The sequence below is a fragment of the Calypte anna genome, chromosome 4A (genome assembly GCF_003957555.1).
Source record: "Calypte anna isolate BGI_N300 chromosome 4A, bCalAnn1_v1.p, whole genome shotgun sequence".
NCBI classification, from domain to species: Eukaryota; Metazoa; Chordata; class Aves; order Apodiformes; family Trochilidae; genus Calypte; species Calypte anna.
Window position 1 is genome coordinate 41905965 of NC_044248.1, and position 144179 is coordinate 42050143.

General features: G+C 40.0%; 1 protein-coding gene across 1 annotated transcript; it reads left to right on the forward strand.

Moving 5' to 3' along the window:
- Positions 1-56832: 56832 nt before the first annotated feature.
- On the forward strand, positions 56833-94493 carry DKK2 (dickkopf WNT signaling pathway inhibitor 2). The gene is made up of 4 exons (XM_008505047.2): positions 56833-57090; positions 92927-93077; positions 93609-93758; positions 94243-94493. The coding sequence occupies exons 1-4, from the start codon at positions 56833-56835 to the stop codon at positions 94491-94493; spliced, it is 810 nt and encodes a 269-aa protein (XP_008503269.2).
- Positions 94494-144179: the final 49686 nt, after the last annotated feature.

Below are 144179 nucleotides of genomic sequence, written 5' to 3' on the forward strand. Positions count from 1 at the left end.
AACCAAGAGGCTGAAAATAAAGCCAGTGACTTGTGGATGGGGTGTTAGCATAAAATGTAGCTAGACTGCTGGTCCTCTGTCTGAAGAAACATGGTTTTAAGAGGAAAATCCCATACTTGTTATTAGAAGTAAGAGGCTCAGCATGCCCACTGGGGTTACAGCAGACAAGTTTAGCAGCTGATATGCTTAATTTGAGTTCATCATCATCCTTACTCCTGGTGGGACTCTAAGAATGAAATATACACTTTTAAATTTATTAATAATTTCTTTTTTTCTCTCTGCTTTTAAGGAAAAATGATGTGACAGGCAGATTATTCTTTCATTATGTAGCATGGTGTTTCTGGAGAATAAGGAAATTCTAGACATTCTCAAAATTAAGGTTAGTCAGTGACTCCCCATAATTTCAAGTTGGCTCCAGTGCTTGCTGAAACCAAAGAAAGAACTGCAAATAGGGGGAGATGGCAGTTATAGTGTCTGGAATATTTATTTTATGTTTTTGTATTATCACATGTGAAGATGAAAGCTGTTTATATTCAAAATCAGCTGAGAAGCAATGCTGTCAATCTGTTGTTAGACCAGCAAGCTCCTTGCCTAAGACCTGATGCAAAACGAGGCACACTTGAAATGTACCTGAAGATGTTGCTGTAAAGTATTCATTCTGCTGATAAACACTGATTCTACAAGTTATGCTTCCTTTCATAATTTCATATTTTTCTGAATGCCATCTTGTCTTCTAATCTATACTGGATGAAAGGAACTTGGCATTTCACTACCTCATGTAGAAATGCAACAACTTTGGTGCTTATTTCTCACAGTAAAACTTAAATATCTTTGCTTTATGTAGCAGACAGTATTTTCAGTGACAGGTCTTACGTCCAGGAGGTTTGACTTCCTTCCTGCTTGCCAGGGATGACATTTGTGGACATCAGCACTCTGCAGACACTGCACTCTTTCATCTTTCTATGAAATCCTAGGATGAAGAGTTGTGCTGCATTCTGCAGGAGTGCTGGTTTGGGATAAACCTCTGCAATGCACGGAACCTCCTTTTATGTTTTCTTGGTGAACTGTGTAGGTAGCTTTAGATTAGCTCTGTATTAAAAAGTTCCTGCAGTCTTGGAAACTGCAGCGAGGTTTTAAGAGAATGACAAAAGTTGGTATTCTTACTGAATGCCATGTTGGAATTTTCCTAGTAAATTATAAATGTGGTGTTTGTGTGCACTGGAAATGAAACTTAAAATATATGCTAGAAATTTTCAAGCTGAGGAAGTGGGATTTTTGATGTCTGCAAGGTGAACACTGAATAAACCTTGGGAGGGTCCCATCTTTGTCATCGGTCTCTCCAATGTTGAATACTCATCTGTTATCCTAGAGGTAAATACTCTGCAGATCTGAAGAACAGAGCTGAACAAGTCTTAGTGCTTTCCTATCAGACAGTGGGGGAAAAAATGTATGAAAGAGAAAGAAGTTGTGTGAATGTTTGGTGTGAACCATGAGGTGAACCAAAGCATTCCTGTGTATGCATCTAAAATGTCCTTGGTGTTTGGTTAGCTGATGCCCCTGGTGTCCAGATCCAAAGCCAGACTAACCCCTCCAACCCTGCTGCTGCCTTCCATCCTGGGTGTTCCTTTGTAAGTGTGTTTTGGTCAAACCATCTCTTTTGCCAGCAAACCTCTGCCTTTAAAAATACAAAGGACAAACAAGTAAAACTCTCCACCTAAGGGCCATGAGTTTGGTTTATCCAGTCAAAACCCAGATTTGATAGGAAACTGGTATATTCCTGTATTGCCTGGAGCAGTCTTTGGTTGTGTCAGATTCATAAAAAAACAGAATATTTCCAGCCATGGAGTTACCAATCTTTCATTCCTCCTTATTTATGTTTTACAAAGAATTTCATGCTGAAAACTAAGAAATGTCCTTCTTGCATATTAGTTATCCCATCCTGCACAGATCATTGTGACCCCTCTGAAGGAAAAGCTACCTCTGCCTACTCCAAAGCTGACCACCAACCTTTGTATCCCTTTCTTCCCACCCAAAGTTCACACACCCAGGAATGTTTTCTGCAGTCACAATGTGAGTCTGGCAAAAGTTAATGAAGCGTTTAACTTCTTCTGCATCATCATTTCAGCCTTTTTCTGCATAGTAACTGCAGTTTGCTAAAACTAAAGGAGGTTATAGCCCTTGGCAAATATTATCTTCTTCTTTTTCTTTGAAATCTTTGGATTGGTGTAATTTTAATAGGAGTTTTAGAGGGCCTACTCGAAACATGGAGATGCTTTGGAGCAGTTGATCTCTGTATTCCCACTATTGTCTAATGGGGTTGCCTTGAGCTCTGTTACAACAGATCCCACTGGCTCTGTAAAAAAAAAATAAAAAAAAAAATCTTTAAGTCAAATGAAACCATGCCAGCTCTTTACAAGTCTCTCCAGGGTTTTATGGCTTTATGTAGAATGCTTAAATGGTGTCTTTGAGAAGCAGCTGCATTTGCCACACTTAGGAATCATTCCTATAATTTCCCTACTCATGCCAAGCTAAAATAAAACACCTCTAGGTCTCCTTCTGAAACTTTCCACCCAGATAAGGCTAATAGGTATTTTTAGAAATGTTTCTAGAAAGGTTGGTATACTTAGATTTGCTTTCTTCCCCCCCTGTTTATTTGTGTGGCAAAAGATCATTTTTCTACATCGATCTGAAAGGGCAATATTCCATCTGGCCTCAGACTCTGCATTCACCCCTTTCATCAGTCTGGTCTTGAGGAACTGTTTTGTACTGAATGTGAAAAATGAGCCTAATTCCTCTCTCTGCTTATAAATAGCTGCTGTCCAAGTACCAAGTTGCAGTGCATGTATAGCAGGTACTTGCTTGAAAAGCAGATTTATTACCAACCTTTCTTTTGCAACCTCTTGTTGCCATGGTTTGCTGGTTATGCTTGACATTCTTAGGGTAGCTGAGTCTTCCATATAGTGGCTTGAGCACAGGTCTTGATACAAGTTCAGCTGGTGTCAAATGAGAGTCCTTTTCAGCTCTGGCTGAAATGAAAAGAAAGAGTGAGGTCAGGCTCCAGCCAGTAGAAAAGAGCATTTCTTATATCAAGGTTTTTCATGAAGAGGCACTCAGAGCTGAAGTCTTCAGAAATCCTAATTTTGGATAACAGCAATAGGTCCTTGGGTTGCTTGATAGTAGACAGAAAAACAGAGACTTCAAAAGTCAATCTCTGCCTTGTTGACTGCTCTTGCTTTGGGATATGTTGTCCAGAGCTGGTTTCTTTGTGCAAGCCAGGCTATGCCTCACAAGCACTGCTTGTCCTGTATCAGAAGATAGAGGATGTCATGTATCATCCATACAGGATGGCTGGGATTCCCTAAGGTGATGCAGTTCTGTTATCTATTATATCATGGATGATAGCAGATTATTCTTTCACCCAACAATTGAGTGAAAAAACCAGACAAATTGGCAACCAGACTTTGCTTACTTCTGGTGAGTTGGGTGGATCATTGGCCTGAGAGGTTTTTGTTTTCCCCATGTTTTCATTGAGCACTTGTGCTCTGTTGTTTCCTTCTCTGGGCACCACGACCTCACTTCTGAAAAGAAAGGACTAAAAGGTTGGGATAGTGAGGAAAGTAGTGATACAGCAATGTACCTGAAATTGTAGCTTAGTGCCTGATAGGAGAAATCAGTGTATTTCCCCCCTAGCTTTTATTCCTTTACTCCAAGGTTGCTTCTGTTGCCTTTATTTTGGAAATGTGACTGGCTGGCCAATTCTTCCCTCCTTACCTAGACACAGAGATGAAAATAAAGAAAAGAAGCTAGTGAAAAAAGTAGGGGTTGAAGAGTAATATTGTAATAATAAAGGGGTTTGCATCAAACTTGAAAGTTGCCTGAGCTCAAGGTTCCAGGCAAAAGATTTTCCTGAAAAGGCATTTTTGATAACAAGTGAGAATTACTCACCTTATTTCTGTTTTCATGGAAAAACTAATGGAAAGAGAGAGTCATAAGTCATATTTTGGATCCAAGTAACTGATTTTCCATAAACATTTAATTCCAATGTTTTAAACAATTCCACTTAGTAGGACTTGCAAAGGAATAGATGTTTGATTTTATACCATCATGTGGATAGGGATGTCTAAAGGAAGTTGCCCAAGTCTGAATACTTTGGATCGAGGCTCTGACCTATGATGGAATCCTAGGGGCAGACATGAGGAAAATTCTCAAACTTAAAAAACCCCAATGTATTCTACTTGCCCCAAGGAATGCAGAACCTCTAAAGCTACCTCATCATGATTTTTCTGTCCCTCTTTGCAACTTCAAGAACTCCTCTCTGTTGTTTTCACTCCCATGGCATCTGCAGTGTTTCCTCCCCTCCTCCCTTTCCCCAGTTCCTCTTTCCCCCATAGCTCATGCTCACCAGAATGCATCGTGATGTCTGCAGTGAGCAGAAGATGGAGGATTGACCAGGTGTGCAGCAATGAAGAGGGGAAACATCTGGGAAGACCTGAGAGTTGAGTTTGTCTTTGCAGACCCAACTATCAGGAGCATTTGGGCTGCTTTTCTGAAACCCTGCTGCCACAAGTGACCAAGAAGTTCTTACAAAGCTGAATTCCATCTCTAGTTTTCCAGATCTGTCTTTGCTTACACAGGATGGTAACATCCCTACCTGCTTTAGAACTGAGAATTAATAATACCATGTATTACCTGTATTTAAATTTGAAAACACCCAAAAAAACCCAACGAACAAAATCAACCAAACAATGGCTCTGATTTTTGTTAGCATTGAAATGGTTGAAGTCATGCTCAAGATTTGGGAAGTCCTATAAATCTTGCTGAGCTAAGTCTCTTTGACTTATTTACCTTTGTAGTTGTGGCTTTGTTCTTTTCTTTGGTGAGCTATTTTCTACATCATGCACTCCCTAGTCTTGGCACAGGAATTCATTCAAAGAAGATACTTAATATTATGACTACAGCAGCTGCTCTGCAGATACCTATTTGTCCTGGCCAAAGTGAAATCACCAGTTGTGAGTGAGCAGCATCAAGTCTGATTGTTTCATAGACAATACGAAGCTCTTTTATATTTGGTGGTCATACAAATGATTGATAGACCTCATTATTTTTAAAGAACTATTGCATTGTAATGTTTCCAGATGTTCTCCAGTGGAAGCTTGTGTTACTACTGGAGGAAAGTAACAATCAGTAAATAACCCGTGTCGCTTGTTGCCCTTCTATGCAATCACAGTGTTCTGATCTTGTGGTTTGGCTGTATTTACAAAGGACTTGTCAATTTAAATAGATTATCATTCTGTATGTTACAGGGCAGACCAGCAGAGGGACATTTGGAGTGTTTGATAGGATCAGTGTCCTGTGAGCTAAGTGGAGTCAAGTGTGTACAATACTTGGGTGAAAAGTCACCAAAAAAACCCCCTCAGATTCTGCAGGAAAACATTCAGCTTAATTTCAGTTAATTGAAATAACATCAACTAAAACCACAGCTTTGCAGAGTTTTGTTTAAGAGTTTGTAAATAACTGTAACACCAAACCTAAATGACTCTGTCCAAAATAGTTCAAAAGAAGGATTGGTAACCTTTGAAATTTTTGTCCTAAATTGTGTGACATTTTAACCCTTAGCATTAGAGTTCTTTTTTTTTATAAAAAGAAAAACAAAAGCAGTTCAAGATATGTTAGGAAAAATTCAGTCTCTGGCATATATGAAAACCCCTGCATGATTCTTCCAGTTAACTTCAGGTTAAAAACCTAGAAAGAGAAAAATAATTGTATATAAAGAATTGCTATATAAAGGATACCCTTTAGTTCAGAGGGACCTGGCCTATGGATTTTTAAGACTTGCAGAATTTTTCCCACAGAAATCGTGTGCAGGAGAGGGGTCTGTGCAGGCTGACAAAACTTAGTGATGGGACTGCTCTCAGGCTTCACCTGCTCTGATGGTTCAGTGCCTCCTCCAATAGTTCCCATCCCCTCCAAGGCACAATGAGGCAGGAGTAACCATGGCTGGTAATATCTGTATCACCTGTGATGGGATGCTTTGCAGATTTTGTTTACCTTGTGGCTGTGTCTGGGGTTTACTCAGACTCAGTTGCTGTCTCTTAGTAGGAAAAAGGGAAATAAGAATGTCCAGTCAGTACCTCCAAACCTTTAAGACCTGTTGTAAAATGTTTAAGTGTATATATGTTTATGTTACTATTCAGGCTCTCTAACCCAAGGAATCTATAGCTGCAGTTGCTAATCTGGATGCAATTAATGGAAACTTTCATGTGGAACAACAGTGACTTGTTTTTAAACAAGTTTGGGGTTTGTTTTTGTGTGTTTTATTTTTACTTATTTATTTTTAAGAGGGAGACTGTGTCTTTAAGTTGCAAATTTTAATTTGCAGTGTATTTGATTAACAGTGTCTGCTTAGAAACTTGTTTTGCATATTGCTTTTTTTTTTTTTTTTTTTTTTTGGCTATATTTCTTTAACATCACCACCATAACTTTACTTGTTATCACAGCTTCTGACTAGAAACAGCATCTTTGGTAATTTTTTTTTTCTAATGCAGTTTTGTCAGATTTCCAAGTGACTGAAATGAATGCAGTCATTGTTTTTACAAAGGCTTTTGGAAAATCCATTTTCAATATTAATCTGTCTCCCTTTATAACATATCTGTACTTTGGAATATGCTGACAAGCAGAAGAATGACATACTCCATCTAGGATCCAGGTGCAGCAGATATGGATTGCATCCATAATTAATAGATTTGGATGGGTTGGAGTACAAGGAAGGAGCAAAGGCTGTATACCTGTAGTTGGAGGATGACATACCCTAAATCCATTTAAACACTATTTTACTGTGACCATGGGGAAAGTAGAGCATTTGGTCTTCCAGAATTGTAGTCCCTCCCCTATTTCTCCCAAAGCTTCATGTTTTTCTATAGAAACAATGAAATTTACTGTTGACTCCAGACTACTGGTGGTATTAGTTACAGGTTGCTACATTCCTACTCTCCCCTATGTCCCTCATCAATCTTTTGGCATTTGTCACAAGAAGTTGTCACAGGTGTGAGAATTCCAGTGCACATGCTGGGGATGGTGAGTTGATACTTGGGGGTGTTTGGACCGTGTGAAGTATGCATGTGTGAAACCTGGGCTTTTCTTGGGGGCTTTTTACTGTTTGTCTGAAAGGAGCACAACTTCTTGTATGTGTGTAAACAACTGGGAGAAGAACAACTTGCATAACTGAAATGGTTGAGGTGACCTTAGGTACAAGACATCTGTCTGCATCATAAAAACACTACAACATCTGGAGGGCTTGTTTTTTTGGATGTGCCTCACTTGAGGAAAATTGAAAGAAGTTACAATGGTTGAACTCAATAAGAAGAATTTTCATTAACAATAATCCTTGAACAAATATTTGTATATGGGCACAAGCTACTTGAAGCTCCATATAAATGTTCCTTTTCATTAGACCTTTTCCTTTTCATATTTGCTTTGAAGTTTCTTAATAAGTTCAGAACTTTGTTCCCTCGGAGCCAACTTGGGGCAAATACTGATTTCATTTACACTGATTACTAATACTACTTTGAACAAAACTGATACATTATGTTGCTTTTGCAAGAAGCATTTTCCTATGATACTTCACCACTTCCAGCCTGGCTGAAAGCCAGAAGTTAAAGATGTGTGTGTGAATGCACACACACAAACAGCCCAATCAACCATTCAAATATACCAGAACCTCCCAATGCTTCAGCTTTGACTAAACCAGCGTTGGCTGTTTCTCAGAAATATTGATTTACTAAGTGCTTTTGTTATACCTAAGTTGATTCATGTTTCTGTAAGGAATCTCTTTGTTGTTGCCCTGTGTTATCAGGCTTCACTTGCCTCCTGTGAAGCCTTAATCTGGTTGGTGAAGTTGCTCTGTGATTGGTTTGGGGAGAGCAAAGAATTTTGACTTTCCTCTCTGATTCTGGCCCTGGTTTTCTTAACGATCTTTCCTTTTCTGTGCTAACTTCTGTTTTCCCATCTTGTCACGATCTCTTTGGTCCTTGGCAGTGGCAGTATCTTTTCTTCCAGGCATGCTGACCTCTCCCATTGCCTTTGAAGCACTTCTGATCATATCCAAGAGCTGCATTCCAGCTGTGGCGCCTTCTGAGGTACTGAATATATTAAGATAAAAAGAAATAGGCTCAGCTATATTAATAAGAAGCTTAAATGTTTATGCAGGCATAAGCTTTGAGAAATCAGATACCCAAAAGTAAGGCTTTAATAGGAATGATGAAGTAACTAACTGAAAGTCCAAAGAATGATGCTCATTTGCAGTGTGTTCTGGTCCAGTCAGTGGCTGCATAACATTTATGGCTACTGTAACTATTTTGATAGCTAAGCACCGAATGCTTTTCTTAGGGAATTTAACAGCTTTATCTTATTTTTTAACTTGAGTCAAGCAATTCTAACTGACATCTATTCTCACACCTCATTTATCCTGTGCTTCAGTATAAAAACCTATGTGAGGTAGCTTGTTTTGTAATCATAAAACAAAGGCGAGGGGAACTTTTTCAGTTTGAGCATTACAAAGACTGTACTCTGCAAAACTGAGGTGGATAGGAGACCAAGGAGGAGTGATAAGTGGCTAATAAAGATGGCAAATCTGATTTTGGGCTGCACAGGACAGGCTCAAATATGTGATTGGTAGGCACTACAAAGGAGCTGATCCAGAATCATTTTGCTGGTTTAAGTGTTTGCAGAGGGTAAGTTCCCCCTGGTGGGTCTCATTTCCTGGCAGAATAGGTGTTCTCTGTCCTTCAGTAGCTGTGTCAAGGGGGCTCAAATGAGGAGCACTTCTGTGCCATTGCTGACTTCACCTTCTTCAGCTGATTGAGAAAGTGTCATCCTTCAACAGATACTTCCAGTACCTTTAAAACAGAGTTGAAGAAGGTGATTTGTAACTCACAGCAGAGGAAAAGGTATTTATACCTAAAACTCCAGCTTGGGACTAATCTTGTTTGAAGCCAATGCAATCAACTTATATCCTTAAAATTCTGCACTTATTGAAGGGCCTCAGTGAACTGAAAGATATCAGTGTATCTAAAGACATTTAGTTGGAACAGGTTTCAAATTACTGCTGTTCAGTTTCTATACCTAAAATTGAAAGTGCTGTACTTTAATTATGGCAGGAATGAGCAAAAGTTAAATTGAGACTCCTCTGAGAATTATAGAGGTGATATGCAGTGCAATGGGACTTGTTTGAGGGAAGGTGATTTCACTGTTGATACTCATGAAAAGAAAACCATTTGTTTATAGGCAAATAATTAAATTTATTTTTCCCCAAAAAATTATTCTGGGGGGTCAGGAAGTGAGAAGGTTGTTCAGAAGACTTCCGTCCATAGAAGGATCATGAGTACAGAAGCAACAGATGAAATTCATGTTGTGTTTAGGCCAGAATATATTTATGTCATGTTCACTTCAGGTAAACCCTGTTTTGGGGATATGAGCAATGTAAATAGCCTGAACATTTATGTGAATTTTCATATAAATGGAGCCTGAGCAGAGATGAGGGAAGTATGTAGAGAACATTAAATTTAAAGAGAAAAAGGTTTGCATATCACAAAGTAAATTTATATGGCTTTTGTCTAAGGGATGTATAAGTAACTTCTTTTTTATGTTCTCTTTTGACCACAAAGGACATTTTTTTTTTATTGTGCTGTGCAAGGATGAAGACCTTAGACTTCAGATGTTGCCTTCTTTATTTCATTAATGTTAATACAGGAAATCAAAAAAAGATCACAAAAACACTATGTCTCATTATCAGGATGTTTCTTTTGATTCTGAACATGCCAGCAAAGAATGCTTGATCCAGCAACATCAAAAGATGAGGCCATTTGTGCTTAGTTGGGTTGCCTTAGATATTTCTTTTTTCAAGACAGAAGGTTTAGCTTTTTTTCCTATACTCTGAAGCATGAGTCTTCAAGTGCACATCTCTTATTGCCTCTGTATTTTATGGGAATATCTTTCTCAGGCCACAACAGATGGACTCATTTTAGCCAAGACTCAGAAACTTCAAATGTTAGAGTATTAATATATGGATACATAGCCCTATACTTTTATTACTGAGAGGCAGAGACTGTTGATTTTAGTGCTTCTATATTGAAGAAAAATAGCCAACAGCAGAAGGCTTGCAGCATTATTTTTTTTTTTTTTCTTTTTAAGAAACAAAAATGACTACATGAGGAATAGTTGCCAAATCAATTACTGACTATTTCATGTATCTACTGTATTACAGATTTTATCCAACTGACCATACAGGTCACTTAAAATCATTCTGGTGATTGTAGCTGTGCACACATTGTCCAGAATTCCCTTTTGGCTTTCAACCAACACACACTCCACTTCATTACAACAAAGAAGAAAATGTAACTCACACATTATAAATACCAGCACTGCCCATCTCTTACTTCAGACCAGAAGCCAATGGTTGTGTTTTGAATTGTCAGAGAGCAGTCTCACTCTTATTGTTGATTAAATATACTTAATTTTTGCATGGATGGCATAAACACTTGAGTGTCATTGTACAGATTTCACTGATGATTTGCAGTGAATTTGTATCTTAGAAATGAGCAGAACTGTCCATGTGGTATCAAGAATTGCAGTGTGGGCTAAGTATGCAGCATATACACAGGCTGTGAAGCCTTACTGCAAAAATATGTGTTTTATTACACTGTAAAAATATTGAAATGATTGGAAATTTTGTTTGCATGGGTTTGACCCAAGATAAAGCTAAAAACATGTCTGACATGATTACTGTAGCTAACCAAGTCAGTGACAGCTAAATGGCAGAGGGAGACACCTGAGAGCCTGTTAAACATGATGAAGTGTTTTTTTGCTTATTTTGCCAGTTGGGAAGGTATAAGTTTCACCTCTTGAAAGTTTTCCCGTAATATCCCACATTTGATGACAAATCCAAGGTGACAGTTGGAAGGCTCTTTCTATTGTTTCATGCTTCCCAGTATTCTTGGAGTCGATCAAGGTTGTAATGAATTCCAGAAAAATAAGAGAATTTCCATCATGCACAATATCAAAACACGGACCTGTACTCAGCAAGAAATGCAATAATGGAATAGTCTGTGGGGCTGGAGAGCACGGGAGGTTCATAATAGGATGTGGGACCCTCTTATTCACCTTTTAAAATGCAGAGCAGGTGAGCACCAGCTAATAGGTTTTCCCATTAGTCAGCTCCTGGGTGGCCTTTGTGAGAAGAGAGTTGCCCTGAGCAAATACCCATGTGGAGAGGTGGAGGATCCAGCTGATAGCAGACAGGTTTTTATAGGTGGAAGCTGGGGGGTCACAGGCGGTTTTGTAGAAATTGGTACTACTGTACTACAGCCCTCTCAGCAAAGCTGGAGTGCGTGAGGAAACAGCTGACCTCCTTGTCTCAGTCAGCTTCTGGAGGACTGCAGACAAGGCAAGGTGAGAGATCCCTTCCAGCAACTCCAGTGCCTTTTGTGCCTGTGCCATGCCCATGGAAAACCTGAGGGTTATACCAGAACATGCAGGAGGCACCCAGAAACAGGGGTCTGGAGGGATCAGCACTTCTTTAGTGCAGCATTCAGGTACAGTTTCCACCTGGGTGGAAGCAGGACCTGCCCTTTCAGCATTTTATTCCAAATTCCCCATTTTTTTCCACTGCCCGTCCCTTCTTTGCTGTTCTCTGTACTGATAATTTGCTTTACCTCTGAATAAATACCATTTCAAAATGCCTCTTGGGCTCTGACATTATGTTCATCCTGTCTCATGGTTGGTCAAGTTGCCTCCAGAGAAGAGAGCAGGCTGACATTTTACTACAGCAGGACTATTGAGTAAAATTCAAAACACTAATTCACTCTATTAGTTGATAATGTTAAAAATTTGGACCACACACCAGATGTGCATTAATTTTTCTGAATCTTTTGTGAAGTAGCTGAAGATTTGCATCTCAGTACATGTCTAATAACCCTCAGGATGTGCATTTGCAGTCTTTCTGTTCAGGGAGCAGCAAAAGAATGGTTCTCAGGCCTTTTTTTTTTCCTATAATATATATAATAATAAATAATAAAAAAATATTTACAGAAACTATGTGACTTACTCAAAGCAAAGTCTGAAACATGAATGCTACAACATGAAAACTGAGTTTAATTTGTCTGCACTGTGAATTTGAAGCACAGGACTGACTCCAGAGGGACCAATACAGAAAAATGGTATAAACTAAGTATCTTATAGGGACTTAGGCCCTTGAAACAACATAATCTCCTTATATTTTGAGAAAGTTGCTGTCAACCTTTTTTTTTTTTAAGCTCTGATTTAACTTTTCTGAGGTCAGCTCTGTTGGGGGGAGTTTAGGAACCTTTGCACAGTGCTTTCTTAGGGAAACCTTAAGCATACACACCCACTCCCCATATTTTAGTTAATGATTTTTTTGTGTGTTCTTGGATTACTCTGTGATTCTACCTGAAATTATGTCAAGTTCACAGGATGAAGTGGCTTGGACATTCAGCTACAAAAGATCTTCTGCCTTGGTGTTTTGAGTTTATCAGGGTCAAACTAGGAACTGAAACTTTTTGAGGAAGCTGAAGGAAGGTGTGTGTGTTCATGTGTGAAGTAATAAAGTCACTCCTGCAATGAAAGGACTGAAGAAAATGTTTGCCTGAGCCTGTAGGTTATCTTGCACAGTTCTGACTGCTAAAAGTTGAAGAGATCTTACCATGACTTTAAGACACAAATAGTTACCAATTAGATTTTTGTTATATGCTGTACTTTTTCTCATTTTTTTTTTCATCTGAAATGTCTTGATGAGCAATAAATGTAAGTTGGGGTCACAAACTTGTTATACTTTGGCAGTGGATAGCAGTGTGAGAGCAAATTTGAAAGAAAGTGTTAAGCTTTAAAGGTCTGCAGTTTGACAGGCTCTTATCTTTTATCCTTCCAGCACAAATCTTTATGCTGACTTCTCTTGTATCCCCCCATTCCCTAGGGGAACCTCGAGTTCACTCACATGTTGCTGGACAAGAGACAAAGAAGATCTGTTCAACACATGTAGAACAGATGCTCAGGGGAGGAGGGGGAATTTTTCCAGTGCAGTTACTGTAATATCCATTGCTGCTGTCTTGCTCCCTCCTTAAGCACTCCTGGCCTCTGCAGCGCCAGGCTTTGGGATTTTCCCATCTTGGAGACAGCCCACCCAGGGAGCTGCCCCTGCAGACATTTGTGTATCACAAACACTCTCGCAGGGTGTCCCCCTGCTTCCCCACGGAGACCAGTTTTAAGAAAGGTGACTAAAATAGATTGGATTGCTGAATGGCTCACTTCCCAAAGACACCACATGACACCTCTTAGGGCATGCAGGGACTCAGGAGAGAATACTTGCCACTTGTGGTCACTCATGGGAATCATAGAATTATTGTGGTTGGAAAGGACCTCTGAGATCACCAACTCCAACCATACACATATGCAACAAGCAAAAAAAAAAAAAAAAAAAAATAGAAAAAGACCCCTACAATCTCAGCCACTACACCATGCCTTGAAGTGCCACATCTACACTTTTCTTAAATACCTCCAGGGGTTGTGACTGCACCACCTCCCTGGGCAGGCTGTTCCACTCTTTCGATAGAGAAATTCTCCCTAATATCCAGTCGAATCCTCCCCTGCTGCAACTTCAGGCTATTTCCTCTGCTCCAGTTGTTATTCACGTGGGAGAAGAGGCTGACACCCTCTCCCTACAACCTCCTTTCAGGGAGCTGTAGAGGGCAATGAGGTCCTCCCTCAGCCTCATCTTCTCCACACTCAACATGTCCAATTCCCTCAGCCACTCCTTATTGTGACCAAAAAGCAGTACCCAGCTCTTGGCCCTAGTGAACCTCATATATGTGGCCTTGGCCATTGACCCAGCCTGTCCAGGTCCCTCTGTAGAGCCTCCCTACCCTCAAGCAGATCAACACTCCCACCCAATTTAGTGTCATCTGCAAACTAACTGAGGGTGCACTCAATCCCTTCATCCAGATCATTAATAAAAGATATTAAACAGCAGAGACCCCAAAACTGAGCCCTGAGGGACACCACTGGTGCCTGGCCAACAACTAGATTTGACCCCATTGATCACAACTCTCTGGGCATGGCCATGCCTTGTTCCTTCTCTGTGCCTGAGCAAATTTCAGACATTGGAACGGGCTGCCTGGGGAGGTGGTGGACTCTTCGTCCCTGGAGACATTTAAAAAGCGACTCGATATGGCACTCAGTGCCATGGTCTAGTGACTGTGGCGGTAGCTGATCAAGGGTTGGACTCAATGATCTCTGAGGTCCCTTCCAACCCAGCCTATTCTATGATTCTATGATTCTATGAAATTGTGGACAGCAGGAGGTGAAGGTGTATAATGGGTCCTGTACTCATCTGAGGCACCTAAGTACAGAATACAGCAGGTATTAAATTTTTATTCTGTTGTTATTGACAGCACGTGGGAGCACAGCAAAAATGGATGCAGGACAGGTTTTGCCCTTCCTAATCAATCTGTGTAAGGCTAAATTGCTGCCCAACCTAACTAAAATAGCAAATATACATTCTACTCACCAATTCTGCTCACATTCTGCTTCAAAAGTGAAGTTAAAAAAGAAAATAGAGTCTACTGCTGTACATCACTCTTTCCCAGGCTCTGCAATTGCATTTGACCAGCAGACCAAGCAATCACACTTAAAACACCATCTGGATGCTAGGCTGCTGCAGAGTTGGGTGACAACTGAGTGGCTTTATCATAGTGTAATATGGCTAAATTACTGCTTGCAGAAATCAAGATTTGGGACCCCCCCTAATAAGAATGGGGATTTATGGAGTTGCAGAACACTTATTCTGGTAGGACAAATATTTCAAGTGGGAAAATATTTGCAAAGTTCCCAGGACAGAGAGGTGTTTCCCCAAATTTAGAAAAGAAACCAAAATAAATATGTAATAAATGAATAAAACATCTTGCCTTGACAGAAAACAGAAATGTCACTGTGACATGTAGCAACCTGCCAAATCTGGCAAGTGTGAAATCTTACCACCCAGCCTGGGAAACAGTCCAGGCTGCTTCTCATCTCTCTGAGGAAAGATTTGCAGAGCTGTATATTTGTCTGGGTATACAACAGGTTAATGAGTCTATTTTGTTCTCAAGAAATGATGGAATGGTTTGCTCAGTAGTGTGTCTTGGCTCCCCTGCATCATTTGAGTTCATGTATGTCCTGGGGTGGTTGAGAGGGTGCCTTGAGCTTATCAGTTGCAGCATATTATTTTGTTTAGATGCTTAAGACTGGAAAAAAAAAAACATTCAGAGTACATTCCAGGTAGGCAATACCTGGAATTGTGCAGAGTCTCAGCCAGCTTGGAAGAGCTGCTTGTTGTTTCTCCCTTGGTAGCTCTGGCTTTTTACAGTAGTTTACTGTGTTACCCAAGGGCAGTAACTGCCATGTGCCTGGCAGTTGTGTTCTTTTCTCTCTGAGTTATCCCAAAAGACATCATATTGGATACTTTCTTCCCTACCTCTGTCCTTATTTCCTGCCTGGAGTTACCGTGGGATGTGGCAACTTTTGCAAAGTGGGTACAATATGCTCATCTTTTTCCATGAGGCTGGAAGGGAGTATTTGCTGGGATATACTTTGAGATGGAATATCATCCCCTTGTTCTGGATTAATTATTGAAGGTTCTTAACTGAGGAGCACCACAGAGGTCTCAGTTCAAAATGAGAGCTCTGGGGGTTGGATGACAGTGCTGTCAGAACTCAGGTTTGAATTCTAGCCCTGGCATGCACAGGTTTCTACTTTTTGTGGAAATAACCATAACATAACCTGTAACCAGTTGGGCCACAGCCATTTGGTGTCATCAATAACAGTGGAGAGTTTCCAAGAAATAGGATATATTCTGGGTTTTATGTTCAAGTGACTGAGGGCATTAAACACATGATGCTGAATGGAACTTAAAGATATTTACTTAGTTCATATGAAATGTTTTTAAACTGCTAGGCTCAGGACAGCTGAGTTGTAGTTTATTATGACCTCGTTTATTACTCAACCTTCTAGTAGTTAAATAAGGGTTTTTATGACCTTTCCTAAAAAGTATACAAAAATAGGATTGTAACTGGAGCTGGGAAAACCCATCAACCCACACCAGGAAAAAAAAAAAAGCTGTAATGTAACAGACATCTCAAAGTTTAGTAAAATGGAATGGTGGAAAAATTAAGTTTTGTAGAACATAAGCATTTCCAAGCTATAAAGATCCTTTACATGTTGGGGGTTTGCTGGAATATATTTTCATAAAGTCAATAACATGGTCCAGTGCCTTTACCTTTATGGTTTCTTGGGGCTATTGCAATTTTATAGAGATTACTCCCCTGGATCTCCTGAGTTTCCTGTTCTTGTCATTCACACTTTACCCTCTAGTTCAGACTAAACTGTCTCTTGCCAGTTTTAGATGTTCTCTGCCCTGTGTTGCTGCTTCTCTTTGTCACTGCTCTGTTAGATAGCATGGTGAGTTTTGGAATTTTGGAGAACAAACACCTGCAAATACAGGACTTCCTTTTAATTCATCTCCTGTTTAAATGCATCTTCAGTTGCTTCCTTTTTAAACCCAGTAGAATAGCAGTGTCTATTAGCTGTACACTCTGCTTTCACAATAAAAGTTACTTTAGATGCAGAACCTGCTTTTGAACCCCTGAACTGAGAAGTAAAGCACCTGCCCAGTTGAATCTCAATTTCAACTGAATCAGTACTTAAAGTTGCTGTGTTTAAGAATTTCAGTTGTGATCCTGGTATCAACTGAATATATTCCAGAGGGGTCCTGCATGGTGGTACCATCCAGTTGTGGTTAGAAGGGATCATTTGAACCTCCTGTCCCTTCAGCTGCCTTTCTGGGGGTATGATGCTCCTGGTTCATCTGATGAAATGAAAATAGGGAAGTCACACAGCTGTGCCTCACATATGAGAATGCTGCATTGCCAATAGTTTTACAGGATGTTTTTTTAACTTCTTGTTAGCACAAGCCTCTCTCCCTTTCCCTCTGCTTCTGTGGCTGAATATTAACCTATATTAAATTTTAATAATTACTTTAAAACTTATTTTTGAGTGTGATGTGGATGCATATTCCTTAGAGGAGACTTGGTGTTCTCATACTTTGTTATTATTACTTCATCTGTCTTGCCTAGGAAAAAAAAAATAAAAAGAAAGGAGGAGGGGGGAAGGACAAAAGGTTTATCTGACCTTGGAATTCCAGATGCCTGAGATTAAAAGAAAGGGCTGGGCTATCCCATAATCTATACTGGCACTATAGCTGCTAAGTAATTTAATGTGAATGCTGTGGAAATGATGATGTATGTCATCAATTGCTGTGAACACAGCTGTGTTTCATCAATCTCTGCTTCCCATAATGAGACAGAGAACTATCAATGACTTTTACACATTTGATGTCAGCGTTTGGGTAGGTCTGAGGTTTAATTATTTTATGGAGTTTCTTTCAATTGTCTTGGGTCCTCCCGTTTCTTATTGTTTTTATTCAGTAGCACGTGAGGCGTCATTGTTTTAATAGCTAACAAAAGAAAGCTCAAATGAGAAAAATCTGCTTTTTTCATGGGAACTGAGATAGAAAGCAGCAATATCCCACTTTTGGGCTGACTTTGCTGTTCTGTCGTTTATCAGATGACAGTTAAATCAGTTCCCTGCATGGCTGACAACGTATCTCAAGGCTGAGGTGGTCATACATTGCACCCTTTCAGATTAACATTTAAATGCATGGCTGTGGATTACCAATTTTTAAATGTTTTTCCCCTCTCTGCTGTGCTTCTATTATCCTAAGAAATGTTTCTTTATTTCCATCTCTTCTTGTCTTGACACCATATTAAATGAATTTCCAGTAGCAACTTTCTTTTCACCTCTCAAAATTCTCCTAATCCTCACCTCAAGATGTAGGGAGAAGTCCCCTTGAGCTTCAGCTCACTGACAGATAATAGTTCAGTGGAAAGACTCTCATGATACTGCACTGAACTGATAGAAAACCATGAAATTATGTGGTTCTAGGGTCCCTTTATTGTATATTCCAAAGTCACAGAGCCAAAAATGGGCTTTTATTTACTGTTACTTAATTCAGTGTGGGGCAAAAGCCTTGATCCAAGTTGCAAGGCAGTGGGTGCTATACTGTTCCCATGTTCCCATATTCCTGGTGTTAGGAAGGAGCTGCTGCCAGGTTGTAGCCTGTATACAATGTCCTATGGAGTGTTCTAGCAGGGCTCTTGTTATCTAGCTCAGGCAGTGATTTATCTTTGCCAGATGATTTAAAGCATTTTATATACTTGTATATATTGCTTTATTATAGACCAGCTCTGGTTATATTTATCAGCTTCTGGTACAGAAGGAAATAAAACTTCTCATACACTTCTCATAATACCTTTGCAATGAGTATCATGAATATAATGCAATTTCCACTCAAGCCCAGCATGCCCCTTGGTGTTTTATATTCATGTTATGTTCATTTTCACTTCGTCATATTTTGGCTTCATATTAGACTGCAGAAGTGGTGTGGAAACTCCACAGGTAAAAGATGCAAACTGTGGAGATAAATTTGTTCTCAGTTTAATGTCATCGGGGGTTACAGTAAATATAACAAATATAATGTTAACATCTGGAGCTGTTTTTTTCAGGGAAGAAGTTGTAAAACAAGGGCTATGTTTAGACATATTTAACATCAGTTGCAGAGAGAAAAGCTCCAAGATCTGCCAGCTTGGTGACAATTTTTAATACCAATTTTCCTATTTACAGCATAATAACAGCTTTTCTCTCTCTTTTTTTTTTTTTTTTTTTTTTTTTTTTAATCACTTTTACCTTAATCTCTCTCCCTTTTAGTCCAGAAGTACCTAGTTAGGTCTACTATTCAAGAGTGCTTTTTATTTATAAGCATGTTACACTGGCTATAAGGCTGAACAGTTCAGTATGTCCTGGTGCAAACCTAATGTGCATTCCTATAGGATAATACAACGTGTGGCAACATAGTTCAGCTTTGAATCCAGTACTGAATTATCTAAGTAAGCATCACAAGGTGGGTGAATCCTCAAAGCACATCAAATGGGCAGTTGTGATGTTGTAGCACATTAGTGAAAGGTGTGAGATGTGAGGTGGATTTTTGAGCAGTGTCATCACATTTTGTATCACAATGTGAATTATAGACTTGAAAAGAAGGCAAAAAAAAAAAAGAGCAATAAACGTTGCTTGTTCTAGAATATTTTTTGGTTAGTATGTAATTTTATTTTTTACTTTTTTTAAGTGTTGCTGGGCTTCAGTCCAAATACCAGGTATAATTTCACCAAGCTCTTTGTAAATAAGTGCCTCAAAAATAATTGCTCCTGCTTGTCTTTTGCTGGAGCATAGATATGTGTCTCCCCAAGTAAGCCCAGAAAGAGACATAGAAATCTCTATAATATACTAGGATTTGACTTGTAAGGAGAAGTGAGTTATTAAAAGAAATAGAAGAAAAAATGAAAGAAAACCTATGCCTTTAATGAAGAGAATAAAGGAGAAAAGAGAATGTTGATTTAATCTATTGATTTGCTGTGAAGTAAAAGAACAGATGTTTTCTGTTAGGTCCCTGGATAAAATTCAGTAGGCGCCACTAATACTTATGGACTGGTGACTTCTGATAAGGTTGAAAATTGATGTCTGTTCTGTTGTTACCAAATGGTTCTGGCAGGTTACACTGCTGTAGGTGACTCATTTCAGAGTACTTTAATAAAGAAAAAATATCTCATTTTCCTAGGCTGAGACAAAAGCAAGAAATGTTTTTCAAGCAGTTTTCAGCTCCAAAGAGGTGTCAGCCATTAGGATTTCAATGCTTATGGTAGGCAGTGGGACATATGAAGTTCCTTTGTTGTAGGTCTGCATCCCTTTGGATACCTGGAAAAGGACAGATTATCTTTATTTGCCTTATTTCTGTTTGTCAGTCATCTCTTTGAATGTCTCATGCAGTTCTCTGCAGAGGTGCTCAGGGAGATGTGATTACACTGCAGAAGTGTTGGAAGCAAGTCATTTCAACATTGGCCTGGTTTATCTGACAGCCTTTCTTTTGACAGATCCAAACATTAAACAGATCACATTTAATGGAAGTTCAAAGACTTCCCCCCAAAATCCATAAGACTCTGTGATTAGGGAAAAAAAAAATTATATTTTCTTCTTTGCCTTCTTGGAAACCACTCGAAGCAGTTCTGGAATTCAGATTGTCCTCTCGTGCTTCTCGAGGGGCCTGAAAAACGTTTGCTGAGGTCAGGGTAGAGGATCCCAGGTGTCCCTTCAGCTTTCAGGCAAGCAGAGCAGAAAATCCTTGCAGAAAGCCCTCTGAATGCAAACAAAACATACATGTGAGATGTGTATTATACATGCACACACCCACATGCCTGTGTGGATACATGTCTACATATAGATATCTGTGTTTGACGTTAGGGAGAAATTCTTCACTGTGAGGGTGCTGAGCCCCTGGCCCAGGTTTCCCAGGGAAGCTGTGGCTGCCCCATCCCTGGCAGTGTCCAAGGTTGGATGGGGCTTGGAGCAACCTGGGCTGGTGGGAGGTGTCCCTGCCCATGCAGGGGGCTGGGACTGGATGAGCTTTAAGGTCCCTTCCAGCCCAAACCCTTCTGTGATGGTGTAAAGGTGTGGGTTATGCAGTGTGGTACTTGGACTCCAGACTGGGTCAGATTTGTTCCTACTTAGAGGTGAAATTTGTGGAAAATCCAGAAAACATATAAAAAGCTCTAAGGCTCTTAGTGAGAGACTTACATAGCACAAAGTGTCATTTCTTCTAAAGACTTGAAGAAAAGAAGAAAAAATTTGAGAAAGACCATGGCATAGTTTTCATGTGACATCTTAGGTATGAGCTATCCAATAGTGTTTATGAATCTACTTTTTGTGATGCACCAGGTCAAAATTATATTGGCCTCCAGAACATTGCTTACTACTTAAACTAAGTCTTAAATGTAACCCAGCTGATGTGTAGCAGGCATTACAGGCTTGGACTGAAGTCAGATGAATGGAAATATAATTTAACTTTCCAAGCTTCTTTTACTTTCAAAGAATTTTAAATGTCTGATTATAACAGATTCTGTGGAGAGTAGTTGACCTTCAGCTGGTAAGCAGATCTAAATCTCTAAAGAGGTTTTCCTGAAAGGGGGAAAAAAAAGTCACTGAGAACTGGGCAATATTCCTTATTCTTCTTGAGACTGCTACAGGATTTTTAGCTTAATTTTTTTAGATCAGTTTTACTTAGGAACCTGTAACCTCCTACAGATTCTAATCACAGTTTAGTGCCAGTAATCCCATGCTCATATTTAAGCCATTGTGTTGTCCTACTGAAGTCACTGAAATTAGCAAATGGAGAAGGAATAATTCATATGCTCAGTTGGATTCCAAGTACTAGTAAATTTTGAAGGTCAGAAGTTGTTATAATAATTTACTCAGGTTCTTTGCACAATTCAGGCTGTAGATGATTAATCCATGTTTTCTACAGTGCTTTAGGAGCTGCCTGGGACAGAAGATGTATTTTTTAAGCATTTCAAATCTTAAATTAGAGGCTTCAAGTGATGTATAGACCTTGAATCATTCTTCTACTTGTTTTGTTAGCCCCTTCCAGTTTTGTTACGCTTGAAATGTTTACTCACTGTTCTAAACTGGAAGCAATCTGCATTGTCTGGAGAGACAACTTTCTGATGAGCAACGTGTGATGCTCGGAAGCACGAGCAGTTTGGTTCAGATAAGGACATAAAACTCCAGGCTCATAAACAAACCTCATGCCAAACTACTCGGACTATTTCAAATATGCAGTGTCTGTCTAGACGCAGCAGGAGAAAAGCTCCCTGATGTTGCAGCAGAGATGAAAAAGATAGTGAAGTGGGCAACAGAATATAGGAGAATGTAAATAGTTGAACACACAAACCTTTGTGGGGTTTTTTTATTATTATTTATTTAATGGCTCTGTTATTCAAGGTTTAAGTCCTCTTGACTTCTGTGTTCACTAACAACATTTGAGACCACATCATGACATCTTTCTAGGCTTGGCTCTAAACTGGCAGGGGATTGAAATAGAGACAAAGTTTTAAGTGCTAGGTAGGAATTCATCGAAGAGGAAGGCACCAATCTTTGAGAACTTGTTCACAGTCTAAATCTGTGATGACAAAATAGCTTTGTACTGGGGATATGAGGTTGGAACTGGCTTTGGTTGAAGTCTAGGACAAATTGCAACATCATCTAAATTCCAGCATCCAGTTTTCCATGTGCAAAAGCCATGTCCACCTGCACTATTGTTAGATCTTTTCCTCTCTCGGTCAAACATTGGTATCAAATTTTCACTAGAAACTTGCTAACCCCACTCAAGTTCCCCTACTTATAATCCCTAACAGGATTATAAATATGTTATCATGAGGCTGTTGGTAGAAGCTGATGGTCACAAGCAGAGGTTTGGGCATCGTTCCACCGGGTAGCAATCCATGCAGATCCTACTCTAGCAAAAAGAAATTACTCTGTGTTCCTGTGGAGGCTGTGCCTCCAGGAAGGTAGAGCTGTGATTCTCCTGTTTGCCACCAGGTGCCAGTGTTTACTCTACACAAGCACCGGTGCACCCAGGCCAGCAGGACAGCACCCAGACTCCCACAGCACCTTCTTGGTATTGCAGAGCTGGTTCCTCTTGGTTTAGGTGAGGGTTTGGACCTACTGTGGTGATCCAAGCTGAGATCTTCTGATAATACACGGGATGCCAATTGCCTCCTCCTGAAGCGTTAAGGGCTGGTGGCATCCCCTCTGCCCTTCTGCAGAGTGGAAAAATTGGAGCTGTTCCCTGGATCCTGGCTGCTTCCCCACTGCAGGAAAAAGTGTCAGGAGAATCAGAGAAGGTGCTTGACATTCTGATCCCATAGCAGACAGCCCAAAGCAAGGTCCTGCAGACCCAGAAAGAGAGATGTAAGACCTGTAAGAGAGCTTTGCCATCCTGGAAGTGCCAAAATTCAAACAACCCCCCTGGTTTGTATAATGCATCCCTATTGAAAGAACTCAAAAAAACCCCAAAACCAAACACAAAGCCCAAACAAATAAACAAAAAACCCCCCACAAAATTAGAATTCCTGCATGAGGACACTGTTGGTAAAACCAAGGGTAGTTCTCCATAAGCTAGAGGTGTTTGCTTACTTTGAGTGAAGTAAAATTGTTCATTTGGTGTCCAAATAAGTATAATGGGAAAAAAGTTATAAATGTTTTAAATGCTAATTATTTTTAGCCTTCTCAAGTGCACTTGAAAGGTGTTGTGTTTTATCTGTGAGGAGTGTATGTGTCTGGCTTTGCATGGCTCTGCTCTCTCAAGCTCTCTCAATGTACCTCTTTCTCTGGCTTGAGAGGTACATTGAATATCAGTGTATGATGTAGAGCCAGCAAGTGAAGGGTGGACTTTAAATTTCCTTTACTTTATAGCTGAAAAATTATTTACACTGTGCAGAAAGTCAGAGGGCTCTTTCAGCAAAATCCTTGCTCTATGCATCTTTTACTAACAAAATGTAGAGATGAGTTTTACTTCTAATCAACAAAGAATAAGCTCATGGAAATGGTTAATTTAGTAATTGTTTTGTAAAATACCTAAATATCTATTTTTTCTCGTGACTTGCAAAAGTCAATTTCTACTGAAACCACTGATCCATTCTGGGATTTTTTGGTAGGCAAATTCCATTCAAAATTAGACACCGAATTGTTCACATGAGCCAGAGACTTCTTTAAAAAAATAGAAGTGTATATGTATATATATATATATATGACTGGCCTTTTTGGTTAATATTGTTACTGGACGTAATACAGATTTTAAAAATCAGAATATAGTTGCTCCACAAAACAGACAAAAAAGGGGTTTTCTTCTTTATTCTCCCTGAAGGCTAATGACATGAAATGTGTGAAGCCCCAGCTCAGGATAGGTGCTTCTGTAACAAGTTACTCTCATCAGGAGGAAAAAAAAAAAAGACAGCTATGCTTATAAAACATTCATAGAAAGCATGTGGGCTCTGGGTGGAAGAGCCAATTTTATTTGGTTCCTTTCCCATAAGTTATCCAGGGTGGTATAAAATGTTACGTGATATTTCATCTTGTGATGGTTCAAAGCTGTCCATATAGGAATGGTTTAGGATGGAAATCATGGCTTGGAGCAGTAGCTGCAGCTGGGGGAAAGCATTTATAACACAGGGAATGTCCTGACACCTATTACCCTTCAGAAAAAAGATAAAGCCAAGCTATCAAAACCAGTTCAGAATTGTTATTCATGGATTTATAGGTCTGTTTTAAGGACATGCTGAATATTTGTCTTATAGTTGTCTTCTGCAAACAAACCAGGCCTAATTTCAAAACCCAGAGATACTTTCCACATATCATATCAGATCAGTTGTGATTAGCTGTAAAATCTTAGGCAGAGAGCAAGCTTCCTCCTACATGCTTCCAGTTCACTAATGTGAACCAGCACAGTATTTAAGCTGCTTAATCCATTTACTGAAAAGTAATGAGTAAAAGGGAGAGCTGCCTATTCTGATGCATCTCTTGTCATCAATTGTGATGGATGAAAACAGGGAATTCCTGGTTATCCCTGAGTAGCACCCTCTCAGGAGCCATTTGTTTGCCCTAGCCTTGGAGCTTTTAGTAAAAAAGGTGATACATTCCTTTCTAACATGCACTTTGAATTACAGCTCACTCTTGGAAAGGGAATATTTGCAACTGAACTTTTTTGTCTTTTTTGTTTTCTCATTTCTTTTGCTGATTGAAGACTTCCCTTTTTTATTCTTATTTTGCTTTAGCAAAGAAATTAACCTTTTTTATGATTATGATTTGTTTATGATTAATCTTTGTGATTAAAGCGTGGTCATTCCAGAGGTCACTTCAAGAAGGATGTTGAGGTTCTGAAGAGGGTCCAGAGGAGAGCAATGAGGATGTGAAGGAACCAGGGGGAAAGTCTTGTCAGGAGAGGGGCTGGGGGTGTTCAGCCTGGAGAAGAGGAGACTCAGGGGGACCTCACCACTCTCTACAACTCCCTGCAGGGAGGTTGTAGTCAGGGGGTGTTGGGCTCTGCTCCCAGGCAGTGAGTGACAGGAGGAGAGGACATGGCCTGAAGCTGCACCAGGGGAGGTTTAGGTTGGATATCAGGAAGCACTTCCTCATAGAGAGGGTGATCAGGAACTGGGATAGACTGCCCAGGGAAGTGGTGGAGTCACCATCCCTGGAGGTGTTTAAGGAAAGGTTGATGTGGCACTTGGTGCCATGGCCTGGCCCATGAGGTGGGGCTAGGTCACAGGCTGGATTTGAGCATCTCACAGGTCTTTTCCAGCCTCAGTAATGCTGTCATTCTGTTATAGGTTAGATTAATATATTTTTCAAAGACACTACAGGTAATCTGCAAGGAAAAGCACATTAGAACAACAATTAAAACAGTTTCCACCCTGGTGTAGATTTCTACAAGATAGCTTCTGCAGGTTGCCAGGCCCAGGGGAAGGGGCTTTTTTGCAAGGGTAAAGGCAGTTATTAAGGTCAGTCCCTGCTGATGAATATTGCTACCAACCAACCTTGTCATCCTGAGCTGAAGCTGCAGATCCAAGTTATTGTTTTTATGCTCTCCTGTTGCTACTGCACAGGCCTTTGAAGTATCACAACTTGAAATACCTCAAAGCCTTCCTCTGCCAGCCCAGATTACTTATGGGAAAGGGATCAAATAAAAAGAACATAGATACTGCAGTTAACAACACTGACATCATGACTGGTCCCCTTTCAATTCCTCTGTCAGCTTTGATTCTCCTCCTTTGCTTTATTATTTGGAAATGGTATGAAATGCTGATGAGGCAGCATATATTTCAGGTCATCAAAGCCCTGTCAGTCACTCTTAGGCAATCAAACCTTTCTTTGGGGTACCTGATATTAACTGCTCATATGGTGCCTGATCATGGCCTGGAAGCTATTTCAGTGCTGCTGCATTCCTGCTCTGGGAGCTGGGCAAGTTGCAATATCTTTCCTTCCCCTCTCATAACTGGATTGTGAACTGGGTTTTTATAGTTGTGGAACCCTTTGTGTGCCTGAACAGAATCTTCAGAGCAAAATTCCAAATTTAAATGCTGTAGAAGCAGAGGTATAAGAGGTTCATCAATCTGGGTATTCCTCCAGAGTCTCACCTGCAGTTTGCTCTTAATCAAAGTTGCATTTCTTGCGCAGGAAAGTGATGGTTACAGTGAGTTCAGGAAACACATTGTGGAAAGAGACAAATATCCTTGGTGTCACTTTATCCAGGACAAGGATTCAGGTGTCTGTTAGAGCAAATAGTTTGCTAAAATAATTTCCATTCAGGCCAGGTTGCAGTAGGGTTAGTGAGTAGCAACTGTGATAATATTCACTGCAAACCTTTATTATGCTCCCTCTTATAGATGCCTCTGCCTTTCACTTCAAACATACACTGAGGTGGACAAGAATATTTTCTAAGACTCTAAGATGAAAATTGATGAGAATAATAGCATGGAAAAGAGATTCTGTAGCCCTTCTGTAAAATTTGGATCTAACAGCAGATTCCAAGTTAAGAAATTACAGGATTTTAAATGTAATACCATGTCTTTGAATTATTGCTGCCTCATTTTCTGAACCAGTAGCACTATTTCTTCAAAATAAAAAGTAGGAAAGATTTAGTAGATGATCACTAAAGGTCCCTTCCAACTCTGATAATTCTGTGATAAGTCATTATTATGTTTCCTAAATCATACCACACCTGATTTGCTGATCTGTACACAACACTGGAAGAATATAAGAATAAGCAGTGCAGGTACATTCAGGTTGTATCTTCTGTTTAGTTTAAGGCTTCAAGATTTCAAGATTTTCTTTACCTTTTCCCTACTCACCTAGCCTTTTTTTTTTTTTTTCTTTGTGGAGCACATTCTTCTTATGTCTATAAAACTGGTTTTGATTGGCAATATCTTTAGTGTCTTTTACACTACTTCCTCTGCCAGTCTAAGCCAGAAGACCCCAACAAATCTGTTATATCCACCCCTGTATTAGGAAATAAAACACTTTTCTTTAGAAATAGATGTCCCAGGGGATATTTCTATCAACATAACAAAAAGCACAAAGGAAAATTGATCTTGGGAACTAAGGGCAGGTTTTGTCTGCAACTAGTTTTGAATACTTTGGGAATGCATTGCCTCAGAAATCACCTCATTCTGAGAGTGGGGTGACCGTGTTTGCTGTGGATGTTTGAGAGGACCAAAAGCTGTTTTAAATGTGGAGCCCAGGAGTGCAGAGATCATCACACCTGTCAGCACCAGGTTCTTGTTGTTTTATGTTACAGCTATGTAAGACTTAAATAAAAATAAATTAAGTGTTAAGTAGAAAGTCTTTCCTGCCTTAGTGCAAACAGCAACATGGTTCTGGCATGACAATATAGGAGCTGTTTGCTCTGTGCTGGAGATGATCTCATAGTTGATTTAATCAAAAAGGGACAGACTCCGTCAGAGGACCATAGCTATGAAAATGGAATCTTTTTTTGTTTTGCCAAGAAGTTTCTTTGCTGTCCTTTGGGTCACATTGCAAGGCTCGTTCTGTTGGACTGAGGTTTTCTGAGTGCAGAATCACACAAAGTTTTGATTGTGGAGTCTCAGAAGGCTTTGCTCATGCAGGCTGGGATGCATTAAAGAAATGAGGGGACCTATGTCATGTCATACGTGCCTACCTTCTCTATTGGCCATCTGTGCCTTTTTTCCCACTTTCCCCAGTATCTTCTTAACCTTTACACAAACTTCATAAAATGGACCATGCAGCTGTGCTCTTTCAGACAACATACACTTGAGTAGTATCTTTTAGAGTGTGGTTTGACATGGAATATATCTGGAACATGTTTTTCTAGATAAGACAAATCTGTTTATATGTCTTGAATACTGTTAGTTTCCTTTAAAAAGTTAGAGTGCTCAGTACTTTTTTATTATTTTAGTATTGAAAAACTACTAAGGAATCCACAAAGTCAGAAGCTTATTTGTATAGATTTTTAGTTCCTTCACTCCTGTGCTTTTAACTCACAAACAGTGTGTGTTCTTTTAGAAAAACTGCTGTTACTGAGCAGGCTTTTCCTATCAGTCATAAATGGGATGCTGAAACATGAAAGATACACTGTGGTTGGATCAGTTTTATTCATTCCTATAATGTTTTTTATACTATGTTTTTCAAGTAATTTACTGTTTCTGTCTTTTCTAATGAACAGATTACATTCTATTAAGAAAAGGCTTTTACTGCAGTCTATAAGAAAACTCTCCTAAAGTCTATAAAAGAACCTCTCTCTCTCTCTCAGGGAAAGGTGCCTGAAGTGTGGGAATCTCTATCACACTGTGTTATCTAAAAATACAAATAGAAAATGTGATCCAGCAGTTACTACCAAAGAAACTCGAGGCAGGAAAAGAAGAATCCTTCTGACCACTGCCAGATACATTTTTGAAACCTAACATGTATTGCAGGAATTAGTCCAAATCCTATTTGTATTTTGGTTAATAACAAAACTCCAACAGATTTTGAGGGCACAGTATCCAGGTTTTGTTTCATAGCCTGTGGGGATGAATCCTCTTCCTTAAACAAGGTTTTGCAGATTTCTGTGGATGACCTCAAACCTTCCCTACACAACTTTATAGAGCAGCAAAATATGATACTTATTGTGCAAATGGCAGTGTAAGGCAACACACTGTAAAAGTAATCTATATGAAATGTTTTATTTTGCTAGGGCATGCAGTTCTCTTCAGTTTGGTGTTGTAAGAGTCACACAGCAATTCAGCAGATTTATGGCTTCACTGAAAACTGATGACAAACACTGCTCAGCTCTCAGTGCAGCAGCTGGGCCTCTCTCCAATACTTGATAAGCAACCTATCCACAAAGTGATACAAACCCCATTTTGATTTACTGCAAGAAGACATTCTTCTGTCAATTAGTATAAGTTAAAGGTCCATGGGTGCTTGATCCAGCCAGACACTTAAATGTGTTTTTATCTCTGAGTGCAGCCTGGGTGAGCCCCGTACTTGATTGCAGTCCCGTTGACATCCATGGGATTCTGCACTGATGCAGATCTCCAGAGTTTATTGGTGCTTCCAGGAGGTGTAAGTTAAAAACCACTCAAAGAAAACCACTCTCAGTTCCAGTTTCATGAGCCATGGCTTGTCTTCATTCATGTGTTTCTCTGTGTTGCCTGTATCTCCTGATAGCAAAGGACCCTGTGTCACTTTGTGAGAGCTGGGAGTATGGTTACATCTCTTGGGCATGCTTTTTTCTCCTGAATGCCATGCTAGGAATGTATTAATACATCTTTGGTAGGCAGAAGCATGGGGAATGTGCATCCTGACAGGGCAGTCAGTAAGGAGAGGGGCTCTGCTGATGGAAATCCTCCTCCCTGTGGGAGGGGGGAGTGATGGGATTTACTGTGCCACACCTTGATACCAAGTCACTTTCATACCAAGCCTCTTCTCTCTCTTGCTGATGGCATCCCTACACAGTGTTATATCCCCTGTTCCCAACCTTTCTCCACCATCAGTCTCTTTCGTGTGACCTTGGGGCAATCCTGAGTGAAATGTAACTGGAAATGGATGACCTGGTTTAAAAGTTTAAAAACAAGGAGGAAAAAGAGAGAACACAGATATCTGCTCTGTGCCTGTTTTACCTCTCTCATTTTCGGTTTGATTTATGTTTTCATGGGTGTGTTTCTCTCGTTCTGTTTGAAGCCCTATTGGTTGTTATAAGTTCTCACTAACTGAAAATATGACGTATTTTTCTGGCAGTACTTTTTAGGCTCCTTATGTTGTGTAGTCTAGCTGTGGATAGGCTTTATCAGCTCTATTTCCTTTCATGTGCTTTCTATTTCTGCTAAAAAAAAAAAAAGGCACATTAATATGCATTTTGTACTCTTTATTCACAACCCTACATGACTGCTGTTTTTTTTAAGCATGGTTTATTTCCCACTGTTATCAGTATTGTTATGAAAAATAACAATTTCTTTTTTTTTGTTTCTTTTTCACTTAGAGAATTTATTTGATTCCCTGAATAGTGTTATAATACAAAGCATTATTAAAAATAATGGAGTTGCCTGTGGACAGACTCATTGGGAATGTTCATATATATATGCACACATATATTTATATATATATACATGTATTTCCACTTAGCCAGCCATTGCTAAGAACTCCTTCAATACAGTGCTTCATCTAGGCTGTATCTCCCTTGGTGACTTGTGAAAATGTCAAGGCAGACAGTCCTAAGACTTGCTCTGTTTAAACTGTATGACATTTATTGTATCTCTACAATCTAGTAGCGATGGATCCTGTTACAGGAGAGCAGATTGGTTTGATAGAACTTGTACTTCTCTTCTAGTCTAATTTAATTTGTTTCTGTAAAATACTACCTTCTCCAGTTAGGAGCATACACACCTCCTTTCTCCAGTTCATGTGAAGTCTTCTGCTTCAAACTTCCCATCTCTAAGCTTTTGTATTAGCTCTCAGTGCTTGCTTTTCACTCCTGTAAAGCATTTTGGTAATATTCTCCCTATCATTTTTTGTAAGGATTGACTTTGTCTGACATTAGTATATTGAAAGCATTTCTTACTTTCAGAGTTAAACTAGAATATGAATTTTGCCTCTGTGTGAGGGGACCTCAATGACATGTATCTTTGTCTGTGTTCTAGACTATAAGAAAAAGACAAACCTCACAAAACTGCAAGCTAAAAATGTGATATTTGATCTTGCCGAAGCGTATCCCTCTTATTTTTAATGTCTTTATAAGTAATAATCAGTAATAATTCAAAGCCTGAGGTCCTTGCTAACATAGGCAGAATCCCACTGGTGTCCTGGGGAATTTTGCTTTCAGAAATGAAGCAAGTAATGTCAGGATTTCTGTCTTAAGCCAGTAGCTGGATGGCCACTTGGGCAGAGAGCTGGTCAGGTTCTCAGCCCCGAGTCTCTCCCCACCCAGCGAGCCGTCTGCAGTTACTCTTACCTAAAGGAGTTGGCCCACTGTGGGATGCTGAACAATCAAAAATCCCATTAATTTTAGAGAGCATTGTTGCTCTCAGCCTTTTTTCTGGACTAGGCTGTATATGCTTCTAGCTGGATTGCTCCAGAGACCTGGCAAAGAGTCTGGAGGGCATTTTCCTAGGCTGTTACACAACCTTTTGCTCACAAATAGGCAGAATAATCCCAAAGGACTAAATGTTGTTGGTAACATGACACACCCACTCCCAAAGAATAATGTCTATTAAGCCCTTTTTAATTTGTTATGGTATTATAGATCCCAAGCAGTGCATATTCACAAAAACTGTTGTGAGCCACTATCCTATTCCATTTCTCCCTAAGAGGCCTTTGATGCTCTTGGTCCTATTCCGTGGCTCACCAGTGCTATTCAAGTCATTATTTAGGCTTTGCAAAACCTGCCCTCAGGCTCTCAACTTCTTTGAACATGCCTCAGCTTTCCCACTCTCCAAGTCCTTTCTTCATACTCTGTACCATGGAAGACTATTGTGAAACACATTTTCTGCATTCTTGCCCCTTCAAGGGCTTCCATATTGAACTGTTCTCCAAAACCGCTGTATTTGAGTAGAAAGCTCAAAACTTCTGAAAGCTCTGATTTTATAGACTCAAGGGGAAAACCAAGGAGGACCTTAAAGGCGATCATCCTCTCCAGAGTTTTGGGACAGCAAACTTCTTGGATGGTTTAGTGAAAAGAAAGGAGTTTTTTCAGTCAAATGGTTGTTTTAAATGAAATATGTGCCTCCTGTGATAACTGCAATAATTCCCTGAAAAATTGTGTGTTCCTAGTGCCATCTTCTTTTGGGCTTTTAGACAAATATATTGGAGATATTTTTGTGAAAGACTGACATTCTGCTCAGGTTCAATATGAGGGCTCTCTAGGGCTCTCAGCAGTCTTGGCAGGGGTGAGAAAAGGAGAGGGGTATTTTAGAGGGGAAAAAAAAACCTAGGTAGCTGAAACTTTTTCTTAGCAGGGTAGGAAGTGAGGCAATGGGTAGCTAGGAAGAAGAGCTTGCAATTTGACATGTTCCAGCCACAGAAAGCCTGAAATGGGAGGGAGCTGTCTTCAGCTGGAATGCTTGTTGAACAGGCTGGGGCTTAGCTGGGATGGAAGAAAGACTTGAGGACTGCATTAGCTCTAAAGAGGTAAAAATAAAGCACTTAAAAATAAAGATATATTTCTCTTAAGTATTTATTTCCTTCGCTGCATTTCCCTTCCTTCACAAAACTGAACTCAATACAACATTTACTTTTGAAATCTGATTTGGTGGAAGGACCATCTGAGTGAAAACCATTGAGGCTGTTGGTCCCTCTCTCTCTACGTACTGAGCAGCACAGGATGCATGAGCACAAATGCTGGGCAGCTGGGAGCTGTTTGTTTTTGGAGAACTGGAAGCTCTTTGAAAACTGCAGGAGTAGATATGTTTCTGAAGTTTTATTTCATTGTTTAGCTTTCTGTCATCCAGAAGTGCAGTGTTTACTTAAACGTTATACAAGCTCAGTGTTGTAAATTAGCAAGTACTGTTGTAAATTAAGAGTCTTGGCTTTAAACTGTTGGGCTTAATGTTATAATTGAAAACAGCTCTACAAACTCTCAGCTGTTGAGTCCTAACTTTATAGAAATACCTTGGTTTCAGAATGTGATGTTCCCAGGCAGGCCTGAAAGTGTGTTGGGCTATACCTGAGGTACAGAGTTGTGTTTTTGTGATCAAATGAAACCTCCTACATCAATCTGAGAAATCCCTGCAATCTAGGGTTTGATGCTGGCAATGGGTGCCCTCTTCCTGGGGCATAGCTCCTGTGTAGCCCCTATGTAAGGTCTTATTAAATGTTTGCACCGTCACAAGAATTTGATTTCAATCTGAGTGGTATAATTAAGATTAAAGTTTCTTTATCAAAATTTGTCATGCTGACAGTCACATTTCTGGTCATATTTCTCCATTGTGCTGCATGAAAACACAGTCACAATAAGGGATGGAAGTTCAGAGCAAGATACAGGAAAAGGCTGAGGGTAAAAGTGCCCAAAATGAGAGTCAAGTTACCCCAAAGAGACACCTTTGCAGATGAGATATGACAGAGCAGATGGACACTTAACATTGTTTCAGAGAGTTCAGCTGCAGGCAGAATCAAATTGGTAAGAAGAGGTAAAGCAAAGCATAAAACTAAAAATATTCTGGGGAACCTTTAATAGGTAGGAAAGACTTCAGTGTGTATACATTGTACAATGGTTTCTGTTCTCACTTCCCTTTAAAAAAGAATATGATTCTTCTTTAAGTATACATTTTATCCATATCTGATAGAGGTATGTATTAAAGAGCATAGCAGAGCATAAAGAATGGGACTGGAGATGTTTGAGCAGTAACAAACCAGACATTTATCATATAGAGGTCCTTAATGCAGAGCAGGGTAGGTGTTTTCTGTAAAGGAAGAAGATTTTAAGTCAGAGATTCAAGTTAGAGGCTACTTTAAATAATGTTGCCTCAGGGATGGTTTTACATGCTGAACTCATCTTCAAATTAAAAAATGGTCAGTTAGACAAAACCCCTCTGCTAAAGGTCACTGAGGTAGGCAGAAAGTGTTCAGTGATGGGTTCTGCCAGGAAGAGGGAGCTCCAGTAGCCATCAGATTGAGTGATGTCAACAGTTAATAAGATTTTAATTCATCACTTTAGAGTGTGAATTCTCTTATTTCAGGCATTAGACATAAAGCATCACTTCATACCCCAGATATTTCAAAAAGTAAATGTGTTCCTTATTTCTGTCCCCATGGTTCTGAAGTGTTAGATTTTGAGGTTATTTGGTTTGAGAAGGGATGGTAGGAAGGGAACATGCCATATATTGCTTTGCTTGGTTAAAGAAATGGATCTTACATTTTTCCTGCAATTCCTGAAGAGATGAGCTCCAACAAGTTGTGTACATCCTGGGCCTAAGCTCTGGGCAAAATTTCTTGTGTTCCTAGTGTTGCAATTTCCCAGATCATGAGACAAGAATAACTATTTTTTTTTTCTTTTCTGACATTTGAAATTACAGAAGCAGTTGTTGTGCTGTTTTTCTGCTCGTACATTAAAACCTAAGAAGTTTATCTGCATGCATGGTAGAACATGCCATGTGGTATCACTTCTGGTTTTCTTCCTCCCTGTTAGAAAATGTGAAGTTCCCCAGCTGTTTCATGCTTTCTTCTTTGTAAGAATACTCAGCTCCCATCCTCTACCTTGGAGCAGAATGTGGCTGAGGCCAAAACCACCGAGGGTGATTTTGCAGCTTGGAATTTCCCCATGGCTATTGTGTCCATCTCCTAAGTATAGCAGAAGAAAAGTGTTTGTCTCAGCAGTTGCTTTTCTTTAAGGGCTCATTTAAAATGGTGAACACTGCTTCTGTAAACCTCAGCTTCATGACACTGAAATGAATGCACCACAATTTGATTGTTGAGCAACTTCTCACTGTTTTAGCTTTTGCCAAGAGGTTTTTTGTGACATGTACCTTCAGGAGACTGAGACACTCTGTACGAGATGGTTTATACTGTCCTTTAATTTTCCATGGCAAAAAAAGTGCTTGATAATCCAGAAGTGCCTCTGTTAGAATGACATTACATGTGGAGTTCTGAGGCAGTACTTCCGTGACTTCTTCATGTGTGTGAATGTGCTGTTGACTTGATTCCAGTACCAAATAAAGTCCAGACATCTCAACTGTTAGTCTTTGCATAGAAAAAGACTTTTTTACATTAGATTGTGAAGGCTTCCATGTTAAATTCTTTCAAGTAAGAAGGCAGAAGCATTTTGGGGATTAGAAGAAACCTGCACCTTTCTCCCAATCCCTGTTTAGTAAGTTTCTTACTAAGAGAAATTAAGTAATTCTTGGCCTCGTGAGAAGGAAGTCCATTCAATTGATTCTATTTTAGTAGCCAAGGAAAGATAAATTAATTCTGTGTATTTGAATAATGAATTGGATTGATTGCTCCAAAACTGTGTCCTTACTGAGCTGTGCAGCAAGCAGAGCATGTGAGAAGCCCCATGAATAAGGCAGGGAGTAGGGTGAGGGAGGGCTCTGCTCCAGCACACAGGATCCCAGTGCATCCCAGTCAGTTCTCTTTCTTCTGCCTGCTTTGTAATAACCTAATCTGTATTATGCCTGGTGATTTGTTAAATTTGAATTCAAATTTGAATCAAAAGCTGAAACTCTGGCCAGGATAAAGTCACCTGAAGTTTTGCTTTCAACTTCAAAGGGCCACGTTTTTTATCCAGGTCTAAAATTGCATGGGAGATTTCACAGAATCACAGAAAGTCAGGGTTTGGAGTCATTGAGTCCAACCCCCTGCCAGAGCAGGGTCACCTCCAGCAGTCACACAGAACACATCCAGGTGGGACTTGGATGTCTCCAGGGAAGGAGACTCCACAACCTCCCTGGGCAGCCTCTGCTCTTCTCTGTCACCCTCACAGGGAAAAAATTTCTCCTCATGTTTATATGGAACCTCCTATGCTCAAGCTTTTATCCATTGCCTCTTGTCCTGTCACTGGACATCACAGAGAAGAGTCTGGCTCCATGCTCCTGGCTCTCTCTCTTTACATATTTATAAACATTACTGAGGTCACCCCTCATTCTCCTCATGTCCAAGCTGAAGAGCCCCTCAGCTCCCTCAGCCTTTCCTCACCAGGAGATGTTCCACTCCATCATCTTGGTGGTTCTGTGCTGGACTCTTTCAAGCAGTTCCCTTCTGGAACTGAGGATTTGAAGAAGCAGTTTTTCAGCTTCTCTGCATTTGCTGTCCAGCTCTCTGCCATAGCAGCAGAATCTTTTTGCCATGAAAATTCTGTCTTGCCTTCCTCATTCCTTCTTATGAAGTTGTAAGTCTCTGTTTTGGCACCAAAATCCTGGTATTGATTTTAAAGATGCTTCAGGTAAAGAAAAAAAGTCAGTGGAAGGAATAGAATTCCTGTTGTCAGGCATTTTCCTCAAGATATTAAAAAACAGAGAAATCTGGATCCTTTTTCCCTCTGTCATATTTATTTGTTAGAAGAAAAATCATACAAGAAACCTCTCCCATGACCAGAGACACTTGCCATCACTTCTCCATCCTGCAGTCCTTCTAGGAAACATAGGAGAACTGCAGCAAAGGGGAGTGGGAGAGGGATGCAGGATTCCTCTAAGTAGTGGTAAGGTAGATCAATTTTTATGTAAGTTTTTAAAGTCACTTACAGTAACTTTTAAAACAATGTGGTCCCCCTGAAACCTCTGTGTGGCTGAAATACCTAAGTGTGCAAACAGGCAGGATACTTTCCTTTTTTCTTCCTCCGCTCCTCAAATTGTTCTGGAGGCCCTGGCTGTTCTCTTAGTTCAAATAATGTTTGACAGTTCAGTAATAAGACAGAAGACAACCTTCTTTTTTTATCCAGATAATTTAATACAATAAAGAAGCAGAGACATCAAAGCAAAGAAACTATATACATTGTACAAAGCGTTGGGAATCTGTTCTCTTTTCAGAATTTTGACATGTGCTATGTAGTGTGGTTACAGCTATTAAGAAAATACAGACATCTTTCCATGCAGTCCTCTTGCTATTTAAAACAATCATATGAAATCTGTTTTGATGCTGCACAGAGACAACTTTATTGCTTGCTTTCAGTGAAGGTGGGTAGAACATGCTGGCCTTGGACTTCACGAGAGCAAGAGCAGGGAGATTAATCCCGAATGGGAGACAGGGATCAGATTTATGACACACTACAAGCTCTGTGCATGTAGGCTGCTTTCTTGTTCCGTCTTCAGAGCTCTGCTTAAATTCTTTTGAAGAATGTTTGATTCTCATTTATTGCCTGGGAAGGTGTTTTCAGACACTTTCCTGTCCTGCACTGTAAGGCTTAAGTAGGGCTGCTATTGAGGTCCATCACTGAGCTGTATGGGATCTGCCCTTCTGGTCTCTATTATATGGATATCAGTGTGTGAGCCTGTGCTTAATCAGCACAGCAATTCCTGAAAGAGTTGATGGAGGGGACAAATGTTCTGATTTTGCTCTGAATTTTTCAGACAATGTAGCTTTTAAGGTCCAGATCATAATGGCACGTGAGATCCCCAAGCCCCTCTCTACCTTTAAGCTGTTAAAAGACACAGACTTGAGTGCAGTGGGTGATGGAATTCAATTATCTTGGGTGAGGAGGATGTGATGCAAGTTATGTCTTTTACTGGGCCTCCAAGTGTGTAACCTTAGCTCAGGTTTGCTACTATTCTTGCTCTCCTCCAGTGTATTTCTGGGAAGACTTTGAAGGCAGGGGGAGCTGGAGGGACTCAACAGCTCCAAAACCTACAGGCACAATTATTTTAGTTGGGGCTTGGACAGAAACACCACAGTTGTTCAGAGAAAAGTGTCTAGCTTGGGTTTTTTTTTCAAAGTTGAGTCCAAGTTACCACAGTTGTTATCACAAGATGATGAAGCTTCCTGGGCTCAGTATGATGATGCTTACTGGGTTTTACAACAGTAGGAAGATGGCACTAGCAAGTTGTTCAACATGAAATCAATGAGAAAGGCTGGAGTGCAAGGTTTTAGATGTCAGAGTGATGAATGATATTTGCTGTGCTGTTTTATTTAGCAGTTTATAAATGAATTATTTTGCCATTTCATGTTGCCTGATTACAGGTGGAGGTGAGATTATTTTCCTGAGTGCATCCTTATTAGCATGGGAAGAAAGTTTTCATGCAGGGGTTGATAAGGAGCCACTGATAGATTCCAAAGCTCTGCTTCGTGCTCAGCTGGAAAAGAGAGACAGCAAGACTAATTTTAAAAATAAATCCATCTAAATGTGATGCGTGCAGACAGCGGGTCCAGGGTCTCTTGGCAAACTTCCCAAATGCCCTTGAGTTTTCTTAGGATCATGAACTTTCTAGTTTGGTAAGGATACCTGTTATGGAGGGAAATTCAGCTGTCAATACTGAAGAGATGGTCTTCATTACTCCCAAGGATAGGTGTAGTTGTACCTCCCCTGACACTTTCTGATCTCTACTTGTGGGTGAAAGCTTTGGAAATAAACATTGACCCATTATTGACCCATTGTAATGTAAGTAGTAAAACTTTCTGGTGGTTTTGGTTTTTTTTTCCTTTGGTTATGACCCATGGTGGGCTTCACAAAGAAAGGGAACCATATTTGGTAAGAATCAGGCTGTGTTGCTAATAGCTTTCATTCATGTAAATAATGTATTTTACTGCTATAAGCCATTGGCTAAGAAGCCAGGCTAGACATTGGCTAAAGAGATAGGCATTCACCAGGGACAGCACTGTGAGCCAGACCAAAGGAATATAAGCAAAGGAATGGGGTGTTTTTAATCTTGAATCTTTAGATGGATTCTTGAGATTATTTAGTGCTCTTTTAGCCACTGAAGTTCCCACTGGAATCTGATTTGTCTTGATCTGGTCCAGTCCAGGCATGGTTACTTAATCTTTCACATATTCCAAGATGTCACTTGGATTACTAACCAGACTCTGTCATGTTGTCAGCCATAATTTCCCCTGGAATAACTACCTAGCTGCATCCAGATAACCATCTTCATATGAAGATCATTTGTTGTTGCCCAACATGGACAAATTCCAACTGCTATTCCAGTTGAGATGACAAAGTTCACAGACAGCAGTTGTTACTCCTGTGTAAACTCCTACATAGAGGAGAGAGAATTACATTAAAAACATATTTATAAGCTGCAACTATTCCCTACGGAAGGGGAATTTTAGGACTGATGCATATCTTCAGGTAGGTGAGCCCATAAAATCAGGTTAAAAAGCATTTAAGCCATTAGCCAAACACAGTTGAACTGAGTGTAGCTGAAAACAGACTTCATGAGGGACTTCATATGGATCAGGAGTTTTTAGCTGGAAAATGTGCCTGATGATTGGAAAACAAATATGCTGCTTTTTGCTTTTAAAGGTGGTAGTCTAGCATAGTAGTGAGTGACAGTCATTTGTACTGCTTTGTTTGCTTATAACAGTTCCTTACTTGTCACAAAAAATTTCAATTGACTTTTCAAAAAGACATTTTATACTTCTCAGATGAGACTGATGTTCCAAATGTATTATTTAATCTGTGTCAGCAGCTGATTTTCCTGATGTATTATGTAGTTTTCTGAGCATATCTAGAGAAATGGAATTGCTACTGAAGTTCTCTCTATTTTTTGTTGTTGTTGCTTTCAGAGTAATTATAGTGAAATTTTTATTAATTACAGTGAATTATATTTATCATAAAGCAGGAATCACATGTTCTATGCATCAATAACCTGTACAAAATTAATAAGACACTTCATTATTACTACTTGGAATAGCAATTATTATTTTTTTTTAATATGAATGAGCCTTTAGTAGTATCAGGCCCAATACTATGTATTATGACAGAGTAAGTCCCTTGCAGGATGTGGGTAATGATGTATGGGGGGGGTCACAAGTGAGCAAAAAGTTTTGAGTTATCTTGTGTTTGAATCCAGCCCTGTGAGGCTTTGAGCATTGTGTCAAACTTTACTTGTGGGAATGATGAGGCTGCTGACCTGGTTTATCAGGCCAGGATCAGTGTTGCTTTAAAGCAGGAGCACAGAAAGCACGAGTGGCCCAGGAAACAGCTTGCTGGATTTGAGGAGAGCCCACTGGAGAGGAAGGATAAAAATCCTCCAGCCAAGTGCTACAAATGCTGCAAGCACCATTTCTTCAGCACCACCAGGGCTCCATTTCTAAGTGGCTGCTGCCTAAACGTGGACACAGGAGCCAGTCCAAAAGGGAATGGTCCAGAGGGGCCTGGATGCTCAGAGATGGTCCCCAAGCAGCTTCAGATAGGAAGAGTTTATTTCCAAAACACATCCAAGCCATAACAGCACCCTATGTAAATTCTGAATCAATAGCATCATGTGCATTTATTTCTTACTTTTGTTGTTTGCTTGCTTTTTTTCCTCCAAGTGATATGAAAACTTATATGAAAAAAGTTCTTCATACCCTGAGCCTTTGATACACAGCTGGAATGAGACTTGAAACTTTGCTTTCAGTGCTGCTCCCTGGATAAAGGAGGGATAATTTCCTAATTCAGGACATTGCCTTTACTGACCTCAGAACAGGGACTCACGGAGAATTGATTCAGAAGGCTTAAGGTCAAAAAGCATTGAATACCTTTGGGAGAAAAATAGCCCAAAGCTGTGTAAGGATGCAGCTCCTCATGAAATGATAATTTTCCACTTAGTGAGGTGTAGTTCCTGTGTATCCCGCTAGAGGGCAAGTGACCGTGCTGAGGAGGATAGAGAAATTCTGATTTATGAGGGAAAAAAAAAAAAAAAAGGAAAGAAAGGATATAAAGGAAGGGAAGAAAGAAAGGAAAATAAAAAATGAAATATAAAAAAATAAAATAAAGGAAAGGAGTAAAAATTAGATATAGCTGCATTTCAAATAGAAAATGTTAGAGTTGCAACCCACTTCAATTGCTCATTGAAGCATCTTGTTTGGAAACACAGTTTAGCATAGTCTTAGGCTGCATATAATGGCTTTTCTTTACAAGCGATCTGAAGCAAAGGTATGTGCTGCAATTAGCTCTGAATTCATTTTATGCACTTCTTTGTTCTTATAGGTTTTTCTTCATGTTTATCTGAAAAAAAAATGTAGATGCCCTACTGATCCCTTCTAATAAAAGCTGCCAGAATAAGCAGCTCAGATATTCACTATAAATATTTTACAATAAATAGCATTTCTATTTGTAACCACTTAATCTTGGACACATGTTAAAGGAAATCAATTTTTAAAAACAATTATTTTAGGTTTAAGTTTTCTGTAGGCAATAGGACCTAGAGAACATGGTTATTTTTAATACATAAGCTATTCCTCTACCTTGGAGCTTAAAAATATAGAGGCATTCAGGTTTGTTGTTTTCATCTGCTGTATAAACAACCCCTAAATCTCCCGAATTTCCTTAGTATTTCCAGTTGCTTTCAATTTTGGGGTAAAAAAAAGGCCTAATCCAAATAAGTCTAGGAAAACCACTTTCCCCCTCAGTGTCTTTTATTTCCATCGTGTCTTTTATTACACTTGAGTGCAAAGCCATTTATGTCAGGTACAACTGTAGCAACTTTGTTTTTTCTGAAGTAAAGAGGATAGAGGTATGGTGCTTATTGGTGAAGAATAAAGGATGGATGAAATATGCAGAAGACATTGCTCTGGGAATCCTGGGCCCAATTCTGGACTTCTTTCCTTAGCTTTTGTTTTGGTTCAGACTCTTGCTGGTACAGAGAACTCAGTTTAGCAGTAGCCCATGTTTCCCCCAAGCATTGCTCTTCCTCATCTCCTCGCTCCAAGAGCCACATCTAAAAGAAATCAAACAAAAAGCCCAACCCTCCATCCATTCTCTTGGACTTGGCAATGAGGAGCCCTGCAGTCCCACTCTGTAATTTCATTTTTTTTTTCTGAGGTTGTCTCTTGTATTTCCCATCCTGGTCTAAAGATGCAAGAGGTGAAATGTTTATGTGGTCAGTGAGCAGCCACTGAAACCTGCCAGCTCTTCTCTGGAACACATCTGCTAAATTTTCCTCTCTGATGGATATGTCACTGCTTTCTGACTGGGGTCTGGTCAGCATCCAGCCCCACCTGAACTTCCAAAGCTCTCCACTTTGCTTCCCACCCTTTTTTCTCTGTGCTCTCTCCTCTGCTCCACCACCAGGTCTTCACACAGCTCCCATGGCTGTTCATGAAGTATTTCCTTTGTGAACTGATAGCTGTATGCTTTATGGGGGGAAACCCAAAGTGCATCTGCACAGGGAATGTTAAAACAGAGAGGAGATAAAAACTTGCACTTTGGACATTTAGTAGCATCAAATTAGAATAAGTTATCCTCCTTAATTATTCCTCAAGGTTCTCCTTTGGAACAGTGCCTATAGAAAGCCTCTGAAAGATGGTCTGGCTGAGGCACAGAGGAGACTAGGTAACACTACAGCTTTAATTATAGTGCCAAAAGATATAAAACTTAAGTATATAAAAACATAACTTCAATGACTACATCCACCTCTCTTGCCTTTCATGTGTCATTTTAAAGACTCTCCTGTTTAGCTCAGAAGCTCTGGTGGTGCCTGAGCTGCAGCTCTGTCTTTAGAGGTGGCTTTGAAAAAGTGAGTGCCAGGGTCAGTCTGGTGCTGGTAGCCATCCAGGTTTGCCAGGGCAAACCACAAAACCACATGAATAGCAGTGCTGTCCTCCTCAGCCAGCTTGCTGAAAAAAAAAAAGGTCCTGTAGCTTGATAAGACACTGCTGTGTGTTCTCTTGGTCACTATCACCATGCGGAGATGGGATGTGAAGCACAGCAACATGAAATAAAAATCTGTTCTGGCCTCTCAAGAGCCTCTGTGGAGCCTGCCTCTGTGTGACAAAAGTCCTGGGGTACATCCCTTGTCTCATCTGTATTAAGATGGAAAACATCTGGGGTTAAGCTGACTTAGTCCAAGGTTGTATTTTAAGTCAAATAGTTACATTACTGAGGGACTGATACTAACCATCCCCCCAAATTTCCTTATGTTTGGACTCAGCATAACACAACCAACTTAACTCTGTCCAGCCAAAATTAGAAAAAAAAGGGTAACAAAAAAAAAAAAAAAAAAAAAAAAAAAAAGACAAAAAAAGCTGCTGGCTCTTTTAGGCCCTTTACTGAAGAAAACCAAACTTGATGTATCAAACTAACAAGAAACACTTTTTCTCAATATTGTTCCCCCTATTAAAGAAGGAGCCCGTTCTGCATCTGCCATGAAGATTTGGGTGTTGGGTTGAGATCACACTGAAAGTCAGGGTGGCCTACATCAGAAAAGTTGCATTTCACAGAACATTTGCTATTGATATGTTGGGAAAGTGTCAGACTTGTGGGAGGACTGGAGAGTATTTGCATGATACATTAATAAGAAACAGTTTAGTATACTAGATTACTATAGCATGGTTAATTTTGAAGCCAAAGCCCACACATTCTTAACTTTTTTTCCCAGCTGAAGAGCCAATCGACTCATGTTTTGTACAGGAACTGGAGCATTATTCTTTGAAAGCAAACCCAGTGTTAAGAAAACCCAAAACTGAGCTAACAGCACAGCACATAAGCATCAGGGATTGTTATTTTAAGCTGCAATGGAGAAATGTCAGTATAGGTGATATCTTTATTTGCAGCATGTGAAAGCAGGTGACAGACATTCTTGCTTTACAAGACAGAGTTTCATTTGTCTTGGGAAGCTCAGTGTCAGAGGTTTCTGTCAGACTGACCAGAGGTCAGTTCAACCATTCTGAGGGGTTTTAAAAGATGCAGGGGCATCTCCTCTCCTTTTTTTTTTTTTTTTTTTTTTTTTTTTGAGAGGGAGCTGCTTTTTGAGACTGCTCTCCTCATCCCAGGAGTGTTTTAAAAATAACAAGTTAATGTCTCAACTGCAGAGTTTGACTGAGTTGAACTCAGTTGGCTGTACAACATGCCCAGCTACTGTGCTTGTCTTCTGGAAGCATCAATCATCTTCTCCACCTTGAAATGAACAATGAAGCTGAAGGAATGTGTGTCCTCTAGAGCTAATTTGAAACATGGTATTGACAAGGTAATTCTGTTTCCTAAGATCACACAAAGAATTAGAGCTAGAGTAGATGCAGTATATTCTATGATTAGTCAAAGCAATCAAAAAATAATGCAACCTCTGAACTGAAACTGGCCATGGCATCCAAGTTGCTGCAGAATGAAAAAGCTGTCAAATGCTGCTGTAATTGGCTGGTCATCTGTAAATTCAGTTTTTAGGAAGTGAGCAGTAGTTGTTGTAATATTAAAGTCAGAATGAGGGAGTGTTTTGTGTGTGTGTGAGTGAGCTGCTAATTATCTCAGTTGGGTTGTTTTGAGGTGGAATTTTCTCTCACTGATAATGAAAACACAGCCACGTGCAGTGGCTTTCCCTGAAGCAGAAGAGCTCCACTGCCCAACCACTTTGGGTTGGCACTTGCCTTACAGTTCATTTCACCATTTCTCCAGTGAGAAACTCTAAAAGTTGTGGATGGTGCCCTCTGAATATTGCCTTAGATTCTCTCTCTTAGTTGTTTTTTTTTTTTCCTTTCTGAAAAGTACCCAGTTCTGATAGTAACCCTATGGATTGCTGTGGTGGTTTGTGACTGACAACGTGGGTTGTGTATGGTAGCAAATAAAAAGAATAATCTCTTTGCCTTTATTTGAGTCACAAAATAGTCCCATGCAATTTGGGAGGGGGTTATTTCTGCAAAGATACACCCCACTCCTGCCCCAGTGATGCTGAGCTGATGAACATCTCTAAACCAATGTGGGTGGAGATTACAAAAAAGCTGTGTAGGTAGACAATACCCATGTTTAAAAATGTTTTTTGAAATTAATAAAACAGATACTGTAACACTGAGCCCATAGCAATTTCCCTTTGACTATTTACAGAATCCTTCTGAAGAATCTTCTCACTCAGTTTTAGATGAAATATTGTGGTTTTATAGCAGTAGTATGCTTGTGATATGTGGTAATATGGATATAAAAGATTTTTTTGTGGATTTATACAGAATTTAAAATTAATAACAGAATTCATGCTTGGCTATGATAAGCCACGCAAAGAAGTGAGCACTTTATTTTCTTTTCATCTCCATACCCCTCCATTTCAATATTGCAGATTAATTACTGTTATTTTGTGAAAAACTTCTGACCAAGAAAGATTAATATTTTACATGTATCTGTAAAAACTTGCTTTTCTTTGATATGTGAAACTGAGAAGACTGCCTGGCCCAGACATGAAGTGTGAGGCAGAAGTGAGGTATTCCTTGCACATTGGCAATCAGAGCCAAGTGTAGGCAGATACATAGAAGTAAAAAATAGGAGATTTTATAATACAAATGAAATGTCCAAAATAGATCAGACTGACAAATGAAAGGGCCAACATACTAAGTTGCAGGTGGGTAAATTAAGGCAAAACCTAGTTAAAAAATAACTATAACACATTCCTAGGTTATGATGTGATTAACTTCTTCCTGTTCACTCTCTTAGCAATTGTTTCCTTTCCCTATTATATTCTGCTCTCTTCCTAATAATTTGAATTTCACTGTTTTAATAATTTGATCATTTGTTCTCTCTCTACTTGTACTTCATATGATTTTGGGGTGTCTGGTAGCTCCTTTTGTTGCAGGCAAGTTCTTCTCTGGGGATCAAAAGTCTTATTATTGAACCGGGCATTAGGAGTGGTTTCAGTACCTACTATGTCAGGAAACAAGTTAGTATTTTGGACTATGACCTAATGCTCCAAGCCTCTAGGGAAGCCTAAAAGATCTTGCCTGGGCTGAAAGAATCAGAAACATGAAATGACAATCATTCTAAAACCTAACATTTCCATGTTTCCATTCATTCATTATGTTTGCTTTGAAAAAGATGGAAAATCAAATTCAAAGATCAAAGTCCACATAGCTTTCTACACACAAACTAGCATTTCATCTCGATTATACATGTAAATAAAGTTGCAGCTTGCTCCTCAGACATAAAAAGCAAAGGTCAGATGATGGAAATAAAGGGAAAAACATGTAAGTCTGTTTGTTCTGCATTTCTTGGCAGCCAATACATGCAGTATTCTGGTACTTGTTATGCAGAAAAATAGAGCTGCCTATTGTGGATAAGGGCAAAAAAGGCAAAGGACCAGTTCTGTTCCTCTTGAAAGTCCATCAGTGCCACTGGATGTAAACCAGGAATTCATTTGGCAGGGGTCTTTGAGGTTCCAAGTGTGAACTTCCTCGAAGACCCAGAAAAATTATGCTGAGTCAGCCTGGCAAAAAGGTCTGATTAACCCTTTCAGCTGGAAAAATCTGGGACAGAGCAGGTCCTGGAACACAATGCTAGGAAGAGCCAAGCTTTGGGAAGGAAGCTAAGGCTAAAGGTTGTATCTTTATTGTCTGAATTATCCAACGCCTGAGTGGGGCTGAGTTACCAAACACCACAGTGGGAGTAAATTCAAATGCTCCCTGGGGCATTTGTGTTGTGGCCTGTGAAGTGAGAGCTCCCTTCTCTATCACACTGCCTGCATACCACAGGGAAGAGGCTCCCTTCCTTCCCCTTCTCATCATTTCTGTTTTCTTCTGAAGCTGAGAGAAAAATGGCAAAACAGCCAAATGGCAAAGAGAGAAAAATGGCAAAAGAGAGGAAACATGCAAATTGTTGTTCTTACCTCTAACTACTGAGCTTCACACTTGCTCTCCATCACCCATCCAACTAGCCAGGAGTGCAGTTTGCATGGTTCATTAAATGGCTGTCTTAATTTTACCTTCTTACAAGAGTTTAGGAGGGAAAAAAAGTCCCATAATTCCGGATATTGCTGCTATTTTCTTTAGCAGCCATATAGGCTGTTTCTTTTGTAGAGTATAGAGTCAACTTCCTTTTTTCCTGTCCAGTTTCGACAAGAGATGGAGCAGAGACCTGGGATATCTGCAGTGCTAGCTTGAGGTTCTTTTTCTCTGCTGTCCAAGGTTGGGACACTAATTTATTCTTTTCCCACTTTTGTGTAAATTCATATACTGTTATTTTTCTTCTTTTACAAAAACCATTATATTCTCTGCACAACACCTTTGTAGGTGGTCAGAAAACAGTTATTAAGCATCTGTTTTAATAGATAACTGTTTGAGTTGAGACAAATCAGAATCTAAAAAAAAATTCACAAATTATATCCATTTGGAAAACATTTTTTTCCCAGAACTACTTTTTATATAGACATTTACTTTATTTGCATGTTGTCAATTATTAAAAGCATATTGGAATGAAATGACTAAGTTGATAAGGAACAACATTTAAATCATATTTTCATTAAGAGAAGCTGTCCCTTATTTTGAACAATTATTTGTGAAGTCTACGTTTGGTTTTAGAACACAACCCAATTGGAGAGGCAGCTCCTAAGTGATCAATACCAGATTATGAGTTTGTCAGTGGTATTTGGCTGCTAGTAGAGCAGATCTTGACTCTTTAATCAACTCACCATTTAGCATAAATTCTTCTTTTGTGGAGAAGGAATTTTTGCCACGTTGTATAATCTCCTGATTCTACAGAAACGCACTTATGCTAAGTGTGTGGTTTATGTGCTGGAACCCTTGTCTCTGCATCTTTTAGTTCTTTTCCCAAATAAAAACAGGGAATAAAACTGAGCAGTCACCCAGAGAAGTAAGCAGCTTCTCTAACTCCTTTTTTTGGAAAGCTGAAGCTCTATTCTTTCTCTAGGAGTGGGACATTTATTACAGCCTGTACCTACACCATCCTACCTCCAAAACACTTTGTTTAGGGTAGGTTTGCAAACAAAAGCAAATGATGAAAAATATTTTTACATTTGCTGTTTTCTGCGGTCTTCAGATGTGGCTGCATTTATCAGAAAACACAAGATAAATGTAATAAATGGCAATCAGTTTTTTTCCAGGACTTTTTACAGCTAAGGTTGCACAATGGTTTCCATTCTAACTCCCTGTTCAGTCTCATAATTTTCTGCTGCTTTCATTCCTGAGAAGGGAATTTTCCTCACGGTTATTTTTCTTTGGAAAGTTTGAGTAACTTGGCTCCAATATTGCCAAGAATATTGCAAAGAAAATGGGTGTATGTAGACTTTCTAATTATAAGCATTTTCATTGTTTAACAACTTTTCAACATATGCAGCTGAGGGGGAGAGGGAGGCAGGCAGGCAGGCAGGCTGCAATTTCAGCTCCATCCCTATCAGGTCAGCCCTCTTTCTGGGGGGCTGTGTTTTGCTTTGTGCACTGTGATCCTCTGGAACACCACATGCTGTGCATGTGCAGTGGAGTTGAGGGATATCTGGTGGTATTTCATGCTGGGGAGGGCTCCTGGGGGGGCAGCAGCAGCCCCTTGCCTGGACACAGAGGAAGAGGAGGAGGAGAAAACACTTCTTGGCCATCTCTGATCCTCTCACTCTGTATTTGTGGCTCCATCCTGTCAGGGAGGCCACTGGGCTTAAGTTGTGGGCTCCTGAGCATGAGACTCACACCTTTGCTGTGTTTTGCTGAAACTTTTCCTTTTGGAAAGAATTTCTTTCTCTGATTCCTGCTGCGAGATAGAGCGCTTTGGGAGTGTGGTCAGGAGGAGTTCAACTCAGTGATACAGTAAGGATGTTCTGGGGAAAATACTGAAAAGGCTTAAAATAATTTTAATTGACCTGTTGTAGTGTTTTGGCTTGAGAGGAAGCAATTTTTGCTGATAGTTTTAAATTTTGGTGGGCTTGGAATGTTTCCCTTTGCTTTCATCCTCCTTCCAAGAAATTTGGTGATTCTCACTCCAAAGAGTTAATTGTTGTCAGAGGAACTGATTCAAATCCTGAGCTGTGAGCAGTGAAACCAGTCACAGCATACTCTGTCATTAATTACATGTGACACCATCCTGGACTGTTTTAATATCAGGAATAGGAGTTATTTATGAGGAATAACAGTAACATTCAGTACTTGTCTTTTGGAAAAAAAAGGAAAAAAAAATCAGCAGGAGAAAAATCATAACTACAGGCTAGAAAACAATTTTATTGCATTGTTTGCCTTCCTGCTCATGAGGAGGGCATGGCTTTAGGAATTAGACCCAAAAATACAGAAATAAAAGGATGTGATATTTCTTCTCCTGCTTCCGTGACCAGGGCTGCATGCTGTGAGCTGGGCTGTGCTCATGCCTCCTGCTCCTGGTACCACTGGGCCAGGCAACAAGAACCCCGTGGCTGTGCCTGCTGAGAGTTTTGGAGAGAGGGGAAGCTGTAGAGGGAGAGAGGGACCTCTTGATGTGGCTGGGGTGCAATGTCAGCACAGGGATGCTCCACGGCCACCATCAACCACTGCCAGGGCTTGGTGGTGACATCTCTACAGCCTGGCTCCTGAGGAGCAATGCCAAGCAGCTTGCTACAAATACCAGCATCTTGCTACACCATCCCCACACTGTGCTGGCAGCACAGAGCAGTCAGGGATGAAGGCTGAGGAGGAGGAGGAAGAGCTTGAGCCACCTGGCAGCCTGTGCCAGGGACTGCAGGAGGTGATCCCCAGCACTTCTGGGTGATAGGTCTGTGGTTTTCACGTGTTTTCTGTTAAGGATCCTGGAATCCTGTGTTCAGTTCTGGGCTCCTCACTGTGTGAAGGACATGGAGGTGCTGGAGAGTGTGAGAGGAGAGCCAGGCTGGTGAGGGGCCTAGAGAGCAAGTGATACAAGGAGTGGCTGAGGGAACTGGGCATGTTGAGTGTGGAGAAGAGGAGGCTGAGGGGGAACCTCATTGCCCTCTACAGCGCCCTGAAAGGAGGTTGTAGGGAGGGGGTGGTCAGCATCTTCTCCCACTGACAGGACCAGAGGAAATGTCTTGAAGCTGCAGCAGGGGAGGTTTAGATTGGATATTAGGGAGAATTTCTTTACTTAAAGAGTGGTCAGGCACTGGAACAGCTGCCCAGGGAGGTGGTGGAGCCACTGTCCCTGGAGTTATTTAAGAAAAGTGTAGATGTGGCACTTCAAGACACACTCCAGTGGCTGAGGTTGTAGAGGTTTTGGTTTCTTGCTTGATGCCTGTGTTTCTCATTGGACTCAGTGAGCTCGGGGGCCCTTTCCAAACACAACAATTCTGTGATTCTGTGAAAGAAGAGGAAGAGTGGGGCAGCTCTTTGGGCAGTGGTCACACCCATGGGCTTTAAGGCTCCCAGAAACACAGTGTGAGCTCTAATGAGTGGTGGTCCTGATAATAATATAGAGATGTCGCCTGCAGAGAAGAGTCTTGTGGTGGCCACAGACCTGAGTTAGTGTGGATTTCTGAAGCTGACACCTACCTGCCATGCTTTTGAGTATCACGTGCCCCAAACTGTCCCCTGGCTGCTTTGCTGGAGCCACAGTCCATGATGGAAATGCTGGAGTGAGGGGATGCCCTAACATTTTGTCCCCATCCATCCATTCAACCAGTGCCTGTTCTCTCTTAACCTTGTGCTACCATGCAAAGCCTTCTCTATGGGGGTGGGAGAAATTGGATGAGGGGGTTTAGTTGTGAGCTGAATGTAAAAATGGTGAAAGAAAGAAAGAAATGAACACAAAATGCATCCCTGTAAAGAGCTGGAGGTCAGAGGGGAGGAAAGAATCCCTTAAATATACTTTTTTTTAAAAAAAATGTATTGTTGAGCTGCAGCCTTAACAGAACTAGATATTGCTTGATGATCCTGGTTGATTTTTTTGTCAGATATTAAATAAAATGCAGTGTAGGCCCCAGGGGCAGTGCTAAGGGAGGTTTGGCCATATCCAACTCATGAAAGTTTCTGCAAGGGGCAATGGAAATTCAGTGCAGCTGGTGAACTTAAAAAAATAATAACAAACCCCAATACACCTCAGTGTTATAGAATGTCTTTCATACAGCAAGGATCCCAAAATGTTTTATATAGAATTAGGAACAGATTTGATTTGAAGAACAGGTAATTTTGTTTGTTTAAGGGCAAGAAAAACACAGGACATGAGTCTGGACTAAAGGTGGTATAAATCAAAAATGGTTCAACTGAAGTCAAGTGGCTTAAAATATAGATGCTGTAAAATACAGAGGATTATAATCCAGCCCATAATATTTTGCATTTACAGTGTGTAATTTTGGCTCTCTGGAGGAGGTCAGCTATGGAATCTCCCCATTTTCATTTTATTTCCTGTCTTTTCTTAAATTGAATGAATTTTTTGTGTTCTTTTATTTCTTGCTTTTGTCTTGATTTCTGCTAGACTCTGGCTTGTCCATACATTTCCTCTTTTAAAGAAGTTTCAGAGGCAAAAAAGGGAAAAAAGCAAGAGAAAAAAAAAAGTTACTCTTCCATGCCTTTCCTACCCCCATATAATCCCCTCAAGCAAAAAAGACTACAATGAATCTAGTGGAAATGCCTGGCAAAGAATACAAAGGGGGATTTGATTCAGGAAAACGAGATAGTAGAAAAGCAATTAAAATGCTGATTTTTTTTCGATACAAATAGTAACAAATTGGAAATAATTTTTTGCTGTTTTTTATTTTGTCAAGTTGTTAAACTGGACAAAATCTACAAAAACCTTTGTTTGAGGCCACTGATTTTTTTTTTCATTAGATTTATAAGCAAAGGTCATTAAAAGACATGCCAAAGCATTTGTAAAATAGAAACAGGTGTTTGAACATTTAAACCTCCAAAATTCATTCAGTGCCTGATTTAGAAATAAATACTAACTTTGTTGTGTGTCTCCTCTTTACGGGTGCAAATAAGACAAAAGAAAAATCTCCTTTTGTGACACAGAGCATGCTAATTTAGACCTAAAGAGTTGCAAAACTGAATTATTATAGACATTGAAATGTATATAATTTTTAAACATGAAATAACAACCGAACCCTTTGTAGCTCTCGGCTGTAGTTTTGGAGCTCTAAGTGGTGTTTAATGAACATTTGCCCTCTTGACTGTTGGGCTTTGTGTGCTTGGGCTTTAACCAGCACATCCTCTCCTTCTGCGCACTGGAAACCAGTATCTCCAGCTGAGCCTGGGGTCTGCAAACAATCTGCCCCCCAGGTCAGGGTGTGAGTGCTGCCTCTGGAGGACATACCCAGTGGCCAGGAGCAGGTTTGGTCTCTGCAGGGTGGTCCTTGAGAGATTTCTTGGTTTTCCTTGAGAGACTGACCATCCCACGAGTTACAAAGCATTTGTCACTGTGGTTTTCAGTGCAGTGCTTCCTCCATTATTCTGTATGGTTAGCCACAAAACATCTTTTTGGGCAAAAGAATGCATTGCTCTGAAATGTCTGACTAACCACACATGCAAAGTATGTGGGCCTTAGCTTCTCCTGCCTTAGCAGCCAGGCTTCAGTGTAAGCTCTTGTTCTGTCTGATCTTCATCAGTCTGACAGCCTCTGCTCAGTGCACTTCATCCCCTGAACATCCACTGGGTTTGTTGCAGCTGGTTCCTCTGTTAGATCCTCCATGGCACTTAAGTGTTTTAGAAGTTCTTGATGTCTCTAATAGTCTAGGTCGTTGTGGGACAGTCATAAATCTGAAAAACAGAGTTGCTGCTTGGTATTTTTGCTACCATACCGTCTTATTTGAGTAGATACTGTGGAGCAAATCTGTGTCTTTAAAGGACATGAGAGTTGCTGCAGTGAGGAGCACAGGAAAACTGCACCTGGGCTTGGAAATGTGTATTGACCAGTCTGGGGTACACAAAGTGCAGGCTGAATAGTTAAAAGTAGGAAAAAAAGCAAAACAAATACCAAATAGTTTGTTTCTGCAAGAATATCTATATATCATGATTCTCTTAAGAAAGAAAATCTCTTTCTTACCACAGGTTTAGTGTTTTGTCCATCTGCTTCTGATTTCTTTGGTCTTTTGGTCTAGCAGCAGTTGCCCTGCAGTTAAATGGGTTGGTGCTTCCTCTGGAGGGAATCATTTGTCAGGGCTGAAAAGCAAAACCTGTTTCCATTTCTTCCAAGGTGCTGCAAACTCTCTTCCCATCAGAACACTGAGATACAGGTCTTGGGCTGTTGGAAAGGCACCCACTTCCATTCCCACTAAATTTAAACTAATGTCTGGAAACTTAGTTGAATCCAGCTGACTGATGAACTTTATCCTTAGCTGAGTTGGGACTGATTTGAAAAAATTAGTTTCGGCACCTGTTCTTAAATATCTGGAAAGTTTTAAGCATTCCCCCCTGGTTTCCTTCAAATTTCTGAGGTTATGAATATTTGGGGACTTTTTTATTTACATCAAAGGACTTGGAACGTGGCTTGGTTTTTGTATTTATTAATTTAAGTAATAATTTTAAGAATATTTTAATAGATACAGGTTTAATTGATTTAGACAGAATCTAGTCCTTTAGGTGCTGTGGGCCTCTCTTTAATACCACACATGTCCATTTATTTCAAGAAGAGCTGAATGATATTTGCATGAGGTCATCATATTGTGTTTTTTATTGTCATGGATTCTCTTAGCATGTCTCATCAGTTTATTTTGTTCTCTTTGTATTCCTCCCTTATTCAAAGCAACTCTGGTGGAGAATACTGCACCAATGACTTATAAATTTCTGTTCCTTCCTGTGTAAGAGAAACCCAGGTGGATATTTTTTGTGGGTTTTGGGTTTTGTTTTAAAAAAAAAGTATCAGTCACAGCTGAATCCTAGCACAATACACCAGCTTACATGCCTCGGTCAAGCAAAAGGCAAGTGGGTGGAGGTACTTTTTGAGTGCACACAAGAGATAACATCCAAAAAAAGTTATAATTTGAGGGAGGTTGCTATTGCTGTCACCACAGTTAACAAACAAGTCAGATAATAGATTCAGAGGCCACTTAAATATTCCAAGAATTTAGCTGTATGAAGCATTTTAGAGAAGGGGCTGTTTGACGTGTGACTTCATGTGCCTTCCCATAGGTTGTGATGAATAGTTCAGACCTATCTATGATCTTAATCAAATCTCTTAAGGGTGAGAAAATTATATTTTGCTCGTCTAATTTTTGTGTTCATCTTGCAAAACCTCCTGACTTGATATTTTTACAAGTTTGGTACTAACCATGAAGCAGAAGAGGTTGGAGCGAAGGCTCTGGTGGTGGCATTATAAGGAGAACACCAGAAAGAGGGATGGGAATTGTAGCTTAAGTGTTCTCTGGAGTCTATTATTCCCCAGCAAGAAAACAAAATGTGACTGGGGCAGCCCATTGTAATAGGAAGAGGAAATGCAGGGATTGACTTGTTATTAGAAATCAGGGAGCTGTTTCCAGGTTGTGTTCCTCCTACGTGGCTCTGATTTCACCCATTTTGTGTGTGTGTGTGTGGTGCTACCATGGCCCTCTGCCAACTTGCTGTTAAATTCTGTTAAATTATCTGTTAGAGCTTTTCCTGTGGCCCTGACTGCTGATTGCTTTCGGGTTTGGGAGGGCTGAAACACCAGGAGAGATGGATGTCAAATGCAATCAAAAAAGAGTGACTTTCTTCAGTTTCCTGCAAAAGTGCAGATTGCTTTATGATCCTTTAGAACCATTTTCTCAAAAATGTCTTAAGGAATTATGAGGAGGATGATCCTGCTCTGGCAGGGGGGTTGGACTCAATCTTTTGAGGTCCCTTCCAACCCCTAACATTCTGTGATTCTGTGATGAACAATGAAGACAGAAGCATAACTTTTAATTTATGGGAAAAGGAAAGGTGAAGAGAACAAACACTGGTTTGGTTTTGTGTTTTTTTGTTGCTCCTTTTTTTTTTTTTTTTTTTTTTTCCTCTTTCCAAGAACATAATTTTCTGAAATCAAGTGCTAATAAAACTGCTTCCAAATTCAAAACCACTAAACATGAGATCATCTGAAGCCCAAGTCAGAGCAGATGCTGTGCTCTGTAGAACATCTTAAAATCCAGTATCTGTGGAGCTGATTTCATTTCAGTTGTTATTAAAAAAGATCAGTAATATTCCTCTAGTGTAAAATATCATTGGATTAAAAATACTTGGAAAAACATGCGAGAGAGAACTGTGAGATGGGATTAAATCCTCCCAAACAATTCTAAGGTTTGAGGTATGGAAAAGGATGCAAGTTTAATCTACTTTCTACAAGATTCTCTGTTTAATAGATTATAAGCACTGTGTTAAGACACACTGCTATCAGTATCATATTGATAGATAGAGAACATTTTTTCAGAGTTACCCCAGGTGATGTGGAGACCAAATATTCCTGCAGGAGAGCTCCTAAGGTCCCAACAGGGCTTCTGCTCACTGGGAGGGAGCAGGAGTGCTGGGAGCCAAGGGTTGCTCTGCTCCCCCTGGGTATTTCTTGCCCTGGCTTCTGTTAATTTAGAAGAAACAAATTTTTAGATGTACATTTCATCTTCACCCCTTCTGCTATGTAAAGAGGGCAGAGAAACTGGAAGGGACTGAGAGGTTAGAGAAGGGGACAAGGGGGAAAACATGAAAATTCTCTGTGCCATTGCCAGACGAGGCAACAATGTGTGTGCCCACACAGGGCAGGAAGAAGGGGGCTCCTAGGGGGCTCCTTTTGCCGCCTTTTTTTTACTCCATCACACTGCCCTGTGGCCGCGCTTCCATAGCTGCTCGACTGCGCTGCCTCAGGGTCTTCACCAGACCTTTTGCAGGTAACAGGGAAAAATGAAGAGCTGGGGTTAGGCCAGTTTTGTTGGTTTTTGTGCTCTGTGTCCCAATTTACCTTCTTTTTTCTGAAAAAGAGTGCTTTAGTGCTGTTCAGGGAAATGCCTGTGCTTTGGGGCCTGTGGCTGTAGTGAGTATAGAATTGTAATAGGTTGGAAGGGACCTCAGGGGTCCAACCCTTCCAATATTATTGTTTATATGAGATTATTATTAAAACTTTCCAGAGTGGGGGAATCCACCCCTTCCCCTGGGAGACCATTCCCAGTGTCTGACTGTCCTCAGAGTGAAAAATTTTACCTCAGAATCTCCCCTGGAACAACTTGTGCCCATTGCCCCTTTGTTGTCCATGGGACTCCTTGTACAGTGGCACCTGGATGTGTGACAGGAATCAGATGTGTGGTCGTGGCAAGGAAATAGAGAAGACCAATACAAAATCGATATCCTGGTGGCAGTGTGGCACTGAGTAATATCATATTTTGGAGCACCATTAGTGACCAGATAGATGTGCTCCTCACCCGGGCAGGGGACATCACAGGCTCAGGGGTGAGGTAGGGCAGGATTTTCCCGCCCAGCCTCGGGCTTCCACAGCGCCGCGGGACTGAGGTGGAATGTTCACTTCTGAACATTTCGGGGAGCTGGAGCACCTCGACGCGGCTATAAAATGTTAAAAGCGTCTTGGGTCGGGCGGCTGTGAGGGAAACCCAGCGGCAGCCTTCCCGCCCTGTCGGGCAATCCCGGCCTCCAGCAGCAGGGATCGAGAGGGCAGAAGGGAAAGCGGCGGGCGGCGGGCTGAGGGGACGAGGGGGACTGCGGAGCCTCTCCCTCCGCTGGCGGGGGACGGGGGACGGGGACAGGGACACCCGCTGCTGGTGGCTGTCACAGCAAGGAGGACAGAGAGGGGTAGTCGGAGATCCCCGAGTGAGAGGGAACCCGAGGGGAGCTGCCCCTCAGCCCGTGGGACCGCGCTCCCGTCGCGGATGGCGACAGGCCCGGCTCCCCCCTGACCGGTGTCGGTTCTCCCTATTCCGTCCCGGCTCCCCCCTGCCCGCCCCGCCGCCCGATGCCCCGCACAGGTCGGGCTGGAGGAGGAGGAAGAGAAAGAGGAGGATGAGGAGGAGGAGACCGAGCGCTTTCACTCCTGCTGACTGCAGAGGCTGAGGCAAAAGACAAGGAAAAGGAGGAGGGGAATGAAAAGTAAAGAGAGAGGGGGGGAGAGAGAGAGAGTGGAAGAAAACTAAGCCCAGCTTTTGCCGGTGCTGCTTGGATTGGATCTGGTTTGAGTTTCCTCTCTGCTGGCTTGTGCAGCAAGAGAGGAGGAGTGGGGGGAAGTAACTCGCTCACTCCTCACTCCCTCTGCCTCTGAAGCGCAAGCAAACGTGCTGGTGACTGCGCTGGTGGGGAGCTGCCCGGGGTGCAGTTGCCTCATAGCTTATCACTCGCAGTTCCAAAAGAATTGCCTGGACTTGTCGAGGACCTGGAGGAAAAAGCCATCACCTCACAGACCCGATAGTTGCTCAGTGCCTATAGACTTTTTTTTTTTTTTTTTTAAATTATTTTTTCCCGCGTCTCTCAGAACAGCAGTTCCTTGAGCGTGGCATTGAAATCCATGCTTTGTTAACAACTTTGGGAGATATTTTTCTCTCTTTTGTTCTCTTTGCCCTAAAACAAAAAAACAAACAAACAAAAAACAAAAAAAGCAAAAAAAAGCTAATCCTTTTGGGGGGAGGGGAGATGATCGTGCTGATGTGGAATAAGTGCTCCTGCTGTCTCCTCTTACTAGCCGCGGTCCTGATCGTGGAGAGCTCCCAGCTAGACAGCTCCAGCTCCAAGGTGAACTCCATCAAGTCCACCCTGATGGGGGAGGCTCCAACTCAGGCAACCAACAGATCTGCAGGCATCCACCAGGGACTGACGCTTGCTAGCAGTAAGAAGGGCAAAATCCTAGAGCAGATGGGAAAATCTTCCAAGCACTATCACCGGCAAGGAGAGGTAGGAAGTCGCTTCGCGTGTCTGTCTGTCTGTCTGTGTGCTACGTGCAAATAATTGCTTGTCCTCCCTTTAGGTTGTTTGCTAAGCTTTACTGTGTTAAATTAATTAATTTACTTCATCAGGATTGTCCGGGACAGTATAATCTCCTAATTGGTGTTAAGAACGGTGCAGGTGGACAGTTGGAAGATTTTGAACTCTTTGTTTTTCTCTGTGTAATTATAAAGAGTAATATAAAAAAATACCATCTTCAGCATTTCTTTGACTTCTTCAAAGGGCTTCTAGAAGTAAAGGAAGAAATTGCACGTTAACTCTAGGACAACTGAATTTGAACAGGTGAGGAAAATTTAAGCATGAAGTGAAAACCGCGTCTACAGTGCTGAAAAAAACTTGGTTTTAAAAATCACACATAGCAGGTTAATCTCTGATATCTTTTTCCATGGTGAGACTACATAAGCATGATGTCCCAGTGGCATGGTTTAAGGCACATTGATTTGCTTAATATGAAAGAAAATAAATTCTAGGTTTCTTGTCCAGAATATGCTCCAGTGGAAGTTTTGTTTGGTTATGTCCAGTTGAGATAAGCAGGGAGTAACAGCTGTGGATATGAAGTTTGGATATAAGGAAGAAAGAAAAGGTTATAGTAGATTTGTGAAAAACAAGATCCTGACTTTCTTATGCAGTTTTCTTTCCTCTCTACCCTGCTTGGAAACTTGGAAGTCTGATAGAAAATGATCTTCGTTCCCGCGGTCTTTGCGGTAAACTATAAAGCAGCATTTTTAAGCCATCAGTACTCTACTTCCCTGTCAAGTCTCAGGTTGGATGGTGTGAATGTTGCTCACTGTGGTGTTGAAGAAGGTAGACTTCTTCAGAAAATACAGGTTTTATGCTGTTGGATGTTACTAGTATCTGCAAATACAGCTGCTTTTCATAAGCAACAGTGTAGCAGCAACTGAGCTGCCAACTTTCAGCACTAAAATGGCAAAATAATGCCTAAAGGGTTTGTGTCTTGCCTATGTTTTCCTTGGATCAGCAGAGAAGTTGCAAATTCAAGCAACCAACTGAATTTACTAAAGTGTTTCACATCAGCTTACTAATAATTAAGCGTTATCATTTGGTTTTGTGTGCAGGCATCGTACCAGTGGTGGTAGCTTTGGGTTTTGTGTGTGAGAAAATTGTTTTTTAAGCTCCTCCAAGCTTTCTTTCCCTAGCCACTCAATTGTTATATAATTTACCCAGAATTTGGTCGCCTCTCATTACCTCTGAGCAAAGTTTAGTAACAGATGCTGTGCCGAAGTTTCATATTACTAAGTACTGTGCTCCTTCCAAGTGCACATTGTAATAATTACTATCTTAAATCACCTTGAGGAAATACAGGAGCATGATATGTTTTCTTTTATGTTTTCCTTGGTGTATTCACAAGAAGTCAGTATATAGGACTGAGTGTTATCTCAGTCTCGGGAGTTTCAGTGCGGGTGCTTGTGGGGCAGTGCTGCGCAGCCCCAAACATGATATATTAACTTGTCTTCCTACCTTTCCTGATTCCCACTTGGATGTGCATCCACTGCAGTATTAAGAACGATTAATTGTAATTTACCCAGCTCCTGGAAAACAAGTTGCATTGCCCACAGGTTACATGTGCAAGGTTTGCCCCTTGCTTGCCAACCTCGTGTTTTTGCTGGGTACTTCTGGATACCTGCACGAACTCACAAAGTACACATCAAGTCAGAGACAGCTCTCTGAACAGTTTCTGAAACTTGTAGAAGAGGTATCATGAACGTGAAGTTGTCCTGTTTGTAGCACAAGCAAAGATTCCTGGAGAATCAGTGACTTTGGCTCCCAGCAAAGTGTTGATTTTGTCGGTGTTAATTTCGCCCTCTCTCCCTGGGACTCCATCCCCATCTCCTGCCTGATCTCACACAGATGCAGTCCACAAAAATGACCTAGATTTACTACCAATATTTGTAGTTGTTACCTTCAGCCATCTGCCTGAAGCAACACGAAGAATTGGGGTAAAAAGAAGAAGAAAAAAAGGTTACTGTTGTGATAATTCTTTGGCGATACTTCCAGTTGCAGGGCTGGTAAGCCACTGCAGTTTTTAGCAGTGGTGTCACACATCTCAAGCAGTTAAGACATGGCATTTTCATATCTTTTTTTTTTAAAGTACTCTCTTATTAGTCAGTACTTGATTTGTTTAGGTTATGGGACTGTATGCTGAAGTTTTGCGTGCCGTTTGCTAAAAGAACAAGCCTGTGCTTTTCTTTTTAAACCAATCTGTAGCATTAGTGGAATTTATAATGTGTCAGAAGTAGCATTACCTTTTATGTCTTGGCAGCATTAAATGGTGAGTTGAGTGTTTTGTTTACAACAAGGAAATAGTTTTAGTAAGGACCAGTGATACGCAGCTTGAAAGAAAATGAGCAGAATTTTGCTGTTGCAGTTCATGACAGCTTTGAGCTGTGCAGTCAGCTCTTGCGATACACAGTGGAAGTGGGAGAACTCTCCCAAAGCTGATGAAAGGACCAGCAACCAGCAACCTATTTACTACCTTGGTAGATGAATGTCTCTCAGAATATTTCTGTAATATATTAATGTAACATTTTCATTGATATTATTCTAGGGCTAGGAGCAACTTGGGAGTCTTTAATCAGCAATAAATCAACAGATGCAATAGTTCATGCCTTATCTGAAGTGTTGATGTATTTCAGCTGGTAGTAACAGTGCTTCTGCCCAGAGAAAAACATCCAGCACTCCTTTGTCAGGCAAAGTTCCAGGTCAAATTAATGAAATCCTCACAAGAGCAAGCAGCTGATCTCACTTGCTGCAGGGACTGGTGGGGCAAATGTGGATTTTAGGAAGACTTAGATTTTTATGTCTTTCTGAGGAATATTATTTACTTTCTGTTCTTATTCCCTTTACTGCCTTGGATCAGCAGAGAATGAGAGGCACTGATGTGCTAAATCAGGTAGATTTCACTGTCTTCACTCTTCTTCACTCTCACTCCCGTTTTCCCTCTTCTATGAACTGTTAATGCCTTCCCAGCTTCACAGAGAATCGGAAGCAGCATTTGCACAGAGGAAGAATACACTCAGAAATAGGACCCTACAGTCCATCAGACCCTGTTACTTTCCTGGGGGTCAGTTTATATACTGTCTGCCATCCAATTCCTTTCAAAAGTTCATTTAGAGGAACAGCTTGTAGGAACAGCCAGTACCTCAGCACTGCAGCCTTGCTGGGACATTGTTCTGGGTATATCATCTGTCTAAATAAGTTCAGTAGAGCAAATAGAGTCAGAAATGTAAAAAGCTAGATTAGAAACGATGGTGGATTAGTTTTTCTGCATGTTATAGGCAGCTTCCACTGTGTTTGGGCAAGCTCTCTCACTTCAACTCTGGGGATGCAACTTGAAAGAGAAAATCCCATGTATTGTAGTGGTGATTGGAAGGCAGAGCCATTCCATAGATTCCTGGATGTTGACTCCGTAGCCTCTTCAAGTCACTTCACCATCTTTTTGACTTCTTGTCTCCAGGCTATAATCCCTCTCTCCTCTTGAGGACTGTCCCTTCTGTAAGTGCAGGGGTCTGCACTCCTTTGAACTCAACCATCTTTCACACTGCACAGGTTGAGCCCAACCAAACTTTATTTCCAGCTGTTTTCCTTCTTTACAAGGTGCTATTATCTCCTGCTCCTTCCAAGTCCTGGCCAAGGACCATTCTTTTAGATTTTTTTTTTTTTTTTTTTTTAGTGTCTCTCATTCCCTTTGCTTCTTCATAGCTAGTTGGGTTTGTACTTCCCACTGGGGCTATCTCTCCCACTTTACCCCCCTGCACTAGGGGAGCAGCAGCAAGGAAGGAAAGAACTGGGATGGGCACAACTGTGGGGCTAAAGAGGGGGTGATGGGGTCTTGAAAAGGGAGAGAGGTCTGTATGAAAAGCTGGAACAAATTTTAATACTTAAGAAGCATGAAGGACCAGTATCAGCTAAGCCTTGGTACTCCAGATGTACTTGGTTTAATTTAAAAAAAATTTTTTTTTTTTTAACTCTATCACAGCTTGAGCTAAGAGACTTGAAACCACAGAAGCCAAACCAAAAAGGCATTAATTCAAATGGTTAAGTTGACACTGATCTCATACCTATCAGCACGAGGACATACGTGTGTTTCTTGAACAGTTACCCACAAGGACTTGCTAGAAAATACTTGGATGTTGCTTTGCAGCAAGTAAAACAGCATGAGATGTAGTAATTGAGTGCAGTGCCCAAAGAATGTTACAATAAAATGTACTAAAGACACCAAAAATTTAACCACAATATCTTGAATAGCTATAAACCAAGACAGTATAAATTGTTTCTTCATGGGATTAAAAATTAATTACAATACCTACAAATTACATCCAGCAATAGCTTGTTTGTTTGTTTGCTTTTTAATAAAAGGACAAATACAGAATTGCTAAATCTGCAGAGGTCACTAGAGAATGTATTCTTTGCTTTTGCTTTTTGCTGTTAGGAATCTGGGAAACATACTGGCTTACTGGCAGCAGTCTTGCTAAATAGCCAAGTGGCTTGTCTCTCGATTGCATTTAAATGGGATGCAGAGTATCCTCTCCTTCCTGGGCCATGCTTGTTGTCCTCTCAAATTTGTTATTATTCGACTTCTTAATATAGAGCAAAAGGTTTTATAAAGTGGCTTTACTACAACTATTTCCTCTTAAAGCTGCAACAATGCCTAGAAAGCATCCAGGACTCTGATGTGCTATCGGGTGTGTGAATACTTCAGAAGAGTTACTTACTGTCTGGAAAGTCTGTCAGGAGTCTAAGGACAGCACATAAGATAAAGCATGATTACATTTTGCCCTCTGAAGGACAGCAATAAGATAAAGCATGATTACATTTTGCCCTCTGAAAAATGAGTCTGATTAACTCATTATGTTTGATTAACTGATGCTTTGCAGATGCAAATATAGCACAAGCTTAATTGTGATTTTAATTATCTCAACACCGGATGTATCTTGCAAGCACATAATATCTCATGGTTTGTCAGTTGAACCTTTGGTTCTTTTATAGTTGTACTTACAAATGCCTCACCCTAGAAATGTTGTTTGGGAGGAATTTAACTCTGTGAAGGAGGAGTCCCATGAAGCTCCTGCTTCTGTTTGTTTTTCAAGCACTGCTCTGCTCTTCAGAACTTTTTCAGATATCTCAGATTTAAGTTTGTCCAAACAAGTTTTATATATATTTAAAAATATTAATTTGGAGAGCACCTTCAAAGCAGAGCCCTTCCCTTCCTGCTTGGGCTTGCAGAAGTCCCTGCCAAGCTCATACACATTTGCTGGTTGTGGCTGGCAAGAGTCAGGGTGGCTGCCACTTGCCCCATCCATGGGACACAGCTTTTCACCATGTCCCACCTGGGGAGCTTTGTGCTGGTGTCAGCACTGCAGTCATTAGACATTTGTGATAGATTTGAGGAGCTGAGGCTTGTATGACAATACAGAGATGGGGAAGAACACCAGAAGCTGCCTCTCTGCATTTCCTGTATTGATAAAACTCTTAAGTGTATTTAGATTTATTTTTTTTTTAAGAGAACTGAGTATAATTCTTTTGGGATCCTTGTCTTTCAGTGCTATGATCTAGGCTGTGTTGCTGGCACCTTTAGGTTGAAAACAGATTCTGTGAGCTTCATATCCATGGATGTAAAATGCCCATACAAAAGAAAATAAATTCAGAAGGTTTGTTTTGTTACTTTATAAAATTAATTTTGCCTGCAATAGTCTTTGTTTTCATTAGAGAGCATGAACATTCATCTTTTTTAATCAAGCATAGGATGTGCAATGACCATATGTGTCCCCAAACCATCACTTTTCTTAGGTACATTTTTCCCCTTTTTTGTTGAAGAGCAGATTTATTTTAATAGAAAATTCCATGGACACAAAGCTGGTTTCAAACCACAATGAAGTGTGAAAATAAGTGAATCTGTGATACTTCCAAGCTCACTGCAGAATCCTTTGCTGTTGAATGAGCTACAGAAAGTCGTGTTAAAGAGAGAGACATGATGTAAAAGGATACATATGGTCATTCTAAATGATCAAAGCACAGCAGTTTTCAAATAAAATAATGTTTTGTTCATCCTAGTTCAGTTTTCTTGGGATCAGCCCTAAATCCAGCTAAGATTTATACATTTGTGTTCACACAAGCAGAACTTGTTACAAAAATGAATGCCTATAAACTCACAGTGGGACTGCAGAGTTCACTCATTTAGTAGCTATTTTATTCTTACTGGGGCAATACTACGAAAATAAAAAGGAAGTTTCAGAATTGTTGGAGTTTTTTCCCCCCCTCAAAGCACATAAGCATACGGTTCAGCCCCTTGGGACTTTCTTAAGGCTAAGCTTTGATATGATTGAATTTTCATATGCAGAGTAATGAATCTTGGAGACATGCATGTTGCACATATGTAATGCAAATGGCACCAGTTGAGCATTTTAAGCAGCAAGGGAAGGTGGACTGCTCTGCACATGCTCGGGAATGAGGTGTTGCTTCACTCTACAAGCCCTCTGCCTCATTCTCTGTGCATCATGTAAGTGTGAACCAGGCTGTGCATGCTTTTAAGAGCATATTCATTGGTCTGGTGAATGAGAGGACAGGGTTCAGTTCCATGACTTTTGGCAGGCTGTGTTGAGGGGAGCAGTGAGTTGCTGTCAGCATGATCTCTTCCCTGCGAGTCTGAAATGCCTAAAGCAGGGAGCTCTTAAAAGAGGTTGCAAACAGAATATGCTGATGTTGCAGCAGGAAACTTTTCTTCTTGGGATCTCATTCTTAACTCGAATGGCATCAGGGAAAGCAATGGATCTGAAAGGAAAAGCTCCTTTAGTTTTTCCTTTTCACAGAGCAGGGGAATTTCCAGAATTGCTTCTTTTGCTATGTGTTCCTACAAAAGGCGGGCATCTCTGCTTTGGCAACTTGCAAAGATCCTACAGCTGAATATTCTGCTGTAAAACAAAGTCTGTGCAAGTAGGGGAGAGAACTGTATGCAAACTCAGTAAGAGAAATACAAAAAGTAAGCCTGAATAATCTAGTTGGGGTTAACTTAGTTCAATTCATTTTCAGAAGTATCAGAAAGATTTAGCTGTGTCAAAGAAAAAAAAAAAGAAAAAAGTTAAAGATGTGCTACCATCTTGTATTTAACAGTTTTGCTTTCATGTTACTTTCTCCCCTCCTTTTTTAGTATTGGTGTTTTACAGGAACACTGTAGTATTTCACGGAATGGAGCCACCATACTGGATGGCTGGTGTCAAGTATTCATGTCAACTCAGAAGAAAGGATAGAAATCCAAGTCCTGTGCTTAACTGGGGCTTGAGTCCTATCTCAGACAGCTTAGGTTGTTTCCTGAAGTCAGTACTGAAAGTGGATTTTGGGCTTCCCAAGAGCTCTGGAGGACTCAATCTGCCACTCTAGATTTCAGCTAAATGTACTGGTGTACCTGAGTGCTGGCCCTGATTTTCTTACCATGGGTGCCATCATATGGAACAGAGGTGCTTTGGCTTCTATGGCCTTTGTTCAAGATGATATTTCATAGACATTAGGTTTAAAAGGAGAAAAACCTCTGTCCGATATGACATAAAACTGCAAGCAAGTGATGGTGTTAGGGACCTTGGGGCTTGGCAGGTAATTTCTCTCTGCAGTGTGTCTTCAGTAGCATCTGTAAAACAGCCAAATGACACTTCTGTTGGTCTGACCTGGCTGCAAAACTTGCCATATTTGTGTTTTTAATCTTTTTGGTCTGAGAATGAGAGGTCAGAGCCTGCCTCCCATCCAGATCACTTTACATTTCCTTAGGAGTAGCAGAATCCTGTTTCATATCTTTAAAAAGAAAAGTTAGAGTGCCTCTCTCTACTGAGGGACATTAGGATGTCCAGGACACAGAGACTGATGAGCTGTGAGTCTTGTGCTCCCAAGAAAGCTATATTTGCAGTTTATATATTATTGTTGTTATAATTATTGACAAGGAAGTAATATAAATTAATCATAAGCAACTCCTGTGGTGAGGAGAGAGGGTGGGTGTGGATCAGAACTGAAGAATCAAAATCCTGGGAAATGTGGAAGGACCTTGACACCAGGATGTTGCCATCCTCTCTCCATACCTTCTCCAGTGTCCATGCTGCCTCATCTTAGGGGTGATGAGGAAAACTGCCCATCAAAAGTTATACTTGGAAACTGACTTTGTATTTTGGTGGAGGGGCTAAGCTGCTTAGCTTCATCAAACGTTTTTGTAATTGTTTGAATAAGTACAGGGCTTTTAAAATGTTCTTCAGGAATGCTTGTAAACTTCTGTGCTTGGTTTTGTCCCCACTGCTATCTTCCAGGCATCCCACTCCTTGCCAAGGAAATGGTTTTTTTAACAAGAAGAATCCTCTGGAAATTACTTTCTGAGGGGGTCCTTGCCACAGCAGCTGCAACGAATTGCAACTGCACTTCAGTCCCAATTGTTTTTTATTGCTAAAGGGAGAAGTGACCCAGAGAATCCTTGTATTGTAGCTTCGTGACAATTTATTAAGTATTATATTGGACTGTGTGGTGGTGTCTAACCAGAAGATTAAGGTTTTCTCTCAGACTTTGTATCAGTGCTTCAGCTGCAGGAGGCAGGCAAAGTCTTGCTGATCCCCAACTCTCCTGTGCTTCAGCTGACTTGGGGCTTTCCTTCCACTGAGGCTTTGGCTCTGGGGCTGTGGCCAGTGGAGTCAGCTTGAGCAGAGTACAACCAGCACCAGGCAGCTGAGAAGTCAGGGCAGGGCAGGCTGGTGCGTGCTGCTCTGCTCCCCACCATGTAAACAAATCTCCAAGGGGGGGCATTTTCTGAGCAAGTTGTTTTTGTGTCCCAGCATAGCTTTGGCATAGCTCAGATTGTGCTAATTGGGAGGCATTCTTGGAGTGATTTTCCAAACAAGCAACACGGAATGCAGGGAGGGCAAGGAAGGGTGGAGCAAAACCTTGAAGATGGTTCAGGCTGCTTCCTTGTGTCTTTGGGCAGGGTTTGCCAGCTGGAAAGGAGCTGCAGGTCTGCTTGCCTTCACTTCAGCCTCTCTGCTCTGGCTTGGAGGCCAGCAGGGGAGGGTGAGACTCTGCCCCTTCATTTCTCTAGGGAAGTGATTCCAATGGGAAAGGAGATGCACCTTTTGTTACATGGGGAAAAGGAGGTTCTGTGACACAAATATACAAAATGTGCTAGAGAGTGCAAAGTTTTCTAAGGATTTCAGAGGTAGGAGCTCAGGCTTTCTTAGCCTATATGATTGTATGCATATAAAAATCTTATTTTAAGTATTATCTAAACAATAGTGGTAGAAAGAGATAAATAATAAATGAGAATTAAATATTACTGGCATTGCTATTATTGAAAGAGTTTTGTTACCTTTGGATTTCACTGGAAGTGCAGAAGAAACAGCTGGCTGGAGCACCGAATGTTGGACGTTTGTTGGGTGGTTGAAAGAATGAGCTTGAAAGTCAAAATTTCATGTTTAGCTTTTCCCCACTTGCTTTCCTGATTTGCCAAACTGAAAAGCACATTTTTTCTTGGCCTTGTGCTCAACTGAGATTTTGGATGACTTTATTAAAAAACATTTGTAAAACATTTAAAGACCTTCATGCATGGAGATGCCTGATAGGCAGAAGATGTTAATTTGAAATGCAGTGTCTGTTATTGGTGCACTTCAATGAACTCTGCTTATGGAGGGTTTAAATGCTGGACAGCAAAACTGGGGACCCTCCCTAGTCCCTAGGAAAGCAGATTTCTAATGAGCTTAGTGGGTCAGGCTCCATCCTTCTTGAGGCATGCTGGCCTTGCTTTTCACTGCTGTAGGTTTGGGATTTGGTTTTGGTTTTGTTCATTGCAGCCTCAAGGATGGTGCCTTTTCTTAAACACTATCCTCTTATCAGTGGAGGGTAGATAAGAGTCTTCATTACAGGCACACATGTGCTCTGCAGGTGTGAAGGGAACTCTGAAACTGTTTATGAGTGCACAAAGCCCCATGAACAAAGAGGGCAGAAAAGAATGTTGTCATTTTAAGGAAAAATATGTTTTAAGGCCCTGTTAAGAATAAAGCCAAAAAGGGATAGCAAATGGACTGCAGATTGTGACAGGGATTAGTGCTGGGAAAATCTTTCATTTTTCTGAACAGGCATGTGCCACAGAGGGGCCTGGCTGGCCAAGAGGCCATTTGGCACTGAAGGGGTATCCATTTTCAGGCTCTTGTCTCAGTGAGTTATGCTCAAAATCCCCCTCCAACAGGAACACACAGATGAAGGGTAGGGGATAGCACTGTCTTAACTCAGTTTTAAAGCTTTAAGATGGACAGAAGTGGATATGTTGCAAGAACAGGTATGACAGCAGTGTCTGAGTTCCAGGTCTGGGGTGCAGTTGCCACTCCTGAGTTTGCCACTGTGGTGGCTGGAAATCTGTTTCACAGCTAAAAGGTCAGAACAGAAGGGAAGAATGAGACAAATCCTGTCATCTTTTACAGCAGATTCTTCACTTGTTCAGGAACAGCTCTCAGGTACACCAAAGGGAACATCCTCTATGGCAGTGACAATTCAGTCCCCAAAGAAGTGGTGTAACTCCACTGTTTCCCAGCATATTCACTCCCCCCCCAAAAAAAATATATGGCCACAGATGCAAGTTCATGCTGCCTGGAAATGCCACACTGGCTCCTTACTCATGCACAGAAAGCCATCTCAAAGGTGAGGCCCCTTATAGATAGGATGGATCTGAGGGGTCTGCATGTACCCCACACCCTGAATGTTTCCAGTGGGAATTAGGTTCTGCGTAGCTTTAGGGAGTGGGATTATGGACTTTTCCACACAGCAAAGAAAGTCAGCCCAGAGGAATTGTCTAGCTGAGACTCCCCCACTGCAAAGTGGGCTCAGGAGAAAGCAGCTCTCTTATCTTTCAGATCTCCTGAGTAAAATACTCTGAATTTTTTATAAGAAATAAGAAAAATTGTTTTTGATTAATTGTTACAGAATAGTTAAATCAAAATAACTGGATGGCTGTTCAATGTTGAAATAATGAACATGAAATCAGTCACAGTATCTAATGTCCAAAACACAGCACCTCAAGTCCTTCTGTAGAGTTCAAATATCTGTCCAGAAGTAACCTTTTCCTTAAAGCACTACACGTTTTTTTTTCCTTCGATGTATAATGTACAAGGATGCAGCGAGTTTGCAAGCAGAGCTGTAGCCTTTTCTTCTTTAATGAGCCTCTCCTGACCGCCTATGTAAAAGCATTGACACATATGTGTTGTGCAGCTGGGACAGCTACCCTGGCACATGAATGTATTGACTTTGGCCTTTGGAACACTGGACCCATGCTGTTCTCCAGGGATGTGTCTAAGTTGTTTCCCAGATACCATGATGTAGCTGTGGCAGCACCAAAACTGAAGTGGAATTCAGTAATTCAGGTTTAGAGCTGATTTTGTGAAAACAGATTGCACAATGGAGACTGACACTCAGTTTCTGGGTTTGATTATTCTCTTTTCCCTGGTTAGACTCCCAGTGGTTCTTCCGGCTGTCTGGTCAGTATTTGGGTCTTAAGCTGCAGTTAATATATGTATATTGATGGGTTTTTTTTGTTGGTGCTTTTGAGGGCTTGCTGGGTTGGGGTTTTTTATTTATTTTTTAAAATAATATACTTTTTTTTTTTTTTAATGCAAGATTTTCAAGATTGCAGCATTTAAATTTGGGTTTTATCCTTTGACTAAAGGGCAGTCCAGTTTCTGTGGGATGCCAGCTTAGGTGCTGCAGGGCTGAATCCATGCTCCTGAAATACCATGAGCAGAGGAGAGCAGCCATGAACATGGTTCATGCTCGTGATGGTACCAGATGTGTTTGTGCTGCTGCAGGATGGGCACCTCTGGTGCTTATGACTTCATTGGAAGCCTTTCTGCTTGTATGCTGGGAAAGCTTTGACCACTTGTTAGGAAAATTTCACACTGCTTTTACTTTTGCTCCCCTTCTGTGCTAAATGACCCTATTGGCAAGAAATTAATGTAGGCAGTAGCTACTGGAAGACATTTTGTGAACATTTGCTTCTTCTAAAGTTTGCTTTCACAACATGTTTCACCTGCATATTTTCCAGAACAAAAAACCTCAAATGCTCTGCTGTCCTGATGACATGTGTGAGGCTGAGGCTTCCCTCTTCTTTCCAGCCTGCCTCACAAAACACTCTCTTAATACTCAGCCTTAATTGTATTTATAAAGATAATATCAGGGTTAATGTTTGAAAACAGCACTTACTTACCAGGCTAATGACAGACTGACACAATTTCTGGCAAGTAATTGGGCTCTGCTCTTCAAATTCTTGTGTGAATGGAGCTATAGATTCAGTACAAAAACTTTGAAGAAATTGAGTTTTCAAGAGATAACCCTTTTCAGAACTGATTAGAATAACTAATAGCTATCTAAGAGGGAAGAATAAGTGAGGCTAAATGGCCTCCCAGTGCAGGGAGGCTATGAGCAAATTTTCACCCAAGTCTTTTAGAGACTGATGCTGTTCAACATCTGTCAGTGAGGAATCAGTGAGGCATGGAAGATTTTAATGAAATGTGTTCAGAACACTAAGAAATTAAATGGACCACAAGGAGTTGCAGCAAATTTCAGTATATTGAGCATCTGTTGTTTACTGAGAGAAACAAAACCCACAGGTAAAATTCCATTTATGAAGCAGTGCACATGGCATAATAAGATGGCAATTAGGCACATACAGTGACAACTTCTAAATTGGGGTCAGTTACTGTTGAAGCAGCAGCAGCAGAGAGAAAAAATAAATTAAAAAATAAGCCAAGCAGAGTATAAGGAGAGAAAAAACCCAAACCAATTAATCAGAATTAATCAGTACTCATACTGAATCAATGTTGAAAGAGTATAGAAGCAGCCAGGATTAGATGGAGATGCAAATAGAGGACTATTTGACCGGAGATTTTAGGGAACCTAAAGAGAAGTCGTGGTGTTACAAGTGCTGGGAGAGGGGTGTGTGCCATTTCTCTCCTCTCCCTCCACATCAGATGAAATGGGAATTTGCACAGGCTAAAAATAGTATGTTCCTTCCACTGCCCACCCTAGCTGCACCCTCTGGTTACCAGTTCTGATTTAATGAATATTGTTAGTATTAAAACTATTTTAGAACTCTCCTTTGATCTCCTCTTTCAGCTGCAAGCTCCCAAGCAGTTAAGAGCCCTGGTTAACACATATGTTTAAAATACTTTGACATTCAAACCTGGATTCCAACCACTCAGGCTCAGCAAAGAGCTTGGCAGAGCTGCTGCTTTTCCATGGCACTTGAGAGCAAGATAAGACATCTTGTGACTGGTCCACTGATGTGATGAGTCTTGTGATATTTATGTCTTGTGCAGTACCTGATTTTTGTAGAAGTAATCAAGTCCAGTCTGCTCCACATAGAAGTAGAGGAAATTGCAATCCTGAACTTGTTTGGCTTATTAGAATTTCTGATTTTGACACGATTTTACTAGGAAAAAAAATATCCCAATTAACTATGTGTATTTGTTGTTTTACTGTTTTTGTGCTGTTGCTCACTGGTGAGAGCAATACAGATTTTGAGGGGTTATTTTGAGATTATTTTTGGTTTTGCAATGATGTTTCTTAGCTTTAAAAAAAAATGATTATGAAATTGGTTTTCTGATGCAGAATTTCAAATATGAAGTAGGCACTGAAAATCCCTGGATTTGGAACAGAATCTCTCCATATATCCAGTCTTGTTAGGTCACAGGTTGGACTTGATGATCTCAGAGATCTTTCCAGCCTCAATAATTCTCTGATTCTGTTTAAGTCTCTTGTTTACGACCCAGCAAGACTCCTACATAGTTAAAATATTCTATTCCTTCAAAGCATTGCATTACACCTGAAGCAGTGCATTTCTGTATTAAAGGAGCATAAGCAGAAGTTAAACTGAAATAGAAACTGAGTCATTCAAGCAATTTGAAATGCACAAAGTACTGAAAGAGTGATCACCTTGCCAAGAAATTCCTGCAGTTCTGTGGCCTGTAAATTAAACTGAATGCAGTGAAATTTGCTGTAAGAGCTGCATTGAACAGATGACTTCTCATTCAGAAGAGCAAAGGAACCACATAATTAGGCACGAAATTTTTAGCCAAGTGTTTGGGCTGCTGAGTCATCAGTTATACCAAATTTTTATGCGTTGATTGAAAAAATTTGTCACTGTGGCATCTGATTCCCCCTTCATGGGGAAGTGCAAGGGATTCAAAACATTTGGAAGATAATTTAAATCCAAACATTTACACAATAGGAAGTAGAGTCCTTCAGAGAAAAAAAAAGAGTCAATCGATACAGAATGGTGTATATATCATCAGGTTTAATAGGAATTACACAAATTGAAAATACCTGTTAAATCAGTGTTCAGTAGTTTTTTTCTAAATTTACCATAGAATTTGCTTTAGAAAGATGCATACCTAACATATTTTCTGCTTTTTGGAACTTAATTTTTTTAAACAGAATATCCAGTTCCAGAACTCCTAGAAACATCAGAGCTTAGTGAGTGCTTTCAGTGCTCAAGAGGAAACAGAAAAAATGTAATGGAAAACTGCAAGATTTCACTGGGACTGCTCCATTTTCCCATAAAAATTCTTTGAATAAAAATCTGCTTTTTCCTTTTTAATCCCCTCAGTGAAAAAAAATGTGCTGTATTCACAATTTGTACAGTTTCTGTGCAGGAAAATATCACGATTTGTTGCAGATAGGAAAAATATTTGCTTTGGGAACGTGCATTTGCTGTTGAATCTGCAGGTCACCACTGCATTCATTTTCCATCCTTCTCAGCTTTCACACCCACTCATCCATCTCTTTGCAACATTATATTGTTCAGGTTAGTAAACTCTTGAGTGTACAGAAATCTGAATTCCCAGGACTCTGAATTAGACTGGAACTCAATTCACCTGACAGGCTTTTGAAACTGGGGCTGTAATTCCCAGTTCATTTAGATACCTGATGATCATTTAACCTCCTGTCTGTACTGGTGTGTGCTGACACTTGGCTTTTTAGGCAGTAGAAGTCAGTCAGCCTTCAGATTTGAAGCATGTGGTGCCCCTCCAGCAGACAAACATTTTCCACCATTTTGAAGAGAATAAAAATCTAAATAAATAACCCCCGAGGTTGAAAAGAGCCTGTTCACTAAACATTGGTAAAGTAATTCCACAGGAAAAATAAATGTTCAGCAAAGTGATCCAGAAAATTGGATCCAGATTTTACAAACTGAGGAGGGTGAATGAGTGTGTCACATGCAGGGCAATGTCATTTGTCTACAAAGTGTGTTGTCACAAGGTGCTGATGTTCTGCTGATGGAGGAGTGAGATCTGAGCAAAAAGTAAACAGTTTGTTTATCAGCCAGCTGTTGAAATCATGGTACAGTAAGTGCTATCCCTCATGGAATATATACAGTGAATGTATATGTACCATCTTCCAGCTAGGTCAGAATGATAGAGTTCAGGACAGATTCATTTGGCAACACATCCTTTGGAAAATGGAGCTTTTTATTCTTTGAAAAAAAAAAGAGATGGTAAAATCATTATTTCTGGAAAGCAACAAAAACAGAGCCCAAAATGAGACTTTCAGGAAAGGCAGGCATTCAGTTACCTCTTTATATTTTGTTCTAACATGGCTGTGCCTTGGTTACACTCATTATTGCCTCTTTAGACTCCTTCCATGAGAAAAAAAAAAGAATTTGATTTTACCATGGAGCTGAGTTAAGTAGCAGCAGTAGTAATATGTTATCCAACATGGGAGTGTAGGGACTTAATGGGCAGTTATCATGTTAAAATGCAGTATTATAACTCTGCTGACTCTTCATCAGCCATGTGGATTTGAAACCCAAGGTCCTTTTTCTGAACAGAAAAATCACTCTGAGCTATTACAACTTGGAAAACTTCATTCTCCCCGAGTTGCACTTATCTTGTTCTGCCTCTGCAAGGCAGAAAGTTTCCTTTCTGAACTGAAAGGAAATTTCAGCAATATAATTCTTGTAAGTCTGTGATATTTCTAAGAGCTAAATCCAAAATCTTTCTGTTCCAGGCTTAAGTGCATTTGTGCTACAATCAACACAGCAGTCAGGCTGTGAACACCTTCTGATTTTCAGGAGGTAACCAAAGCATTTCTACCTTTAAAATCCTTTCAGAATTTTAGCCAGGGACATAATTCTAGGATGGTGTCATGAGGAGAACAGCTCTGGCTTTCTCACTGTAATAACATATCCTAATTTGGACATATATGTTGTTTTTACACTATATCTGACTTAAAGATCTGCACATGCATGCAAGGAGATCCTAAGACTATTTATGGTATAGTTTGGAATGAAGGTAGTTATTGTGCAACAGGTTTCTTTAGTGTTTTCGTGTGTGTTGTTTTCCAGTGTTTGAATCTGGTCAGGTCACAAACAGGGTGAGGATGATTTAATCAGTTAGAGATGAAACCTTTCCTAGGATCAATCAGACTGTGTACTTTTAATAATAATTCTGTGATATTCTTTTGGTCAAGAATTTGGCTGTTGAAACATTCACTAGCTAAGAGAATTCCTTTATTTAGCTGGACCCATGTTAACAGGAGTGATACACAGGTGGAAATATTTACTGTATTAAGGAAATTCAGAAACCAGCTGATCCTAGGTGGATCTGATGGGACAATTTAACATAATCCCTTACTTCAGCAACCTCATTTCAGTTGGAAAGACTAACACAGTTAATTAGCACAATTCCAAGAAGAAAAAATAGTATTTTTCCATCCTCTTTCCTCTAATAATTTTGTCTTTTGCCTTCTCTGTTTTGTGTGAAGTTCTTTCTGTAATATCTTCAAAGCAATGGGCACCTTTGAATTATCTTCTGTCATAGCCACAGGGCTCCAAATGGAGAGATGGTTGGATAGGACTTGCTGGAGAGCAGGGAATTCTCTCTGTGTTAAGACTTTGAGGAAAACCAGAAGGACAAAAAAAGAACTTCCTGAGCTCTGTTGAATCAGAATATGGTTTATACAGAACAGCAGCTCATCGCACTGCTTTCTGTTTTAGAGGGAAACTAATACAGGTGCAACTGAAGATGGCAAAAATAGATCTGTTCTGCCTTAACCCAGAGCCTGGGGAAGTCAGTCTGCTGTCAAATGATTTTAGTTTGAAGTGACCACTTCAACTAAGGTGTCCCAAAAGAAAATAGCCCAGTAAAAAATGTAACACTGATCTCATATGCCTATGCAAGAAATGTGGAACATGAAGTACAATTCAACTATTTGGAGCAACTTAACATATACCTGTGGGAATGAGTGGGAGACTGCTGAAAATGACACTGTGCAAATAACTTTATCTTCTTTTAATTCCCATTGTTCCCAATCTACAATGCCACAAAACAAACCTGAATTAACCATTTCCCTGTGTGTGTATCTTGGCATACCTGACACAGAGCAGTAGTTAGGGATACCACCCAACATTCCATGTTTGTTTTTTTGAAACTGCAGTGCAAATATGTTTTGTCTTTGTCCTGTTCCTCAGCTTTGGAGTCAAATTTTAAAACATGGTTATGATGCTCCTTTGCTTGTATAGATCTGTTAGGTGGTGGTGTTTGTCTCACATTCCTCATGAGGACTCATTGGGAAATAAAGTTGTTGTTTATACAGAATTATTTCTAAACATCTTACTACTTGGTAAGGCATAGGATTGATAAAGAGATGTCCATTTTACATGTGGTGTTATGGCTCACAGGATAAAAAAATTGTGTGGTGTGACTTTGGTAGGTTTTAAAACTAGATAGAAATATATATATTTATCAGCACTGCTGTTTCAGGGGCACTGAGGAAAGAATAAATAAGGGTAAAGAAGCAGCTTCTTAAAGTTCATCAAGGAGAACTGAAATCCCATGTTTTCCAGCAACATGAATGTGGCTGCATTTGAATGCTAAACCAGAAAGGTTTATAGTGCATATGGTACCTATTTGAATTTTTTAAATGTCTAATTTCTGCTGTGGAAATGGAGCCCAGCTTGAGTTATTTATTGTGGGATGCAGAAGGAAATCACGACCCTTTGCAGGGACACATTAGTATCCCTGTGCCATTCAGCCAGTTTTCTCCTGTCACACCTACTTAAATTTTCAAAAAGACTCTTTAATGTATTGAGTGTGCTCTGGATCATACAAGTTCCTGAGCGCTTATGACAGCTTTCAGAGATTGCTGGTGGCTCCCAGTAGATTGTAATTCTAGAAACAGGAGCCTGATGCTAAGCATCACCACCTGTTCCCCATTATTTTCCTTCAGAAGAAAACAATGCAAGGATAAGATTACATACTAATGGAACCCATTTTCACTAAATAGGTACATTTGGTCACATGTAATTTGGTGGCCCATAAAAGCAGAAAAAAAAAAAAAAAAAAGCTGTTTTCAAAAGGGAGAAGCAAATAAAACTTAAATGAAGAGTTTCCTAACTATGTTAACTAAACCCAATTCTTCCATGGCAGGTATACCAATATGCAGTGTGTAAGTACATACAGACCCCTTGTTGGAATTGCTGTGTTTTCAATTTGATTTGTTGACATATCCTAAAAGACTTTGGACCTCATTCAACCCTTTGTAAGTCCACCACAGAGCTAGATTTGAACCCTTCTGGCATCTACACTGGAATTCCTACTTCTGCTTTGCTTAGAACAATACAGGTCTTGTCTGTAACTGGGGTTCCTCTGCTACCTCTGAGTAAAAAAGAATATATATATATTTATAAAACATTGTTTTAACAATACTTGCAAATTATGTAGTTGCTTTTTATAATCTGTTATCATTTGCCATAAGCCAGCATGGTCCCAAGTTGTACCTCTGCTGTACATTCATGGGGTATACATCTAGATAAGTGAGGGAATATAAAAAATGCAATCATCATTGCATCCATGTATAAGTTTTAGCCTGTGCATGTGGAATATGCAGGCAGTGCATTTTTCAAGGATGAAAGCATATATGCATCTCCTCTTGAAAGTGGTAGAACTCATGAAGAATCCCTGCTAGCCTGGCTCATGGTAGGCACTAGCCCTGCAGAGCAGTCACTAAGTGGTACTTAGTGTGCTTACACACTTACACTAAGTGTGCTTCTTAACAATTCTTGTTGTGGCTTTTCCTTTTGCCAATGTTATTCCCTAGGCTATTAAAAAAAAATAGAAAAATACAAACTAAATATTATAGCATTTTAAAATGTTTTTTTTCTGCTTGGTGATGCTCATCTGAGAGTCCACATCAGACTCTTGGCACCCTTTCAGAAGCACTGCTTCTTGCATATCCTTAAGTAAGAAGTGGTGAGATTTTTCTAAAAACCATGTGTTTTCTGAAGCATGTTAGTTTCTGAATTTTGAAAAAGAGATTCAGCAATTAATTGAAAGACATCAGAGTTACTGTATGGCCGTGCACTCTGGGGAGATGAGGTGTTACCAGAAGTGTCTGTGGGCCTCATGAATGCCTGGGAGCTGCCCAATTATTTTTTTTTTTTGGACAAAACTTTGGTAGAACCTGAAGAACTAAAAGGTTGATAGTCTAGACTTTTTGTGTGATCCATGGGAGGGCATCCTGCAGGGAGGAGCAACACCATGCACTGGTTAGAACTGACAGTAGATAGTAGAGATCCACCACCCTTCTCAGATGGTACTTGACTACAAACCTGTGAGTGTTTCCTCTTTCACCACAAGCAGCCTGATACTCAAAATATGGAGCTCCTGTATTCTCATATTTAGGGCACAACCTTCAGTCCCCCCAGAACTGGTGGGACTGTGTCTGTGCATGGACATGGTAGACATTTTGCATGTTATTTATGTTTGCATGTTTATTTATAGAGTAGGTTTGGTGGATGTATGGAGCAGCCTAAATGTCTTAGGCTTAGGAACAAGGAATGTGATTAATCTCTCGGATGTGTTTTTTGTAGTATTGAACTGGAGTCTTAACTATGAAATTGGAATAGGTTTTCCTCAGAGGAAGCAGAAAAAGTTGATTTATGGAGAGCTCTACAGCTGCTTTTTCTGAATGCAGTAATGTTTTTAAAAAGTATTTTTAGATTTGCAAATGTGTCAAGTGACTGTAAGTATTTATAGACCCAGTTAGTCTATAAAAGCAGATTATTTAAGCTTTGAAGGAGTTTCATTTCAAATGCACAAAATGGATTTTTAAGGACATTGTCAGACCATGACATTACTTGGTGCATAGATGAGTGGATGTGTTTTTTCAGAAAAATTGACACACAGATTCTTAGCTTTACCATGAACAAACCAGATGATTTTTGTGCCTCTTTTCAAGACCTTGTCCAAGTTGCTCTAAAATAACTTACAGCAAACGCTTCCAACTAACACACAATTTACATCTAATAGTATTTTTATGCTGTCACATGCTGGTGACCTGCTCTTCAAATCTTTTACTTATGTGCTAAGTCCTTAATGAGCAAATCCATTGTGAAGCCCAGCAAGAAACCAGGGGATTATATATCACAGCAAGGACTACACGCATTAGGGAGTGATTGCAAGATATCATGCCTTTGTAGCCTTTTGATTTCCTAAATAAATTAAAAACCTTTGTTCTGATTTTGGCTGGGAAAGCCCCTCTGTTGGCCAGCCACAAAATTTCCATTCATTTGCATCACTTTATTTCTTTTTTTTCTTGTCACAGAGCAGATAACAGCAGTGCTGGGTGGCACATGTAGAAGGCAGCACTGACAGAGAGGGAGCCCGAGCAACGGGCGCTGTACAAAAGCTTTGCTGTTATTCCTGCAGCTTGCTAATGAAAACAATGATCCGGGGGAGTCATCAACAGAGTGCTGCCTAATGGAGCCTCATTAAAACAACAGCTTGCTGCTTTGCTTTTGAACTTTTCCAAACTCTTTCTTGAGTTACACCCGATAGGAGCGATAAGCGCTCCACTGCATGATCCTCGGCAAATCCGCAACACGCGGGCGTTTTTCCACTCAGATGTGTGTGTGAGTATTTCCATGGAAGACAGACCTAAGGCAGCCTCTCGTTTCTAAGCCAGATGTACTTTGGCTTGAAGACTTTAAGATAATTAACTTGAATTTTTTGGTATATGGTAAACAAGCATGGCTTAGCCATGGGTATAAAGAAGCTGAGGCTGAAAATAAATGAGGGAAAAAGGTCGGCAAAGCATTGTATAAATAGCTGGAAGAGGTGTTGGGGAGGATCCAGGCATATGTATTTTGCTGCTAGCACACAGTCCCTGCTGGCCATCACTCTATGAACAGCTGGTTTTTCTTGGGGTGACAGATAGTTGTGCTGTTGCTAATGCTGATATTTGTTAGTGCCTTTCATTTCCCCTCACTGAGTTTTCTATTGAGGACTTAAAACTGCAGGAGAGAAATAGCGAGGACAGTGATTGCAAAGGTGTGTGTGTGTGTAGATAGATTTTGCCCTCTTTTTAAAGAAGAATGGGCTTCTTCCTTTATTTTTCCAGATGTCATGATCCAGCAGGGTAAATCTTGTTAATACAAGAATGAGGAAAAATGAGAAAAGTTTTGAAGAGGAATGGTTTGGAGCAGAGTGGTTATGTTCTCTCAGAATGTTCTAGAAGAATGTCAAAATAACAATGTAGTTATGTTTTCATGTTCAAGAAGCATACAGAAGCCTAACTGATGAGCAGTACTTGTGTGGTCTGGCTTACTGAGGCACTTCTCTCAGTATCTACATTGATCCCAATGCTCCTCTACACATTCAGTCTGTAGGCTCCAGCATTGGTTTACCTGTAGGACTGATGGTTGGACTCTATGATCTTGAAGGTCCTTTCCAGCCATGATGATTCTGTGGGGAAAAAAAAAAAAAGAATAAAGGTGCTTAAATTAGATGAAATCTCTGGAAGTACACTGTGTGCTACCTAAAACTTAAGCTAAGTATTAAGTAACATGCCTTGTTGTTGCAGCTCAAGATAGACTGACAGCCTCAAACCAAGACTTTGACTTATCATGTTAATTATATTGATGAAAATGTAGGTTTTTCTTTTAGTGGCAAAGCTTCCATCTCTACAGAGTATATTCTAATTGTTAACCCTTTAAGGTAGAGCAATATCTTGCCTTTGGGCCAACTCCTTGAGTGTCTTGTTCCAGTGAAGTTCTGTTGATTAAAATGAGAGCAAGTGCTCCAAAGAGACCACATATGTGTTTTCAGGAATAAAACCCATGCTATGCACCATGCCTATGTATATCCAAAAAAGAAATTTAATTTGTAACAGCATAACTCCAGCATGGCCTCAGAGAGTCCAGGCTTTGAATCAGGCTTTCTGGAAGTGTTCAGAGCAGCAGCTTCCCACAAGTTTTCCTTCCCCTGCAGGCAGTGGGGGTGGAGGGAGGAGGCATTCCCATTCCTCCTTTCTTTTCGCTTTTGCTAGGAGAGCACCCACACAGCACACAGCACCCTGCTGTTGGTGGCTTCTGTGCCACTGATACCAGGGAAGAGCAATGGAAATGGCGTTTCAGAATCCAGACTTCTGAAGCCAGACAGAACTGTGCCTGTTTTGGGACTGAGTGGTTTATTGGAAAGGGTGCGTTTTCTATTTTGTTTTATTTTTCACAAAATGTGGAGACACTTAAGTGAATTTAGACACTTGGATGTGCAAAGAGCTTCCTAGCAGGTTTTGCAGCTCTCTCAGCAGAGTAGGGGTGTAGCCACCACTGTTGGTTCAGAGCAGGTGGAGAAGAATCCTGGAGCCTGAGTGCTCCTCAGAGCACTGTGCTGAAGTCGAGGTGCAGAGGGCACCTTGCCAGGGAAATGTGCTGTCTCACTTGTCTTGAGCGCAAAGTATTCTGTCTCCTGGAGAACTGGAAGAGCAGGAAAACGAAAAGGAATTAGTTGACTAAGGTAATCCTCTTCTCTTAACTGAGGGAGGCCGTCTAGTATTACTTCATCCTTCTGTGATGAAGAACTTTCCAAGCATGGCAATGTGTAGTCTGCTTTTCTGTCTCCTTGCAACATAACTAGGAAAATAATCTGTTGCCTAAGAGATGAATCATGCTTTGTGTACAGTAAACTATTAAAAAAATGCTTGTATTCTCACAAGCATAAAAATACAAATAACATCAAGCATTTGAATAATTCCACTGCTGCTAGTGGAATCTTGCTACCCAAGATTTATTTATAAACATTTTTACTTGCCTAATTAAAGCTTCCTTCCTTGCCCCCACTCTGGAGGGGCATGTGATGTACAGGGGGAACAATAAATCACATCTCTTTCACATCTTCCAGCAAACACTCTAGCAAAAAGGTGTGGAAGGAAATCTTACTTTGCTATAATGACATGGACATGCTGGATGATTGCTTTCAGAGCAGAGTTCATGGAAAGCTCTGCACATATCCATGCTCTAGGAATTATTTGATAGCTGTTAAATAAGCAGAGTAAGGTAATCTGTAAAATATGAATCAGGCAATCAAGATATTTATATAAAATATGCTTCCATGGGTGTGACTAGAAAGTAGAACTACTTTTTTTCTTTTCCATACTGGCCTGGTAAATGGACTCACTTTGATTTGTGTTTGTAGCTTTCTGTAGAGGAGATGCAGTCACTTAGCACATCTGAAAGTAAGGGTACAAGTTTTAAAAAATGAAAGAATCATACAGGTAAATGGATGAGGGCTGGAGAAAATTGTGTGTTGTGAACTCCTTATGGCCTAGCCAAGGCATTTAGACTCTACTACCTTGGGTCCATCTGCTTAAAAGAAAAAGACAAACACAACCAACCAACCAAAGCCCTTAAAATCTTCTGAGCTTGCTTGGTCATGCTCATGGAGAAAGAACCAATCAAGCAGAACTGGGAGAGCAATTGGAAGAAAGTATAGCACCTACAGAGAGCCTCAGGGCAGGGTTATAATGCAAATAACACCAACAGGAGGAGTTCAGATATGGGCTGACTATGTGAAAAATGCTTGCTAACGAAGCATGCAGTTCCCTGGAGAATCTAACTCATGCAGAATAAAAGTTGTCAAGAAGGTGGTGCAAGTATTACCACGGTTCCTGTTTCTTTGGCTTTCCTACCAAGTATCAGATATACACGGAAGTTTTCCTTACGATGAAGTTGCGTGAACTAAAAAGTAGGATCAGGTTGCTGCATCTGGCTTAACTTTAGAAGTGGAAATATAGTAATGGGATAAACGAAAGGGCCACCCACTGCAAAGTGGGGGTGACCCCTATAAGGAAAAAAAAAAATCTTTAATGGGTATTTATTCCAAAGGCTGTTACAAAGAAACTGCTCTCAGACTGATGTAGTGCCAAGCGTAGAGGATTAAATTTTTTAACGACTTTTTGTTGATCAACATCCAAGACATCTAGGAACAAAGAATAGAATCTGTAACTCCACATAAAGAATATTATTTTCAGACAGGAACAGAGTGGTTGAAAACTTAAGTTCAGAAGATACAATAAAATGGGAAGAGGGTGGAGAACAGATTTGTTGTTAATTAGTGTTAAATGTCAGAATCCTAGGTAACTGCATGCTGACAATGACTACAATAGGACAGAGTCCATTTTGATTTGACTCAGAAATGGCACAGGGTTATTCTGGTTATTTAGGGTTATCCCTGGATTTTTTTTTACTTCCTTTTTTTTTTTTCTTTTTTTCTTTTTTTTTGATTCCCTTGATCAAGGAATGACTGTCCCCTGTAGGTAGTGTAAGTCTGGGTCTGGATTCCCCCCCATCACCTTTTTTTCCTCACTAATTTGTATTAATTAGGATTTTTTAAAATATGAATTTTTTTGAAATCTTGTTGTCCTTCCTTTTTTATGGTATAGTGTCCAGCCCTGAAGGAAGTCTTGCTTGAGAATAGAAAGGATCCCATGAGATTGAGAAGTTGCTGTAGAACTACAGTGTCTGGAATGAAAGATGGTCCCTCAGTGGCTTTTGCAGACTGAAACTAAGAGCAATCCCTTCTAACTCAGGGGCTGCAGACATAACTATAGTCTGAAGCCACCCTGTTCTTGCCTCCTGGACTGCATGTGCTCAGCTCTCTCTTCTGAGAATAGGGGCCTGGGTTTGTTTGAATTAGTAGTGAAATCATTACACTATGTAAATATGTTAGTGCTCATCTGGTTTTACTCACAAGTTATTCTTGCCTTGCTGTGTTGTTCCTATTTTCTTGTTTGTGCAAAATTAGCCAGGAGCATTTTGAAAGAAAAGGGTAAATAGTGTTGAAACCTTGATTACTGTGTTATTTACCACAGGCTGAAGTTGGGTAGGCAGCTCTAACTTAATAATATAATAAGAGTACAATGATTTTTTTAATGATGCTGTTAGGGGTCCTTTCCTTTTCTACCATCTTTGGTCTCCTTTGAGTAAAGTCTGATAATTTGCCATAATAGCCCAGTATTATAATTTTTCCTTTTACTCTCACTGAGGAATCAGCTGAAATGCAATACGAGTCTAACCACTTCACACAAGTTGCCTGTGCCCTCAGGGGGCTGTGACCAAGCTCTTTCCCAGGACAGTTGCTCTTTTGCAGGTAGTCCCAGTGCATCAGCACTGCTGGCTCCTCATACAAGCATCCTCCCAGAATGAGTCAGGATGAGGAGCTGCACTCTTGTAAACTTGTTGTTTCTCACTCTTACTCATTTGGATTAAATGCAAGAAGTTAAATATCACCTCTTCTCTCCCTCTCCTCTTTTTTCTTTCCCTGTTTTTAAAACTTATTAACTTCTGTGGCCACATCTCTGAGTTCTCTGTGCTGCATGAGAGTGGGGGCTGGTCCAGGTGCCCTGGTGTTGATTTTTGGGCTGATTTTTGATGGCTGATTCCATTCCTCTGTGGGTGCTTTGGAGTTCAAGGAACTTGGGTCCTCTCAGTTGCCCCTGCAGTGGATCAGTCACAGCCATCACAATTGCAGGGGAGCTGATGCAGAGCAGGAAGAGGGAAGGTGTTTTGAATATCAGATGACAGTGGTGGTTTCTGATGCATAGAGGAAAGAAGTGGGGATTGAAAGAGGCCTATGAGCCAGGTGTTCTCACAGAAATGACCACCAGGGAGACAAACAATAATGCTGACATTCAGTAATAATGTTCCCTTGCAGTCAGCAGTCTGCTGAGGTGGAGACTGCGGTTCATCCTCCTCAGACATATGGCATCTGTCTGTCTCTCCAGCTGACACAAACTCCTATTTTCAGGGCTGTCCTTTCAAACGTGAGGGGCAGAGAAACTGCATTTTGAAAACTGATGTCTTAAATGCTTTGTGTTTTGTAATGCAGAGAGTATTCTGCAAGAGTCATTTGTAGGGTGAGGATTGCAGACACTGCACCAATGTTTATAACCTGGAAGCACTCTCTCGCCAGATTTGCAGCAGACAAAAGGAGTTTTTTTGCTTGAACTTCACCAAGGCAGGTTTTTTCCCCCTTGCTTTTTCTAGATTTTGTGAATGTTTAAAAGCAAAGGAATTTTACTTTCTTAGTAGCTATGCTGCAGAAGGTAAAGCTGCTATCTCATTTTTCTTGCTCTGAATACGTGCTTGCAGAGATGGTTCCCAATGAAAGCTCCACCTTGAAAGTGCATCATGAGTTGAGGATGTTCACACCCAGGTGTTAGAACAGTAAATTACTGACACTTCTGCTCCAGGTATGATATCTGAGCACCTACCTGTGGTGTAAGGCTTGGTGCCTTGTGAGCCATAGGATCTGTTCGCTGTTTCCATCTGGATAGTGTTCTTAGTTTAATAAAAAACTCCATGCTTCTAGAGTTAATAGATCCAGGGGGGAAAACTGGTTTTGGCAACACACTGTTCAACCGTCACAGTAAACGTGTTGATCAAAAAGCCAGAAGAATCTTAGTCTGGAACAGATGATAAATAGCCAATTAGAGACAAGAGTAGAAAGTTAAACCATCAGAAAAGGGGCAGGGAAAAAACAGAGATAAAAGGGCAAGAACAGTCTGCTAAAAAGGCTGGACACAGAACAAAGTGTGTGTTAACAAAACTTTATTCTTCAGGCATTCTTTGGTGATGCATTTAAAAATGACATAAAATCAAGACCTAGAGGCTTCTTGTCATATTTGATTTAGTACTACATTGTTGACTTCAAAGATTACCTAACATTGTTTTGATGCTTTCTGTTTTAATGCTGCAGCTGGTAGTTCACCAGGCAATATGAATCATACCCATTGAGACAAATACTGTAAAATCTGGGGTCAAAGTGACTGTTCCTCAGACTTTTGAACCTTCTTTAATCATGTCTTCTGCAAGGTACCAGTTCTGTGGAGCAGGAAGCCTCCTCCAATATCAGGCAGCATAGGAGGCTCATGGTGTCTCCAAACATTGAGAGGGAAACACTGCTGTGTGATTCCATGGTCATGGCAAGAGGTAGGGAGGGAAAACCTGAGCACCTGTGTATGCCCAGTGTGCATGGGACATGTGCATTTCTTTTGAAAGGTCATGATTCAGCTGCAACACCAGTATGGACCTTGGGCTGATAATTTGCCTTAAAGTTGTGACAGAACAGGAAGAGCCATAGCTGAGCTGGCTTGGGAACGATGCTGTATATGCTGTGTGGTATAAACAATATACATATGTGCATATTTTTGGGTATAGTGTGCTGCCCTTGAAGTCATTTGGAAATGTAACTCATTCTAGGTTTTACCTAGATGAGGAACTGAATAAATTCATAAGGTGGATTTCTTTAAGTGGCTTAAACCTTTCAGTGTATACTCTCATAAGGTATATAAAGTGCACTAAATTAAAGTTATTTTTATTCAGATAATAGTGTCTATCCAGGAATTTAATTGATCCACTTGCAGTCTTCAGTTTACCTTCTCTGTATGTCCTGAAGCCAAGGCCAGCTTGAACCAGACACTGCCTCCCAGTAGGACACAAAATGTGTAGGTAGTTCTGGATGAAAAAATGTTGGAATTGTAATCTGCTGGATAAGAGGCTCTGCTGCAGTCTTAAAATGCTCATTGAAACCCACCACAGAGGCCAGGAGGTGACATTAGGGTCACAGTATGAGTGAGACTTCATGCAGGAAAAGTCCTTGGAGGTTTTCATGTCTGCACTTGAGGTGACACCACTCAGGCTGGCCAGCTCTGCATGCAACAGGGCAACACATTTCCCAGGTTTATTTTAAGGTATTTGACTCTTTTTCCCTCAGGTTTCCCTACAGGCTCCCCCTAAGCACAGTTCCCTACACAAATGCCTGATGCTTGCAGAATGGGAAGTTTTTTCCCATGACATTTTTGCTGGATTGAAGAAAGTCTGTGTCAGGACCCATGTGAGTCCTGCAGCCTTGCTGGTTCAGAGGGACCCCAGTGAGGTTTGTTTTTTGGTTGTTAAGTTCTGAGTTTTCTTTGGCTTTAGCAAATGGTGAGAGCTGGACTACTGCATGTTTTAGAAATGTTCTTCTCCTGGTGGTCTAGCAGTGGGGTTGAGTATTACTTTGAAACATGAACATTTGTTGTCTCAATAATCTATGCTTCTGGGACCATTAGCCACACAGTTTGAAAGAATGATCTTTGGAGGGTGCAGTATATGTATCCATGATGTAGAATTCTGTAAATCAGACCTCCTGAACAGCAGCATTGTTTAAAGTTCAAGTGTTAAAAACAAATTATTGCTAGAAAAAAGTGCCTGTGATTCATGTAGAGGCAGAGATGGTGGCTTTCTCATTAGGTCTGCCAGAGAAGTGGGTGTGAGATGTAGTATTTTAACAAGAGGGAGGCTTGGTGAGAAAAGTTGAATTGTTAAACTTGTCATAGCAACTGAAGAGAATTCATCTGTTTCATTGCAACCACTGTGAGTTTTGCTTTCAGGAATGGTCTGTGCCACAGCAGTCACTGAGAGTTGAGAGTTTCTGGTGAGACCAGTGTGAGACAGGATCCATGTCTGGAGCTGTCTGAGAGCACAGCGTGATTTCCTCCATGGGATAAATTAACTCTGGCTTTCTGCTTGTGCAGTGAGATCCCCCCCTCTCATCTATGCTTGTGTTGAGCTAAGAATAGAAAAAAGCAACATCAGCAGTGCTGTGGGAAAACTGCATTGCTCCAGATGGCTCCTGATAAACTCTTTTCTCACTTGGGATTCAAAACAAAGTAGTAGTAAATGTCAATCACTTCCCATCCACATCTTGATGTACATGTTTGCTTAGTAGCTACGAGAAAGCTGGGCTTAATACACTTAAGAAGCTATCAGAAAATAGTTTCATTGTCCTGCAGGGAAAAAAACCCCAACAAACTACAAAGAGTTGGGACTTATTAGTTTGTTAAAAAGCTTTGACTTTCCCCTTCCATTTTTGCATTATCACACGTGGTTCTGAATGAAGAGCTCTTATTTCTGCAAAGGTTTGTGTCCTGTGAGGCTGCATCAGGTCTTCTCCTTTCATATTGAGGATCTTCATTTTCTCTCCAAAAAGGGGAGAGAGTTAAATCCCACATGTGATGTATTCATCTGTCTCTAAAGTCATTCAACTGTCCCACCAATGTTAATCTGTTAAAAGCCAAAACAAATTTGAGATCTCAACTCAGAATTCAGCCCAACCAAGGAGCCAAACAATGTTTTGCCTTCTTTGTAATTAGTCTTGACAACAGACTATTTGATTAAAGCATATGTTTGCATTTGCTAGTTAATTGTCATGCTTTTCCTTTGAATTAACAAATTCTTCAGAGAGAGAGAGAGAGAGAGAAAAGCAAAAGCAGACCTGGCACCCCTCTGGCTGTTTCATATGTTTGCTCTATGAGGACCAAGCCCTTGCTCAGAAAGATAGTTCTGTCCTGTCCAAAGCAGGACAGTAAGGGGAAGATCTCACCACGAGTGAACCAGTTGGTTGCTTCATCATGTTTAACAGCTGTGGAATATTAAGCAATATGAGCAGTCTAAAGGGCAAACAGGCTCTATTGTTCATCTCTGATGTAGAGGGTGGAAACTTTGTCCTCTTGCCTATAGTTCAGGTCAGTTTCAATCATCTAGTTAGCACACTAGCTCACCTGCTATCTCAGAGTCATTATTTTCAATTAATTATACTTCTATGAATTTAAAATAAAGAAAATGTCATTTTATTTTTCCTTGAGTAACAAGTGAGTAATAGACTGAGTTGCAGTAGCAATTAATTTGTGATAAACTGTCTCACAGGTAATGGTGTGGTTATAAAAGTTTATATAGGTGTGAAATAAAATAATTTTGACAGTAGAAAAAGGCACTTCTGGACTTCACTGCATAGCTTAGTGGCACAGGTATTTGAATAATTTATTAATAAGTAGGGATTCTGGCTGTACAGGACTGTGAGTTGTAGCTTAGATTTGATTGTAACACGCTGGTACCTGGGAAGCAAGACCGTTCCTGGGATAATGTACATGTCCATTTTCTTGTCTGACCTCTGCCATAGCTACTGCTTCTTTGTCTGGTGAGACAGTGATGAAGGACTGACCTGTTAGCTCTGCAGTGCTCTTACTTTCCAGCCATACCACTGGCTTTGGCTTTCCTTCTGTTACTCAGCTCAGTCCCCAGTACCATCACAGATTGATTGTAAGGGACAGGAGCTGGCCAGGTGTCCAGCACAGTAAGAGCAGTAATACTGTCATTTATGTGGTATGGGAGACTTCAGTTCTTTTCTTGAGTGCTACTCAGCATCCACAGTGAAAGGGTAATGAATAATCTCCATGCTGTTTCTTCTGCTGGGAGTGGTAGTTGCCATGATCTCCTGCCAGGGCCAACTCTGCACTTGGACTTTATGATGTGTTTAAAAAACTTAAAAGTTAACTGCTTCTGGGGGAGTCATACTGCTATCTGTTCCCTCACATCACTTATTCAGGCACAGCTTCTCTCAGCACTGGAGGTGAGTCTGAAGCCAGCAGTGTCTAGGACTGCTTGTGCTGGGTAAGTGATGACACAGCCTAGGTAAAACCACCAGTGGCTCTCCCTGCCTTTCTCTGACCTAGTTGACTAATACAGTGAGGAGTAGCTTTAGCCTAAAAACAACTGGGAAACCATAACATGAGCCAATGAGAGCCTAGTGACTAAGACACTGGCCAGAAATATCACCTTCAAATGTTTGCTGGAGGCCATGCTGAAATTCAAGCCCTTATCTCCCAAAGCTCTCTACAGTGTGTCTGCCATCAGTCTACTCACTGGCCCTTCAGCACATTACAGGGTCTGTCTTACTCTTCCCCTGGAGTGCTGCTCCATTACATGTTATAGTGCCAGACAGAGAGACTCTGACTGACTGACTGACTCCATAGTACAACAATCCCATCACTTAGCATTGCTCCAGCTTGTGGTCAGAATCTGTGGCTCAGGATGACCACATGAAATATGTGGGATGGGAAATGACTCCAGCAAACATATCAAGAAAACTGAGATAAGTTGCTACGTTAGATCTCTTCTGCCAAAAGGAGAAGACAAAGGTAGAGATAAACCTCAGTCCTGCACATTCCTTAAATCAAGGGAATGGTGTTCAGCCACTTAGTCACAAAAGTGAGATTGTCAGTTCCTTCCTCAACCTCACTGTGAAGTTAATACTGAAGGAAGAGCATCAGTTATACTCCTGGAGGGACTTGTTCTACTTCAAACACTGACCCAACTTTTCTTCTCTAGTACCTGCATTGTTTTCCTTGAGTATTTTTCTCGTGTGCTCTTGGCATTTTGTATTAGGAAGGGCAGGAGTGGAAGTTCATATTCTCACTCTCAAAAGGAGAAAATTTTAACATATACCTGTTGCTGTGACCTGGCTCTCAAAGGTTAATCTTGGTGGACTGATGTATGAGATGTCCTGGCAGAGCATGAGCAGCCCCTTCTTAAATACTTAAATACTGAATCTTTCTATGTTGCAAACCATCCAGATCACCTTTGGTGTCCATTTCTGGACATGAATTCAACAGTGTCTGTTGTGCCAGGATACAAAAGTAATTGGAATGGCTGAGGAGAAATCGTGTCAGCAAGCAATGCTCTTAATCAGACAACAGATTCAGCAAAGGAGACTCATTATCACAGGCAAACTTTGTTTATGTCATGCTACGGATTACTTGATTGCCTGTAATCTGGCTTAAAAAAACCAAATACGTTGTTCAAAAGCAGCTTCAGGGACTGCTACGTATTTTATCTCGGTTTCATCTGGTTTCCCATGATATCAAAGCTGTGTTTAGTTGATAGAGATTTACGATCAGAAAATGATCCGTATCATTGAAGAATGTGACGGGATGCTGTGCCTTGTAGAATTAGTTATTATTGCTGGGGAAGTAGAGCTGGTTTACAGCTTGCTTTTTCCTCTCTCCATCTGGGAGTTATTTGTGTCTTTGCACTGTATCTAGGAAATGTTCTCAGCAGTTCCTTAAAAGTAAAGATTCTTTTTCAAGCACTGTGATGTAGATTTTGAAAACCTAGACTTGCACACAGACAATCGTTACCATGTATGTTTTTACAAGTATGTTTGCTTTATCCTGTAAAATGTATTTTTTAAAGATATGTATTTATACATAGATTGGGTCAGCTGCTGCCAGCATCAGGACAATTATGAACACATTTTTCCCCTGTTAACCAAGGCTGTGTACACACTGTATTATTTTGCTTTATTTTTGTCGTTTCATCCTGGATGCTGTGGAGTGGTAGGAATTTGCTGGGAGCAGGAGTTATGCCAATGAGTTCCTAGTGACCAGGCAACAGACACAAGGCTATCCTTAGGCATTTTGGTTTCAAGCTCCCTGTGATTGATAGCTTGAATATCAGATAGATAGTGGGTTTGGAAGAAATATCAAGGCAGTTGATGGTGTCAAGTGTTTGCAAGAGGGTTTTGCATGTACCTGGCTGGCAGCTGGTCTTTTGAGGCTTTGAATGGACTTGCCAGTTGTTGTCTGGACTGTATGTGACACAAAACTATTTTTTATGGGCTGTAGTCATTTGCCTTAGGTAGGGGAATGTTTTTGCTCATTTTTTAGTTTCAAAATTGATTTTTTTTAGGATGGAGCTCTGGGTGTGGGTGTAAAGGCTGAGTTGCATGGCTTCACTTGGCAATCTTCAATGTGAAAAAACTGTTAGTCATTTACTTTTATTTAGGTAAAAGTTACTTCAGTTTGTTACAACTTTTAACAGTTGTCACTGTTACATCCTTAAAGTCAGAGCTGAGAGCTGGTAATTAGATACATACCTTTTACATGTCACTAAGCCTAAAAGGCAGAAGTAAAATAGAGGCTAAGTACAGACTGTGAGAGCATTCATTAGCACCATTCAAGATCAGGAAACTCTTTTCCTAAAAGCTATTTGAGGAACCAAAAGAAAACTGCAAGGAGGCTTCTTGCTGACAAGCTGCAGGTGTATACCACATGCCCATACTGGAAAAAAAGATGCGGTTATGAAGTTATTGATGACAGACAAGGGTCTAAAATGCCTTCATCTCCAGGTTTTAGCGAGTTCATCTGTTTTTTATTTGCATTTCCTTCAGCTAGCGGTGTTAGTGTTTTCCAATCATGCAGAGGTCTATATAAAACTCACTTTTCTGTGCTGTAAGATCCTTGGTTTAGTAAGGTCTCATTTAAGTCAGGGTTGCCTTACTCTTATAGTATCATATCATAAATTGTAAGTCAGTGTCAATGGTTTTTTGCTGGAAAAATGAGGGAAAGGAGCAATGAGACTGAGGGGAGAGCACTTTAGTTCTGCTTTGCTAGAACAGGTAGAATCCACTTATGCCTGAAGAGTGCCATACAGGTGGTTGCTTGCATTTGTCTTTTATTGCTGCTCCTAGCTAAAAGATCTGACTTTGTGGGATGTTCATCCTGCCAGGGATGAACTCAAGAGGAAATGCTTATTCTTAAAGGAGAAAGAGTTACACATACCTCAGGTTACTCCAAAGAGCTGGAATGATTCACCAAGGATGTATTTATTCAGAGGGCAGAAGGAACAGGGCAGCAGCACTTGGGAAATACACAGCCAGCACCTTTGGTACTGTAAAAGATAAAGAAAACAACTAATGAAATCCCATGGGAAATGATTCCCTCTCTAAAAACAGCACTAGAGAAACTTGCTTGGTTTCATTATCAGACTTCTGGTTTGTTCTGGGATTCTCAGGAGACACAAAGACAAAAACACAAAGTTCTCCACCTAAAAGAACAATTTTCAGAGCAAATTCTTAACAGCTTCCAAGTTTTTCTTTTCTGAGGATAATACAATCAACCCTTGATTTAAAATATTATTAGAAAAGTAATCTTCCTGCATTGGAAATTAGCCAGTTGAGTTTTATTTTGTGGTGAATAATTAATTGTGCAAGAGTAATTTTGAAAGCAGTAAAAGCAATGCTTTGATTTATTTAAAATGCTGGAGAAAATTAGTTGAGGAAATATGAACATAATTTTCCAGACAGCACCCAAAATCTATTCTCATCTTTTTATCTAAACAAATTCCTCAAGTATAATTTTGAGGAATGAAAAAAAAAATCTATAATTAATTTAATGGGCAGTAAAATTAGATGCAGACAAAGCATAGTTGTAGCTGTGTGGGAGTCTGCAGAAAGAATCCTGGAATGTGGCAGTGTATGTTGTTTGGCCTCCTTAAAACATTGTGTCTTTTTGCTCTAGTAGCAATAAACTTCTTTCTCTGCCTTTATGGGAGAATAAAGGGCTTTCACAGCTTTTCTTTTTTTTTTTTTTTTAAATAAGCTTTCCTGTAAGATAATTCTGGTTCTGATGAACACATGAGAATTGTATACATGTGTGTCTGATGATACATGTGAGACAGCTCGTGTTTGATGCTGCATACCACAGGGTGTTGTTTGGCAGGTGGCAAGTTTAAGGAGTGCACTAAGCCCCCAGGTGAAGCAAAAGTTATCAGTGAGATGTGGAGTGGTGATGTTTTTGTTTGCTTCCAAGGAGTCCAAAGGGTGAGGGCCAGTGGGGAGTGGTGCAGCTGCAAAGGAGATTGTACCAGTGTCATGTGAACCAATGTGAGAACAGTGAACTTACCTATCAGTGTGTTTGACAGCTGTGAAAGGAAAATGCCTCCTTGGAGTTTAAATTAAAATATTAGCTATTGCAGGCAGTGTTTCAGGATTTTTAATGACTGAGGGGAGTTTTATGACTCTCTCTGTTCTTTTGCTGGGGAGTTTTAAGGTCTTGTCTATGAATCAGAAGCTTGAACCCGTGTCTCTCCATGCCTTAGGAAAGATGGAGATCTGTTTGAGCTGGTTCAGAGGGCCACAAAAATTCCCAGAGGGTTGGAACACTTCTTGTGCCAGGCCAGACACAGAGAGTTGGGGTTGTTCATCTCGGAGAAGGCTCCAGGGAGACCTTATTACAGCCTTTCAATACTTGAAGGGTGCTCATAAGAAAGCTGAGGACAAAACTTTTAGCAGTGCCTGTTGCAGTAGGATGAGAGGTAGTAGTTAAAACCCACAGAAGGTAGATTCAAGCTAGATATTAGGAAGACATTTTTTGCAAAGGCAAAACACTGGGTTGTCCATGGAGGTTGTAGATGCCCCATCACTGGAAATATTCAGCATGAGGCTTGAGCAACTTGATGTGGTCGAAAATGTGCCTGTGCACAGCAGGGTTGGACTTAGAGATCCTTTAAAGGTCCTTTCCAAACCAAACTGTTTTATGATTCTTTGAACCCAGAAAAATACAAGTTTTCATGTGCCATCCTATGTTTGAGGCAAGATATGATGAAACCATGAGACAGCTGGTTGTATCTCTTTTATTCTGTAAGCAGATACATCTTCACCAGCAGCATGAGCTTAAAGATTGATGTATGGATGCAATACCTGCATCTCTGGGTCCCAGTGAACGGTGTCTCAACTGACAGTCCCCTTCCTTTGTGTGTGTGTGTGATTGCTTTTAGCTCCTTGTACAAAATGGATGCTTCACTCTCAACCTTCCTTTTCCCCACCAGGTCTATCCTTGTACGAATGACAAGGAATGTGAAGTTGGGAGGTACTGCCACAGCCCTCACCAAGCAACATCTGCCTGCACGGTGTGCCGGAGGAAGAAGAAGCGTTGCCATAGAGACGGGATGTGCTGCCCTGGGAACCGCTGCAACAACGGTACCAGCTCACTTCTTGCCTTTACCCCTAAAACCCAGCATTTTGGGAGCACCCCTTTTCTGAACCAAAAAGACCTCGTTTTCTCCTTCATTCTGCCTTTTTATTCTTTAATAGTATTTCTGTGTTTAAGGCTTGTGTACTACTTTTTCCCATTTTTGAGGTGGGGAAACCCTAAAATGATGATGCTGATGACAGAAATCATGGCACTGCATTCAGCATGATTTGATTCAGTGGGAAACTGCATAGATTACATGTTTATTAAAGAAAAAAAATGGTTTTCCAGTATCTACAAGAAAGCTGGTGAGGGACTGTTCAGGATTTTGGGTGGTGGTAGGACTAAGGGGAGCAGATTAAATCTAGAGGTAGGTGGATTCATTTTAGGAAAAGGTTCTTCTCCATGAGGGTGATGAGGCACTGGCACAGGTTGCCCTGGGAGATGGTCAAAGTCCCATCCCTGGAAGTGTTCAAGGTCAGGCTGGATGAGGCTTTTCTGCTTGTTCCAATCTATAAATGATTCTCTTTTCCTTGCAGGTATTTGCATACCAGTAACTGAAAGCATCCTAACACCTCACATCCCTGCTCTGGAAGGGCCACGCAACAGGAAGAATGGTCATTATGCTAGCAAGGATTTGGGATGGCAGAACCTAGGGAGGCCACGCTCCAAGCTGTCACACATAAAAGGTAAGATCACGTGTCCACTACACTGCTTTGTTCCTTTATGTTGTGAGCCATGTTATTGCTGTTAAGATACAGCAATGCAGACCAGAAATAGGCAGTAATGTCACAGGAGTGAATGTTTATCTCAAGACTTCACAGCATGACTCAAAATGATGTAACATCAACCAGCATTTCCTGTGACTGAAAGAGCATATGCTTTTTCCTCTGTACCAGAGGAGGACTGACAACCCACTTTTTCAGTTTTGCAAAATGGCACATCCACTTTTTGTAAGAGTTGTGTAATTAAGCACTTGTAATTCTGCCTAAAATCCAGTGGCTGAATTTCTCCATAGTAAGTCCTGTTATTAGTATTAATTAACCCCTTGAACCTTCCTTGTGCTTATAGCCTTCAAATAGCCAGATGGAAATATCTTTAGCATCAGCCTGCACTGCATCTGTACTTCCACATTTTGTCATGAAGTAAAAATATTTTGGTTGCTCTTTTTAGGACACGAAGGTGATCCCTGCCTGAGGTCATCAGACTGTATCGAGGGACACTGCTGTGCTCGCCATTTCTGGACCAAAATTTGCAAGCCTGTGTTGCACCAGGGAGAGGTGTGCACCAAACAGCGTAAGAAAGGCTCCCACGGATTGGAGATATTCCAAAGATGTGACTGTGCCAAAGGGCTGTCTTGCAAAGTATGGAAAGATGCGACTTCCTCTTCTAAATCCAGACTTCACGTGTGCCAGAAAATCTGAAGGAGGATTGGGAAGCCAGGATTGAGTGACTGTGGCTTTATGTATTTAATGCATTGTGGCACGGTGGGAAATGAGGACTGCAAATGAAAGTGGAATGGCTAAAGTAACAGTTAGGGTAGGAGCAGAGGTCACACCAAAAGCATTTCTTTTTTGAGCTAGTGGTAAACACGAGTGCAGCTGGGGTTCTCTCCTACTGTGCAGCAGCTCTTCTGTAAATAACTTCTACAGCGTGTGGGAAATGCTAGTATGCAAACAAGTACCATGGAAATTAATGTCGCTTCCCTTGCTGTGTTGTCTTGTGATGTTTCAGAAGTCCAGTGTTAGGGCTACAGTGGGTTTCCAGCGTGGTAATGACTGCTAAAGAAATTGTATACATTTTACTCCTCTAGGAAGCAGTGCATGCCAGGAAGACTCATCTCTCAACACATTATTGGTCGCATTGCAGGTGTGAGAAATGGAAATGAAGTTACTGTGAATGTCCACACACGCCCTTGTCATCCAGGGCTGATGCTTCAGAAAGCAAGCACTCCTGCAGGACAAGAGTGCTGTGTTTTGCAGGCCCCCGTGAAAGAGGTAAAAAAATTGCCATCTCACAGTTTCAAGAGAGCAGCAGTTTCTCTAAGAGGAGGCATTTAAAGAGAGTTTTGTTTCCTACACATAGGTAAATTGAAATGCTTTATGTAGTTCAGTGTCATAGTATGGCTCTTAATCGCTTGTATTTGCCTCAGTTTACTGCTAGTATACATTGGGTTGAACAGATGAAGCAAATATGTGCATGCTGAATCCACAGTTATATACAGGCAGTTGCTCATTAGTCCTAAATATACTTACTTTGCCTAAGAGTATTTGCATTATAGAAGTTTCCAAAACAAACAGCAAAGTGTGGAAGTGCCCAACATGAAGAGCTACGGAGCTGTGACACTGTTGCTGTTATAATAACCCATGATGTGGACACGTGTTGAGGTGCTCAGAGCACACTGCTACAAACTCAGATTTGTACATTTTATTAGCAGCAATGGGCTGCAGACAGCACCCTGCAGAAACAGAATGGATTTGTTTCTTAAAGGCAGCAAAGAAAAAGGGAGTTGGCTCGAGAGCACCTTCTCTGCCACAGGAAAGGATGTGGGAAGATGGTACAACCCCAAATGGCTTGTTAAACATCATGAGATGCCACAGCACAGCAGCCTGCAGCATGCATCCAGCCTGAACCTGATGTCCATTCAAGCTGGAATGTTCTGCCAGGAATGACAGAAGTACATGGACTGTGGAAACAGCTGGCAACACCACGTTGGTTGTTTACTGGTCTGAAAAAACAAAAGGTAGTCTCTATCCCTTGACTTGTTCCCCAGGTCTTTTCAAACTTTTATCATTTTACGTACGTGCAAGTATTCCTGTGTATAGACATTGGTAAAGAGACTGATATTTCTTTAAAGAAATCTGATTCTATAATTGACCTACTGCTAAGTTGTAATTACCCATTTATAATTACCCATTTTCATCTTTTGTAATAACAAGAGGCTTTTTTTCTGTTCAGTCACTTCTGAACAATGTGGTTACACCTGGATGTAGTTTAACTCTGAAGACCATGTCACCCATACCTGACACCTTTCTACACTGCCATGTCCCTAGCAGTGTTTGTTTCAAAGCTACAGCTTACCTGTGCCTCCTGACTCAAGAGTTCCTAATTGGAACACAGACCTCAGCTACATCACCTTTAACATAAGATTATTAAGTATTTTTGTAAGACTATAAATAAGAATAGAATTTCACACGCCTTTTTCCCTACTGGAGTTAAGTTTTTATTGACCTAGAGGGGACTTCTAGGTCACCAAGTCTTGAGCTGTTTTTCATGGTGACACTCAGAGTTTTATCTTGCAGTCCTGTTGTTGTAACTCTGCTTTTTTTCAGAGTTTTTCCAGTGTAACTGAAACAGGAGTAAGGCTCAGAAATACCATCATTTCAAGGTAATGGAAAAAAATACAAGAAATAATTTTGCAAGTGCTGTTTACACTGACACATCACATACTCAGCAGAGGAACTCACTCTGTTGCTCTCAATCTGATTGCAGATTGAAGAAAATGGTACCCAGCTTGAGCACAGGGTTGCAGAAGTGAGCTCTCTCACCAATTTTTAGCTCTTCTTACCATTAGCCTACCCCTACTTTTCCTCCTGCAAAACATAGTTATTTAGGATAATTTATTTACAGGAAATGTTTAATGAGATGTATTTTCTTATAGAGATATTTCTTACACAAAGCTTTGTAGCAGAATATATTTGCAGCCTGTTGTCTTTAATGTAGAAAAATGTATAATAAGATTAAATATATGAAATGTCCTTTCCCATCCCTCCCCAGATATTTTACCCAAATTCTTTTCCTTACCTGCTGCTTAAGAAAAGTAGATCTTTCTGGAAAGATATGCAAATCTATTGAAAAAAACAAAAAAACCACAATGTATATTTTAGCTGTACAAGAAAAAGGTCTCTGATTGTGCTTGTGTCTCAGAGCACTGTCTAGGCTGAGGTTTGGTAAAACACATGAAGGCAATTTTAAAATGCCCTGTGTCATTTCTACGAAACAGGTTTAAGTCATAATTATTTGTATGCTTCTCTCAGGCCAGTTTTACACGTCAGCATTCAGAAATAACTTTTGAAAATATTTCAAAATTATTTGAAATAATTTTCAATTATTGAGCATGCAGGATGCTCAATAAATCAGGTTAAATAGGAATGGTGCCCAGAGACTTTCCCTGGATAGTGATCCATACCAGAGAGACTCCAGGTGGGTGAAGCTGCTGTTCAGCTTACATGGTATTTTACTGTAGGTTACAGCATCCAAATGCAAGATCTGTAATTAGCAATTCTGAACTATTAGCTAACAGCCTTCAGCTCTCATGACATGAAGCATGACATGAAACAGTCCATATGACATGAATGAAAATGTTGCTACCAACCCAACTAAGTTCTGATCCCAGGAAATCTCCTGCAGAGCTCAAGAAATATTGCAAAATAATAGCTGTGTTTATTGAGCAATGGTCTCAGTGTCCCTGTTACTTGTTTCTGGTAACCCTTTGCTCAAACAGATGGGTGCTGGAATGGCCTCCAGGTTACACTCATGTTTTTACAAAATGAAAAGGCTTTGCTACTGTAATTGGCAATATTTGGTGGGCAGGCCTTTGAAAATTCCAACTCTTCTAACAGCAGCATAAAAGCAACTTGTGAGCATCTTGAGAGCCCACTGACTTCAGCAGAGCTTGAGGCTGCCAAAGCCTCCAAAGATTCAATTTGGGAACAAAAACAATAGGCACAGGCAGTTTGTTGCCCACCACAAACACTGAGCAACAGAGCTGAGCTGAGGGGCATTTTGCAGAATTTCAAAAAAATTAAGTTTGATTGTTTAGAAGCCATTCAGTTAATATTCGGGGGCAATATACATATGTTTGAGCATAAAAGAACAGCTAAATTTAGGGACAATTGCTGTCACTCTGTCACTCATCAAGGGAACAGGGATTGACTCTGACTCTGTAACATTTCAGAGATCTGCTGTCATGACACAAGTACTGAAGAGCTGATTGCTAAACAATTCAAATCCTCTTAGCCTAGGACAGCCTCAGCAATGCAACATCTCTTTGGAAATACTTATTAACTTTTCTAAAAAAATAAATGTATTTCTACTCTGTAACAGCATATATTTGATTTACAGTATAAATGTGGGTGTCTACCTATTACTGTACTATTTGCCTTATGTTTTTTGCGACCCATAGTATTTATGATTTTAAACATTTTTTTAATGAAAGCAATTAAAATATCTTTATGTGCTTACCTGTATAAAAACAGTTTCAACAGCATGCATCCAGCTCCTGACACCTAAGCCACAATTTACTGGAATTAAAGCCATCTTCTGCATAATCTGATTTTCCTGCTCGTTGTCTCCACAACAGCAAAAAAAATATAACCAAGCACCACGAATTGTCTTGAACCTGAGACATTCCTGAGCTGTTCACTGTCACCAGCCATCGGGGCCTCTTTCTTTAGAGCCTGGCACCATCACCACCAATAGGAAAGGTAACTGCTATCAAAGCAAATTTTTAATTTTTCCTTCTAGGAAATTAATTTATAAAATAGATACCCTGAAGGTCAAAACCAGCAGAAAGTCATATAGCAGATACTCTAAGCCAAGGCTTTTAGGTCTTTTGGTATCTATGTTCTAACTTTCCAAAACTTCATTGCTAAGGGAGTTATGCAGACACTAAGACTGCATTTACAAAAAAATAAACCTCTTAGGATTGTCAGTAGAGTGTTCTGAAAAGAACTTTCCACAATGGGGGAGGGGGACAACTCCAATTACCCCCTCAAAACCACCTCATCTGTAGTTCCTAAAAAAGACAACATAGTATTTGGGGGTTGGAGCTGTTTTGGTTTTTTTTTTGCACTAGGCAAAATTTCCCTCCATACAAAGCCATCATTAATTTTCTTTTTGTATCACATTCATAATAAAATTATGCTTTCTTACCTAGCCCACCTGGCTGATGCATGGCATCTTTCTGATGCTGCACTGGACAGAAGTGAAGAGGTCTGTGCTCCCTCTTTTAAATAACAAATCTTTTTCACTGTGGTAAACAGGAACTTTCTGCTCAAGTGCCTCATTAGCTAACAGAGTTTTTAATGTGCCCACCACTACCCAGAGAGTGCTGCCAGATTAACACAGATCATTCTTACCTTTATGTTTTCTCTTCAACTCTACGTGACTGTTGTCAGTTGCTGAAATGTGGCAAATATCTGCTGCAGCCCTCTCTGATCTTGCTGCCCAGACAGCTTTTTACAGGCCTGCAAAAGACAGTGATGCAGGAGGTAAGGAGAAAGCACAGAGAATGTGGGGAGGGTGGACTGGGGAAAACCATCCAGAAGCTTGAAATGTTGAGGAGGGGGTGAGGAACACAACATCAAAGCTTCATTAGATGCTATTTCAAAGCCCATGAATGTTTCTCTTGTTGTACCCACTTACCACGAATGGGAAGAAGGGCAAATGTGCCCTGTTCCTGAGCTGTGTCCCCACAGCACTGACCCAAAGGAGGGAGAGAGGCCTGGCTGAGTGGTGCTGGTCCCTCCAAAGCTGCAGTTTTGCACCTGCATCCCCCTGGCAGCATCATTCTTCTCAGCACAGTGCTCTGTGTATCCAAATCCCACCAATTCCAGAGGCTTGGGATTTGTCACCAACCCTCAGACACATTATTCAGGAAACAGTGCCTGTGCCCAGGGATCCAACTGGAAGACTGCAGAGAAGCAAGCAAGAGACAGAAGGAGGAGACTGCTGCTGCACTGCAGAACTCCAGCTGGTCCCAGAGTTGTTATTTTGACCACCACTGATGGGACTGACCCTGATGGATATACAGCATTGGAGAGACCTCACTGAAAACTTGTTTATTCTGGCAGCTCCCTGTTTTTTTTGGAATTGCTTATTGTTATAGCTTGACTGTCAATTACTTATTTACAAATGTCTGGTACCAATAAACTCTCTGTTTTTTACAGTACTGGATTGCAGCTGGATTTAGAAGTGGTTTGCTGCATGCCAGTTTCCTGAAGCAGAGGAAATTATCTTTTAAAATAAATTAACAATTTAAGAAGCACAGGCTGCTTCTTTTTGCCTTCCATTTTTTTTTCTTTTTAGAAAAAAAGCTATTTTGAAAACGAGGAGAAAACATAATTAACACAAAAAGACTTCCTGACACAAATCTTAGCCTTAAGAGCCCTTGGCAAAACTTATACTGTAAATCTCCAAATCCATTGTCAAAGCTGGCCAAAGAGTAGTCAACAAGTTAGAAATTTATACCTGTGTAAATGTGTGTATTCCTGTCTTCTATTCCTTATAAGCTGCTCTTTATTTCTGAGAGAATGCTATTAATCCATAGTCACTCAGTAGGACTGCATATTTTAAAAATCAACTATTAATCAAACATTCAATAGTTCAGCACAACTGTAAGCATAGGGCTCACAGATACTGTGTATTACTGTACTTAATGACAGCAATTTTTAATGGAGGTATATATATATAAATATATACATATATATATGTATATAGATACATGCAGAGCAATAAATGACATGGTTCTGGAAGAGATTTCCCAGGAATTCAGAATGCATCACATTAATGAATCTGATTCTGCCCAATGCTTTAGAAAAATCCCTGCTAAAATTAATTGGGCATCATAATAATTTGTCACTATCCAAGCAGTTCTGGATATTGCAGAAATAACTTCAAAACAACAGAAGATAAAAGAAAATTATGATGTATGTTCTCTCATAGAACTCTTCAGGGTCAAATAATGTTTAACTCTTCCATTAAGTTCAGCTTGTTTTCATTAAATTTGGAGCTCAAAAGGTTCAGATACTTTGGAGCAGAATCTAGAATTCTTTACACTCATCCAGGAACCAACTTTCAAATATTTTTGAGATTCCCTTAGAGAAAGCTCTTGCAGAAATGCAGCCTTATGCAAAATTGCAATTATACACCATGTACTATTTGCAGAGTTTGTGCATTTGCAAAGATAAATAAAGTGTGGACATTTTCTACTAAAATTTAATGCTGAAGACTGAATGCTACCTGTGACAGAGTGCAATCATTTATCACTTGTATTATTTAGAAATCATCCTAATTATTCCAGCTAAAAAATAAAAAGAGGCTTCAGTACAACTCTCAGCTGAATGCTGGACTGACATCGAGACTGTAAAACACTGCTGTATACTTTTCAGCATTTCCAGCAACAGAATTTCACTCTTGGCTGTTTGGATAGGGACTACTTGAAAACAAGTGGCAGTTTCCATCATTCTGCCATAAATCAGAGTTCATCTCCAAATAATTTCTGTATTGAGAGTCACTGTCATCATTGGTAAAACACTTCAGAATAAGTGAAGAGGAAGACACTCCTATGAAGAAATCCAGCTTTGTATGCAAATATTTTTAAAAAGATGGAATTACTTGAGTTGCATCTTACCTTTAGCAGGGTTGGCTTCCTTGGAGTTGTCTTCACCATCTGAACAAGAAGGTTCATTTGCACATGACCAAACACGTGTTTAATGATCTTCTTGGCTGGCAGAGTAATTTTACATGTCCTAGAAGCAAAAAAAAAGAAAGTAAGTTTTCATCCAAGAGATTTTTTTTATTTTAATTCCCATTTCTGCCTATTTTTTTAAAATTAATTAATAGGCCACTAGAATTTGTAGACTCTTTCAGGAATACTCCATGCTCAACTGTCCAATTGCAGAGTTTCAATCAAACTGCATGAAATGTAGGAGAAAGCAAAACTGAACAGTTGTTTCTAATATGTACTGAACATTAACAAATCAAGTAGACAAATTGTCAAAGAAACACGAGATGAATTTCAGAATGACTTGAAATAAGTATTAAAATTCCTCTGTAGAGTTTAAGTATTTCCTGAAAATCCTCTCTGCAGCATAAACACTTTGAGTATATAGATCCTAATTTACCATTGATCCAATAATCAGAAAATCCTGCAGAAGACAGTGGCAGCAGGTGAACTGCAGCATTTGCTAACATTATTTAATGTCTTTGTGCCACTCTATGGCACAGGTCACCTTGCCTCAAAAATTAAAGCAAACCTGTAAGACAGTCATTGGAAAATATAAAAAAGAGTGGGAAATAATTCAGAAATCAGCAGGAGGAACAACACAGGAATGGAAAACAGTTGCAGAAGAGAGATTGATAAAGGAGAATCAGTAATATTAGTTTAGAAAGAATTTAGACAGAATGTTACTTTGAAGATTGAGTGCTGTAAAATAGCGAGAAGTTGATAGAAGGTGATCTGATGCAATAATTAAGAATTCTTCTCATCAGAAAAAAACACTAGGTCATCTGAGGCTTCCTGTGCACAATAAAATCTGTATTTTGCCCACTTAGCCCTTTTAAACACAGTCATGAACGTTTTCCTAAAGCACAACTTGTACACAGTGTCAAACAATATTGCCCTCAAAGTCATCTCAATTTGAAGTCACAAAGAGAGGAGGTGGCTTGTTCCATATTTAAATACACCTTGGCTCATCCCCATTTGTTGTTATTTGGATTTTTTTTTTTCTGCCAGATGAAGGAGACATTTAGTATCTACCAAAACCACTTTTCTGCACTGAAAACTAATCACATTTCAATCCTCTTAACAATCTTTTTACCATGAAAAATTCCCTGAAAGCACTCGTTACATTATAGCAGAGCCAGAGAAAGGCAAGAGAAGCTTTTTGCCAGCTGTACTGGGGCCATCTGAGGTTTTTGCATCAAGGGAAATTGCTGAGACTGTTTGGGATTTTGGGACAGGTACAGTAACTGCTAAAGTGATCAGCTGCTAAATGCCCATTTCAGCTTCGCTGACATTTACATCAGCACCTGCTAGAGCCCCTCACACAAATGCTAGAGTTTACAGCTCATAAGAACTAGAACTAGTGGGAAAACTGGTGCAATTTAAAAATTATTTTAAATATTAATTTATTTTAATATTAATTGTTACTGTTTTCTTTCGTTGCTTCCATTTGTAGCCAGAAAGCATTTTTGATCATGGATTTCTCTGTTTGGTCAGTCCTAGATAAAAATACATTTTCTACCAAAAAAGGGTTCACTATCAGTGCTGCCTCTTTTATTTTTTGCAAAAAACAGTACTGTGGCCTTGATACTTCAAAGACTCTCAGATCATAGCAACAACTGCAGCCCACAGCCCTCCCTGACTAAGCTCCCATCACATAAATAGTTTCCAGTTCTCAGGAGAGCAAAACTGGCAAATTGGAAATGGAGTATGACTTTCCTTCTGTTCTGTACAGAGGTCAGAAAACACATTATCTCTTGAAACAGTAGTTTGGAGTATCTCTGGGAACTCAAAGTTTACCATCTTTTAAAAGTTGCTATTTTTAATACTTAAAAAATGTACAGGTACTTACCAAGTGATTTAGACAGAGAAGAGACCTGGCCCAGGGTTCCTTTCAGCTGGTTTTACCTGTCAAAAGGTTAAATGTCAGGACAAAATTAATCATTGATACAAGAGACTGAGAAAATAATTCACTCCCTCATGTTGGAGCCTGCTCCTGTAGATGACTCTCTCCTGCTTCCCTCTGTTTTTCCACTGAATAAAGACAGAGCTTTGACACAGTTTACACCAGACCCATCACTTTCAGATGGGTCATAGGAAATTAATTGTATCCCTCATGTACAGGAAAGAGGGGGTTAAGCAGGAAAGGAAAAGCTCAAATACTGCCTAAGATCAATATTTGAATATTTAGAACCAAAGGAAGCAATCAGGGCACCCACAAGCATCTTTGACTGCAGCTGAACCACCAGCATGGCCCTAATGTTCTAGGCATTTCCTTGCCTTGTCTGCAGCCATCTCTCTGTACTTGGAAGTCTAAAAACTATTGGTGTGGGGACTCATTTTTAGTTCTGTTCTTACAGAATTTATTTTGTTTCTGTATTCAGAAAAAATATACTTGATATATTGTTATATATATTCTATTTGCTATAATACACACTCTAAATATAACACATTATATATAAGTATTCTGTTTATTTTGTTTCTATATTCACTTGGGACAAGAGCATCCTAGTTCACATCTAAAGGTCAATTATCTTTACTGCTTTTATGACCATATATAACTGGGAACTCAAACATCAGATGGGGCTATTCTGCTCACAGTTCCTAAAGCCCAACAAAAACACATCCTCATATGACAATACTTTGCAGCTTGTGGTCCATGAAACCTCCATGTTCAGAGAGCTTATGCTAGGAACAAAAAACCTGTTTCCTGTAAGCTGGAAAAATATTAGGAGTGTGCAAATCCAAAGAGAGGCTAGAAAAAAAAAACAGTGTTCTAGGTAGAACTGCTGCTTCTGTGGCTGTACATTTCCATCTGCCACAAATACACTCTGAAGTGTGTCTTGCCATCCCACTTGGTATCATGCTAACTGGAGTAATCTCACTATCTGCTGCTCCCATCCCATGAAAAATATGGGAGATATCTACAGTGAGATTACAAACAAAGTGAGCAAAGTGGTGATTTAAATTCCATTTCCCAGATAGGGGAGGCAAACAAGCAGTAGATGGACCTTCCAGTTGATCTTTTTCTTTAAAAAAATTAATGATGCATGACAGTCATATGCTAAACTCATTTATCAATCTTATTTATTTATCTATTGCCTGGAAAATGAAGCAACCTAAGCCTAGGCTGATGGAAGGGAGACTTTGGGGCTGTGAATTAATAACAGAGGGAGTAAGGACAGGTGCAGGCTTTGGCCAGCCAAGGAGGTGGAGGAGTTGATGGTGAGAAAGGTCTAGACAAGACCATTAATTAGGAAGAAGGAAAGAACAGGGCACTTTGTCAAGCCAGTTTTAAAACCCATGACCTCTCACCTGAAGCACCCTGGTCCAAGTCCAGCCACACCCAAGGGGATTCCAGCTTCTGATGATGTGATGGTAAAAAGCTCTGCACACATGGTGGTTGGTGGTTTTGGACCTCTTCCCAGAGAAGCAGAGTTCCCAGCTCAGCTCAGCTTTGGTCCAACTGGCAATCCTCATTTTGCTATAAAGAGGCCCGAGGTGGAAATAAGCTGTGGAGGCAGATTCTTTATTTTCTCCTGACAGGTGCCTCTCTACGTGGCCACGTGAGTTTGGCTGCAGACATCATCCTGAGATGCCTCCCACTGAGCCAAGTGACACATCTGGGACACTGCCTGGCTCACAGGGAGAGGTCTCCTTGGGAAAGGAGGAAGAGGTCACGTGCAGCTGTGTTTTTATAAAACCCCCTGAGCATGGTGCAGCTCGGATGGAAAGGTGGGGTGTGGTTTCACTTGTAGCCAGCACAGAGCAGCCCTCAAGGAGACATGATGGATACACTGAGTGCTGCAGTCCTGCAGAGCTCTTCATTTCTCCTGGGGAGAGAAAAGAGGAAGCACATGTCAGGTTTAGGAGAGGTTATGGACCTGCACCTCCCTGCTCAGACACAGGGACAACTCTGACAGACCCATAGGGGTGGGGTTTTGCATGGGCCCTGCTGACCATGGCACCCATTTGATGCTCTGCACACCAGGCTGATTGGTTTCTTTGCTAAGAGCCACTAACTACCAACTCAGGAAAAGGAAATAGGCAAAAATAGGCTTTGTGATACAGGAACTCATGACATTATATGAAATATAAGGAGATCTAAAGGAAAGTAATACTTGCCACCCATAAATTAAGTGACCACTGCAAAGCTTTTGACCATAAACTGGTGCCAGTCTATTAAAAGGTGACTTGGAAATGAAAAAAAAATTCCTATATGACTGTCATGCTTTTTTTTTTTAATTATTTTTCTTAGAGAACTTCCCCCTTTCTTCTCTCCCTTCTTCCTAACACTAAGAGTTTTCCCTTTACTAGCCAAGGCCTTAAAAGCAGGGAAGTCTCACTGAAATATCACATCACATTTCCCTGAGGGGGCAAGATTTCTGATCAGGATAAGTTCTCCTGCATGGTCCTGTGCAGCAGTGACCAAGGTGCCTGCATCAGGGAGTCCCAGTGCAGCCCCATCCCTCAGACACTGTGCCTTCCCCAAGCCATGACCAAAACATGCAGGAAACCCTCTCATGCCAGATGCCTCCATCCACCTCCTCAGTTTTCTGGTTCCTTGACCTGCCCTTCTCTCCTCTGGTCTCTTTTACCCTCCTTTTACCCACTGCTTGATACCTGCAATAGATGCAGATCCTCTGGGTTTGATGCTCTTTGTCAGGTTTCAAGTTTCAGTGCTTCCCTTGCTTTTCACCCTCTATGGGTTAAAGCAGGGGTTCCCTGGTGGGGCCCAGGCTCTAGATGCCTGTTTAACTTCTATCCTCAACATTTCAAAATCATTAGTCAGGGGCTGGACTGTGGCCATCACAAAGCAAGGATTCTAAGGTAAACAGTAACTCCTGTGTTTTCTTCACCCCCTACATCTGGAAGACAAATAATGAGTCCCACAGGGTACTGTTTAGTCTCATCCCATATTAATTATAGTTGCAATGATAAGTTAATAGCTGCTTCCTGGCTGTTTGGTGGAATCCAGAGAGGTACCACAAATTCTGCAATCCCCTGCAATGGGAGGATGGCAGAACTTCATGCACTTCTCCATATTCTGAACTCTGCAATTAGCAATCCTGGCCATTGTGCCCTCATGAGTTACCTGTGACTGTCTCACCTGCAAACCAAATCCTTGACCCAGACACCCTGCTGTCAGTGCAAGCTTCTATGAGTAAAAACCCATTAAATCCCCAGGAGATCACTGCCTTCTGCTGCATTGCAGAATACACATCTATGCTATTTAGTAGCTCAACTATTAAACACATCTGCAAGAACCCTGCCTTCAGCTCATCACTGCTAATTGATTCAGGCTCCCCTCTTCCTCATCTTAGGCAATCTCAGGTTGCTTCTCCCTTGAGAGAGAAAATACTTTGTTTACTGCCTCTCAATCTGTGGGAAGGAAAGAAGACAAGAACATCTTTGTAGAAGACAGAGACAGCCAGAGAAAACTTGAAGACAATCAGCAGCATTCCTGTCAGTCTCAGCCTTGAGACCCTGAGGTCTGTTGGTCTGCTTAAATTTTTCTTTTGGCAGCAGCAGTTTCCTAAGGTGTCCTCATATTCTCAGATCATTGATTGTATCACTTCACTTTTATACATGCAAATTATAAAGTTTCCCTTCATTTTAACTTCTCCCTTTGCTTACTGTCATTAAATTTCATTGCAGATCTGCTTTTTGTCCTGTATTGTGCTCACTTTTAGACTATATAAATTACATACAAAATGCTGTAGTTCAATAAACTGTGTTAAATTATAGAGTGTTCAAACTGGATAAGTTTTAATAACCATCTAACAAAGTTTTAAGCTCTTTTGTATTCCTATCTCTGAATTGTATCAATTTTGGGACAGTTTTCTAAGTCAGCTCAGCTCTCACTTGTTTCTACAGTTTATTCAGTATACATTTAATTATAAAAATGTATCTGGAATAAATAACAATATTTAAGCAATATTATTATGTGTATGACTTTATTGGTTTTATTGTTTTATTATTAGTAAAGCATTTTTAATATGCTTCTCCCTCTTTCTATAACAGAACTAATGACAATGCCTGCAAGTTCACCCAATATGTATCTTTTTTTAGCTTTGCTTCCTAGTTTTTGTTTACACTTCTCTGTGTAGCACCACCCCAAAATCTGTAGGCTGTAGGCACATCATACTTTCACAATCATGGAAATCTGGTGTATTTTTATCTCACCTTGTTACCAGGGACGAAATGTCTTCTTCCTTTTTCTCATGATTTTTGGGTCTTTGCTCCTGAGCTTGTTTTGGTTTCTCAGATCACCTCCCTTGATGCTTTCTCTGCTTCTGCTGATGCAGCCCAGGATATGGTTGGCCTTCTGGACTTCATGAGCACCCACTGATGGTTTGTGTTGATCTTCTGCTCAAGCCCTTCTCCTCAGGGCTGATACTAACTACGAAACTTAGTTCTGTAAAGAAAGACAGAAAAAGAAGTTAGAGATAAAATAACTGGTCCTGGATCCAGTGTTGGGCCAGCATAGTGGTGGTGGTGGAAAAGAAACCCTGGAGAAGCCCACCAGCACTCATGATTCAACACTGGGGGTTGCTTTTATGGAAAATCAAAGAAAAAAATAAAAGGAATGGAGAATCACAGAATCACTCTGGTTGGAAAAATCTGTTAAGATCACCAAGCCCAACAATTAACTTAATTCCACCAAGTCCAAAGCTAAACCATGCACCAAAGCTAAACCTAAGCACCACACCTACTTGTTTGTCCTTTAAAAACTTTAAGGGACAGTGATTCAGCCACCACACTGAGCAACCTATTCCAGTGTTTAATTACCCTTTCATTGAAGATGTTTCTTCTAATAACTAATCTAAACTTAAACCTTCTAATATCTAATCTAGTGTTACTATATATGAAAATAAAAATGCAAGTATATATTCATATATAACATATATAGAATTCCAACAATGTGCAAGATTCAAGACATAAGTCAAGACACTGAAATCTAAACTAATGTCAAATTTTACTCTCTAGATAAATAAGCAAAATCTCCAAAGAGCCACGTCACCACAGATGATAAGAGTTTTCCTTGGAAAACTTAGCATAAAAGATCGTTTCAAGGAGAGATTTGAATGACACAAGGAGAGCTCCTGGGTACTTGATAAATTGAAAGTGATAGTAATCCTGTGGGAAGGCACAGTAGAGATGTTAAGTTATGAAAGAGAGAAGGCAAATCAGAAAGAAGCTACTTAGGAAGGTCAGCAAGGAGCAAAGAGTAAATACTCTTTAGGAACGTGTGTCCCCAAGCCCCTTAAAGTTAACTGGAGATTAAATTAATCTCTTTGTAACTGAAGCATTCAGTGCTGTCAGAATTTCTGCTTACATTTATGCATCATAAGCCCAACAATAAATTTCACCTTGGTGGTAAACTGCTCTGTCCACACCAGGAAACATCATCCAGCATCAAACCTGACAGTGAGCTAGGCTGATTCATGACACGTGTAGATCCACCAGTTGCAGGCACAAAACTTCAGCTTGGAAATATCAGAGGGATCCACGCTTCCTACAAAGCACCTAATCCCAAGTGCTTACATCAGGAAGCTGGCTCCTGACAGTCCTGGGGGGAAGCTAAAGCTTTAATTTCCCCTAGCAGCTCCCACAGCTCTGCAGGAAGCACCAGCACTGAAGCTTGGCAGCCCCTCCAGTGTGTCCTTGGGATGCCCTTTGCACTGCCACAGAGGTGCAGCATCACATGGATTGTCAGGTCACCTGTCCTCTGAAGATTACTTTCTCACTCTCACACCATAAAATTAAAACACATTCTTGAGGAAACTACTGAAATTAATTTAATATGGAAGAGAGCTTCAGTCAGCTCTCATACATACTGTTTGTTACGTTGCTCGTGCACCGAGCACAGAGCAGCTCTGGCACAAGCATTTCATTGGATTTCCTCCCCTAAGGAGTAGATTCACTCCCTCTCTCTCCCTCTGCTCCCGGATGTAGTAATGAAATAAACTATCCCAGGCCAGAAAATGCAGATGTGCTGCTCTGCGTGCTCTTGACACCCAACTCCACGTCCACTGAGAATGACGCCAGAAATGTCCAACCACACCCAACCCTGAAGAATTAGACAACTGTGCCCTTCCTCCACCAGATAAAGCATGTAAGAACTACAGGTTTTACAAACTGCTTTCTCCGTTTTCTCCTTTCTTCACCATCAGCCTTTTAACGAAGGCCATGCTGAATAATTTCTAATAAAAATATTCATTCTCCGAGATATTTACACATTTTTTTCCAAGAGTCACACTTGCAGTACTGCACAGCCCATTTTCTGTTTTGTACACGGCTCGTATCAGAATAAGCAAGAAATGCTGTTTGTGAAGAAAGGAATGCTAGAACAATAATAAGAGAAGTGACTTCCAGAAAGAAAAAGAAGCCATTTATTGAAGCACAAGTCCAGCCACTCCTCTTTGCTCCCTCCCTGCCTGCTTCCACCTCACACACACCATGAACTTTGGGTGAATCACGAAGCTTCACACAGAATAAAGAGCAGTTATCCCTCCTGACACTGCTATATGGATCAAGTAACTGGGAGTAACTGGGAGTAACTGGGGTCAGGCCCTTTGGGGAAAAGGCCAGCAGGATTCCAGGGTATTTTTTTCTTTCAGCACTAAGCAGTCTGTAGGGAGTCAAAATTTATCGTTACATTGGACTCACACTTGAACCTATCAACTTTTTCTTCCAGAAACTTTGGTCCGTATATAAATATAAACTAAAGATATTCTTACATGCTGAAATGCTTGGCTTTTGTTTTTGCCACAGGGATTCAAATATGGTCAGAAGAGAATGATCATGAGCAAGTATATATGGACATAAGAGCAAGAGTGCATAAGACACAATCTGTAGATTAAAGATTTTTTTTAAAACGTGTAACAGAGAATGTACCTGATTTTACTGATAAAATTCACATGTCTTATATTTGCATGAAGTATTATAAAATTAATCTAAGTTTCTTTGTAAAATAAAGATAATTATTCTGTCATAAGATTATGTGAAAGACTTTAAAGTGACACACACACATAAAATTAAAGCTCTACCTACAACTGCACATGGTCAAAAAGCTAGAAATTACACAAAGGGCTTTTCTGATAATAAAATACTTTAGTATTCATATCAGCCTATTGCTTGCCTTTTCACAGAAGAGACAAAAACTGAACATTTGCTGAAACTCCCTGAAAACAACCACAGCAACCCCACCAACATTCCCATGGTGTAAGGGAGTTCCTCTGCACTCAGCTATCCCTCAGCTTTGTTAACTCACAACTGAGCTGCTTAAAACACAGAAACTCACAGGTAGCTGGCACAGCCTCTCCCATTTTAAACCCAAAATCAATAGCCACAAATTTTCTCAAGTTCTCCAATGCTCATTCTGAACCACAGGACACTCATTTACTCTTGGTTGGGCACCAGTCCAGCAAAGCACTTAGGCATGTGGTGAACTTTAAGCATGTGAGCAGTCCCATTGATTTCATTTCAGTGGGATTTCTTACAGGTTTGATGTTAAGCAAGGGCAAAAGTTGTGATTTGCTGGACCAGTGCCATAGGCTGAAAAACCCTTGCTGCAGATACTGAATATTTTCATGCGTTGAGTGTCTGTCCCGTTTTGTGTGAATGGATACTGAAAGATAATGGTAACAGCCACAAGAACCTCTGCTATTTCAGGTATGTTTAGAGAATGGAAGATTTTGTTGGACATACGAGAAAACAATTATCCATCCAAACTGGTATGACAGCTGCTATCAGGTGTTGTTTCTGTGTTTCCTAGGACAACGAAAATAACATTATTGTGTTTCCACAGCAACACAAATGTTTTATGTCGTGATGCAAAATACATTCACAGCATGCAAAGGAAAAAAGAGTCTTATATATAGTAGCAAGAACAGATGAAAGATCCCTATTCAGCTCAAGTATTTTTTCCTCCCAATAACCTGCACAATATAAACTTAATCTAGAATTTGTATTTTTCTGTTCCTGCACTGTCACAGATCTACTTCACGTCAATGAAGCAACCCACAATTTGTTAGGTTTTGAACATAGGTTCTTTGCATTATATGATCATGGGTATCAGCCAGAAATTCTCTTCTTCCTCTGCTTACACATGTAGCTTGGAAATGTTTTTCTGATCTATTTATTGCTTAATATTTGATAAACATGTAGTATTTCAGAATGGACAAAAAATCAAGCTTGAAACTGGGGCAAACTGGTGATTGACTGGATCTTGGCTGTCATGTTCATCCCTAAAGAAATCATCACTGCTCATGCACAGAGCAGAACCCTGGTTCATCCCCAGGACACCTGCAGGGTGCAAGGAGTGCAGCACACCCCGGCCATGCCAAGCTGCCTCAGGACACTCAAGTCAAGCCCAACACAGTCTGCAACAGACTCAGTCTTGGGATGGATTTGTTGGACTTACTAGAACCACCTAACAGGAAGAAGATTTACATTTATGAAGGCTGTTTCATGCATGAACAACAGACACACAAAGGTTCCTATTCACGATGCACATACCACAAGCACCTGTGTTTTGTTCAGGATGTCTCTGACAGGAATAGAAAATTATTATGCATCATAAATGAAAAGCCATAATGAAAGTTGTCACTCCCTCCCCATAGCAGAGGGGCCAGTAACTGCAAGGGGTGGAGCTGGAAGAACTGATTTTCCCTACAAAAACACTGAGCTGGATGATGACTCTTGGAGTTGGGCCAGCCACTCTTACTCTAAAAATCTGTGAAGACCAGGAGAATTTATGTCCAGTACTACCAGTCCACCAATGGGTGAACCTGTGCTCCAACAGGATTAGAGCAAGAGTGAGTGGCACATTTCTAAACCAAATTTATCTCTGCTTTTATGAACTCACAGCCCTCATCTTGCTAGCAGGAGTCTCTGCATCGCTGTGTTCTTGATTTTACTCTAGAATGTCAGCTTTAGGCTACAGCAAAACTGAAATAGAACTGGTGGGACAATGCAGCAAAGGTTGGCTGGTTGACCTGTTTGTGAAATATAATTATTTCATTTTTGATGAGAAAAGAGGGATCAGGGTCACAGATACAAGTATGTACAAATGTAAGCTATTATCTTAAGAACTCTAGGATTTAGCTAGGGAAAAATACATTTACTGGAATGAACACTGACAAGTAAAATATTTAATCCCCAAAGTTTTATTTCCCCCAAACATAAAATAATATTACTCTGAATGGTCCATAAATAACATTAATGGAGAGATTTTGAATGGGAAATCTCTGATGATATATGAGAGAGGACTTACACAGGTTTAACTGGGCTCTTGCTCAAACTTGGCAACCATGTTATAAATGATTTTGTTTTTTTTAAAGCAAAATTATAATCTGTTATCTCTCTGGCCCAAATCCTAAAGAAGCTTTTTGTTACAAATTTACAGACTCCTCCAATGCAGAAGCAAGTCCAGGAAAAGCTTTTTTTTTAATCACCCTACAAAGTTTAGAGAAAAGCTGATTTTAGTGCCCTGTGCTGTGATGAAGTTTGGTAACACTGTCCTGCCTGCAGAGCTGCTATCTGAGTTGGCATCCAGAGCCCAAATGGATTAAATGCTGCATTTTCTAATACTGTGCTGTTTGAAAAAAAATTGAGATAGGTAAGTGCCACTGATCACAGTTTCAGAAATTAAATAAGAGAAGCAGAAAGATGGATGAGCTATTTGTCCAAACCATCATAGGAATGTTTCCCCCCCCCCAGCTGAGGCCTTTCTAGACCTCAACTCTAATTCCTCAAGCAAATGAAGAAATACTGGGACAGAAACCACAGGTCACGATTTAAGCTCATTGACAATATTCCCTCAGCATGATAATTTGAAGCAAAAAAAAATAAATTCCATCAATAATGAGTCATCCACAGAGGTTCAGGTTAGGATTAGAAACAGGTTTAAAATCATTATTAGTGTGGAAAAGGAGACTGCAGCAGTGTTTTGAAAAGCGTGCAGTGGATTTATGTGTTAAAGACTTTAGCTGCTTGTATTCACAGTAAAATTCTGCATTATTCTAACATTCTCTAGCCTGCTTGCTGAACTACTTTGAATCCTGTTAAATAACTGTTAATTTACTGCATTCATGATATATTTATGCCATGGCTCACCCCACTGAAATATAAAACTGCATCTAGCATAATTTAGACAAACAATTCAGAAAGAGCAGGTATAGTATAGCTAACAAATTGAAATCTCTCTAAAAAGCAAACATTTAATTATATAGAAGATGATAATCTTTCCAGGACATAATTGGGGAGGAAAATTTTGATTATGCATAATTTCAACCAAATTATTTAGATTTGCATTTAGCATCTATTATCACAGCTAAAATGCCATATGCATGCTTTTACTAATTCAGCATTAAGATGCCTTAATTTCAGCATTAGTAAGAAACAGTATTAAAAGAGATTTAATGAGATTACTACTCTGCTATAAAATTTCTGAGTTAGATGGATTTATACTTGATAAATACTTTAAGACTGTGAACAAAAATTAGAAAGAAAAATTCACAAGCAGCAATTCTTCTGCTCCCCCTTCCTAGTACACTTCCAGAGTAATTTTCTTTCATCTTTGGCAAATCCTGTACTAATTTTTTTTCCCCCAGGACTTAATTTTTTTAAATGGCTTCTACAGTATGACTCTCCAAATTGTGCATTATTCTCTTTGCATGAGAGTGTTACTGGGGAGGTTTTGCCTAAGGATTGCGAGTTCAGAAATTCTTTTATTTGAATTGGCACTCCTATGAAATAAAAATAAATATGAAATGGTAATTGTGTGGATTTAAAACCAGAAGATCTTTACATGACTGTGTGCTCTCTGCTGTTTTTATCAAGTTTTGTAACTGCATGTTTAAGGTGGTAACAGTAACACAATGAATTTAAAGAAATTATGTACGTGAACTAGTTAAAACCTCTTCCTGTAAATCACATTCTCAACAAGATACTAAAATACGAAGTACATGGGTTTAGTGAACTAAGCATGAGCATTATATTAAGCACATTATTGCCCACTTCAAAATACAAGTAATGAGGAATATTTTTAGAATTTAATTGACCATTTGCACAATCAGTAAGACACGGAATTTCTACACAATTCTTGGTAATAAGTCTGGAAAAAAAATCCCCATGTGTTTAGTGTGAAAATCTTGATCAAATTTATAAGATATTATTATAATCCTGATGTTCATACCTCACTTTGTGGAAAGTCCCATTAAAGTCACTTTTCACGAAGAAAACTGTTCTGCCTCAAAAAAGATATCAGCTTATAGCTCTTCTTTTTCTCTTCATCCAAAGCCACTGTGAAGTGTCTGCTGAAGGTCCAAATTTGCAACACCTTGGGCCTGACTCAGAGCTAAATTCAACACACTTGTACTCCTTCCTTTGGTCAAGTGTTGGATAATATCCCATCACAAGAAAAAATATTCACTACGATTAACACCTGGGGAAAAGAGCTCTCTCAGTGCCCCAAAAAATGTGTACAAAGGACTGAAATACTTTCAAGATGTAAGAAGTAAAACAAAAAACGAAGCCCTAAGCAGGACACAGCTCCAGTTTGTCAAGTATATTGTACAGATAAAACCTTATTTTTATGTATTTGTCTTGATTAAACAGAAATACTGATCTGGTATCCCTGAAGATTAAAGTTTCCTTATGTCTAACAACAGCAATAAATCATCCACGTTTTTAACACAGAAATGGTTTTTAAAAGTGTTGAGTTCCCTGTGCCTCAGTCACAGAGGTTCAGACTTTTCCTGCATTTAAATTCAGATCTTTTTCATTCCCAGCTTTCTTCAGGAATCTTTCCTCCTAGGCCAGATTAAGATGTTTCTAGTGTGCCAGAAGCATTATCTTTTGTTTGTTTGTTTGTTTAAATGAACATTCCTGTAGGAATTCTGTAAAATGTCCGAGCATAAAAAGTTTCTTTCTTTCCCTACACTGGAACAGGGCAGCTTGAAAATTCCTAAATCCAACCACAACTAGCAATTCTCTTCCTGCAGGGATTCCTGCAGAGCCTATTTTCAACTTGACTTCACTTCTTATTTAAGCTGTTGCAGGTACTATTTTATGGACTGATGTATCTTCACAAATATTTGACATACGTTTTGTGCTTCAGAATATTTTGCAGATATAATCCTCCTCTTTCACTCAGATCCTTTTATCCCACCTTCTTCTATATCTATTAGTTTAGCTTCCCAAATACACTTCTGAACTACTGGAGAAAAAAACAACCCCAAAACACCACACCTCACTGGAGTATGACCTAACTCACACCATATTAATCACAGATAATGACATCAAAATTACTGCAGTGGAAAGGATATAAATTCAGTTGGGTAAAGATGGACTTTCTTCACATACTTAGATTTAGTTACTCTGCTTCTTTTTTAAGGCTTGGCTGTTAGCTGATGGTTCAGATCAAATTTTGCTGCCACCTTCTTTCAAGAAACCAACCAACCAGCCTCTATTTCTTGCTCTTGCTGTGCAGCTCAAGGGGGTGCTGAGACATCTCGGATAAACAGTAATGTTAGAAGGGTTGGACCAGATGATCCTTGAGGTCCCTTCCAGCGTGACATTCAATTTCTCATTCCTCTGTCAGCTTGTTAAGCACACTGTAATTCCTGGTAGCTTGGGAGTGTACTTTCAGTGGAGGCAAACACTGTACTGAGGAACAGAACCTGTACAAGGGCTACAGCTCCCTATTTCCTCACTAGATAAGGAAAAGGGGGAACTGAGTGCATGAGAGAAGCAGGGCTGATAATCCAGGAGGAGGGAGCCCCATTCAGTGGTAGTGCTCTGCTCAACCCAATGATTTTCAGTACCCATCACAAACCTACAACATAACAGATGTGCTTAAGGCAAATACCAACTACTTTCTGTGCTCAGAACCAAAGATTTAATGTCTGCTCTGAAATATCCAGCCTACTAAGTACCAGTCATAAAAATGAACACGAATGAACAACAAAAAACAACAACAACAGAACAAAAACCAATGAAAAAGGAAAAAGAAGCTCCCAGCTCCAGACCCCAGTCTGAAGCAGCTCCAGTTTTTGACTCAGGGTCACACCTACAGCAGAAGTGCTCTTCTCTCTCTGTCTCATCACCATGCCCCAGAAAACCACTTATGTCTGGGGATGAATCTCCCTTTGCAAAGCAATAGGAATATTGCCACTGATACCAACAGGCACTGGATCCAACAGCCCCTTAATGAGGAAAACTACTACAATTCCTAAAAACATGTAAACTCTATTACTAAATGGAATCACTCTACATTCAGGTACATTTTCTGCCTTGCAAAGGACTTGCTCAAACTTGTGTAAATCAGCACAGTCCTTGGCTCACACTATTTTAATAACACCCATGTGTATTAAACCAGATTATATGACACATGTTAAGGTTCATGTTTGATATCAAATTAAGTATCCGGATGATTTATGGAAAAGAGTTCACCTCCCTTTCCCCCACGTGAGGTTTAAGACTAATCTTCAACCAGATCTTCCAACACTTTCTGCACTTAGGCCTTCCCCACTTGAAACCTTCAATGTTGTTTTTATTATCACAGGAGACTGATACCCAGCCCAGCATCTGTTATTATTCCCTTGTCTCCTCTCCCTGGGAGGACGTATGAATCCAGCATATATCACTCTGATTACTGGATGCTGCTAAATTCCAAGAAAAAAGAAGCATTGCTTTCCTCTGCCTCATAGAAGGATTTGACCGTACTTTTACTCTATGCACTAATGTGCTGCTTGGCTATAAAGGGAATTGGTGAGTAGTTTCTTTGGAAAAAAACACAGCAATAAAACCCCCACAAGTTCTATAAAGTAAACGAACACCCACCATTAGCTCTTCCTCACAAAGATCAGCCTGACAGCTGCATTGATAATGACAGACATTTGGCTGGGATCACTTTGGGAGGCAAAAGTGTGAGTTATGCCTCCTGCTTTCCACCAAGATGCCGTGCAGGAGTAGCTGTTACCAAAAGTAAAGGCAGGTGATGCAATAGGTCACCCACCCACCCTTGTCATTTCCACTGACAGAGAAGTTTCCCAGGTCACCAGGGGATATTGTCAGGAATTATCTCTATGGGCTGTAAGAGGAATTCACTGCTTCACCAGGTAGCCCTCAGCCTGTTTTATTCTTTCCGTGCCACACTTGGAAGTGCACTTACCCCTTGTGACCCTGAAAACTCATTTCTATTATTCCTGATGCCTTTATTTAGGGCTTCCCACTGTAAATTCCAGCTCTGGCCCTTCTCCCAGCCCTCACTTCTTTTTGCATCGTTAACCACCTCCTCAAAAAAAAAACAAAAAACAAAAAACAAACCATGCCTGTAGGTATTTATCCAATGCCCTAGTGAAATCTGTGTTTGTTTTAACAGTATATTCGCATTTGGTTTTCTACTGCTTACCATTTTCCTTCAATGTGGAAACCACCCTGGTGAGGACCCTGATGCATAACTTGCCTTCTCTTGTATGTGGTATAAATAAAGAAAAGTACGAGGCAACTCCCATAGGCAATGATCCTATCCAGATGAAATAGTTTCAAAACAATAAATACATCTGAATGCAAACAAACCTATGGGCTTGTGTGATTGATTTGAATCAATGCACAGACCTGGCATTAATTAGCCACATGGCATTACTTTTACCCATTGTCTGAGCTCTTGCAGGCCAAAGAAGGTGTTAGAGTAAGATTTATTGCCTGGATAGCCAGGCTGCACTGAAACCTTGGGCTTTACACAGGATGTCAGTATATGCCTATCACAAGGCTTGTATCCCTCTTTTACAGAGGGCTCTCCCAAAACAATCTGACAAGGGTGAAGTTGCTTGCATGCTGAGACCACTTGCTGTCCTGCAGATAAATATTCTTTTATTACTTTTTTCTACTGTGTACACACATTTTTCCTCACTTTATGCAAAGATGATAAATTCTTAGGGTCACGGACTGGTTTTTGGTTCTGTATTTTGCTGTATTTCAAGCAGTGGGAACACACTGAGTAAACTAGGGTGTACAGGCCAAATAAATTATTAAAAATAGAAAATTGAAATTACTTGACTAAAACCACATACAGAAAACCCAGTGAGAAGTGTGACAGGAAAACACCTTCATCTATGTTGCATATGTACATAAACTGCTTCTTTCCTCACTGCACCTCAGATTTGCATCCTCTATCCACTATCTTAGACGGAATCACAGACAGATTGTATGGAACTTGTCTACTCCATGAGAGATCAGTGGAACTACTTCAAGTGGAATCCTGAACTTTCAGGTTTACCTTCTCTACAATTTCTATAAATACATTCTCTTTAAAAAAAGTTAGAAACAGCCTAACAAAATTCTAGAAACATTCATTACAAGAGTTGTTCTTGCATCTCTGTAGTAAAAGCAGCAGCTGAGTTAAATACTGAGTTAAATACTCTCTATTTCTGGTCTTGCCTTTCATTTGACAGACAAAGCCATTTTAGAACAACGTTCTGTTACTGATAACAACTTTACTCTATATGCTTTACTGATAAGACTTTAAATAGAGAATGTCAGTACATATGACAGGCAATATATCCAAGGGATTACAGATGACATTATATCTATTCACAGAATGCTATGCATGCTTCTTTAAACTATCTTTGAGAATCTTGCCATCACCATCTAACTATTTTTCAAAATCTTATTTTAATGAAACACATTTAGAAGTTCATTTTAATGAAACACATTTTACCTTTGCATGGGCTGAAATAAAGTAGGGGTTTGCTGTACTCTATGCTCCACTTAGAGGAATCAAAGGCAGAAGACAGTTTCATCACAAAAGCAGTAAAACCTCCTGCACTTCTAGTTGTCTATCTCATTGCTCTTTCATTTCCTCTGCCTGACAGCAAGACACTTTATATACCCCCCAGATGAAAAATAAAGGTAAATTTAAGTTAGTTTTCTATACAATCCTACGCACTGGGCTTTTAGACTGGTCAGCTAGCTCTCAGCCACAGAGGAGCTGCTGACTGCATCTCCTCCCTACCACAGGGGTGATGGTAAGGAAGGTGACCTTGTCAGCTGGGAACCTCATCCTTGTACTCTTGACCAACACACAGATGCAAGACAGACAAGTACAGCAACAGGCTCTAAACTCTGCAAATGCATTAGCACACATCTAACTAACAAAACAGAACTAATCAAGTTTTGGCAGGAACAGAACCTCACTGATTGTGGCCAAAATGGGACCAAAATCTACTTACAGGCAAAGTGCACAGGACCAAGTGTACCACAGTTTGACCAACCAACAGTCACTTAATTTTTCCTGATTCATACCCCAAATACAGATAATACTTAGGGGACACACATTTTCTCTACTTATATAGAGCCTGATTAATCTGAAAAGATGCACAGGAAATTTATTTTAGTAATTTATTTAAAGCTTTCTTTTTCCAGTAAAACTCCTTTCTGTTCCAACTGCTATTTAACAGAGTTGCAGACAAGAAAATCCTTAATAAAAGCAGCAGAAAGATTTAGAAGATAAAAGCAATGAGAATATTTCCAAACAAGGTCAGTGTCAGACAGAAAAATAGTGTAAAGACTCTCATAAAAAACTTTTTACAAACACTGAAACTGGACCATTTGCTCTCACTTCCATTCCTTCTGAACTGACATGTCCACAATGAATGAAACTTCGCTTCTTAAGCAAATAATGATTTATTATGAAGAACTACTAAAAGATAAAAATCAATGTATTAAAAAAATCAGAAGCAATACAGAAGGATGAGAAATATGAACTTTATAGGATGCAATGTAAAAAGGTGCATCCTTATATTGCTCAGATATTGACAAAGAGTGCACAATGTTATCATGGATATAAATGGGAACAAGATCAGAACAACATGCAGAATTCCTTCAGATCCCACCCTTTACTAAAATTTCCAAGAAAATTATTTCCGCCCTAGGCAGAAAAACAATCTCTGGAAAACTGTATGCAACACATCCCAGTCTGGGACAGTTCTGTGGTATAATCTTTGTCTCCAGTCATAAAGGATGGAAAGATCTTATAAATGAAGGTCACTATATCCATTATACCCATGCTTCATAATAGGCACCCATTAGTTTTTATAGCAAGAATATTATAACTCCACCCAACCATCATTAGAAAGTCTTCAGTTCCTCTTATTGTAGGTCCAGGGGACCTAATCAAACTCCAGGAAAGAAAGTTATCAAGTGATTTCTGTAAAGAATTAAAAAAAAAAAACCAAACCCATCCCAAAGCTCACTGCTGAACACACCAAATGAACTAAATAATGGGAAACACATTTACAACGTCCTTTAATGGTAAGCCTATCCAATTTGTGATTTAAGAGGTCAAACTATTGGGGTTTTTTGCATTCCTGGTAATTTAAGAAGAAGCAGACTGGGAAATGTGCACTCTCAGGCCGTATAAAACTGCCTGCCTTATTTTGAATAATAGACATTTATTGTAAAAAGCTTACTAGTGGAAAAGCCCCCTCTTCCCCCCTCCATGTTTCCGCACTTTGGCTGGGGAGCCCTCTGCCCATGAGGCTCACAATGAGGAACGAATGTTTAAAGAGACAAAAGAAATCAGCCACAGAAAATCCTACCACCCATGTGTCCGGAAAATGTGAATTGCTCCAAGAGTTGGGACAACAAGAACTGCTGACACCAGATGGTAACGTTCCCTCTGAGAGTACCACCCCATCAGCTTGTGCTGAGAGTCAGGCTTTTCCTCAGGGGCCTGAGGCTGAGGCCAATAATTGGGCAAGCAAGAGGAAGGAGAGGATGAGATGGAAAGACAGCTACAGCTCTTGGTGGGGCTACCACAGCATCTTGCCCCCCTTGCACTGGCACAGGCTCCAGCAGCCCACCCCCAGAAACTACTAGCCTGCTTTTACCTGGGTTTAAGATTATTTTATAAGACTTGAGGGCTGGTGGATTACACCCTTCCATGTAAAAAAAAAAAAAAAAAAAAAAAAAAGGGACTGAAGCATAGTTGCAACACATCTATAAAACAAATGAAAGTTTTAAAGTGTGTGAAGAGCTTATTTTTTTCCCTATTCAAGGAGGACTACAAAAATCACTCAGCACACATACTATGTTCTAAAAAGGTAATTGTAGGCCTAAGAAAAACTTTGCAAGAGTCATTTAGGAGTTTTTAGGGAATGGAACTTGACTTGGGAAATCGAAGAAAAATTAACAGATTTTATTCACCTTTCCATCATCACTTTAGAGACACAGCAAGCATTTTATAATTCCACAATTTGGTTACACAGCATAGCATTATTGGTCAATGAATAGTGCTAGCTGGAGTATTTCTAATTAAATTTCATTTAGTCACAGCCAAATTGGACACTATTTGGGGTTTTATATTTCAACATGAGTGGAATATGGCAGGTTGGTGGTTAGGATACTAACTTAAGGTGTGGAACAGAGAATTTCAGCTCCTGAACTGATACCTGAAACTACTGATATCTGAAGTAGATGTCTCTGTTACACAGAAAGCCTGGATAGAAACCACATGTGAATAATGGTAAAATTGCACTAAGGCAAGGAAAAAAAAAAGTTCACCTCTTGTTGCCTGAGTAATGCAGAAACTCTTCTTAGAGTAAAAGCCCACACCAACCAAAGTCTGACATTAACATCCATAGACTACATTGCACCAGTTCCTTCCTGTGACTCCAGAAGGAAAGGAGACTTCTTTCTCTTCCCTGAAGCACTGTCCAGGTTGTGTCAAGCATCAGTGAGAAATAAGCTGAGGTTTGACCCATTATTTCCCATTGCAAGGACAGAAAGCAGGAAGGTGAGAGATCCACACTTTGTACTCATCCACCAGTAAAGCAGGGTGCAAAGTCAAAGTATCTGCTGCTCCAGGAAAGGCAGAAAAAGAAATATACTGCATGCCTGCTCAGTTGAGACCTTACCATCATTTTGTGCTCTCAGTACACCTGATCTCTTCCAGCTCCCCTGACCCCACAAAAATTTACAGTCTAACCCAGCACAACTTCAGTTAAGATAACTTTCTGCAAGCTGCATCTGCAGAAATGAAATTAGGAGCAATGTATCCTTTGCCTCAAAGGACTGTGCTGAGTCTTCATTAGTTGAGTTTCGTACAGGGCCAGAGATCACTGGATAGGAGCTCTGCACAAGTGCAAGGCATTACGACATTACATACTGCAAAACTTTGTTGAGCTACAATTTTTGTGGCAGCCTGGGGATTGTCATGGTCAGAATCAATTATGTCACTCTGCACTTTTGGTTACTAAGTGAAATAAACAGATCAAACTTTGGGGTTTTAGCAAGGTACATAAGTTTTACTAGTTGCTTTGTTCCCCCCTTACTTGCTGTCCAGCTCCCTTCTGCTGTCCTCATTTAGGATCAAGGAGCCTTTCAGGCTGGAAAGGACTTTAGGAGGTCACCCACCCAAGCACATTCTCCCACACAAAGCAGTCCCAAGTCTGAATTCACATCAGGTGTGCCAAGGCTTTCTCCAACCCCATCTCCTTCAAGGCTGGAGACTGTATGGCATCTCTGGTCCAACTCTTGACTGTCATAATAAAAAATGTTTTTCTGTGTCAGGTGGGACAAAATTTCTGTTTGAATTTGTGCCCATCATCTCTCCTCCTCCTGCCATGCTCCTCCTGAAGCTTCCTTGTAGGTACTGTCTGCTATGGTGTCTCCTCTAGGGCTGCCCACCCTCCAAAATGAACAAGCTCAGGTCCCTCAGCTGCCACTCCCAGGGCACCTGCCCCAGTGCCCTGACCATCCTGGTGGCCTCCAGCTGAACTCATTCTAATCTGTTAACATCTTTCTTGTCCTGAAGCCCCAGAGAATGATGCAGTACTCCAGATGAGGTCTAATGAGTGCTGAGTGAACTTTTCTCTTTCAATCTTTGCCTCAAGAGCAATCTGACATTTCCAGCATCAATGGTCACTCCCTTCAAAGTGAGAATCACAGAGAACAAATGCAAAGAATTCCCATTGAGACAGTTTAAAATATTTCAGCCCTTTAATGAACTTCACTCTGGAGAACAATTTCAAACTCAATAGGCTGAATTTCAGCAAGAGATTATTTGGAGTTAATTTTTTTTCTTAATATTAAAAAAAACCAAACAAAAAACCAACAACCAACCCAAACTTTGCTCTAAAGCCTGATCATTTCACCTTACACAGGGGCACACTAGCACCATGCCAGCAATGCCACAAGCAGAGGAGCCACCTTTACAGTCTGCTTTTCACCACCTCACATGCACTTTGGCAAGTTTAACAGCAAGAAGCACCTCTGCCTGCCCTGATCCTTGAGCAGTGTTAGCCAGTTGCCTTTTCTAATATCCTGTCTGATTTATGGTTTTCCTCCAGGGCAAAGACTTCAACAATTGACTTTGGGTTTGGGCCTACAATCTGCCATATGTTAAACATTACCTAATTTTCAGGTGTTGTGGGGTATAAGAACTGTGCAGACAATTACTTTTTTGGATCCATGGCTGAGGTTATTTTTAATAAGACTTTGATTTCTCAGCATTCTGGAACACTTGTTTTCATTAGGCTTGTAATACAATTCTGGCAACTGCACGCATCTTCCCATATATGACAGGAAAATTATGAATGGCTTGATCATACAGAATGATTTATAAATCTGTTAATTAATATCATGGATCACTTCTTTTAATCTTAAGGCTCAACTGAACTCTATGTTGGCACAGTGAACAAAGGGAACAAACATGTCTGAAAATAGTAGTAATGTTATTTATTTAGTTTCAGCATAAGCTGAAATTAAATCCTTGTCTGTTCTTTGGACGTAATTTTAGAACTAATCAGGATAGGACATCAGTTACCTTTTACAAGTCAACCTGTGCCTTCTTGCTCAATATCTCAGAGTATCTTTTAAACTACATTAGATCCATTTATAAAAGTTATTTATAATGGCAAGGATAGCATAGGTTTGTAATAACATGTTGTCACACTGCTACCTCCACACAGCAGCCCCTTTCCCTTGCTGAATTACAAACGCACATTAAAATTTCCTGCCATTTAAAAATAATCATTAGTAGGAATAGATGGATTATTCTTATTGTCCAGAGACCCTGTCTGCCCCCCAGCTTGTCTGGGCTTCAGTACAGCACTTTCCATCTCCTCTGCCAGACTGCCTGGGTCTCAGCACAAAAAATGTTTGATAGTCCTGTTTTCATTTTTTATGTGCAGTAGCATCTCAAAAGATCACCCTTCCTCAGCAGCTTGGTCAGTAACTACATCAGGAATTTTAACAAAAGCAAACAATGCATTTTACCTTAATTATCAGAAAAGATTAGATCTGGGACATCTTGAATTCAGTTTTGGAACAATGGAATTAGTTGTCCTAATTTTTGTTTGTTAGCTTGCCTTTCTTGAGCAAGGATGGTGGAAGGCAAAACATGAGGAAAAGGCTGGGAACTTCTGAATTAAAGTAATAAATTCAAGGAAGAATCTCTGCTAAAGAATCTCCTAATAAGAACTGTTAGGAAACATTTAGCAGAACAGATTATTTCCCCTTTACCCATGCAAAGCAAAACAGAGGGGCAGGAAAGTGGCTATTTAGGCTATTTGCATTTTAGAGTATTTTTTCCCTGAGATTCTGCATCTTTTCTTCCCCTGAATCCTCAATGCCAGCGGAATCCAAAGAAAGGAAGCTTTCTATGACACACTAAATTTCATATATAATGAAACATAACTTTAGATACATCATTTTCTCATGCAGTTTGTCCTGTGTGAGACAGTGGTTATTAACATCCTATCTGAAAGGCAAACACATCTCCCTACTACTGTTAACATCACACTGCAAATGTTAGGAGCAAAATTCTTTTCTGCCATTTGAAAGAGCAACAATTATTTCCTAAATTAATTAATGATGCCATCACTGGGAACCAGTGATGAATTTTAATCATCAAAAAGCAATTTAGTGTGGCATGTAGCTTGTTCTATGGCTTCACTAGGGATGCACCCCAAAAGCACATTTTGCCTTAAGCTTTATGTTAAAAAAGTCCCTGTGCTACATAGGCTGATGCTTTACCTAGCACTCGTTTCATAGAGTGTACAATGTTAAAACTTTTAATGGCATTTTAAAGAGCCACATGAAGCAGCAAAATATTGGGAATGTTTGGCATTACACTCCAAATAAAATCACAGTATTTATCAGCATTGGAAGGGGTTTTTTTGAAGCTGGGCTAGCAAAAGGCTTCAAACACTCAAAAATAAGGTATGTAATCTAGCACCTGTACAAAAAGAGATTACACAGTCAAGTCAAAGAATGTGTCAGTCATTACACTGGAAATATAAGTTTACTTTTTAATTCACTGCACATGAAACCTCTTTAAAGTGTGTTTCATATCACTACTTCTCATCCCAATAATCAAAAATCCTTTTTTTCCCTGTTCACCATAATAATGAAAACTAAAAGCCAAACTGCAGGTGTTTGCCAAAGAAGTTACTTCACTGTGGATATCAGTTCATATTTTCAAAATTAATATTTACTTTGGCTTGCCTTAGGCTTTTGTTTTTATTTTTTCCCTGACCATTTGAGACAGACTTGTACAGAGGCATTTCAAGACAGCAGAGCTGGTCTTAAACTACAATGTTAAAAAGAAAAGATCATCAATGGTAATTAAATTTGCCTTCTAAAGAGCTTTAAGGGTTTTATTTTTATTTTCCCTCCTCTTTCTCCCAAATCAATTTGTGGGAGCTCTTACAGTACAGCTGATTGCTAGCTTCAGCTACATAATAAGAACTTAAAGCTAAAGAAGAGTCTTGACTGACAATTACCAGCTGATTTTAAAGTGAGTAGCTTTTGTTTGCTTGCTTCTTCAGTGTGAGAAATGATTACAAGAAAGCACAAAACCACACAGAACCATCCAACAGTCAGCTGGGTTCCTCTAACAGAGGTGTTAAAACTTTTTGCCCTTTTAGTTTATTATTATTATTTTAATTCTACAACCTATTTGAAGGTCACAGCATTCAGAAATAATATATTAATGGCACCAACATGTCACTAGTAACAGTTCCAATGCTCCTGAAGAACTATGGGTTTTCTTATCTTTAGAACAGTCTGATTGCTGGTTTGCCAACTTTAAATGCATCAGCCAACTGCTAAACCACCAATGTAACATTAAAACTAACAAATGGCCTTTCATCAATATTTCCCTAAAACATGCCAATTAATTGGATTCTATTCATACCCATAAATATCCTCAGAGTAGGCAAAACATGAGGTGAAACCACAGACAGAAGCATTTGTCATCACACTGGTGCTGTGTGCCCACACCAAGAAAGCATCTTCCTGCCTCATCACCAGAAATGTTGTATTTAAGTCATTAACCTTCTCCCTGTTAGGTGGCATTTCCTGATGAGAGAGTGTGAATGGCTCTCACATTAGCACATGCAGCAAGCACCCTCCAGTGATGGGCAAGGAGAGGGTTAAAGTGAGTTTCTCCATGCATATGGTTCCTGTCTCAGCTGTGAGATCACCTATAGGTCCCCGGCCAATGATAACAGCTAAAATATAACAGATGCTGGAGCTTCCACAGCTGAGGTGAAGTATTTCCTTTCATCCTCACCAGTCACTGATAATGTCCCAATTCTCTGTTCACTGGAAATGTCAAGGGCACGAGCAGGTTATTACAATGTGAAATGAATGGGCTGTTTGAACTGAGCCCACCCTCTGTGTGGTGTGATGTTTCTCCAGTCCTCAGAGATTACAACTCAGAGCAAGGAAGAAAATGCTGCCCTGGCCAAGGCAGTCGTTGGATGGTGGAAGCCAGGGACCTTCCTGTTAGGGTACTGCTGGGGAAGAAGGGGTGGCCAAGACATCAGTCAGGCCTGATGGGCAAATTTTTCCTCCCTGTGGCTACTGCCAACCCATCCTGGCCTGTCATTTTCAGCCCAGGCAAAGCACAAGTATTTGAGTAAGGAGCCACCCTGCATGGACATCAACTCTGGGAGAGGAACTAAACCAGCTTCACAGAATTTGTGCTTTCCTAAATATTTACAGCATTTTACATCTCTGCCTGTCACTCACTCATAACTTCACAGATCTACAGCCATTTGAACGCACCTCAACTGCAGTGCTGTGTTCCCCCTGTGCTTCAAACACAATCACACAATTTCATGTCTGAAATCTGCTCTACACAAGATGTTTTCCAAGAAAAAGTAATAAGTAATGAATTTAAGGATGTAGTACGCAAGCAGCTGATTACATGGGCAACCAAGCAGCTCTGCACCACTGTAGTTGAAGTCATGTTATAAAATACAGCACTGGCACTAGCATGCAAAATTCACCCCCAAATATTAGAAACCACCCAAATATTCAGTATGCAGTCAGAAATATATACATATATACTGGGAGCTGGGATATATGTAGCTACATAAATTCGGAGGACAATTTCTTTTCTGCACAGATATTTTTATAAATCCAGCTTGTCCTTTGTCCCTCCCCTGTCCATGAAAGGAATCAAATCAGAGCTATGTGGTGTGCTAAACATGGGATGCCATCCAGAGGGAAGGGATGCCATCCAGAGGGATCTTGCCAGGCTTGAGAGATGGGCTGGTGCAAACTGGATGAAGTTCAATAAGGTCAAGTGCAAGGTCCTGCACTTCGGTCTGGGCAATCCCAAGAAACAAACAGGTTGGGCAGAGAATGGATTGAGAAAAGCCTTGAGAGTGATGGTTGAGAAGCTCAACATGAGTCTGCAATGTGCACTTGCAGCCTAGAAAGCCAATGTTTAATCATTAAGAAAAAACCCAAAATAATGAAGATGTAATGAAGTCACATCCTTGCAAACACCAAACACAGGAATGCTTCATCCCTGATGGGCAAAATGCAAAACCTTAAATGCCAAGGATCCTTTCAGTATTCCCAAAGACCACTCTCACTTCCCCTTTCAATGCCAGCTTGTTATAATTTGGATCTCACACTGTCATTAGGCTCACTGACCTAATGCCACTGCCACCTAATGCTCACTGCCAAAGCTGCCTTTTCTACCTTCTGGAAACCTCAAGTAAAATCATCTCTTTTCCAAAACTTGGAGTACAACTGGAGCTATTCTGGATGTATTTTTGATACAAGTTTGTTGTGGCAGAGATGAACTGCCTTCCCTCTTCTTTTTTTTTTAAAGCAACATGTGTTAAAGGTATTATTTCATAAAATATATGTTTATTATGCAGTTATCTCTGCCTGAAGGGTTATGGCTTTCCAGCATGTATAAAACAGTACATAACTATAATCCATAGAGACTCTGATTTAAGTCTCTTGACCCTCAGCAAAAATACCAAAATAGAATAAAGTAAATAGAAGGCTGCCTGAATGTAATAACCTTAAAAATAAACCAATATGCTTCATAAATAGGCACAGAACAGCATCTAATTTAGGTTCCAAAGCTTATCTGGATAGTATCTCTAACCAGATACTGGTAAGAGCCATTTACATAGTTGTAAACTCACTACTTTCAACCATGTTTTCTGAATAAATCATGTAACCATATAAAGATATTTTAATAGCCAGATGTACTTTGGTTCCTCAATCATCTGATGTAGTAAGAAACATCTGGTACAGAACCTGTCCAGAGGAGTACAGTTTGCCTCCCCATAACAAACATACGTACACATATGCACCAAAAGATACCTTCCAGCCTCAGATATGCAGGTCTACATCTAAGTACCACATCTTCTCATGTTTAATGATTCTCTGTGGTTCAATATTTAACTAGTTTAGCATTTAGTCATATGGACAAGTGCATGTGCTTAAGTATTCAGCAAACTACCACTAGGAATAAATGATAAAGAATGATATGCTTTGCTGATTGTACCGAAACCACTCAGTCAAGGAACCAAACCAGATGTCAACTTCTGAATCTCAGGAGGCAGAAGGGGAACCTTCTGCAAAAGCCAAGTAGGTTTCCACCCTTAACAGTCACACAAGGAGCTTCCAGTGCTCCCATTGTTGCAGCTGATGCACATGGAGATTTAAGTGCTGTATTTGCAAGAATAATTCTATTGCATACAATTTCAGTTCTCTGCATAAACCACGAGTGTTTTCCCATGAAAATGTTCCTCAGAAATGGAAAATTGTTAGAGAATCTGACAGGGACAGAAGTTACTTCAGTTTGTGATTTTATTTCTACAGGAGGTAATTTACCTGGTGGCCATTTATTTACAAGAACTCATATTTTCTTCACTTGAAGTGTATACAATCTCTTCTGGGTTTTTTTGCTTAGTTGGTTTGGTTTGTTTGTTTATTTTTTTTAATTTGCCAGTCCCTGGAAGGACGGATCACTACACTTGCAGTATTTATTTGCAGGCATTGCACAGAAACAACCCTCTTCAGACTTTTATGAATAAACACTTGTTTTTCAAAGAATATGCAGTATGATGCTTGGTTACTACCAAGCTGACAATTGCAGGCAGCTACTAAAGAATCCCAGATCCACAGTGGAAATAATTTCTCTTAATTTTTCAGTAAAAGTTCAGTCTATATTACTGAGACTTAACAGACTGATACTCCCTGCTATAATACTCAGAGCAAAGACTGTACAGCCTAAGGAAAAATAACTACTGTGCCCCTTAATAAACACTTCAGTAGTCAACTGTGGGGTATGATGCCAGAGCAGATGATGCAATAGCTACAATACAGATCTCATTTTTAGAAAGGGTATCAGAGAAGCTAAACCAGGAGAATATAGCCAAGTGGTTTTTAAGACACTTCAGTAGTCAACTGTGGGGTATGATGCCAGAGCAGATGATGCAATAGCTACAATACAGATCTCATTTTTAGAAAGGGTATCAGAGAAGCTAAACCAGGAGAATATAGCCAAGTGGTTTTTAAGACATTTTATAGTTCAAGAAACAGACATATTCCCCCTGTGCAGTTAACTAAAAGGAAACTTGCTTAAACATTTTACATATTTTTCTTCCACTCATGTAGTAGCCACTATTGGATTGCCACTGTGTACCCAGGTTTACTGTGGAGTAGATCAAACTCCATGAAAATAAGCTCAAATGGTTAACCAATGGTAGTAAGGGTAAAAGTTTAACAAAACAACAAAGACAGATTGCAGGTAACCTCGAGGCAATGCCAACAAAAACACAAACTATTCTATCTGAATGGAGTTCTTATAAAAAAATCAGAAAGAACTCTCCAAAATCACTGTCATAATCCCACAGCTGGTAGCATTGTCCCTTTGGCTCCTCAGCCAAGTTAATAAATGTGTTTCAGACAGCCAGCATACTTTATCTCATCTGATAAGGTAATTCCTTTTCTAGACAAAAGAAACACAGAAAATCTAATCCACTGGACTTCATTGAAGGATTTGATAAGGTATGATATAAGAAGGTACTAATTCAGTTGGTAAAAGTGCAGATTTGCAACAAGAATGTGAAAGAGATAATGGACATGACTACTAATTGTGGGGAAATAATTTAAATGTTGAGGCCAAAAGGAGGTTAGTAGTGCAACTCCTCAGAGCTCATATTGGAGCTGATTATTTTCATTTAGTGATACTTTCACAAACAGGAATAAATTGCTTCTGAGTCTGCCAGCAGTGTAAGTGCAGTGGAGGGCTGGAGTATCCTACAAGGACAAAATCATTATACCAAATCTTATTATACCAAAAAACAAAACCCAAAAGGCAACAGGCCTAGCATGTTCATATATTTTCATCATTATCTAAAACAAATTTTGTTTCAACCCAGGTGATATATATATAAATGAACTTTAATATAAAATCCCTTCAGATTGCAGAGCCACAGAAATCAAGAGATTTTTAAATACCAGAAGTGTAGAAAGAGGAAATCCTCTGCTGAAACGACACCAGAAGAGTTGGAAAAGGCAACAAAGGGAAGCCCAGAATTAGCAACTTAATAAGAGTTCCAAATACTTTTGGTTTTGTCCATTAGTCCTAAACACTCTTTTGTTACTAGTTTAGTCTTACAAACTGTTTTTTTGTAGACTGGGTGGAAAAAGTTCCTTATATTTTGGGGTCAGCAGTCATGCTTTGTGGGGCTGTAATTCCCTGTAATGGCCTCTTCAGAGCAATACACCTTCCAGTAGGACATAGTAATAAGTGTGACTAACACCAGTCATATGCAGCTCATTCCCTCTCTTTGCTGCCAAGGGAACAAGTGAGTCTGCAGGGTAAGTTCTGTGTTAGCAGGATTTGGGTTTTCCCACCCTAACACACAATGCAGAAGACAAAGTCAGCTGAAGAAGTGCATTCTACATTTGCAGCAGAAAAAGCAGATGCTTATGAATGTTTAGTTTTCCTGTGGAAGTGTGCTGGAAGTGAAGGCCCTGTGCTAAATATAAATCATTAAAAATTCTGTTTTTGAAAATGACCTGGCTATTCAATTAGGAGTCACTAGATTATCTCACTCTACATCTCTGGAAGACCTCGACCTACAAGGCCATAGCCATGGAAGATACTCAACAAGGAGAAGACAAAATTTTCTGCGTGTGCATGTGTGCAAGTGAGTTAACAAGACAAGAAAAGATCTGAATGCTATTTTTCATGCAGCCAATAAAGGAAAGTTGTCACAGAAATAAAACCAGGGCTATGGTAACCTCAAAGCCAGCAGAAACACTGCTGGTTGCTTTCAGCAGATGAATAACCCTGCTGCATGAATGGGCCAATGCACACAGGGATGGCCCACAAGCCCTTTCTTTTTTTTTTGCCTGGAGTAAATGCCTCTCCCCTCAATGCTGTAATGTGCAGAAGTAAATCCAACACCTGGGCATAAAGGCACAGCAGGAAGCCCCAGGCCCGTGGTGTTTCTGACTTGTTCAGACCCTTGTTTAGGTAACATATCCTTCACTGTGCAGCCCTCTCCCCCTAAATCCACCTCCCTATGTGCTTTTGTAGTCACCACATTGCTGTAGCTGTGGTGAGCTAAGGATATTAGCAAGGCAAAGCATGCGTGGAGAGAGGTACCAGCAACATTTTTATTAAACCAGTTGATGCAGCTGAATACCTTATCTCAGCCATTCTTTCATTTCCTGTTGTTCCCCTCTCACAGCCTGTTTTGATTTAATGTTATTCACTCAGGCAGGAGTACTTCACACAGGTAATGCAAAGTTTACAAGGCACAAAATGTGTGGGTGCATGCACATGCACACTTGCCCCTTATTCCCACACCATCCATATCTGCAGCCCAGGCAAAGCCAAAAGAGACAGAAGTGGGGAACAGGAAAGGAAAAAGAAAAGGTGAGGATTGCATCAGTGTCACCAGAGCCTAAAATGGGGAAGTGGGGAGGGGGGAAAAAACCAAAATGAAAACTTGCATGTTTCTCACTGAGCTGGGATATGACCTTCCATCAACCCTGGTCCACATAGACTCAAAAGATATTAAATCACCTCTGTGGCAGGAGCCCAGTAATCAAGAGCCACAATCCCATAAGAATTAAATTGATGGACTAATTTGCCTTTGGGCTGCAGAAGGGCAATGCTTTCAGCTGCAGGGTCTGAGCTGCAGTTGATGCTGTGCCACAGACAGCTGTGATGAATCTACACAAAAAGAGGGGTTGCTAACAGTAGTAAAAAGGCTTCCAGAGCATGGTTTAAAGGCCACAAAAATCAACCAACCTCCATTTCTCTGCTCCTTAAAAACAGGCCAGAGCAGCAAACCACACAGGGGGTGGGGGGGCATAGGCATATTCATGAATTATTCCAAATACACCCTTGGTTATGGAAGATGAAATTTTTGAAAGTAATAATTTATTTTCTATTTATTTCTTTGACTTACCCTGCTAGAAAAAAAAAATAGGCAGCACAATTTCCTAAACCACAAGACTTCACCACAGACCAGCTCATCTTCGTGCTGGTATCCAAATACAACAGGCATGGGATATGCCCCTTCATCTCTTTGGGTGGTAAATTGTTATTCACTCCATGGAAAAATAAAAGGAACAGATGCACAAAACTGTGGTCCCCAGTCTTGCAGGTTGGGTGAGGCAGTCTGATCCCCACAGCTAACCCTATGGAGCAAATCCTTGCCATGAGGGTGTTGGTGTGTATGACTGACAGCTGCACTGCAGTAAATACACATTAACACCTCCAGGTTGAAAGCAGCCAGGTTGACAAGAGCCCCACAGCAACAGATGAGCTTTCTTTGAATGGATGCTAACTGAAGACAGCAGCCTGGCTGGATGTTCTACACCAATGTGCTGGCCACTTGCACACAGGGCAGGAGAAACTCCAGGCCCAGGTCCCTGCATCCTGAGAGGGGAATATCCTTCAGATGCTGAGCAGGGCAACGGACTGAATTACTTCAATGAAGCACAGCCAAAAGGTCTCAGGTCTGTTTTAGCAGAACATCACCAGAAAATAAATGCTGCTGTTACTAGGGACCAAGCAATCTATTATGTATTGGCTTAAACACAGGGCACAAAGCTCTCTTGAAATCAATTTACACTCAAGCTAACCTGTAGCTAAAACCCAGCCACGCTTCCATATTTATCTGCTTTGGTTTTAAATAGGACTTTAGGAACAGTAACTAACTCAGTTTTGGGGGGTTGGTCATTTAACAGCAGAAGGAATTCAACTAAATTTGACAGAGTGCCTTACTGTCTTGTTCAGCCATTTGTAGAGGGGACATTACTGGTGATAATTCAAACATGTTCCAGATGTTAGAGAAATGTTCGCTCATTTCTAAGATTCCTGTGTTATGCCAAACACACACAAATAAAATTCATACCAGGGGGTGCATTATTTATCATTTTCCAGTCCAACAGGCAAGAAAAATGAAAGGCATTCAGAACAGACACCACCATATACGTGGCTAAGAGAAAACAGAGCCAGTTATTTATTAGCCACCCCCCAGTCACATAAAAAGACAAATTTAACACTGGTGATTGCACCCACTGTAAGATTGTCTCTGTTACGCATTTAATTATTAATGTAAGCATTCTGTTAAGGTCTTTTAAATTGCACTGTCTGATTTCATTAATAATCTGAGGTCTGAGATCTTTCATTCACCAGTAAACTCACTTATTTGCTCAAACAACTAGTTTCATGTGTACAGGAGTAATTTTATGAGCAAATAAAAACCCATTAGCACACATTTATCCTCAATTACACAATCTTATTTTACAAAAGATTCAATAAGTATACTCAGCAAAACAGTAGCAGAAAGGGTTCCTATTTTCCTTAGCTGAAACATTTACAAAAACTTTACAACTATTAATTTCATTTTTCACCTCACTCACCATGCTGATTGAAGTACAGTGCTTGAAAATGATGTCTCAGAGGACTCTTTAGAGCTTTTCAAATGTCTTCCTATATAAGAGACTTTTGTCATACGTCTCAGTGATTCAGTTTCTACAGAAAAAATGACTAGTAGATTGTTCTCCCTAATTCTTCCCTCTGCTCCTCAGCTGAATGCTTTTACATTCGTCATTGTCACCCACAGACAAAAAGCTTCAGTTCTGGGATCCATTTGAGATAACAATAACTTGAAATAAACCCAGTGATAATTCTTTTCAGAGCTATGCACTTACTCTGCACAGATTTTCCAAAATACTGTATTAAAACCTGACCTGAAAAAGGAAAGGTAGAGTAGGGAGGAGGAAAAAATAAGAGAAGCCCATGGATTTTCACCTAAGTACAGGGAGTGTAGTTTTGGCTTTATCTTAATTAAAGCTGGTAATTTTAACTAAACAGGTATGGTTTGAATACACAGATAATTCATTAGGCTAAAGCCACAGCTGCATAACAGAATATTACTTTTTGTGCTAATACTGAAAGACCTCCTAATGTACTGAGCTTAAGTCCACATGAAATTCAATCTGCTGTTAAGATTTCCAGGTAACAACCCTCCTCCCTCTCTTTCCCCCTTTTCCTTGGCAATTACTACAAGAAACAAGATGTCACTCAATCCTTGAGGAGATCATTAGAATATCAATCATTACCACAGACCCACCATAGGTAAATTCTCTTAACAAAAGTATCTGGAAAATTTCCTGCCTTATAAAAAGAAAAAACCAACATGGGCTGTTGATGCCAGATCCTCATCCTTACCCCTGCAGCTAAAAACTGACACCTGAAATATGAGGTGAGGAACGTGCAGTGCTGCACTCTGTCCCTGCCAGTTATCAGAAGGTACTATGGAAAAAGAAATCCAATTAATCACAGATGAAAATCAGGCTTATGATCGATCCTCAAGTGGTCATCCAATTTTGTTTCAATTGACAAAGACAAATAGTCTAATTTTGGTATTGTAATACATCATTCTGAAACACCTCCAGAACTTACTGACCCAGACTTCAAGTATTACAGGACAAGTGTCTCAAATGGGTGTAATGTAGAACAGCAACACCAACTCTATTGTCAAGGGATTTCTCCTGAAGATTAAGGTGCTTATTTAAACAAGGAGCAGAAATTTTCATTGCATTCATATTAATATATAATGTTTTCTAAAAAACATTTCCAGTGCAGTGATGTAGCTCCAGAGTAGCAGTCCTTACACCAGCACAAAACCAACATGCATCCTATCAGAATCCACTTTCACAGCCTGCATTCTTTAAACTGCTCATTTTCCTCACCCCAGACACACTGAACTTATTGTTTTAATAATTAGCTTTAAAAAGCCTGAACTTAAAAAAAAATACAATGAGCATACAAGTGACACAATCCACATAAAAGACAAAAAGCATTTGTTCTTTCATTAGATTGACTTTTCCTTAGATGCATTAAAAATCCCACATCATAAAATGTATGTGAGGAGATCTTTTACTGCATGAACAATTAAACAGTTTTCTCTTTCTTCCTTTATTTATATAGGCAACTGGCTACCCCACAAACCACTTGGCCAAACAACCTGTTGGACTGTTTCCAGGAAGCACTGGGACATCCACCGAAGTATCAAAGGCTGTAATTACACTTTCATTGTGTGTTCCAACTCATCCACGAATAGTCAAGAAACATTAAAGACAAGAATCTCATCTGCAGCTAATTACTGACAGCTAGCTCAGTACTGCCTGTAGAACTCATCATCTTTGATTTCCTTCATTAAAGAAGTGTCTCATCAGTTCCCATATTTCACAAAGTATTTCTTGAAAGGGTTATAATTTAGTGGCGATGAATTCCAGGTCCAGGATTTGTTAAAATTTTTAAACTCCACTGTCCCTATTAGGTCCTGTTTGGTCATAATTCTATTGACTGGCTGAGGGAAAGGGGAAAAAAAACTCCAACACAAAGAAGCACTGCAAAGTTCGCAAGAAGTTGGAGAGTTCTTTCAGAAAATAAAGATTTTTCAGTCATTTTATGGCTTCTTTTCCCACCTAGTTTTTCAGACTAGTTGATAATTTTATTTTTTCTTACTTCAGACCCGAGTGCCAGCCAAAGGGTAAGTATAACAGGAGAGAAGGGAGTAGATACCAGAAAACATGTGTATGCACACTTTTAGCTGTATTTACTTTGAAGTGTCAGGATTAACGTAACAACTGAAATAATAACAACCCTTTGGTTGGACAATTAAGATTTTAATTATACCAATGGTAAATTCTTGGCTTTTCACATGATGTGACTTCTTTTTGCCTATAAAAAGATCCTGAATTCAACAAATCAGTGGGAATTGAAGATGTCTATTCCAGAACCAGGATGCAACATTTTCCTAAGAATAACATACTCATTTGTTCATAAAATTTGGATTAATTCTTCCTTGGAAAAGAGGCAAGAGTGTTTTTGAAGAATCAGAGTATTTAACAGGCATCAGTACAAAGAACACGATACTTAGAGAACTAAACTGTTGACACCAACATTTTTGCAGCTTTACAGCCCCAGAAATGGCAATATTTCAAAAGCAACAGTTTCAAACCAATACAAAGGACCAGTCTGAACAGCACTCAAACCCCAGGCAGATGACACATATCACAGACCACCATCAACATGTGGTGTTCATAAACTCCACTACTAACAGCTCATATTTGGAGAGGTTTATGGCTATGTTCTACATGAAGTTATCTTGTCTTAAGGTATCATACACATGGATCACAGTAACAAGATCCACACCTAAGAGAAACCACAATTCTCCTGGCCAACTTCAGTTGTGAGCAATAGTGGAGAAATAATGTTGTTTCCAACACATTCAAGCTACAGCAGAAAGGGCCCCAGGAATTCCTCAAGGCTACACATCAGTACAGCCTGAAAGGGAGAGGTCAGAGTTATCCCATACCCATGTCTTTTTTTTTTTTTTTTTTTTTTGCACCACCTTTGCTTTGTCTGGGGCTGAACATCATTATAAGACTTTTCATCCTCCAGTCTCCCTCAGACAGGGTGGGCACTCATCCCACAGAGCACCTGTGAAATTATTACAGTGAGAGAATCTGGCCAGACCTAGCACCTCAAAACTGAGACTCTGCTCAGTAAGTCAAAGGATTTGATACCACACACACATCAGGCCCTGCCAATTGAAAAGTCTCAAAATGGTGTAATTCTGATTGGCAGAAAAAAATAAAGCAGCTGCATCCACAACTAAGTTTGTTGAAAAAAAAAACGGAAAATATGGATTTATAATTCCCAGTAAAACAAAGCCTAAATTCAGCAGAAAAGGATATCTGAGTTTTAGTTCTGATTTCAGAGCAGGAGTTCTCAACTTTGAAGGTTTGTTGGTTTTGGTTTTGTTTTTTTTTACAGTAAGACTTTATTAACTGCACTATCAAATTCTGTAAAAATCACTTATTTTGCTCTTACCAATTGTTTTATTGTCAGACTATGGCACAGCAACTTTTCCCAAGAAAGGGTAGGATCCTGTACAATATGGCTGCTCCCAGGGATGGGAAGAGGCTATATACATCCCAAAGGAAGGGATTTGTAGTTTTTGTGGAACTATAAATAAAAAGCAAATGGAATTGCTTAAGTTGCTATTTGCCCTCTTCATCTCGTAAACCAAATGCAATAAAAGAACACAGAATATTTTCCATTTTTAAAGTTTGTTTCTCCATCAGAGCTGCTCAGACAGTTTGTTTTCCTGTTTCTCTCTCATCCCTATACTTGGAGCAACTCCTCTGCTTTCCAGAAGTGCAGCAACATGTCAATATTTTAGACTATAACTTTAATGCAGGGTAAAGCCCTGACCTGTGTCTGCCGAGGAAAATAAACAAAATATTTTTAGAAAATCACTAGGGAAAAATTCAAAATCATTTATACTCTCCTTTATGAGACCTCTTTAGGAAATATTTTAAACTACCAAATACAATGAAGAACTTTAGTACGTGTTCAACAACTCATTCCTAATTTACTTGAGGTAGCAGATATTTTTAAAGAAAACTAACAACATATGTGACTAATAATTTAGTGAGAGCTGATGAATGCTATAATGTAAAAAAAGAAGGTATTTATCTAAGTACAGATTTGTAGATCAGGATGGGTTTCTGTCTTTCAAATTTTGATTAGGGCTGTTTGCAGTCAGGCTGTGATTATTTCAGACCAAAGTAAAAATATCTGTACAAATTTATTACACCCACTTCTGCATTATTTTTTTATATATGAGCACAAAGTCAAATTGATGCTCTGAGTTAATAACTTCACAACACTTCATTGGTAACCCATGTCAGCTCTGAAAAAAATAGCAAATATCAACCATGCCATTCACTCTCTTGAGTTCTCCCTGGTTTGGTTATACTGTGTAAATCTACTGATGGCAATAGAGAGTCTTTAGAGAAATGTAGGATAAAATATGCAAGAGTAAACCATCATGGAGAACTGGAACGTAACAGCAATTTTGCTCCTCATGAGAATTCTACAAGAAACACTTTTTCCTCCCTATAGGGTGGAACACACACAATCTCTACTTCTGAAAAATATCTGTCTACATGCATTTGAAGGAGAACCACCAAAATTCTCCTTCAAAATATCTGTCTACATGAATTTGAAGGAGAAGAACCAAAATTCTCCTTCACTAACATACACTATTTTTCTTTGGTCTATTTTTAAAAAATACTGGGGATGAAACTTAGCAAAATGGAGTCTGCTGGAGGTGGTTCTGCATGGAACCACTCAGGAAGATTTTGGGCTGCTGCAAGTTCCCTGTTATCCCTTTAGGGAATTCACATGTCAATCTACCTCACACTGTGCACACAGTTAAGCCATCTGAATCAGGTATAATAAGTGACAAGTAGGAAGATTTTTACAGTGCACACTGCTGGACACACCTTTCCCAGGTATACCTTGATGAAAAAAAATAATAATTTTAGATTCAATTGGCTGCAGGAACACCTTGCAACCTCTCTGCAACAATTTGTTATGGCCTTTCATAAATCAAAACAGTGTTGTTTAGCAGCCAGTGAAAACATCTGTACAGACAACAAAGAAATTAGTCCACAGTCACATGCAAATATTATTAAAATCAACTTCAGACATCAATAATTGATCCCGGGTGTCCCTCTACTCTTTGACCCAAAGCTTTAAGTTGCCACTAATGTAGTTAAATGGTTACAAATCTGTTTTGATTTTTGTTTTTCCCAAGGTGTATTGGACAACTTTCTAAAAACTTTTAAGAGTCAAATCTAGGCATTAATGCAACAAATACCATTGTTGTAGAAGCCACAGCAATTAAAACCTTTTCCCAAGAATTTTAATCATCTTAATCTGGAGCATTATAGATCACAAAAATAGCAACTGTTTGTGGATAAAGTTACTGCATTTTTTTCTTTGGACAGAAGCCATAAGAGCAAAGATTTTTGCAACAGTTTTGAAACAGACATTGGAGGCACATTGTAAAGTCAGCAGTATACTCTGATCACTCACATATTATATGGATGTGCAAGTACTTCAAGATGACAACCTTTTTTCTTTCCATAACGCAGAGATGCTTTAGCAGTTAAAGGATAGCACTAACCAAGTTCATCACCTGAGAGGGCCTATGAATCCATAACAGAGTTTCTTAATTCTTGGGCCTACTTGCTTGTTTAATTTCACCATTTCTTCTTATATTTGAAACAAACAGATCAAACTGTTATACAGAGGGGCTACTAATAATTACAGTTGACATTTTAAGGGGCAACCCCTCACATAACATACAGGGAACTGAGAAGGAAAATCTGTAGAGAGGCTCTGCTTTTGAGGCAGCAAAGACCCAGCAGTGAGTAAGCACTGCTCTCAGTTTGATATTTGTATTAAAAAAGAGTTATAAACTGATCACTAAAACGTGAATAAAAATGTTTCTGCCTTTAAAAGAAAACATAGGTTACCAGCCAGTGAAGAACTGTCAGAATCTTTTATTATTCACACTGAGATGCAGATTGTTGACATGCAGAACACATTTATTCTGTTAAGCAGACAGAGCTTTCTCATGTAAATAAGGTACTTGTATTCTATTTGTAAGACAAAAACAAGATAGAGAAATACTGTGTTATAGAATAATTTGCTAAGCCAAAACAAAGATTCTACCAAAAAAGAAAACTGCCTGTTGTCAAAGGCTGTGTTCCATTAGGATATCCCGTTCAAAGGGGATTTGCTCAGAAGATATTTAACCTCCATCCTTTGTTCTGCTACTAAACTGTAATTCTGAATTAATGGAGGTTGTGTAGCTGTAGACAATAGTTTTGAGGTAATAAATTTAAACACTGCATACCTGTACACCCTGAGCTGAACATTTTTGTTTGCTTTTCATTTATTTTTTCAAAGACTATGTTCTACCACTAGGAACACCATTGTAAGTCTATTCCTAGAGCAGGTTTTTTCAGGACTCCATGGTCCTCAAAGCAAGGGCACCCAAAGTCAGTGTAAACAGTGATGGCCTCTTGCTGTGATTATCTATAGCCTGAAATACGTTTGCAAGCCCAATGTATGCAAATTGGCTGATTTCTTATTTACTTCACAGTGAAGGCAGAGGAGCAACATTTCTCATTAGCTGTATAATAAGCTGAAAAGACTTTCTCAATTAAAGAAAAAGGGATTAGAACTGAGGACTCCCCTTCACCTCTCCAAATTCCTGGTTCTTCTTTTCTGCTCTGACCCTCACCCTAACAGACAAAATGCACAAAGCTTGAAGAGCAAAATACAAATAAATAAATAAAAAAAATAGAAGAGAACAACTGTGGAGCTTCCATGATTGTCAACATACAATCAATCTGCTTTTGACTTGCACCTCCTATGCCTCTCTTTGCCTGTTCATCTCTCCCATGTAGGCTGTAAAACTCTGAAGAGCACAGAATGAATGCCTCTCTCCCAGTTTTATGGAAAACTTAGCAAAATTCACAACTCTGGCATGCCATGATGCAAACCACCACCAGGATGCTGCCATGCTCATTATGAACTAAAATAAAAACTCTCTTTAAAACCAAGAAAAAACTAGAGGGGTCAGCTAGAGTTAGCTGGAGCTAATCCAGAAAAGGGACCAGGTGGACCCTTGTGGTGATGCAGGTTTTGGTTTTGGTTTTGTTTTGCAGTGCATGATTTATTCAGGGAATGTTCCCAGTCTGTAACTTAAAACTAAGGACTTGTAGAAAGGAGCCTAAACAGCTTATTCTCTTTTGTAAGGAAGTCTTGCAGCCTTTCCTGACACGAGAAAAATGCACTTGGAGGAAAAGACATCCAGTGAGACAAAAATGACTGCCCTCAACACACAGGGGCACTGCAGTAAAACTTCCCATCACATTATGCTTTCTCTTTTTTTCTGAGGCAGTTTGTAGTCTTTTGTGTTTCTCCTAGAATTCTTCACAGGAAACCTGGAACCCACTTCGCCTGGGAAGCACAGGCTGAATATAGCCAAACCAGAAAACTCCAAATTAAGAGTTAAATGCAAAAGAACCAGAGCTTCTAAGCAGCAAAAGATAAACTGTTACATTTGCATCCAGTGCACTCAAGATACTTATTTCATATGGAGAGAAGTTCTACTGGTGGTGAACTTCAATACTTTTGACACTTCCTTTTGCCCCAAACACCACATACCAGAACCTCACACAAGTGCTCCAGAAAGCAATATTAGACAAGACTCTATATAAGAAGATTTCTGTCACATCAGAGGTCACTATGACTTATTCAGAGGAGCGAATATTCTATGTTATATGTGAATTTAAATTCACTGCCTTCTAACTATGCAGTCATGACTGTGCTGGCAGATTCCAGAGTCTTCTGCTTTCCAATATCCAGCTGGAACTTCATACAAAGAGATAGATTTTCATGAGGTAATTAAAATCTTGCTGGAAACAAGATTTTTCACATACTTCATCAAGCTTAAAAGCAGAGGCATTCAAACAGACTGCATGCTTTTGACTCTTGGAGAACATACAGACTTTTCTTCTACCAGCTCTCATCATTATCAATGCAGATGCTCCCTACAATTATCATTAAATTAGATTAATTCCACAGTCTTTATGCTATGAACAAAGTAGATGCAGATGTTGAAACTGCATGAGGCACAGACTGCAAAAAATAAGTTGGGGGTTGGAGGAAAATCAGAACAGAACTATCAAGTATACCTGGTTATTAGTAACAAAAACCAACACAAAAAGGTGATCTGCTTTCAAGATACTATCATTTCCATCTAATTCAGTTTACTCTTGATTAATCTGTCAAAAAAAGAAAATCCTAGGTCTCTCAAAAATATTTCTCACTTTAAAAAACCAAAATCTAAACATATATTCCTTTTTATAAGGTCAAACTTCGAAATAGTATCATCTAAACGAGATCATTCCTTAACATTTTTAGCCCTCTGTATTATTATCTAGAAGGCTCTCATCATGCTTTTCAGTAACTGAAGACAGGTTTATTCCAGAAGAACAACTAGAGTTCATGTCAGTAATTTTTTAAATCATTTTTCTTCAGTACAGAACATGCCTGCAATGCAGCATAGAAGCATTCAACATGCACAGAAGAGTTAGGTAAGAGTATTTTACCCTTTTTTCCTTTTCAGTACCTAATTGTTTTCAAATTCCTGACAGAGCTAATTAGACAGAAAGAAAATTAAGGAAAAAAATTGTACTGGCATTTGGTATTCTGAAGGCCCTGTTCTTAATTTCCTCCACTCTTTCATGTAATAATAGCTCTGGTTAAGCCTCTGGATGCATGCTAAATTGGACTGAGTTTGAGTCCTTCCTCTTAATAGCTTTTTCCTGTTAAAAGGTCCAATTTGAATAAATACAATAGGTCTCATCAGTGCATAAGGTATTTGGAGGGAAAAACAGAGATCAGAAATTGATTAAAATTTCACAGAAGATTTGTAGCTTTAGAGAAGTTTCATTCAGATCTCTGCACACCTCCCCTGTCATGCAACAAAATGATTCCCACCAAGGTGTGCACGTGGAGCAAAGCAGTGCTGGTTTCCTTCTTTTTTGGCTCATTATAGTCAAGAGGTAACCAGCTCTTGAGCAGCTATGACTGGATAGGGGACTGGTGAGGTGACATTTTATGCCTTTTTGGAACAGGGAATGGCTTTGCAGGGCAGGCTAAGAATGAGAAGCAATGTAGCACAACTAGCAAAGGGATTACAGTGAAGTAATCCCTAACCACAAGGATGGGGATTTCTGATGCTGTGAAGTTGATCTGGAATTTGAGTTTTCAGGTAACAACAGGAGCTAAATGTTACTGCATTTCCAAATAAGTCTCTTAGTGTTTTCAATTGTCATGCTAATATAGACAGCTTTA

Bases quoted from the DNA above. Each gene is read 5' to 3' on its own strand.
- DKK2 (XM_008505047.2), top strand. From the start codon at position 56,833: ATGATCGTGCTGATGTGGAATAAGTGCTCCTGCTGTCTCCTCTTACTA. The intron at 57,091-92,926 runs GTAGGAAGTCGC...TTTCCCCACCAG, and splicing joins ACTATCACCGGCAAGGAGAG to GTCTATCCTTGTACGAATGA. The intron at 93,759-94,242 runs GTAAGATCACGT...TGCTCTTTTTAG, and splicing joins CAAGCTGTCACACATAAAAG to GACACGAAGGTGATCCCTGC.